We start from the raw sequence: 142,158 nt of genomic DNA on the forward strand, positions 1-142,158 counted from the left end.
GAAATGGACTCTGAGTTCCAGTCATAGGGCCTTTATATTCATTGTTATGCCCCCAGTTTCCCCTCCTATTCCTTTTACTCTCTTTACTGCTTAGTAATTGGCCTAGATTTCCTTCTGTAACTGTTGTTCCCAGTTCATTTGGTATTTGCGGAGTCTCTGATATGTCTACCAGGTACGTATGTGGGGAGAATTCACATGCTACATGAAAAGTTCTGAGCATGTTATAGTATTTATAGTTATATTACAGTATTTTTGACAGATTTGTCACTGGAAGGAAACAGACCCAACAGTGGACTAAAAAGACGTAGTGGACTTGGAATCAGGAAAAATTGGGTTCAAATTCATCCTCAGACATTCACTCATCCCTGAACAAGTCACTGAACCTCTCTAGGCCTCATTTTCCATATCTGTAAAATGGGGATAATAATGACACATATTTCACAAGGTTGTTGTAAGAATTAAAAGAAATAATGAGTGCAAACAGCTTTATATACTGAAAAGTGCTATATAAAAACCAACTATTACTTTTATTATTTGTTTTTTTGGTAACCCTGGACAAGTCACTTAATCTCTCTAGGACCCAATTTCCTTATCTACAAGGTGAGGGAGTTAGACTAGATGGTCCCTAAGCTAGTCCCTAGATGGTTCCAGCTCTAAACCCATGGCTGCCAGCTAACCCATGAAGGGGGATGTAATAGCACAGACACTGATGGGCATCTAGATTCTCATACTCATTGTATAAGGGGGTTCACAGGTCTTCCTATCCCTCTTCCTTAACTCTAAGTGCTTTAGAAATATTAACTCTTATTGACTAGTATGGATGGTAGAACATGATAAAGAAATATTCAGTCTCTACCCTGTTTTGAACCCATACAGGTGAAAAATCTCTTTCAAAAACAACCATGCCATCTTTGAGGGAAATGCTAGTTAGGAATATTGGATCAAATGGCACATTCTCTACAAGAGTTCCATCGCCTCAAAGATGGTATTGTTTCTTGGTGAAAGTAAAAACTCAGTGCCAACAGTTACTGGTAAAATTTCTTGGGGTTAACAGAGTTTTGACAAGGCCTTCTTTGTACATTGGTTCCAGTGAAGTCTTGAATGTAATGATGTTCATAAGTTCAGAGATCTCAAACTAGATGAAACTGCCAGTCAATGAACAACTATTAAGTGCATGCTGTGTGCCAGGCCCTCTGCTAAACGTTGAGGATACAGATACAGAGAAAAACAGCCTCTACCCTCAAGGAGATTACTTTCTAACAGGGATGATAGCCCATAAAAGAGAAATAATAATGGGAGCGGGGGGAGAACAGGGTATGGGAGAGGAAGAAGATACTTTGAGAAGCGGCATGATGGACAAGTCCAGAGAAGTACAGCCTAATGGGAAATGAAGAGATGTTTGATCCATCCACCTTCCTTAAATGAAGGAGGAACCATCCAGTAAGAGGGAGGGGCCCAAAGGCTGGGGTACTTTCAAGGTGAGTTCTAGGGCTGAAGTGATCTTCCAAGATGAAAAGGTTGTTGAAGTATGGTGGAAAAATTCAGAGAAATGCAACCTGGTGACAGAGTGCTTGACCTGAGTTCAAATCTCACTTCAGACATTTACTGATTGTATTACTTCGGCAAGTGACCTAACTTCTTCTCTCATCCTCAGCTTTCTCATCTGTAAAATGCGAGTAATAACAGCACCTGGCTCACAGAATTTTTGTGAGGATCAAATGAGATAGTACATGTAAAATCTATAAGTACTATACAAGTGCTAGCTATTGTTACAGCTGGAAAATTGAAAGTCATCTTTTCCAGTCCCCTGATTTAATAGATGAGCAAACAGAGGCTCAGAAAGTTCAGTGAATTGCCTTCATGGCTACACTGTTGCTTAGATCTTGGAACCCTTTTTAGTCTCTGGGGTGGTTATGGACTCAGCATTCACTCGAAAGCAGCTTGTCTCAGGGAGGATGGATCTTATCTGGATATCACGCCAGACAGTAAGTGCTCGAGGCAGGCTTCAAACCCAGAACCTCCGGCTTCAGAGCCAGTAACACTTCTGCTAGACTACCCAGAGTGGCTTCAGGTAGTGCCAAGAGATTTTATTTTTGGTCTTCACTTATCCAGAATATCCAGCCAACACAACACAATGATAATCATATAGGGCTGTCACTCTCAATGGAACAATGGCATATGACCCTCACCTGAAAAAACTACTAGTGGGAGCTTTCTCTGTTTCCTCAGTATGGATAATAAATAACAATGGGGCAAATGTTGCCTCTGCTCAAATCTCCTCCTCCCCAGGTTTTAAATTTGGACCAACATGTTGGTTAATGTGTTTCTCATTCCAGAAACATTAATCACCCAGAGAAAAGACAGTAAAATAATAAAACTCACCAGGTGTGATATCCAGATAAGATTCCACCTTCCCTGAGATAAGCTGTTTTTGTTATCCAGTAAAACTATAACTAGGTGTTTACTCAAACTGATGCCACCACGTATTCAAGGCTGTCTTAATATGTAGTAGTCCACGGTCCATTTTGACATGATTCTTTTCATCACAGTCAAACTGCAAGAATAATACAAACGTGGCAGCTGCATAGCCTTGGGCTCTGAAACATTTTCTTTCACTGGTGAGTTTTGAGTGAGTGCTGTCACCATAACCACCCCAGAGGCCAAAAGTGTTCCAATATCTAAACAACAGTGCAGCCAGGAAGACTTGTGATATCTTCTGAGCAACACCCTACTCGAACAACATTCCTTTCCTTAATTCTCATGAAAATTAATTTATTAACCCCGACTACCCCAGAACATACTACCCATAAGAACTCATAATTTCTTTGAAACAATGCAGGGTATTAACTCCTGCGAGCAGACATGGTATTCTATGATTTTCATATTTGTTGGGTTCAATTATAAACAAACCTTCTGGACCCAGTCCAAAAGATAACCAAAAGGTTACCTAACTCTGTTAAAATAAGGATTTGTTGAAGTTATAAGATAAACCAGAGGAGCAAAGCAAAGGAGCTGAGTGCGTGATGTGTGCCCATTCATGCTGAAAAAAAAATCAACTTAATGGACCACCATTTGCTGGATGCTGGAAGGTATAAATTAACTTATTCTAATGGCATACCCAGATGCTCATGATGTCCCAGAGTCTGCCTTCCATCCAAATTGAGTACCGATTCTTATAATCTCTAGGCAAGAGTCACTGTCCTTTTTCCTCAAATATTCCAACTACATCTTCTCACACAGACAATACGGACATACATGAAAATCTGGTAAAGGATTATGCCAATAACATATGCCATAACATATGCTAGTAACGGTATGATTGAATCCCTCTGCTGCTAGATCTCTGTTGTGCTGCTAACATTCAGAGTTGGAAGATGGCTTTCAGAGGCCATTCAGTCCAACCACACCTGTACAGGTACTACCCCTATAATATTCCCTCAAAGTGGTTACCTAGTCTCCCCTTCAAACCCTCCAGTAATGAGAAATTTGATGCCTCACCTTATCTTGCAAAACAGCCTATTTCATTTCTGAACTGCTCTAATTGTTAGGAAGTCTTTATGTTGATCCACAATTTGCCTCCCTACATGTAATACCTATCTCTCCCAGTTTTGCCCATTAAGGCCAAGCAGAACAAATTTTACTCCTCCTCTGTTTAAAATGTCTTCAAATTTTTAAAGACAGCTATCAGATATCCCAGCCTACCCCAATCTTTTCTTCCCCAAGCTAAGTATCACTAGTTTCTTTCATTTGTATGCTATGGTCTCTAGTCTCTTCATTGTCCTGGTAACCCATCTTTGGACACAACTCAATTTAACAATAAACAATGAACTATGCAAAACACTCTGTAAAGATACTAGTAGTAAAGAAGATATGGGGACACCTGTAAACCTCATCATATAATGAACCTTCCCCATGAAAAGACAAGTCACCTGTTAGTACCTCTGAGTATACAGAGGGGAGTACACATACATCCCATACCTTCCCTTCCCACTCATCTCTAAAAGATAGAGGCCTCTGAAGACTTTGGTCTATATGGGCTCTCATATTCTCCCTCTCTTCTTCCATGGAGGTACCTTCACCAAACTCCCCAGAAAAAAGGTTTACTCAAACTTCACAGTCTCATTCCCCATTTGGATTAGGGGATATATCTAAGCAGGAGACTCTTATCACAAACTAGAGCCAACTATATAGGAATAGAAAATCTCCTTCCTCACACTCTGTTGGGAGGGATGAAAAAGTGAAACCTGGACAACTCTCATATTTCTATATCTGCCTCTCAATATTCCCAATATGTATCCTTTCCCTGGTTGGGAACAAGTTGGAATGCCAATAGAAATAAGGTGTCCTCCTCTATATTCCCAGAAGATATTCCTACAAAAATAGTGAGTTATTTATAGTTGGTTCCCTATTCTTTTCTCTTTTGCAAGGATGAGATCTAACCTTGAGATGTGGCTCCTCAGAAACATAACTCACTTTCAGGACCCCCACCCATGAACAAATGAATGACTCTCTAATCTTAGACGGAACCATTATGCAACAAGGATGCCATCTCTCAAAAAAATTTATGGGGGGAAATAACACTGGGAACTGAGGAAACAAGCAAATGTAGAAAAAGAGATAGAAATAGAGAGCCAAAACAGAACTATAGAAGAGAGGTTGTCTGCACGAGCAAAAAATAAGAAGAAAGAAAGAAAATCCTTTACATAACCTGCTTATGAACATCACAGGCTCGAGTAGAATTAACCTGGGTGGCTGGGAAGAATAGGTCACCTCTAGATCTCCTTTGTTCTTTCTTCTCCCTTCATCCCCCTCTTTGCTCTTCTCTTAACACCTAGGATTAGATTTACCAAGAAAATGTCCTTTTCTTCTCTACACTCCCTGCATCTGATGTAATGATATCGTTCTTTTCAGCTCAAGTCTCCTGTGTTTCTTAGACCCATCTTTGGCATATCCCCATAGGAAAGATCTCCTCTCTGGATAGATTTTGGATAAAAATCTCTTTTCCTCTTCTGGTGGATCATTATCATCATCAAACATTTATTGAGCAACTCCTTTGTGTGAAATACTTACTATGTGGGGTATTTTGTGGTGTTTATGAGAATAAAGAGAATGTGGGTAGCTCCCCCTCTTCTTGTAATAGAGCCCACACTTAACATGTATCAAGAGCTAGATTCTTCTCGGCAGGGGGCAGAGAGCTGGAAAGCCCTTCCCAGATTTGTTCTATAGCAATCAGCTCCTAGGCTAATTAATCCTGCCGAGACGACAGACTGGCAGCTTGTGAAGCAGCCCCTCAACCCCAGCCCCACCATATGGGACAACAGGGAGCTCATTCAGGGCTCCTGGCACAGCTGCATCACAGAAAGTCAGTCCCAGTAGACTCCCCATCTCTTCATAATATCAGCTCCCATCTTCTCTCCTCTCTCCTCAAGCCACTGCTTTAGATGCTATTGCGTCATCACTCTCAAAAACAACAAAGAGGTGTGAACCACACCCTCTCCTAATATTCAGTCCCTCCCTCTGTACCTGGACAGTCAATGGGTTGACATTGGAAAGGTTCAGCTGTATAAACCTAAATTTGTGAATTATCACATGTAGGAGTGACAGTTCTCATTACTCCCTATCTTCCTTCTATTCCTTTACTCACCAGTCAGTGTGACTCAAAAAACCATTATGGTATCATGGAAAGAATACAGGCTCTTAAGACAGAGGACCTGGGTTCAAATCCTAATTTTCATGATTACTACCAGTGTGACCTCAGACAAGTTACCTAACCTCCTCAGACCTCAGTTTCCTCATTTGTACAATGAGAGGCTTGGACTAGATGACTTCTGGGTCCCTTCAAGCGCTAGATCTATGATCCTAAAAATGAATCAAGCCATTGTTTTTTGCTACTAGCCTGCCAAGCACTTGGCTAGGTCTAAAGATTATCTGTGAGGAGGCATCAAATATAGCCTTCCTAGGAAAAATGTTAAAATGAGAAAAATATTTCTCTTTCTGTATCTTGGGACTGACCTTCTTAAAGATTCTTCTGACTATTACTATGAGAAACTGGATCTCCAGAATCTACTACTACCTCCATGAGGTTGTAATAACCTTGCCATAGCAATTGAACAATTCTAGTCAATTAAACCAACAGTGATTAAGTAGTCCAGCAAAGCATCCTCATGCCAGAGCCCAATAAGGACTTGCAGAACTGAATTCATAAGAAAGATCTCCATAATCTCAACTATAGTTGCTTCTATTTCCCCATCAAAGTACAAAGGATGCAGCCAGGGGCCACTAGGTGTGACTGCCCTCTGTAATCGGTGTTAGTTCCATTGCACCCTGTAGAGTGTTAGCCCTGGTTCCATGTTTCCCTTCCATACAGAATGAAGACCCAAAGACTATTCTCTGCCTTGGTGGGGATGAATATGTCTGTTGTCAATTCTTTCCCCATCTCCAAGTCTCAAACTGACTGTCCCTTTCTCACAGTTGGGATCCTGGCACTGGAAAAGGAGGGAGCAGAAATCTTCAGGTCTAGCCAATTCTATTGATTCCTTTTCCTTTTGTCAGCAATTCTGGGCCCAAAGTCAGGGCTCCTGGTGTTCCAGCTGTCAGTTTTAATCAACAGCAACGGTAAATACAGACAGATGCCGACTGTTCTGGGGATGTGTAGTGGGGAAAGCTTCTCAGCCTCAGACTCACCACCCAGAAGCTGGAAAGGAAACATTTTCTGGTGTTGCTCTGAAGCATGTAGTTCTGGGAACATTGAGCCTACCAGGGTGACCTGGCACTGCACTAAGGGAGAATTAGGATACCCAGGGTCCCAGTGCTGGAGAAAGGTTTCTCTACATCCCACTAAGAGCTCAGTCAAGGATTTGGTTCTCAGTGGCAGTGTCTGGAATCAGATGGAAACTGACTGAGTAACTTTAACCAAATATTGAATAATGATTGAACGTCAGCCTATAAGGAGCTTGCTAGCAATATGCCTTGTGGGAAGGAAGGAAGGAAGGAAGGAAGGAAGGAAGGAAGGAAGGAAGGAAGGAAGGAAGGAAGGAAGGAAGGAAGGAAGGAAGGAAGGAAAGAAGGAAGGAAGGAAGGAAGGAGGAAGGGATGGAGGGAGGGAGAGAGAGGGAGAGAGAGAAAAAGAGAGAGATAGTTATATAGATATCTATATATTGTGTATATACGTTCTATGTATATATACTTAACATATATGTGTTCTATATATATATACAACATATTGTATATGTATGTACAAAAGATACAGACAACAAGTACAATAAATATATAGAAAATAAAGGTAATGGGGAAGGAAGAGACACTAACAGCTAATGGGTAAGGGTCAGGAAAGTCTTCAGGTCAAAGTTGGCACTTGAGCTGAGATTTGAAGGAGATCAGAAATTCTAAGAGGTAGAAGTGAGAAGGGAATGTATTCCAGGAATGAGGGACAGACAGACTTGGCAAAGGCCCAGAGATAGAAAGTGGATTCTAACTCTAAGAGTTTATGATTTTGCGTTCATAATGCCCACAGAAAGACTACAGGAAGTGCAGGGAGTCACAAGATCTTAACAATAGCAATGGAACTATTGTTCCATGGCCCTTTTATCTAGGGAATGAGAGAAAATAATCTTGTCTAATTCCAACCCACTGTTTAGGAGAGTACCACAGGATCATATCCCTGGAGATTAATATTTGTGCTCATTTTCTTAAAGAAAAATTTCAGTGGGAAGAGCAGAACACAAGGAGACTCAACCTCATGTCTTAAGTGTCAAGATCCTTCTCCAAATCCAAGGTGCCATAGCTCTTCCCAAATGCAGACATGCCTTGGAGCAATGACCATAAATTCCCATCTCCGATGCCAAAGCTCTCCTGGTTACAGTCTTGTCCAAGATTATGAGCCCTTTCCCAGACTCACAAGGGAAAAACATAGAAGGAAAAAAAAAGCCCTGGTTTCTGGAACATCAAACTTTCAGTGCAATCACTATTGCTGTCAATATGACAGTTCATCAACTAAACAAAATAAGGCTGAAGATATTTCCAAAGGAGCAAAAAAGTCACTCACTGCACCAGCTGGTGCCGGCAAATCATCAAGTCTTTGGCAGAAAGGGGCTTCAAGAGGTCATTTAGTCCATTCCCCTGTCTATCGGCATAACCATTCCATGTATGAATCCCACACAGCCAGTAATGAATACTTCTCCTTCTGTCATAAAATAATAATTAATAATAATAGCAAAGTGACATCTGTGGGGGCCTTTCCATTTTCTCTAGTGTCTATAACAAAAGTTTCTGTAATGGGATTGAGAGAGGAGATGAAAAAGGGAGATGAAAATGTAAGACCTTCCTCCTTTCCCTACTTGGTTTTCCCAGAAAGAGGAGGGATGGATTTCCATGCATAGAAACAGAAATTGCCCATCATAAAATTCCAAAAGAGAAAAGTTAGATTATGAAGCAGCAAAGAGTAATTCTTCCCCATTTCTGCCTGTTGTGAGGTCATCCTTGAAACCTGTATCAGTGCTAGCCACCGTGCTACAAATATTGATAGTACCAGTCCTGAAAAAGAGTCAGATAGGTCTATGTCCAAACAGGAGTGAAGATTCCTCCAGAACAGGCTTCTTTATTGAAAGAAAGGGCCAGAGTTGGAAGGACCAGGAGCACAATCCAGAGCCTGCTTCTATGTTCCATTCTAGACACAGTTCCCCACTTCCAGAATCAGCCAAACACAGTATTTTGAACATAATAGGCAATCAATAAATATTTTTTCAGTTGGACTGAAATGCCACAGTATCCATCTGCCCACAGGCTATCATGAGCCCTATTAATGATATCAAGCCAGTACTACCCAATTTTTCAGGTTGACTAGCTCTTGGGCCAGAGATCCACCTGAAGTCTCCAGTCCAGGTTTGCTCTGCTAGTGAGAAGGGAGTTGATTTATGTCTCCAGCAGGTACACAAGAGAAAATTCAAATTGATCAAAAATTAAATATTCATAGGACATTATTCATTAAGATTCATCTCACCAAGTGGATGAAATGAGGCAAGGGAAGAAATTAGCTTGCTTGAGAGTGTCAAAGTGATTATGTGATTAAATTGCAATTTATAATTTCTCCTTCAAAAAAAACATTACTTCTTGATTTGTGTTTTCTCCTCCTTGCTGTGCCCCCCTTTATTGTCTGGGCCTAATCCAAGAGCTCTTGGGGTTAATTGGAGGAATGAAGATGGCAGACACTCCAGTGTCTAGTTTCCGCCCCATACCTCACCCCTAACCCAATTTCAGTGGGGAATTTTCTGCTCTTAGGGCTGAGACAGGGACCCAAGACCTCTCCACATCTTCATATAGAACATACAGTACAGTCTTCCCAAAATAGATACTAACAGATCTCAATTATACCAGGCTACTAGGCAGGCTTTCCAGGGACCCAAACCCTTCCTGCCAGGCAAGTGCAAAACACATTAGTCATATCATAGACAATAAGATGCCTTGAAAGACAAAGCCTGGAAGGTTTCTAAATGAGTCCCATAATGTTATCAGTTCTTACTTTCCACCTCCTCTGTCCTGGTAGGGATAGGGGAAAGATGTCCTTCCTCTGTCCCTGATCCATACATCTTTTTTTTTGTTCCTGAAACAAATCTGGAGTCATGCAGAGTCAGGAGTTTTGAGGCAAAGCTCAGTGTTTCTGTGAAATTGGTCCTGATAATCCAAGGACAATGTTCACTGAATTATTCTCCCTCACTTCCTGACAAATAGCTTCCCTGTTACCAGCAAAGTCACCAAAAGCAGCTGAGACAGTGTTGTGAGGTTCAGAGGATGTAGAAAAGGATGGAAGGATAATGGGTTAGGAAGTGACAATAAGGAGAGGAGAAAAAGAAGTCACTTCTTTCAGATCACCTCTCCTAGGTCATGTTACTCATCCTCCCACCACATTCTCCCCACCTGAGTCATACTCTAAAAGATAAGTCAAATTGAATTTTATTAAAGACTGGGGAGAGTCTTGGGTCACTGAGTTTTGCGCGGGAAAAAAAAAACCCAACTAGATGACCTCTTCAAAGCCCTTAACAATTCAGTGTAACATTCTGATTTTAAAGCTGCAGATGCAGAATGTGCTTGAACAAAAAGACCAGTTCTTCATTTTGCCCTTTGCCTCTCACTCTCAGAAAGAAATATTGTCATCTCTATAGATAGATGTAGATGCAGCCATATTTACATTTATGTCTCTCTCTCTCTGTCTCTCTGTCTCTGTAACTGTCTCTTTGCCTGTCTGTCTCTCCCTTGTTCCTGCCTAATAAAGATTTACAGGCTGGCACCAATAACTGAGAAGGGTGGTATTAATTTCAAGCTTGTTTCTAAACACTACGGAGGCCTGCCCAGGTTAATTAGTCGCACAAGCTTTTCTTCAAGTGAATGAGCCAACAGGACTTTTACAGCTCTGTCACTATGTTTATTTGTTGATTTTCTATTTTATTTGGATATACATTTATCTAACAATAAATAACACTGGTCATGACTAGGCTGATGAAAGCAGAAAATATTCTTGCCAACCAGCTTGGAGGTTGGCTCTCAGAAATCTGGTCAAAAGGCCTAGATATTTGTCCCCCTTATTCTCTTCCCAGGCCTTAGAATAGGTGGAGAGATTTGGAAGGAGACTGGTGATTAAGCTATGGAGTTCAAGGGAAGGAGGAAAAAGAGCAAGGTTAGGAAGGAAATGGTGAGGAACAGAGAAGAAGGGAACTGTCCAGGGTCACCTTCCCTGGCAACTGTCCAACAAAGGAATCAGATGCATCTGTTGGAAGAAGAGAGTATTAGAAACATAAATAGGCATGAGGAGAGTGGCTTCCTATATGGATTGTCTAGTTATCTTGTACTATTTATAGATACAAAGAATTGTGCAGGTTGAACACTGAGAAGAATCTAATGATTTGAATTTAATTGAGATAAATGTGAAGTTGCACATAGGTTCAAAAATGAACTTTTTTGCCTAAATGGAATAAGAATTATGATGTCGAGGGTGTTAGTGAGCAATAAACTCAATTTGATTCAATAGAATGATACTGCAGTCTAAAAGTCTGACACAATCTTAGGCTACATTAATAGTAGCATAGAAATGAGAAAGATGATCTCACTTCTGCACTTGACCCTAGAAGGAAGGAAATAAGCATTTATTAAGTTTTTAATATTTGCCAAACACTGTGCTAAGCTCATTGGTTCTTCATAATAACCCTGGGAGGTAGGCGCTTTTATTATTCCCATCATATAGTTGAGGAATCTGAGGCAGATACAAAATGACTTGTTCAGAATCCCACAGCTAGCAAATATTCAAGGTCTGATTTGAATTCAGGTCCTCCTTACTCCAAGTCCTGTACTCGTTCCACTGTTTCTATCCACTCTGCCATAGCTGTATGAAGCTACACAAATAAACTCATATCTAGAGTATTGTGTTCAGTTCTAAGAGTTATGTGTTGGGAAGCACATTGAGAAGCTGAAGAGAGCTGATCACAATCTAGAGAAGAGTGACTCACATTGGGAGGATCCTCAAGACTGTGCCATTCAACAATCAATGGACAGACTGAGATGTGCAGCTGCAAGGAGGGAAGACTGGGGCGGGAGGGAGGGAATGTCATCGCTATCAATTCACTATAAGTCTATCATTCAGAAGAAAAATTTTACTTGTTCTCTTTGGTCCCAAAGGGAAGATGAAGGAGTAGAAGGTTTAAATTGATGAGAAACAAATTTAAGCTTGATGTAAAGAAAAACTTCATATTATTTGTAGCTGTCCCAAGACAGAAATGGGCTGCCGTGAAAGGTAGTAGGTTTCCCATATCTGGAGTTTTCAAATAGAAAGTAGATAATTCCTTGTCAGGAATTTTGTACAATAGATTCTTCTTTAGGAATGTGCCATTTAGCTCTCTCTACTTGTCCAGCACTCTCCTAGACCCCAGATACAGAGGATCAACCAAACTCATGAGTTCCAGAAAATAATTTGTTTGTTTAGTTCCTCATGGCCATTCATCTGTAAACAATCAAAGTGGTGCTTTTACATATTTGAATCACATTTCCAGTAGGGCTTGTGATGACACAGAAACTCCTAACCCAGGAGGGTTACACTACATAAGGGAAAGAGGTAGACAGATGGTCCTAAGGACATTGCTTATCTTGATCTTAGAGGCCTTGTTGCTGGTCAGGACCTTCACCTATTTCTTATCCATGCTAGAGAATTCGCATACAGCAAAGAAAAAAACCTAACAGTCAACCCCAGCAAAGAAGCCCACAATTGTGCTTCTCTAGAATTTTCCTCTGACCTTGTTTTTTGTTGTTCATTTGTTTCAGTTCTATCTGACCCTTTGTGACTCCGTTTGGGGTTTTCTTGGCAAAGATACTGGAGTGATTTGCCATTTCCTTCTCCAGCTCATTTTTACAGATGAGGAAACTGGGGTCAACAGAATTAAGTGATTTAGCAAAGCAAGTATCTGAGGACAGATTTGAACTCAGGAAGATGAGTCTTCCTGACTCTAGGCCTAGTGGTCTATCCTCTGTATCACCTAGCTGTTCTGACCCTCTCTGACCTTGACTTTCTCTCAAAGCTGCATCAGGTTCATTTCTGTCTTGTTCCTTAGCCCAAGTCCCTCTACTCTGATCAACACATGAATTTGGAGGGTGAGTTACAGTGCCATCAGACTTACATGTAAAATTAAAGGGTTAGACTCAATGACCTCTAGAGTCCTATTCACCTCTAAATGTATATCTTTCCAGCTTGAAGATTTTGGAATTCTATTGTTAGTCCTTAAGAATCCATTTCCTATGCCTGGCACATACTAAACACTTAATAGATGTTTATTGACTGTGTGACTGGTTTTTCTGTTTTTATTTGGAATGCTTCATGATTTTGTATATCCTCCTTGTGCAGAGACCATGCTAATCCTCTTTGTATCATTCCATTTTGAGGATATCTGCTGTCAAAGCATTGGCTTCTCTTTTAATTACAGCCTTAGGGACCAGACATTGGGACCCACAAGATACAAACAGGATTCAGGCATTCCTGCATACAGGCAGTCTAGAAAATTTAGAAAAGGTACTTGAAACCAAACTGTAGGCTTATAATCAAAAGGGTTGGTCCTGTTGACTCAGCTGCCGTGACTTACCCATGAAATCATGACTGCTCATTCAAACAACTCCAATGGTTTCCCTCAACTTGCTCTGATCTTGCACAAGCACTTTGCGTATCAAGTTCTGCTGAAATAGTCCAGACAATTTTCTAGCTCCAAAGTGCCCCTACATGTCCACCACCATGGAAGAGTTCCCTTTCTAATGGGAAACACAGGACACATGAGTGAAAATTACTCAGACCACATAACCCAAAAACATACGTGAGTGCAAACTAACAGGAGAGACTGAGTAGGTAAGTGCTCAGGGCACTGGGGAAAGTTATTGTTGGGGTCAGATGGACTTGATCAGGAAAGGCTTTCTGGAGGGGTGTATTTTGAATAGGATTTTCAAAGAGAAGAGAGCCAAATGATCTGGAGTGATAGCATAAGGTTTTTGTGTGGTCCTAACATTTCCACTCATTTTCTTATCAGGCACACAGGAAGAATGTGAACCTTGGAGACATATCCGTGTGTTTGAGAAGCATCAACAAAAGAAGAATAGCAAAGAATTCTTTCTAATTCAGGTTTGCTTTCTTACTATCCAGTCTCAGGATCGACAGTAAGAAGGAAGGAGGGAAATCTGTTTTCAGGCTTTTAAGAAAGCACTGAAAAAACAAAACCACCAAGGAGACAGCTTGCAGGAATCTGGAGCAGAAGGCATTTTTAGGATGGTATATATTCCAAGAAGTCTTTTAGGACCCTACAATCATACATTTAAAGCCAGATAGGACACTACAAGATATCATCTCAAACCCCTTCATTTTGTAGAAAAGGAAATTGAAATCCAAAGAAGGTAAAATGTTTGCCCAAGGTCCCATGGCAGTAACAGTCTCAGTGGGATTTGAACCTTTGACTCCAAGTCCCATGCCTTATCCGCCACACTGAATAGCATCTCAAGTCTATGTAATTACCAGCATCCTTGAGTTGAGGGTGGAAGTTGCTGGAAGAAGAAGAATAAAAGGGAACCCAACATCACTGGAAGTTAGAGCTGGAATTGATAAGTTTAGAGCTGGGCAGAGAAAAGTAGTGAGGAGAAGAGAGGGAGAAGCTGATACAACATTCCCAAATCATCCATCCCCAAGACTGCCACAGCACCAAGCAGGACTTTGAGGAGCTCAGACCATTAAGACTCCTTTGATGAAAGGAGTGTCTTACTGCCAATGTAGACTATATTATTGCTAGGTGTGTGAAATATTGGAGTATTATAGACTGGTAAGATGAGATTCCAATAAGAGTAATAATACTGACATTTACACAGTGCTTTAAGTCTTATTAGGGATTTTACATGCCCCATCTCATTTATGAGATTCTCCCAACCTAGCTCCAATCCACTTTTTCAAGCCTTATTATATATTACTCCCATTCACAAACTAGCAAGTACAGACAAACTAGATCCTTCAAATGTCCTTCAAACATGGCCCTCTATCTCCCTCCTCTATATCTTTGCACTGACTGACCCCCATCCCTGGAGCATCACCCCTGTGTCTTATGACCTCTGATTTCTTTTAAAGCTCAGTTCATGTGTATGTACATGTATACATGAAGATGTATACATATGTGCACACATTGACTCCTCCAGCAAAACTGTTAACTCCTTGAGGGTAGGAAGTATTTCACCCATTGTCTTTGTATCCCCACCCCCTGGCACATAATAGCCACTTAATAAATGCCTGTGGTACAAAATCTATATCAAATTGCTTGTCTTCTAAAGGAGGGGAAAAGGGTAAGAAGGAGGGAGAGAATTTGGCACTCAATTTTTTAAAAAATGAATGTTAAAAAAAAGTTACATGTAATTGGGAAATAATTAACAAAATAAAAATATATTGGGGAAATAATTGTTTGTGGGCTGACTGATTTATTTATTAAACAACTTTGTGAACTAAATTTTATCATCTTAAATAGATGAAAAAAATTAAGGCTTAATTAATTGACAAGGTAAGGGACTTGCCCAGGATCACTCAGTTAATAAACATAAAAGCCTAGATTCCAACACGTTTTCTTACACACCAACTCTTTGCCCCGCCAACTATCCCTGGTGCCATTTCCCTAGATTCTAGAGCCTCATCATGTGTAGGGAAGTTAGAGAAGATACAAGAGTGAATAGCTGAGCCAAAATTGGTAGGAAATGTTCATTAGAACTGCAGTGATAGCCCTGAGGCCTAAAGAGGTTAGGTGACTTGCTCATGGGCAGTGAGAGAGAGATCCTGTCCTACTAGTTGCTTTTCTCTTTGTTATCCACTTTTACTGTTTGTTGATATTTTGCCTTTGAATTACCCTTGATACTTTTGCTCCAAAGACCCCAGTGTGTGAAAGATTAGCTTCTAGGCAAACACTTGTTCCAACTACTGTCTATGTAGGATTGTAGCCCAGTGTTAGCCCACAGCAGAAACAATCCTGTGTCCATTTTTCCTGCTCTTTCAAATGGACAGAAAGCTCAAACCCATGGGAGGTGTCAGAAAGGGGCTACTGAAAAAAAAGACAGTCACTTCTGAGTCTTGCTGAGAAAATGACTCAAGGTTCTAGCTCTGGACTGTACAGAGTGCTGAGCAGTGTGATTTAAAGTCACGTGGACTAGGCCTACATTTGACTGAGACCCAGTTGGAGATGAGGGAGACTTGAACTACATCTAGGCAGTACTATGGATAGAGTATTGGACCTGAAGTCAAAAAGATCTGAGTTCTAATCCTGCCTTAGATCTCACTAGCTATATGACTTTAGGCAAGGCCTTCACTCAGTCTCAGTTTCCTCCAACAGCACCTACTTCACAGGGTTGTTGTGAGGATCAAATAAAATAAGATATGCAAAGCACTTTTGCAAACCCTAGAGCACTATACAAGTGCTGTTCAGTTATTTTTCACTCATGTCCAGCTCTGCATGACCCCATTTGGGGTTTTCTTGCCAAAGATACTGGAGTTGTTTGCCATCTCCTTCTTCAGCTCATGTTATAGATGAGAAACTGAGGCAAACAGGGATAAGTGACTGGTCCAGGGTCACAGAGTTAGTAAATATGTGAGGCCAAATTTGAACTCAGGAAGATAAGTCTTCCTGACTCCAGGTCTTTTGCCACCTAGCTGCATTTATATAAATGCTGGTTATCATTATTATTGCACCCAAGGAAATAGCCAGGAATATACTAGGCTTTTAGCCAAGACTGAGTCCTAGCTAAGGTCAGGTAGAGTTAAACTGAAAAAGATTTCTAAGCCTTCATAGCTGGGCAGTCCTATGCAATACTTTATTTTACCTTTTGCCTTAACTTCTTAGTAAAGCTTTTTTTTTTCTGTCTCCCACAGTATCTCATATGAATGAAGGCTTGCCAATTTCCAGCTCAGCAAGCCAGAGAGTATATCTATTGCCTCTGGACAGCTTGCGCCCATAGGAAAAAGAGAATAGAAACTCCCTTTGGAGAAGGGGCCTTGGCCACTAGGCAAAAGATCCAGAAGTCTCTGGGTTCACTCTGCCCTGCTCCTAAATAAGTGTCCAGTCCATGCAGTGAATATAGATTTGACCACAAAAGCAATAAAGGATCCAGGGCCGCTCGGGGTCATGTCCTTATCCAGGATAATCAATATGGCTCATTAGTTTTATGAGACAATCGTGTCTTCTTTTAGAACTTGTGAATGATGAGCTGCCCAGTACAGAGTGATTATTACAATGTCCTGCGAGTTAAGTAGAAACAGCTGGTAAGTAGCTTTGGCTCCAGGGCAGCCTCCAAGATTTCAGTGCCTTATTTTGGCCACCATGATCTGCTCTGCCCAGAACTAGTAACAAGTTTCTAGGCCCTCTTGGAAGTTCTGCCCAGGGATCTGGAGTCACAGGAAGTCTATGCAGACAGAGAAACTGTCCCTAAAGAAGCCCTAAATTGGATAAAAACAGACACTGGGGAGGGCCCTTATTACTTTGTGCCTTGATTCTTAGTTCTATTTCTTGTCAGAGTCAAAGGGGTCCAAATGTGTCTACATTTCCTCCTCCAAAAACTAGGGGGGGGGATGCCGAACAAATGACACCTACCAGTTACTGCCCCTCACCTCAATCAATCCTTAAGGACATCTGGAGTGGGGGAAGGGGTCCAAGTAAACTTCCTGGTCAGATAAATTTCTCTGTTCTTATGTATGGTGGGAGAAGTAAGGAGAAGAGGAACTCTAGTACCCTGGGTTTTAAATCAGGGGATAGAACTATTTTCTGCCATTTTTTCCACTTCCCTAAACATCTCCAACAAGAAAGCTCAGCCCAAGTCTTCTCAACTCCCCCCACCACAACCCCTATCAATCTACACCCAACAGTTTGATGTGGGGGATTGGGAGGAACGTAGGGGATGTGATACTGAGCCCTATCTATACATCTCTATTTTCATATCCAAAAGCCCTTGTCTCTTTTGGTCTGGATGAATCTAACAGGAACGCTGTGTAAATTAGAAATTATGCAAATCTCTCTCAAACTTATCCCAATAAATTTGTTCTTGTTATATTAGCCAAACTGCAAATTCCAGCAGCATTTGCCTGAGGCCAGAGAGCAAGGGGTGCAGGCTAAAACTGGAAGAGTGGAAAGATTCTTTTTCTTTTCCACAGGCAGGATGCGGAATGGAAGAGAGGGTTTCATCCCTATCATGGCAGAATGGATACCCTACTGCAAAGATCTGACAGCTGATCCCCTAGAAGAGGCCCTACCCAAGTCCCCAGTTCTCTGTGGGAAAAAGCAGATAGAACCACGAGAGATATGTGGGACAAGCAGGAACAGCTGAATGTGTAATGTTCTGTCTGTTTGGGGAGCTCAGGGCCCTCTGGTTTGACAAAACTAATTTGCATTTGCCAGTGTTTTCAGGGAAAGGTGTAATTAAGTGTTCAAGAGATAGAAGGAGTGCTTACTGTGCCCTGGGAAGCAACAGGAAAGAAGAGTGATGGAAGGAGTAAAGGGATGTAGAGGGGAAAGGGAGAAAGTGAATCCTTGAGGAGGATCTGCAGCCAGCATTTCCCTCCATGGAACCCACCCAATCTTTCCAGGCTTATTTCATGTCACTTCTTGCCTAGGGCTCTACACTTTAGCCAAACTGAACTATTCTTTGAGCCTTCAAACCCTCACAGGGTTTCCTCTGTCTAGAATGGCTTCCCTCTTCCTCTTCACCTTTTCCTTCTCTAAAGTCCAGGTCAAATACTGCTTCATCCATAGTGCCCATAATACTCACTGCTCCAATACTCTTTGCTCCCCACTGCCATTTCCAGATATCACTCAGTATCTCCTCCTCTTTTAAGGTTCACTCTACCCCAATTTAGCACCCAATTGCCATCCTAGAGGTTATTTTTCTACCAAAGCCCCAATACATTCTCCTTCCTTCCTCACTAAGTTCAGTGCCTGATTTACAGGGTCACTCTCCATCTCACTCCTGCCTTCATACTAGGAGATAACAACATACATGCTTATGTTCCCTAAAATACCCTCAGTTCCACAAGTTCCTCAGTCTACTCAGTCCCTATCACCTATTCTTCTACCTCACCAAAGCTATCCATAGGTGTGGTCATGCCCTTAATCCTGTCATTACTCATGAGTGTTTTACTTTCGTGTTCAAGAACTACCCAATTCCTTTGTCCAATAATAATCATCTATCACTTTTTCTTTTCCTATGACTTTCTACTTTTAAATCTAGTCTTCATCTTAAAGGTGACCTCCAATCCCCTCACCTCTCAGTACTTTTCCAGGCCATTTCCCCTTCTTGGGCTACACTCTTCTCTCTTCTCAATCTTGACCTCTTAGTGAAACATTTTCAACTGTACACTGTGTTATGCTGTCAGATCTCTTGCTTCATTGATGACATCACCATTTGCCAATTCCCAGCCTTAGATTATTCCCTCCTTCTACCTCCTTCACTCACATACTGATGAATAAAGCTGGAAGAAATCATATAGCTATGATTAGTGGTCCACTACAGATTTGTTATGTAATCTCAGTTGGATCCTCTTAGCAGCAAAACAATCTTTCCACTCCTCCATAATTGATTTTCTATCTCATTCTCTATAATGACTGCTCCATCCTCTTTTCTCCTCAGTCCTCAAAAGCCCCTCTTCTCTCCCTTGGGAACCATTTGCTCTTCTTCATCTTACATAGCTCTTACACCATCTCATGCTACCTCCTCTTTTACTTAGGTCTTTGATCAAGCAGTAGCCAAACCCTCCCATCCCCTCCTCTCTTCTCCATTCGCTTGCACCTACTAACATTCTCTCTCTCTCTCTCTCTAATCTTAAATCTCTCCCTCTCTAGTTGTTTCTTCCTTGCTACCTATAGACACATCCAAGTGTCCTCCATTCTTTAAAAAAAACTGCAAATACTACCATCTCTGCTAATGATTTTTTTTATCTCTCCTACCTTTCTTAAATAATCTCCTCATAAAAGCAGTTAATATTCTCTCTCCTCTCACTTTCTTCTAAATCCTCTGCAATATGACTTCTGAATTCATTGTCCAATGAAAACTGATCTCTTCAAAGTTGCCAAGAAACTTTCCTAAGTTGCCAAATCCAGAGGCCCTCTTTATCCTTCTTGACCTCTCTGCAACATCTGATGCTCTCTCCTCCTGGATATTTTCTCCTCTGGGTGTGTGTGTGTGTGTGTCTGTGTGTCTGTGTGTCTGTGTGTATGTATCTGTGTCTGTATGTATGTCTGTGTCTGTGTGTATTTTATATACACATTCTCTTAATTCTCTTCCTCCCCATCCTGGTATAAGTCCTCATCACCTCATTCTGGTTGGTCTTCATGCTTAAGACTCCCCTCCCCACTCCAGTACATCTTCCTCTTAGTCGCCAAGATAATCTCCCTAACATACAGGACTGACCATGTCATCCCTATTCAATAAACTCCACTGATTCCCTATTATGTTCAGGATCAAATATAAAATCCTCTGTTTGGCTTTTAAAGCCCTTCATCCCCCTCTCTAAGTATCTTCGCACCCTTTATTCCCCTCCAATGACACTGGCCTCTTTGCTGTCCCTTCAACATGCCTCTCCACCTCTCAAGCATTTTCACTGACTGTCCCTCCCTTGTCCCTCCTCATCTCTGCCTCCAGGCTTCAAGCCTCAGCTCAAATCCCTTCTGCAAAGGGCCTTTCTCAGCCCCTCTTCTTGCTAATGCTTTCCCTTTTGTTTTTCTAATTGCTCTGCATGTATCTTGTATGTACATAGTTGTTTCCATGTTGCCTCCTCCATCAGAAGGTGAGTCCCTTGAGGGCAGGGACATGTTTTTACCTTTTCTTATCCCCAGAAATTACCACAGAGCCTGGCACATAGTAAGTGCTTAATAATTGCTTCTTGACTTCCCTATTACTGCCAAGACTATGAAAATCCTTCTAGTAGCCTTCATTTGAAACCTCAGTGTCATCCGCAGTTCCTCCTTCTCACTCACCTCGTATATTAAATCAGCTGCCAAATCTTGCCACTTCTATCTCTACCACATCTCTCACATTTCATCTCCTTCTCTGTACTCACCCCACAATCTCCTTAGCACAGGATCTCATTACTGTCACCATGTTTTTGCTTGTCAGTTCTTGAAGAGGACCATGCCATCATGAAGATGATGCCATGACTTGCAAGTGAATTGGATTTAAGTGAGGGAGCACTGTGCAAGGTCACCAGACTCACTTTCTCCTCCAGAACCATCTGGGTCCAGTGGCAAGATGTAAATCAGGACAACTAGAGGTGGCCCCCACACCTCTCACCTGGACTATTGCAGAAGCCTCCTATTTGGTCTCCCTTCTTCCAGTCTTTCTCTGTTATAATCCATCCTCCATATAACTGTCAAAGTAATTTTCCTAAACTATAATTCTGACTGTGACACCCACACACCCCAGCTCGACCAATTCCAGTTATTCACTGTTACCTCCAGAGCATTACCAGCAGAAACACTCCTGTTTGGAATGCAAAGCTCTTCTCAACCTGGACCTTTCCTACTTTTGCAGGCCTCTTACAGATTACTCTTCTTTCACTCTACAATCTATCCATGCTATACATACTTTCCATTCTATTCACATGGTCCTTCATGCCCCGCCCTCTTCATTGCACTGGCCATCCGCCATGCCTAGAAGGCTTTCCCTCCTCACCTCCACTTTTTCGAATCCTTGGTTCCCTTCAGAACTCAGCTCAAGCACCAGCTTCTTCATAAGGCCTTTGCTGGTCCCCCTGCTAGTGTCTTCTCCTCTCAAGTGACCTCCTACCTATTTTGTATATAATTTGCTAACTTCTCAGTTCTGGAAACAGTCTCACTATTCAGCTCTCTCAGAATGTCTGTATATGAATATAAATCAACAAGCACCTATTAAATATCTATTGATGGCAGGGATGTGAAGATATTGTCTTCTCTGTTAGAATGCAAGTTTCTTAAGCTTTGAAAGTTACATGTTGAATTCATTATATGGAATCAGTTTTTTCATAAGGAAAAGAAAGCTTATATAACAGAGATTCAGAGTTTCCTTGTTCTTCTTTCTCTGTTCCACTTTGTATATGGAAATGCTCATTTTACTTATTGTCAAGTTTAGAATAGTTTTATTTTTTTAAAGGAATGGTTCTTCAATATAAGCCCTTGCTTCAAATGTGTCTCCAGGGCTTAGCTTAGTGACTGGCACCAAGGAGACACTTGTTGATTGCAGGATGTACCATATATTATCGTGTGTTTATTATCTGTATGTGTTATATGCTCCTCCCCCAGGAGGACAAGGGTAAAAGTCTGAGATAAATTATGTTCTACCTCCCCATCAGTTCAATGTAAACATTCATTAAGCACCTCCTATTTGCAGAGCACTGGCAGAGAGACATGATAAGACATGGCCTCTACCCTCAGGGAGTCTCTAGAGTCTAACCTGAGAGATATGATCTCTGCAATTCTCATAAAATTCTCATACACAATGCATACACAATTGCTGCCCCCGCACATCCCCCTCCCCCAAACCCCAGCAACAACTATCTGCTTGCTTTTGGCTGAAATTAAGGCTCCAGGATCCAGGAATCTGGGCCTGAAAGGAGGAATGACCAAAATGGGAATTTCTTCTGCTTGACTATGCATATTCAAACAAAACAAGAGTTTTGTTTTTCTATTTTGAAGGGGAGGGTGAGAGGTGCTGAGAGCGAGGGAAAAAAATGCTTCTTAATTTAAAATTTTTAATTAAGAAGAAAAAGAACTAGAAAATAGCAAGTCTCCTGCTACTTCCTTTCCCCAGGGCCAGGGTGAACCTCTCTCAAAATGTAAGAGGGGCTTTTCGGGTGCCCTATACTTTGTACCTTTCTCCCAAGTAAAGGGGGAGCAACTGACATCTGAGCCCCTGGATACTCTGGCCCATGGCTTAGCTCCATTTGGAGAACTCCGCTTGCATGGCAGAAGACACTCACCCTTCACCTGGAACCTGACCAGATATCCCAGGTGCTGAAGGCAGGAGAAAAAAATTTAGGGACAAAGACTGGTAGTGTTTTATAGCTCCACAGTGCCACCTGCTGGAGGCCACGCTGCAGCTGAGCCTGATCAGTCCTGGGCTGGGCTGTTTGTTCTTAATCCTTCCCTACACAGACAGTCCTAATGATGCTTCTTCTGGATAGAAAACAGCAAGAAAGAGGGTCTTTAGAGTGTTGTCCAAGCATTCACTGTGTAGTCATGGCCTATGGAACCAACCTGTGCCTTTCTGAGCCTCTTGAAACATAAACTCAATCTTGTTATGTTAGACATAGGGAGAACTTTAGGGATCACCTAATCTAACCCCATTTTGCAAATGACAAGAGGGAGTCCAGAGAAGGGAAAAAATTTGTCCAAGGTCACATAGGTAAGATTCAAGTATGGGTCTTCTAACTTTAAACCCAGAGGTCTTTCTATAGAAATGATAGCTATTATTATTTATTATTATTATTTCTGGCATGGCATGCTAAATGTCACTTTCCAGATGAAGACACTGAATTCCCAGAGAAGCAGTGATTTGCTCAAGGTCATTCTTCTGATTCCCTGTTAGTTGCTGTTTCTGTCACACCATGATCAAGAGAATTAACCCCACCTTCCTAGGTAAAGAGTTAAATTAAAAAGACACCAAGTATACTATGTTCCCGGAGACAGGGAGGATTCTTAGAGCAAAAAGAATCATGGCTTTGGTAATAGGTATTTATTGCAGGTCTGGAGAAACAGCAGCAGTAGCATCCCCATTCAACAGAGAATGAACACTGAGACCCTAGAGAAAAGAGGAGGCAGTCAGCACATTTTTGTTTTCTCCCCACCTGTAGCAGGAGCTCTTCTTCTTTGTCTCCCAGGTGTTATCTCCAGGATCTGGATTCAGGTGAGAGGTTTTAGAAGTAGTCCAATGAGATATACAGACTTGCCCCTAGTCAGGGATCAAAGCTATCCTGGTTCACCAACCACTACTGATTATTTTGAATCTGTAGTGTATCAAATGATGGGATCTTTGGCCTCTCTTTTTTCCCACTTGAATAACTGAGAGAAATAAAACATTGCCCCAAAGGGATCCCATGAGGATTGGTAAAGTTTGCAGGTGAGAAGAGGCTGAGGAAAGCAGGAGAGCAGAAAGAATCTTCTGGAAGAGAATAGTGCCTCTCAGGAGAGGACCCCAAAGCTATTTTACCCTTGCCCTGCAGCAGAATCCCTAGACCCTTGCTCCATCCTTTCTCCACCCTTCCATCCCCACTTCAACCCCTCCCCCCATCCCACTTGATACGCTCCAGAGACAGGAAGAGTGGGAGGAAAAGAAAAACTGTTCTTGTTTCCCATCTTGTCCCTACAAGGGATAAGAATCAGTCAGCTAAGTTAGAACTTGTGGGCAAAGGGCCTCTACCAGAAGAATCCTCATACTAATGATTGTAATTGATTGAGAATTTATATATTTCTTTGGGACATTATCACTCAACCTGTGATTCCTATTTGTTTCTCTACTTTGACTATAATCTTTCACAGTAATTTTGTAAAATGCAAGCTTACAAGGGAAAGTCGGTCTCAAATATACTAAGCGTACCATGAAAATCTTCCCCATTTCCTGCATGAACGTTATGATTCAAGAGAGTGAGAACAATCCCCTGAAGTTTTACTTGGGCTTTATGTGTAAGCGAGTCCCTAACCCAAAGGAACATGGTGTAGTGGAAATAAAATTGGCATTGCAATTACAAGACCTGGTTTCGAATCTCAGCTCTACCAGTTATTAGCTGTGTGACCTTAGACAAAGACTTAAGCTTCCTTATCTGGGCCCCTGTTTCTTTCCTTATCTGTTAAATAAAGGGGTTGAACTACATCAGGGATTCTTAACCTGAAAACCATTCATTTGTTCCTTTTTAAAAATATTTTGGTGATTATATTTCAATGTAACTGGTTTCCTTTGTGATCCTATGTATTTTATTTTATGCATTTTAAAACATTATTCTCAGAAGAGGTCAATAGACTGCCAAACGGGCCCATGACACACAAAATGTTAAAAACCTGTGTAGTAGACGGTCCCTGGGATCCCTTTCAGCTCCTAAATTGTATCCTGGGGGGAAAAAGCAGGGGAGAATATCATTTTCTTCTTATTGGATCTGGGTAAGGAGAAAAGTAAGGCATCCCTACATTATTAGGCCAGCTGTCAAAGTAGTTAGTCCGAGAAACCAATCCAACAAAAAATGAAAAACAGGATTAAGAAAAGAGGAGGAAAGCAACAATAAAGGTTGGAATGGAAAAAGCTGGGGGAAGGATGGGAGATGGGCTCTGTTTTTTCTTAGCTGTTTTAATTAAAATGCCACAGGAGGTTCTCAGGCTGTGCAGCCACTCCATTGGGAGGAGGCGAGGGAGAAGGCAGAGAAGATCAAAGGAATCTGGGTAAACCCTACCCTGTATTCCAGACAAAGCATTGCAATCCCAGAGCCCTTCACAAGCTATTGAATGCTCTCCAAATGGGGTCTCAGTTTACAGGGTACCCACTGTTATTTGACTTTGTCATTCTCTTCTGAGTTTTCAACTATCTGGTTTATCTTAGGCTAGCCTTTGGTGGCTGGAACTCATCAGACTCAAAAAGGGTAGCCTCCATGTTCGAAAAGTCAGGGACCCTGATCTACCCAGGCTAGTAACCTGAAGTCAATGGAATCGTAAAAAACTAGAATTCAACTTACCATTCTCATTTTATAGGTGCCCAACATGATTAACTTTCATTTATATTTGCTATTTTGTTTGTAACAAATATATGATTAGCTTTCCAACCCAACCCACCCTCCCAAAAAAAAGTGGTTTTAAGCTGCATTGAGAAGGGTATGGTATCCATGACTAGGAAGTCTACCCTGGTCAGCCAATATCTGGAGAGTTGTGTTTAATTCCAGGCATTACATTTTAGTAAGGATATTGATAAATGGTAAATATCCAGAGGAGAGTGATGTGGAGGGGCCTTAAGTTCTAGACACATGAGGATTGGATCAATTGAAGGAAGGAATATATTTAGCCTCAGGAAGAAAAGGCTTGGGGATAATGGGGAAAGCAAACATGATGATATTCTTTAAGTATTTAAAGGGCTGCTTTGGGGGGAAAGGAGATGGGTAGAACTAAGAGAAATTCATGGAAGCTCTAGAGGGTCAAATTTAGGCTTGATGAAAGGAAATATTTTCTAACATGAACATGCCTCATTTTATCACACTTTATTGCATTTCACAGATAACTTGTTTCTTACAAATTGAAGGTTTGTGGCAACCCAAGGATGAGTCTATTGGCACATGTGCTTACACCATGTCTCTGTGTCACATTTTGGTAATTCTCACAGGATTTCAGACTTTCTTCATTATTATTATATCTGTTATGCTTATCTGTGATCAATGATCTTTGATGTTACTATTGTAATTGTTTTGGGGAGCCTCTTACTCGATAAATGTTATATGTGTTCTGACCGTTCCACCAATCAGCACTTCCCATCTTTGTTGCTCTTCTTGTACTTCCTTATTCCCTGAGACACAACATTATTGAAAATAGATCAATTAATAACCCTACAATGGTCTCTAAGCATTCAAGTGAAGGTTAAAGTCAATCAATGAACTTCATTGTTGTCTTATTTTAAGAAATTGTCACAGCCACCTAGATCTTTGGCAACCACCACCCTGATCAGTTAGCAACATTGAAGCAAGACCCCCCCCACCAGCAAAAAGATTTATGATTCTTGGAAGCTTCAGATGATGGCTAACCCTTCTTAGCAAAGTTTTTAAATTAAGGTATGTACATTGTTGGGAGGGGCAGGATTTAGACATAATACTATAGAACACTTAATAGACTATAGTATAGTGGAAACATAACCTTTATACACACTGGGAAACCAAACACTTCCTGTGACTCATTTTATTGTGATGTCCTGGAGCCCAAACCCACAAGATCTCCAAGGTTTATCTATAGTTAAGAGCTATCCAAAAGTGGACTTGGCTATCGTGGGAGGTTGTTGGTTCTCTCATAGGCAGTTAGGTTGTATAGAGGATAGAGAACTAGAGCTAGAGTCAAGAAGACTTGTCTTCAAATCTGACCTTGGACACTTACTAGCTGTGTGACTGGGGCTATCTTCAGTCACCCTGATCTAGAATTTGCCACTGAACCCAGATGACTTCAGAGAAGAAGGTGAAGCTGGTGACCTTGCACAGCCTTCCCTCACACTTAAATCCAGTTCATTTGTAAGTCATGGCATCATCTTCCTGATGTCATGGTCGTCTTCAAGAAGGAAGGACAAACAATAACCTGTGAGTGGTCTAAGCTGCCCTACTGGCGACTCAACTGGCCAATTTCAGTTGGGCAACACAGCTCCAACATTCCTTCTTTTGTTCCCTCCTTTCCTCTTTTCCTCCTTCCTTCCCTTCTCTACCCTTCCCTTCCCTCCTTCCTCTCCCTCTGCCTACTTGGTATATCCTGCCCTTACCTGTGGATGTTCTGCCCAAAGGAATGTAAATTTTGATAGCTGAAACCTAATAAGATATCTTGGAGTTTACTGACTAGATTTCTTTCTTAAAGACCATGCCTTAAACCCAATCCACTCTGGCTCTCATTGATTGGCCAACAATAGGTCCCAGATCAAGCACAACTTAGTGATCATTATTTGGGCACTGATGGCTCTGAGTTAATATAAATAGTAATTTTTTCTGTTTTGGCCAGAAATCATGAGGGTCTTCCCCTCCCAGATTGATTTTTTTTATTTAAATAAAAGGGAGACCTTAGCTTAAAAAGATCAAGGCCATCTCCAGTTGTCCAGATCTGTATCTCCCCACTGGACCCAGAAGGCTCCAGAGGATAAAGCTTCAGTTGGTGACTTTGCATAGCACTCCCTTACTTAAATCCAATTCACTTGCAAGCCATGGCATCATCTTCCTAATATCATGGTGTTGTGGTTTGAAGTGCTGGGAACCCCAAAATGCAAGGGTAGAGGGGGGTCTGCCTTGAAAGAATTTGACCACTCAAGTCTTCTTTCAGTCAGAGTAGAAGTGAGGAGAGAATAAATTCCAGACAGGGCAGACAATCTCCTTCAAAACAGTCCAAGTGTCACATTCCATATAAATGATTTCTTGCTTCCCCTTCATCTTCTAATGCTTCCCTGTAAAATATAACCAACTTTGGGACAAGAACTGTTTCAATTTTTGCTTTTGTTTCTGGTTCCTAGAATTTAAGGGCTTCATAAACGCTTATTGATTGATTGCTGAATGGTGGGGAGGATTTTCATTCATGTAGCATCTTGAAGCAGGTAAGTAGTATGATGGACATGAGCCTGGAGTCAGGAAGACCTGAATTCAAATCCAACCTCAACCACTTTCTATCTGGGTGACCCTATTCAAGTCATTAAACCCTTTTTGCCTCAATTTCTTTGTCTATAAAATGAGCTGGAGAAGGAAATGGCAAACCACTCTAGTATCTATGCCAAGAAAATCTTAAATGCAGGCATGAACATCAACAACTGGGGCTATGGTTTTCATGCTTATACCCCCTGGGGCAAGGAGTACAGCAGAAAGACCACTGGCCTACACATTCCTCTTCTAGCATTTACTACCCATATGTGACTTTATACAATTTACTTAATCTCCCTTAGTCTCTGTTTCTTCATCTTCATAATGAGGGGATTGGACTAGTTGACCTTTGAGGTCCCTTTCAGCTCTAGCTCTATAATCCTAAAATAATGACTTGCATATAGTAATTAGGCTCTTAGTAAATCTCCATTGACTTGAATTCTAGAGACTAAAGTTTTCAATAAACCAAGAAAATAATTTTAAAGACATTGCAATGCAACAAGACAGTAGGGTATAATGGAATGCACACAGGACTTGGATCCAAAAGCTCCCATTTAAGTTCCAGCTCTAATAGCTGTGTAACCTTGAACAAGTTCCTTAACCTTTGGGAACCACAGTCCTATCTATAAACTAGGCATAATGCTTGCATTACCTAACCTCAGGAGACTATAGTAAGGCTCGAATGAGATAACACATGTAAAGTACATTGCAAACTATGCTCTATAAATGTCAGCTACTATAATTAAAACCAGCCTTCTTCCTCCTCCCCTCCCTCAGGCCCCTGGCCACCACTCTAAACTGCTTGAAATTGGTATTCTGAGCAGATGCAGCCAGCTGTAGAACTGCTGTTATCTGATGGTAGAATCTGGGGAGGGAAGGAGCAAGAGGAAAGCTGTATTTTCTTGAGACTTATTTTTTCCCTCCCCAGGTTAGCAGAAGGAAATAATGGAATTCAAATTGGAATAGCCCTGAGAAAGAGCTCTTGCCCACCAGGTGTTTATCCTAGCTCATGAAAATTCTATTTGAAGTAAAGAAGAAACATTCCCTATTGGGAAAGCAAATGGAAACCACTTGTTTCTGGGTCCATTTGAGAGAAAGTGGCAAAAAACAAAGAGTAGAGTGACCCAAGAAGGGGAGAACATACAAAAATAGAGATATTTGGCCATAGAAAATTAGGATCAGATAGCAAGCATTTATTAAGTGCTTATAAGGGCCAGGTGGGGCAGCTAGGGGGAGCAATGGATACAGAGCACCAGGTCTGAAGTCAAGAAGACTCATCCTCATGAATTCAAATATGGCCTCGGACACTTAGTACCTGTGTGACCCTGGGCAAATCACTTAACCCTATTGACCTTAGTTTTATTGTAAAGTGAGCTAGAAAAGGAAGTGGCAAATGACTCCAGTATCTTTGGCAAGAAAACCCCAAACAGGGGTTTTAGATAGGACTGAAATGACTAAATAAAAATATCCAGGGCACTGTGCTAAGCCACAAGAACACAAAGAAAGACAAAAAAATAGTCTGTGCCCTCAAGGAGGCCTCATTCTAATGGGAAAGAAAACACACGCAACTGTCATTCAATCAACAATCCATAAGCATTTATTAAGCACTTACCTTGTGCCAAACACTTGCTAAGTGTTGGAAATATAAAATAAGCAAAAAAGACAATCCCTAGCTTCAAGAAGAGAGACAGAGACAGAGAGAGACAGAGAGAGGTCATAATGGAGACGTCCAGAGGAATGCAGCCTGGTGGGAAATGAATTATAAGCATAGAAGATATACAAAGTGTAAATGAAATGTTATCTCAGAGCAAGGGAACTAACATATACAGACATAAGTAATACACCAATACATGTAAATATTTATAAAAAGAAAACCTACATATAAGCCCGGGATTTGGAGACAGGAGATAGGTTTAACTCCAAGGTCTGCTGCTTACAACCTTTGTGACCTTAGACAAATCACTTAACCTCTACCTGAAGGGTAATTAGAGGAATTCCTGAACAACCTGTTGATGAATGTGACATTTAAAAAGTTCAAGAGACATAATTTCTGGATAATTAAACATTTTATTAATAATGCTAGCATATTACCAATGGGTAAATGACACTTTCCAAAGCCAAAGACCCCTCATGGTAGTGGGCTCACAGTTTATATGCCCTTAGAAGAGTGGGTGTTCCTGAGGGTGGCAATCAACTCTGATTGGTTAACAATTAATAAGACAATGAATATTATAAAATAGAATAAATATTATAAATAGAGGACCTATTCTAATGAGGTGCTAGAGGATATGGATTTACTTCCAAGTCCTCCCCAGCCTCTGGAAATCTAAACAAAGTATATATATCCCCCATCCAAGCCTAAGTAGAACACAATGGGCTAGGAGTTCCATTTTAGATTAAATTTCTTGTAAAGTTGGGTGGGGTAGCAAATACTTAGAGGAGAACTGTTAATCTGCCATTATTAGTATTATCCCCTAGAGGCTGAACTTTGACATGAGGACTTTAGAAAAAAGGGGAGAATTCTGGATCTCCCCAAATCATGGTTATTAATAATCATTTCTCTTAGAATCTTTGTTTAGGTCTTTGGTTGTATTTTATCATTTACCAATGATTTGGCTAGTTTGGGCTGCTGTAGATCTATTAGAAATTACTTGGCTCAGATCATTGAAGGTGACCTTAATAAAGTTGCATCGAGTCAACCCTTCAATCTGTTCCCCCATTTTCAAGGAGAACCCAAAGAGCAACAGTTAAGAAGCAATCTGTATCCCAAAGGTGCAACTGGAAGCCTATACTGGAGGAGCAGCCCACTCAACAAAGATGTTTATGATGACCTTGGGACAAAGGCACATGGGAATTGCATGTGTCTTCAACCACGTAATCTAAGTGGATAGTCCTTAGATGCCAAATTCTAGAATACAGGTTTCTAGAAAGATAGGGAGGAATTCCTAGGCAATGCCAGCTGAGAGGCTGCCTCTACAGAAACATCTCCCCATCTCTACCCTGTCCACCCCATCCCAGTTCTTGAGTTCTGTACTCCATCCCTCTACAGAGAAAAAAGGAAGGTTTCTTTTGGCAGCATTTATCTCTTGGAGAGAAGTTAATTGAAAAATTGAATTGAGTTGAAAAATCAACCAGAACTAAGACTCAGGATGGGGAAGCCAAAGACCTAGATTTTTCACTTTGCTATCAGGTCCAAAGGGCAAGGGGAAAGGCTTTCTAGAAACACAAAATTAATTTTCTTTCTTCAGAATTCCAAACCCTCAAGGAAGTACCTTAGAAGAAGATATCTTTTCAGTGGGAATCTGAGGCAAAAAACAGGACTCACTGGAATGTTGGGACTTTCCCCTCCAGCAATATGTAATACAAGTTAAAGATCTTTCTCCTCCCACCCCCCATTAATAGGCCTCAGGTAATTCCCATTAAAGAAAGCTTGATTAAAGGACACTAGTTTTGTGGAAGCCCCACAGCTTTTGTTAATTGCTAATAAGGCACTGGGTCTCAAGAGTCATGAAGACAGCCAGCTCTGAAAAGTGCATATATACTCTGAGGTGAGGTTTTGTTTTGGGGGTTTATTCTTCGTAAGAAGGTTGTATGCCAGATGAGATTCTAGGTAGCCATTAAGGAGCACCCCCTCTTTGAAAATCCAGATGTTGGTCCTTCTCTCTCTGGTAACTATATATGTATGTAATGGTCAGACAGTTGGATCTGTCTGTTGATCTGTGATGTATGCGTTGCTTATGGTCAGACAGTTAGAAGCCCTGTCTGTTGGTCTTTATTTCTCTGCTTATATTTTCTCTGTTGGTACATGTGTTTGAAAAAGACTGTTGGCTCCTCAAAAGTTACTTTCCTTTTAGAAAAGCAGATCTAAGAACCTGTGCTAGTAGGCCATCCTAGATGTGTCAGGGTACTTGCTGACGCACAATACCAAGTTCATTTACCTTTCATAGGGAAGCCAAAATCCAGGGTGGTACTATGAGTCTGGAGGACTGTATAGGACTCCAGGGGAAAGTATTATTCACCAGAGAGGAAGAAGAATCATATTAATTGGATAGTCTACTGGAAGATCATCATGCATTTTCCCTGAGACAAATTAAAGGCTTTCCTGTACTCAATATATGTTTTGCACTATGACCTTGTATATTTATGTGGAAGTTTAGTATCCTTTTATATCTGTGGAGAGACAAACATGAGTTTTATTTTTATCATATGTAAGATTCCCCCTAAGGGAACTTGGGGTAGGTACAAAAAAAGCCAGAGTGATGATTTGAAGGGAATGCCCCATGATTAGACATTCTCTATGTTAGTACAGAGTTTGACATCCTAAGCCACAGGTATAAGGAAAATGATAGAGTTGGACTAGATGACCAGATCTAAATCTGGTCCCATGATCCTAGAGACCATCAAGCACTTTTAATTCATGTACCTTGAAGTGACTCTTCAAACCAGACAATATTTTCCAGGTAAAGTCACATGACAAAGGGTAGATTGAAAGGGATTTCTCAGTGGGTCCATGACCCAGATGCTGGGGTCTAGTAAAGAGATTGAGAAGAGTAGCTCATCTTGTACTTCCCTGGGCACTAGGTCACAGCAAAGCACTGTAGAGGATTGTACCTTTCCCACTTCACAATTAGGTAAACTGAGGCATAGACTTCTCCCCACAACAATAAGCAATATTAAATATGACCACTAAGATTTAAGGTAAGAGTCATAAGTTCACCGTTGTAAAGTTGAGCAGTGGTCCCTTACAAGAAGCCCAAAATCTGGGAGCATCAGTACCTTGTTCCTTTGATCATACTAGGTCACTCTAGTCAACTCAGAAAGCTACTGTGTTTTGTATAGAGAGAAGAAAAGCTGCTAATACCATTCTCTTTCAAAGGGCCATTTACAGGGAAACTGCCTAGAAATGACAGTGTAGCTATAATTGGGTCATTATCTTTCCCTACAAATATTTCGCTCCTTTTGTGAGCAACAATGAACCATTCAGCAAACTGTGTGGCTACTTCAGCTGTAATAACAGAGCAGGAGAAACCTAGAATTGGCTTTCATCAACAAGAGACTGTGGGGCAGACTGGCAAAGCAAGAATTCAGTCTCTGGCACCATCACCTGCCCACTGTTTGCTCTGCAGGGTCAGATTGAGGTGGGAGTGGGGGAAGGAAATGGGTCCACCTTCAAGAGCTGCCCTCTTGACAGTAGTAATATTAGTAACACTCACTGATGTTAATATAGTGGTGTAAGATTTGCTGGACCTTTTTCATATATTATCTCACTTGAACTTAACAACAACCCTTCAGGCAGGTATTACGATACTATTATGCCCATTTTAGAGATGAAGAAACAGATTAAGGTTATGTGAGGTTAAGTCACTTGCCCATAATCACTTCACCTGCACAGGGAAGAAGGCCACCTGAGAATAAAGACAACTGAAGGAAAAGAAAGGAATAAATGGAGAAAAGAGGAGCTAGAAGCTGACCTTTGACCCCTTCAAATAAGTACAAAGTCATTAGCTGTTCGTATACACCTCCTAGCCTCTCAACCTCCATGGAGACTGGTTATACTTGAGAGCAACATAGATGATGTCAATAATTTCACTAACTAACTCACCTAGATTTTATAACAGAAGATGTTTACCTTGGTTATTCCCAAGGCTACATTGAAAAGGAAAAATGTATTGATTCTCCCTCACTATGAAGTATTTCTACAAGGTCCCAGGGTATTTTAATGAGTACTTTTCCAATAGTGGGAAGGGAACTATAGTGGCTCAAAAGCTTTGGACTCAATATGAGTGAAGAGTGTGATATGACTGTCAAAATATTCCTTTGGTTTCGGGTCACATTTTTTTAAAAAGTCATAGCTTCCAGGAATAAGTAGATGATGGTCCCAGGGCTTATCCCTGATCAGATGCCAGTTGTATACTGTGTTCAGATCTGTTCATCACACTTAGGAAGGGCTTTGACCAGCTAGAAAATGTCTAATGATGGAGGGTCCTGAGTTCATGCCATATAATGATCAACTGAAGGAACTGGGGTTGTTTAGCTTGGGAAAGAGAACATTTGTGGTGGGGAACCTGATACCTGTCTTCAAGTATTTGAAGGGCTGTCATGTGAAATGAGAGTCAATTTGTTTTTCTTGGCCCCAAAAGGCAGAGCTTGAAATAATGTGCAAATGCTGGGAAGAGACAAATTGAGGTTTTATTTCTGGAAAAAATGTCTAACATATTCAAAAAGTGAGGTGGGATGCATTAAGAAGTAGTAGGTCCATCTAAGACAACTGTAATAGACTCATGATGGAAAATGCTATCCACATCCGTAGAAAGAACTTAGGAGTATGAATGCAGATGGAAACAGACTATTTGCTCTCTTTATTTGTTGTTGTTTTGTTTTGTTTAGTTTCTTCTTTCTTACGGCTCCTCCCATTGGTTCTAATGCTTCTTTACAACATGACTAATGTGAAAGTATGTTTAATATGAATGTATATGTAGAACCTATATCAGATTGCATGTCGTGTTGGGGAGGGAGGGGGAGAAAACTTAAAACTCAAAATCTTATGGAAGAGAATTTTGAAAACTAAAAATAATTTTTTTTTTTAATTTTTAAAAAGAAGTAGTGGGCTCCCTCTGTCCAGAAAGCTTTGAGCAAAAGCTGGGTGGCCATTTGTTGGGTATGTTATAGAGGGAATTTTCTTTCTCCTTCTCCTTCTCCTTCTCCTTTTGTAGTCATTGGACCAGATGACCTGTTTCGTCTAGAAGGCTTTTGCAAACATGAGGTGCTATGATTCAATGGCTTTAGTAACCTGGGAATCTGCTTAACCTTCTTTGGGGGAGTTTTCTACTTCATTCTACTCCAATTAGGTTTCCCTCTCTTCCCATGCCAATAAAATTATACACCTCACTAGATATAGAACAATGACTAGAACAGAATCATTGCCATAACCAAGTTTAGGGGGTTTTTTTTCCCTAAGATAATGCCATGGCACTAGGGGAGAGGGAGGAAGAAGAAGCTTCCTTCTATCAATATGATGATGTGGAAAAGGCTCTTCTTCCCCTCAAATCAAAAAATGTTGGGCACCATATATGAGGAAGGTCCCCCATATCAGCAACCTGAAGGTATAAAATACACTCCACCCCTCTCAGTACCACCTACCAAGGGAAGATGATGAGGATGATGATAAACATTTATTAAGGGTTTACTATGTACCAGGAGGACAGCTAGATGGTGAAGTAGATGCAGTGCCAGGCCTGGAATCAGCAAGATTCACCCCCCTGGGCAAGTCATTTAACCCTGTTTGCCTCTGCTCCTCATCTGGAAAATGAGCTGGAATAGGAAAGGGCAAACCACTCTAGTATCTTTGTCAAGAAAATACCAAGTAAGGAAAAATGATTCAGCATACAACATATGTACCAGGTAGCACACTAAGAGCTAGAGATACAAATATAAGAAAGCAAGACTTTCCCTACCCTCAAGAAATTTACATTTGACTAGAGGAAGACAAAAGGGAGTTGGAAAAGGGTGGGGAGAGGGGGCATTTGGATTTACCTGGAAAGTGACATGGAGACCTAGAGTTGGTGTGAAGACCTGCTTCCAGGCAAGATAAGGTAAAAAAAAGATCAGAACCTAGACCAGAGTGAGGAACCCTCAGCCTCAAGGCCACATATGACCTTCTAGGTCCTTAGGTGAGATCTTTTGACTAAGTCCAAGTTTTACAAAATAAATCCTTTTATTAAGGGAACTTGTTTTATGAAGTTGGGATTCAGTCAAAAGGCCACACTCTCTAGGTCACAAAAGTTCCTAGAGAGCCAAATGTGCTGAAGACTGAAGGTTCCCCAACCCTAGAGGAGTTTACAGGGTCAGAATCTAATGTTTCAGTAGAAGGGCGATGAGGAGCTTGAAACGATAGGTAGAGTGGTGCATCAGAAACATCGATGAGACCCAGCTGTGGAAGGTTTCATCTCCCCATCCAAACTTCTGAATACGCCCCAGGTACTAGAATTCCTGGTAATGATTCTAAAATGGATCTAAAATGTGCCTCCCCCACTCTTAATATTTTGTAAGTTAGGAAATGCAAGTATGTTTATTCACATTTTATAGATGAAAAAAATTAACACCAAGAGAGGCTAAATGGTCACATAGCTAGCTACTAAGTGTCAGTCAGGGCTCTCTGTTGCTCATTTCTGGAACCAAGCTCTGTTTCTTCTCTCCATCTCAAGCCCTCACCTCCTTCCAAAGACATTTCCTTTCTCCTCTTCCCCTCCCCCCTCAAAAAATTTACTAAATCCTATATAAGGCTTAATGAGACAGAAGAAATTGTCCTTTGATTTCACAATCTCTTGGATCAGACAAAAGACATTTTCCTCCCACACAAGAGTTCCCCAGAATATTACCCTCCCTGACCATATGCTTTTTAATTATGTAACAACCATCCCAGACTGGCAGGAAGAGACCAAGGGAGAAGTGTTTGGGGCCAGTTAGGCTGTGAGCATGTGAAAGACGCCGGCAGAATAGACCTACTCCCAGCAGAAACTGCAAACGAGAAATTAAACAAGACAATGGTAGAGAAGGAGCTTAGACTGGAAAGGACTAAGACAGCTCCGGATGCCAGGAAGCTGCAGTGTTCACTATTTAGCACAAGAGGGAGTAGGAGTTACATGCAAACAAACAGAGAAACCACTCTGAGACAGTATCATTCCACGAGAATGTACACAGTTACAGTTACCTTGCTCAGCAACCAAAGATACTCGCTCTGTGCTCTGCGCCCTGAGAGTGACCCTACTGTTCCCAGGACAAGAGGAGCCTGATGTGTTGGCCTCTTAACTCTGTGTTGTTCAGTCATTTCAGTAGTATCCAACTTCTCGTGACCCCATTTGGGGTTTTCTTGGCAAAGATACTAGAGTATTTTGCCATTTCCTTCTTCAGGTCATTTTACAGATGAAATAACTGAGGCAAAGTGGGTTAAGTGACTTGCCTCGGGTCACCCAGTTAGTGTCTGAAACCACATTTGAACTTAGGTCTTGTCCTGCACTGTATCTACTGTGCCACCTAACTCTTTGCAGGGTCTCATTACAGTAAAGTGGCACTTCTGTAGATGAGAGTGACTTAAGAAAAATGTGGGACCAAGTGGGAAAAGCCGTATATAACATTCACTCCAGATTAAGTTACAAGAGTGGGATGTTATTCAACTCTCTCACTCTCTCTCTCTCTCTCTCTCTCTCTTTCCCCCCACCCTCCCCCTCAAAGTTCATGGAGAATATTAGACTGAATTAGCCACCTAATTTCCTTTCCCAGCTTTCAACCTCATAGCGTTTCAGCCAGATTCTCTTAGATTTCTAGACCTTCAATTAGCCTCTTCTCTTTCTTCTAAATCTAGTTCAAATTTCACACCTACTCCAGGAATATGCCTCTCCCCTCTTTAGTTCTCATCACCCAATTAATCAGTGTATAATTATTTATTGAGCACCAATTATATACCTACATATATACCTACATATTATAGGGAAGGGAAGCCAGTTACATACAAAGGATAATGGAAACGACCTTAGAAGTCATATGGTCCAGTTGCTTAAGTGAGATTCCTAATTGATCTCCTGCTTCAAGTATCTCCTGCCTCCAATTCTTCATCCTCCACACAGTTGCCAATGACATTTCAAAAGCAAACGTCTATGTGTGTCAGTTTCCTGCCCAGTAAACTTGAGTGGTTCCCTATTATCTCTGGGCTCCTCTGTCATTTAGCGTCCTTCACATCCTGATTTTAATAAAACTTCCAAGGTTTATCATACATTATTCCCCTTCACCTCTCTATGACAGAGCTAAAGGAGCCTTCTTGTTATTCTTTACACAAATCATTACTTCTCCATTTTGGGGCCTTTATACAGTTTGCTTGCCATGTCCGGAATGTGTGCCTTCCTTACTTCTAGTATCTTTCAAAGCTCAATTCAAAAACTAGCTCCCAGATTAGGAGGACTTTCTTATTCTACTCCGACCATACCCTACCCCCAACACCTAGTGCCCTTCCCCAATACCATGTGTTTATTTCTTGTATATACTTATGTATACATAGAATCTCTTCCTACAAAATGTTAAGTTCCTTCTACGTGGAATTGTTTATTTACTCTATGTTCCTAGCTCCTAACACAGTGCTTGGCCCATAGTAGGCACTTAATAAACCCTTATTGATTGATGGATTGAGACTATAGTGATTCCCTTAGTGCTGTGGTAGAACAGAAAGCCCTCTAGACGTGGAACCAAAAGATCTGAGTTCAGATCCTAATTTCTACTAGCTTTCTGACCTTGGGCAAGTGAATTAACCTCCCTGGCCTGTTGTTCTTTTCTATGAAACAACAACAATAATGCCATCCCAGCCCACCTCTTAGGATTATTCACAAGTCAATCAGTTGATAAGTATTCATTTACTGCCTATTTCATGCCAGGCACTGTGTTAAAAACACTGGGATACAAAGAAAGGTCAACTGAGGAGACAACATGAAAACAGCTATGTAGAAATGTTGCATCTAGGGGTGCTAGCAACCCCAAAATGCAAGGGTACAGGGCAGGGGTCTGTCTTGAAAGAATATGACCACTCAAGCCTTCTTTCAGTCCAAGTATTGGCTTTATTAAGGCACCAGTTGGGTGGAGAGATTGGGAGATTCCTAGTGAGTTGTGGTATTTGTGACACCAATACAGATGGGTCAGATTCTAAGAATTTTCACAATTTAATGGGGGTAAGATTGATATTTTTATACAGGAAGACTGTGAGAAGACCTGGATGGGATCTAGGAGTGGAAAGTAGCCAGGGATGGTCCAAGTGCAGACAAAGAGGGCCACAAAGAGGGCAGTTAAAAGAATTTTACTGGGATGGGCTGGATGCCTCAGGGAAACACCAGGAACTTGATTGCTAAAATTTGTGGGAAAGTTCAAGGGCTTTTCAGGGATACAGGTCCTATCCCCATCATTAACAAGATATATAGAGGATAATTTGGAGATAATCAAAACAAGGAAGGCACCAGTACTGTGTCTGGTATGTAATAAGCACTTAATAAATGTTTGTTGGTTGATAATAGATTTAGAGTTGGAAGGGACCTTAGAGATTCTCCTAAAAAAAAAAAATTACAGATGAAGACACTGGACCCAGAAAAGGCAAATGACTTGTCCAAGGTAAGTAAGTAGAATAGCCAGTACTTAAACCTTCAAAAAGGATATTTTTTCTGCTCTTCCCAGATGAGGATTAAAGGAGCTAATTTATAAGGTGGGCTTTTTTTAAGCTTTGTAATTTGTAAATCTGGAAGAAGTAAGTGATAGGAAAATACTTTGAAAAAGTAAGTATCCCACCTTAAGGTGTTATTAAGATACTATCTGTTTGTAGGGCATGTGCTCATTTGCATTTGTTTCTAAATTTCCTTATAAAGTGCTTTTGTGGGGTCATATTACTCCCATAAGACTGGGTACTCCCTAAGGGCCCAAGTGCTTTCTGCTTCTTTTTTATTCCCCTCTAAAGCATTTAAAGCCTGGGCTCTGCCAACTGTAGACTTTGTTAGAAGATAGGGTGTACTATCCCCACCCACTCACTATCCCCTGGAGTAATAAATTAAAAGTAGGAGTAACCAGAAAACACCAAACAGAGCTGATATCATTCATGTTGGGGTTCTCCCACACAAGTCCAGGAGGAGACAGGAAGGGAACTCATTGGAAGTATGGGAAGACTTTGCTTGTTGTTACAAAGGAAACAAGTCACAGAACAGAACTCCCACTCCCGCTTTCAGTGGAGCAAAGGTTGGGTGGAGAGGTCGATGGCAACGAGTGTGGGGAGGAAAGACTGAATCACCGGGCTGGCTCTCCTGGTGATTCAGGAATAGGCAGAAAATAGCCAGGGCTTCTCCCCATTGTCAAGGAATGTGGTACTTCCTCATTGCATTGCAGAGCAAATGGGAGGAGAAGGAAATGAAACTATTTGTGGACCTATATCTATACCAGCACCTAGCCTATACAAGGTATCCCCAAAGTCTTTTAAGTTTTAAAAACTTAAAACTGCACGAAAACTTTTGGAAAAACCTGCATTTGAACATTTCAATCATTTTCTTCCCCCTCTTTTTCCTACTATAAGAATCCTTAAGTCAGGATCCATAACATTCATTTTTATATTCCTAGCAGCCTCTAGTATAGTAACTGAGGTTCCAGTCCCCTCCCTGGACCCTCGAATCAGAATGCAAATAGCAGACTAAAGGGCAGAGAAGGGTGGTCTCTGATTCTGTCATCCTTCCCTTACCAATTGTGCTATATCCAGAAGCATCCAAGAATTAGATAATCCATGAATGAATTTGCTGTCCTTCATATACAAGGTGACACCATTAGGCCACCACAAACAAGTTGGCTGTCATACTGAATAGTTTTTTTCTGTTTAGTCCTGTTAGGTTTACACTATACTTTCTTACTCTGTCCCTCTTGTGATTATTAATATAGCGGTGAAACAGATTGGATGGTGTAATCTTCCATCATGGAATCCTGAGATTTTGACCTCCATTGTACTCATAAAAGCAATTTCACTCACGACATCTTTACTCTATCACTCAGTGTTGGTCTTCCAAGCACCAGCAGGGATTGTGCTCCAAGCAGTCCATAAAAACGGAGGAAACCCTTGGTAAGGTGTCTTGAATTATTTGAAGGGCTGATACTATAGAACGGGGATTAGATTTTGGAGTATATCTAAGGTCCTTTTGATCTACATATCCCTTATGCTTGGCCTGGGTGTGGGGGGTAGGAGAAAGAGTGATAGAAGTTTGGGAGAGACAGATTTAAAAGTATAAAAATTTATCATAAAAATAGTTGAGAGAGAAGGGATAGTACAGATCATCTTATCCAATTCTCTCATTTTAAAAGTGAAGAAAGTAAGAGTCATCCTGGATCCTCTCTCTCTCTCTTTCACACATACACACACACACACACACACACACACACACACACACACACACACACACCAATCTGTTGCCAAGGCAACATTTTTACCTTTTTTTACCTTTTGGATTTTACCTTTGCAACATCTCTCAAATTCACCCCCTTGTCTCACTGTTATTTAGCTGGGGAGGGTTCAGTCATGTCCAACTCTTTACGACCCCATTTAGGGTTTTCTTGACAAAGATACTGTGACTGATTTGTCATTTCCTTCTCCAGTTTATTTTACAGACGAAGAAACTAAGGCAAACAGGGAAAAGTGACTTGCCCAAGGTTACATAGCTAGTAAGTGTCAGAGGCTGAATTTGAATTCCTTAAAAGGAGTCTTCCTGACTCTAGGTACTCTATCCACTTCATCACCTAACCACACCTAGACTATTGAAGTTGGTTGGTTGTTGTCCTTGGTTCTCCACGAGGACCAAAATGACATTACTATGATAAACTCAAGTTACAGTGTGTCCAACTGTGGCTGATCAGACCCATACGAGCTCAGAATGCTCTACCACAGGTTGGGCACAGATAGTCCATGTGAACATTTGGGGTAGATACTCCAAATTTGCACATTCTACATTTACTTTGTGCTGTCTCAATTCTGCTTTGCTCATAGAGCACATCACCCTTTCTGATGTGGGCATGCCATGCTGAGCAGTCCTGTGCCAGTCCCATAATCAAATCTAAAGTTCTTGAGAGAGACCTTGAGAGCATCCTTGTATCACTTCTTCTGACCACCATGTGATCACCTGCCCCATGTGAGTTCTCCATAAAACAGTCGCAAATGTACATTTTGCATTCAAACAACGTGGCCAGCCCATAGGAGTTACACACTCTGAAGCATAGTTTGAATACTTGGCAGTTCAGCTCAAGCAAGGACTTCAGCATCTGATACCTTATCCTGCCAGGTGATCCTCAGAATCTTCCTAAGACAGTTCAAATGGAAATGATTCCGTTTCCTGGCATGGTACTGGTAGGCTGTCCATTTTTCCCAGGCATACAACAATGAGGTCAGCACAACAGCTCTGTAGACCTTCAGCTTGGAAGTCAGTCCAATACCTCTTCTCTCCCAAACTTTTCTTTGGAGCCTCCCAAACACTGAGTTAGTTTTGGCAATGTGTGCGTCAACCCCATTGTCAATGTGTACATCCCTGGAAAGTACACTACCAAGGTAAGTGAACTTATCCACAGCATTCAAAGCTTCTCCATTTGTATAGATGGTGTGCTGATGGCTGATAGAGCACCTGTGTTTTCTTGGTGTTAATTAGGCCACTATTGAAACAGCCCACTGGTGAATATGTCTGCTTCAAGTCTCTCCCTGCTCCAATTCATCCTCAATTCATCCACTAAAGTGGATTTCCTAAAATGCAACTCCAATCATGCCACATCCCCTACTCAATTAACTCCAATGGCTCCCTATCACCTCCAGGATCTATCTGGCATTCAAAGCCCTTTATAATCTACCCTCCTGCCCTCCCCACCCCACACAGTCTTCTTTGTCTTTCCAGTCTTCTTTGTCTTTCCAGTCTACTTGTATCTTACAATTCCTCATACTTTCCATACTCTACGTGCAGTTCTTCTGAGAGATACTCCATCTCTTATCTCTGAGCATTGTCACTTGCTGTCCCCCATCCCTGATGTGATCTCCCTTTTCACTTCTGCCTCCAGGCTTCCCTGACTTCCTTCAAGTCCTAGCTAAAATCCTACTTTGTACTGGAAGCCTTCCAAATTCCTCTTAAATCTAGTGTTTTCCCTCTATTGGTTAATTCTTGTTTATCATAGGATATGTGTGTATATGTATTACACATACACATGTGAGCATGTATATACATATATGACATGTGCATATATCTTGTTTTTGCATAGTTGTTTGCATTAGATTGAGTTCCATATTGTGGTGATTAAAAAGTTTGAGAAGCATAGTTTCTGGGTAATTTAATCATTTTATTAATAAGGTCAGCAAGTTTTTAATAAAAGGATAGTCCTTTGGCTGTCTCTCTTAGACCAAAGATGTTGTTTGACCTTTGTTCTGAAAGAGAACCAAGACATCAGAAAGATGATGCCATGACTTGCAAGTGAATTGATTTGAGAGGGAAGTCTGTGCAAAGTCACCAGCCTCACTCTCTCCTCCTCAGATATCTGGATCCATTGGCAAGATATAGATCAGGACCAGTGCAGATGGCCCCCTTGGAGCAAAAACAATCATGGCAGTGCGCTCGCAGTTCATATACCCTTCAAAGAAGAGGTGTTCAATGGGGGGCTGAGAGTGACATCATGTTACCCTTGGAGAGAGAAACTATCTCCAAACTCAGTTCACCCGCAGCTTTGGGCTATCTAGACCAAAGGATCTACTTCCACCCAAGTTTGAGTAGAACACAATGGGCTCCCCCACCTTAGATTAAATTCCAAGCAAGTGGGGTAAGATCTGACCAAGATTAATTCAATCTCATCAGTAATGTCCTTCAAGAGACGGAACTTGAAATCAGGACTTTGGAAGATGGAAGGCTCTGAATCTTCCCAAGATATTGGTTATGTCTACTTCCCCACTTACGTACATACGGGCATATGGACATATGTCCACGTTTGCATATCTATATTTGGGTTTCACATAGTTGCTTGCACGTTGTCACCCTCCTGAGCTCCTTGAGGGTAGGATTATTTTTTTGGCCTTTGTATCCCCATAGCACATGGTGGGATCCATGTCTATTGACAGCGCTAAACCTTGGGAGGTACCAAAAAAAAAAAAATCAGTCTTTGCCTTCAAGGCATTTGCATTCTATGGGACCATCCCACTGCACACTCAGTTTCCACCACCCTCCCACTGCCAACACGTGGGGTCTGGCTGCAGGCAAGGCCAAGGTCCAGACCGGAAGGGCGATCTGCTGTCCCCCTTGGCCGTTCCCAAGGCATCTCCGCTAGGGCAGCCAAGGACAAAGAAGAGTCTCGTTCTTAAAGTGAGTACCAGAAGGAGATCACAAATGAGAGTATTAGTGAGCTGGGCGATGGAATCCGAATCCTAAAGCCCAAGCCCCGCGGGGCACAACTGCAAGCCGGGAACATCATCCCGGGAAAGAACGCCAAGTCCTTCCCGCTCCGTCGAGGACCAGGCGAAGGCATGCACGCCCCCTGCCGCGGCCCGGCGAGCGGCGATGGAGCCCAGCAGGATGGGGCGCGAGAGCCGAGCCGCGCGCCAGGCTGGGAGGAGAGCTCTTCCCGCCGGAAGTGACGCGAGCTCAATCCCTGCCCGGCTCTCCCCAAACAAAAGGGATCTTGGGGCCCGGGGAGGAGCCTGAATGACATTGGAGAAGCCCCGCCTCCGCCCGGCGGGCATTGGTCAGCGAGCCGCGAGGCTGAGGTGACAATTGGTCCGGGAGGCTGTCAAGGCACGGACCCGGCGGGGGGAGGGAAGGAGGCGGAGGGGAGGCGAGGGACCGTGGATGGGAGGCGGGAGGCGGAGGTGGCGGGGAGCGGAGCCCGAAGCGCCGGGGAAGAGGTAGGAGCCACTGGGCCGGGCACTTGGGGATTGCGGGGAGACCGGGGTCTCGAGAGAAAGGTGAGGGTGGGACTGCCGGCCTCCCCCCACCCCGGTCCCTAGCACCCCATCCCCTGAGGGGGCGGGGCCCTCCTCCTTCTCTGCCCGCGCCCCCCATTCCTAGAGGAGGCGGCGCCCCAACCTTTGAGGGGATCCCCGGGCCCGCCCCAGCTCCTGTCCAGCCGCAGACCCCTTCCCCCGCTCCCCATCCACCCCCTACGGGGAGCCCTCCCCTCTGCACCCCTCTCTGGAAGAGGGCTTCCCCGCATCCCCGCCCCTCGCCCCTCTCAGCCCCGACAGTCCCCTCCCCCCAGCCCGCCACCTGCCCCAACTCGGTCCCTCCCTCCCTGTCCCCTCCCCATTTCGGTCGGTGCCCTCACACCCACCTGCGTCCGTAAATGAAAAAGACCTCCCCATCCCAATGCCAGCCCGGCAGTCGGCCCCCCGGACCTCGCTTCTCCCTCGAGCCGAAAGCCCTGGTTTTCCTCCCCTTCCAGCCCGGGGAGGAAGCCCATGTAGCTGGCCTGGGCAAAGGGAGTCTCCCGGGCTTTAGAGCTGCCCCTCCCTCCTCCCGTCCCCGCTTTGGGGGAGCCCAGGTCGGTCCTTAGGCTGCGGTCTTGTGGGGTTTGCTGCCTTTGATCTCCACCTCCCTACTCCCTCCACGAATTCCCTGGGGAATTCGAGGTTCCTCCTCCTTGTTGGGGCCTCGCCGCTGCCCAAGTTGGCTAATTGACGGACTTGACCGAGTGTGTAGAATACAAACAGGCAGCGGATAACTTAGGATCCTTCGTGGGGACGCGCTGTAGGAATGTGAATAAGGGACCCAAGGTTGGCCGGTTGCTCTGGGATACTTGGATCCCCTTGAAAGGTGTACATCTTGAAACAAAAGGCAGGAAGTGTTTCAAGAAAATCCTGGTCCAGTGGTGGGAGGGTTTATGATTAATCTGGTTTAATGGCCTTTGGTTCCTTTCTTCTCGATCCACACCCACTATTAGATGCTGCAGATCTTTTCTATAGTTGAAAATATAGTAAGGTAAACGATGTAGTTTGGTTCACCTGCAGAATCGCAGTACGTTGAACAAGGTAAACTGCATATGCCACTAAGGTAAAGGATATTCTGAGTGTACACTCCAGAAAGCATTTATTAAGCGCCTACTCTATGCCGATAACCACTGAGCTAAGCAGTTAACACATATTTCATTTGATCCTCGCAACAATCCGGGAGGGAGGTGCTACATTATTACAGTTGAGGAAAGGGAGGAGGACAGCGATGGAGTGATTTGCTTAGGTTCACTGCTAGTGTCTGCTAGAGGATTTTCTGAATTTTAGGTCTTCCGGATCAAATTCAGCACTGTGCCGCTTGCCCAACCCTTATTTCTTTCCATATTCTTAGAGATCTTGTAGTACAATCTCTTCATTTTACAGAGTGGTGCAGTGACCTCCCGCTAAAGTAAGGTAGTCTGAGAGGCAGAGACAAGACTCAATCTCAGGCCTTCTGACTACTAGTCCAGTGCTTTCCGCTCACTGTAATTTATGGTATGTGGTTAGTATTTTGGAATTTCCATTAGCATGAGTGCCATTGGACTGTCAGTGGACATCCAATAGGGTAACACTTTGCATGTGTAACAATTCATCATACATTTTAACGTTACTTCCTTAATTTTCACTTGTAAGTTACCCTTAATGTTGGTGTAGTGTTATGACAAAGTGATTACTTAGGACCAGTCACAGAGGGTGTACATTTCCCGTAGATATTATTATTGCTTTTACTTCTAAGTCAAATCAATAAGCATCATTAAATACCTATTATTTGCTAATAATAGGGCAGCTACATGGTAGGCTAGGCCTACAGTGATGAAGACTTGAGTTCAAATTTGACCTCAGATACTTACTAGCTGGGTGTTAAGTAACTGGACAAGTCACTTAAGCTTTGTCTGCCTCAGTTTCCTCTTCTGTAAAATGAGCTGAGAAAGAAAATGGCAAGCCATACCACTATCTTTGCCAAGAAAACATTAAATAAAGTCTCGAAGAGCAGGACACTACTGAACAACATGTGCTATAATAATAATAGGTAACAATTCTATGGGACCTTAAGGTTGGCAAAGCACTTTACAGATGTTATCTCATTTGACCCTCACTGCACTCTAGTGAAATAGGTGCTATTATTATCCCCATTTCCAGGTGAGGAAACAGAGGCACTAAGAGCTTAAGTGACTTGCCCCAGGTTATACAGCCAACTGTGCAAAGTGGAGGGGATACTGAGAAAGTCAATTCCAATTACAAAGTACATTTTAAACTTCCCCAGGGTAATGATTTGTGAGTTGTAGATTTGGAGCCTTCAATCCTTCTACAGAGATCTATTTAAAGATTGTTCTCAAAAATCATCAGAAAGAGCAAAAAAGATCTGAGGCTGGTTGGAAGCACTTGGAGAGTTGTTTACTATGTACATAGAGAAGTATATGGAGAGATTAATACATGGGCGCCTCAACTAGAGCTACAGAAACTCAAAGGGAATGATCAGGCTCATCAAGATGCAGAACAAAAAAAGATGACAGACATAAAGCCAAAGAAATGAATTGCCAAGGCCCATCACGCTATTGGATTATTTGGCAGAGTAAATAAAAACTGGCATTTTGTATGTCTTGGTCATCATTACAGCACCTGTTTGGTCTTGTTCATCTCAGAGAAAGACTGAGAACCTGTCACCTTGGTGTAGACCTACCAAGATAACTCTTTGATAAGATGAGGCCTATCATGATACTATAAACAATCCCCTCCTCTTTTTACCCAGCATTTACTTTTACTTTCCTTATCTGGTCTGCCTGAAGGAACTTGTTCAGCCTAATCACCGGTGATTGAAGTATGCAAAAAAACATGTTTTGCTTTTCTCTCTCCTTTTTTAAAAAACTAAATGTAATTACACCTCAGAACCCAGGTCAGAATTTTAAAATGTAATCAGTGCTAGTCTTTTCAGGATTTCCTTTCACTTTTCTATGAATCTGATGTGAATATGACTTTAGAAAAGTATTTCAGACATTGAGTGTCTTTGTTTATTTCATTACTTAAGAATGGTTCCTGGATATTTTACCTTTAACAGGTTTTGTAGTTTCTTTTCTTTCTTTTTTTTAAAGGATCTTCAACTTGGTTCTCAAACTCATAAATGACCCTGGTGCTTGAAGGGTGTTCATAGAATAGTGCTTGGATTTCTGACTAGAAAAGGCTCTAGTTCACATAAGCTGATCACAGAAGTTCTGACATGCTCAGCTTACAATGAGCCTGTGTGTTGGCTGAATCAGGTTTGCAGTTCTGCCAGTTAATTTGCAGACCAAAATTGGAATTCATTCTGTGAAAATCTTGTTTTTTCTGTGTGGAGCAGAAATTGTAGGTATTGCCAGTGGACTGGTTGGTGATCATGTCATGAAACAAGGAACACAGATTTATTTCTTTTTTTTTTTTTTAATTTAACTTTTAACATTTATTTTCACAAAATTTTGGGTAACAAATTTTCTCCCCTTTTATCCCCTCTCCCCCCCCAAACCCAAGCATTCTTATTGCCCCTGTGACCAATCTGCTCTCTCCTCTATCCTCCCTCCCTGTCCTTGTCTCCATCTTCTCTTTTGTCCTGTAGGGCCAGATAGCTTTCTTGACCCCTTAACCTGTATTTCTTATTTCCCAGTGGTAAGAACATTACATTTGATCCAAACACTTTGAGTTCCAACTTCTTTAGCTCCCTCCCTCTCCACCCTTCCCCTTGGAAGACAAGCAATTCAATATAGGCCAAATCTGTGTAGTTTTGCAAATGATTTCCATACTAGTTGTGTTGTATAGGACTAACTATATTTCCCTCCATCCTATCCTGTCCCCCATTACTTCTATTCTCTTATGATCCTTTCCCTCCCCATGAGTGTCGACCTCGGATTGCATTCTTCTCCCCATGCCCTCCCCTCCATCCTCCCCCCCACCCTACTTGTGCCCCTGTCCCCCACTCTCCTGTATTATGAGATAGGTTTTCCTATCAAAATGAGTGTGTATTTTATTCTTTCCTTTAGTGGAATGTGATGAGATAGACCTCATGTTTTTCTCTTGCCTCCCCTCTTTATCTCTCCACTAATAAGTCTTTTGCTTGCCTCTTTTATGAGAGGTAATTTGCCCCATTCAACTTCTCCCTTTCTCCTCCCAATATTTCTCTCTCACTGCTTGATTTCATTTTTTTTTTTAAGATATGATCCCATCCTCTTCAATTCACTCTGTGCACTCTGTCTCTATGTATGTGTGCGTGTGTGCATGTGTGTGTGTGTGTGTACTCCCACCCAGTACCCAGATACTGAAATGTTTCAAGAGTTACAAATATTGTCTTTCCATGTAGGAATGTAAACAGTTCAACTTTAGTAAGTCCCTTATGACTTCTCTTTGCTGTTCACCTTTTCATGGTTCTCTTCATTCTTGTGTTAGAAAGTCAAATTTTCTTTCCAGCTCTGGTCTTTTCATCAAGAAAATTTGAAAATCCTCTATTTCATTGAAAGACCATTTTTTCTCCTGAAGTATTATACTCAGTTTTGCTGGGTAGGTGATTCTTGGTTTTAGTCCTAGTTCCTTTGACTTCTGGAATATCCTATTCCATTCCCTTCGATCCCTTAATGTAGAAGCTGCTAGATCTTGTGTTATCCTGATTGTATTTCCACAATACTTGAATTGTTTCTTTCTAGCTGCTTGCAATATTTTCTCTTTCACCTGGGAATTCTGGAATTTGGCCACAATGCTCCTAGGAGTTTCTCTTTTTGGATCTCTTTCATGCAGTGTTCTGCGGATTCCTTGAATATTTATTTTGCCCTCTGGTTCTAGAATCTCAGGGCAGTTTTCCTTGATAATTTCATGGAAGATGATGTCTAGGCTCTTCTTTTGATCATGGTTTTCAGGTAGTCCCAGAATTTTTACATTGTCTCTCCTGATTCTATTTTCCAGGTCAGTTGTTTTTCCAATAAGATATTTCAAATTATCTTCCATTTTTCGAATCTTCTCGCTATGTTCTGTGATATCTGTCTTTCTCATAAAGTCCTTAGCGTCCATCTGTGCCATTCCAGTTTTGAAAGATCTATTTTCTTCAGTGAGCTTTTGAATCTCCTTTTCCATTTGGCTAATTCTGTTTTTGAAAGCATTCTTCTCCTCATTGGCCTTTTGAACCTCTTTTGCCAGTTGAGTTAGGCTAGTTTTCAAGGTGTTAATTTCTTCAACATTTTTTTGGTTCTCCTTTAGCAGGGAGCTGATCTGCTTTTCATGCTTCTCTTTCATCCCTCTCATTTCTCTTCCCAGTTTTTCCTCCACCTCTCTAACTTGATTTTCAAAATTCTTTTTGAGCTCTTCCATGGCCTGAGCCCATTGGGTGGGCTGGGACACAGAATCCTTGATTTCTGTGTCTTTGCCTGATGGTAAGCATTGTTCTTCCTCGTCAGAAAGGAAGGGAGGAAGTGTCTTTTCTCCGAGAAAGTACCCTTCAATAGTTTTATTTCTTTTCCCTTTTCTGGGCATTCTCCCCAGCTAGCGGCTTGACCTCTGAATATTCTCCTCACACCCACCTCGCCTCCTGGTCCTCCCAGCCAGCGTTTGGGGACTGAGATTCAAATGCTGCTTCCCGCCTTAGGGCTTTTGGCGGGGGCCCACAGATTTATTTCTAAAGGAAAATAGAGCTATCTGTGGAGGTTGACCCCAGAAATGACTTGTCAGCCTGTTTTTAAAGCACATTTGTTCCTGTTTCCTGAAGATTTGATGCTAACTGGATAGGTTCCAGTTCAAAGTATCCCAGTTAAAAAATGGCATATTTGTCAGTTTCCTTATGAATTAAGGTTAGGTAATGGAGGGGTTAACCATAAATACTCCAGCTTTTATCTTTAGACATATAGAAAAGATGAAAGTTAAAAGCTACCAAGAAAATGATTAACTTCCTTTGTTACATATATTGCCAAGATAGCTCAGGAGACAGAGATAAAGTAAAAGCGACATCTTCCCCATGTGTATATTCTTTTACATCATATAAGGACCTGAAAAGGGGATCAACTGTAAGACAGTTGATCCTGAGAAGTTTTAATAGGTTTGTTCTTGTTTTTGTAATTAATTTTGTCTTTGAGGGTTTTTTTTTAAAGTGAATTCTTTTCCATTGTGGGAAGAAGGAATCTCACCCTGCCATTCATATCCTTCTCTCCCACCTGTATCTCCCAAACTCCCACATCTTAGTTTATATCTAGGTCCTAATTATCTAATTCTTTGGTTAGAAACCCAGAGCAGTCAGGCTTGACTCAACCGCACTTGGTAAGCCACTTGTAGCTTCAGTAAATTCAAGTCCTTTCTCAGTCCCCTTTTCTGTTGGATCTAAAGCAAATACAATCTGATTGACAGTGAATTTTTTTGCTTGAGCAAAAGGTTTTCTTCAGGCCAGTTTCTCCAACTCCAAACTTCTCTCCTGAGCCCCAAAGCAGCTTCATTCTGAGCTTTGGACTTGGGAGCTGCCCATACTTACAGGGAAAAATGACATCGTTGGTGGGAGTATATGAGATGAGAGAAACAGTAAGGAACAGATGATAACTGCATGATCTCTGTTTAATGAGTGGCCAGCTTGGGTTTTCATTCAAAAGTACTCTTTACCTTGGGCAGACCTAGGTCAATTGCTGGAGGCACAGAGGCATGCTGCAGTCCTTAGATTCTGCTTGTGGATGTAATAGAGAGAGAGAGAGCTAATGAATGCTGGGAGGGAGGTGAATTAGTCTAGGACCTTATCACATCACTCGGGAACTATTTCAGTGGCCTCTCCTGCTCTATCAAGTCTGCCCACCCCCACCCCCCCACGCATGGGGAAGCTGCCAGACTAATCTGCCTGAAACACTGCTTTCATCATTTCATTTCTTTGTTCAAACACCTTCAGTGGCGTCTCATTGCCCACAGGATAAAGTCGAAACTCTTTACTCTGGCATCCAGAGCCCCCCACAATCTGGCCACAACCTGTTTCCAGCATTCTCTCAACCCCAGCTACTTCTCGTCCTCACTTGTTCCCTGCCTGACACTTAGCATGTATTGGCTCGTAATGTTATCAGTTTTTATAGAGTGATTCAGTCAACCTGAACAATGTGCCCTCCCTCTTTAGTTTACTTTATATTAAATTTTTATCCTAGTTGTATCTTTTCTACGCCTATCTCTCCCCCCGCCCTTTCTTCTATAGAAATAAGTGCCTTTAGGGCAGGGACTGATTTTGTATTTTGTATTTTGTTTCCCTTTGATATTTACTGCTGGAGGCTGTGCCACTCACAGGGTAGATGATTAATATATGTTTATTGAATTTAATTCCTTTATTGCTTCCTTGTCTCTAACAGTGTACTGTTGCCCTGCCTGCCCAACAGATCCTAGAACAGGGATCTTTCCTCCACTTCCACCATGAAGCCTTGCTTAACCAACAACCCCATCTCACCATCCTACTCTTCTTCAATCTTTCATGCCAATCTACCTCAACAATCCCGTGCATGTAATTCGTTTTAAATTTGGATTATAATTGCTTGTGTACATATCTTCCCTTTTACATAGACACACACACACAAGTTTATTACATATCAATGATATGCAAGAAATGTGCTAGGTTCCAGAAATACAAGAATGAAAGTGGCAGTTGGCCCTGCCCTCCAGGAGTTATGGGGGAGGGGTATGATATATGTGCATAAGTCAATGTACTGCAAGACTGAGAGCAAGTACTGAGGCTTTTACATAGTATTGACCTAGTAAATGGTTTCTTAATTGAATTGAGGCAAAGGAGAGAACATGTTCAGCTCGAAGAATGGGGAGCACTACACAGAACCTTGTTGAGGGCAGGGGCTGGGTTGTATGGGTTTTAATTTTTGTATTCCCAACACTTTATCCTAGTGCCTTACATTTGCTAAGCACACAGTAAAATATTTATTGAATTGATATGAATATATCTTGTCTTCTCAACTAGACAGTAATTGTTTTGAGAGGCAAGGAATGCCTTATACTTATTTATACTTCTCAAAGTTCCTAAACAATGTCTTTGATATAGTAGATACTCAAAAAAATTTGTTCATTTTTAATCAAATCAAATCATTTCCCATTTAGAGCATGGAGCATTAGTGAATCTGGCCATCTTTGACTCAGATGCTAAAAAAAAAAAAAAGTCTCATAAAAATCTCACCTTCCACAGGAAACCTTCTCCAACTCCTCTTAATTCCAGGACCATCCTTCTGTTAATTATTTCCCATTTATCTTGATCTATGTATATTTATTTGGATGTTGTCTCCCTCGTTAGATTTTAAGCTCCTTAGGGACAAACTGTCTTTTTCCTGTTTTTGTATCCCCAGCACTTAGCACAGTGTCTAGTACATTATAGATACTTAATAAATATTTATTGAATTGAATTTTATCTACTTGAATTTTGGGGTGTTGACTGTAAATTAAGAAAAGGTAGACATTTAGCATGTAGAACATTTTTCTTTTCACATCCATTATGCATTTGGTATAATGTGAAATAGATTTTCCAAAAATATCACAGTTACTTCTCAGGCATTACAGATTCAGTGTGTGACTTGATTAGAAATGGTAGAAATTCAGCTGAAAGACTTGTCAATGCTGTGTAAAAGAAACAGAAGGCTGAGAGAAAGTAGCCATTTCTCTTCTCTAGTATCATGTAAAGTATTTGAGCCATAGGTGATTTCTGTGTATGCTTGTGCAAACCTACTGCCTGTACTTCCTGAGATAGTGCTAATTTCAAATGTCCCTTAGTGAACTATGGAAATATCCCCCAAAGGATTTTGGCAAATGGTAACTAAATTAATGAAGTCATTACAACGTAAAAATAAACAGGTCACAAAAGATTAAACCAAAATATGGAGAGTGCTACAGGCTGAAGAAACATCATGATTACAACTTCAAAACTATTTGCATAAAAAACCACCATATTGAATGTCTGTAGTTATATGTATACAAAGTCCATTTGTGTGATCATTGATAACATTAAGTTGCCAAGAGCTCAGGAAGACTACACTTCTGCACACTTACATGAGCCTGAACAATTGCCCCATTTTTTTTTTTTTTGGAGGTAGGATGGACATGGTGTTACAAATAAAATCCTTTTGAAACTTGTGTCCAAGATTTGAAAATGCAGTCACTCTATTTGGTGACATCCCTAGTCTTTTTTGGGAATTTACTAGATTTTCTCCCTTTGATCCACATGGGTGGAAGTTATAGGGAGGAAAAGTTCTTCTTACTATAAAGAGGAACTTCCTAACTATTTAATTAGAGTAGGCCAAAAAAGAGAGTGACCTTCAGTTCCTACCACCAGAGTTCTTCAATGAAAAAATAGATCACCATTTTTGCAGATGTTGTCAAGGGAACTTGTGTTTTGGATAGGGTTTGGACTATATAAGTATTCACTAAATGTTAGCTAACACCAGTCCACAGAAAACTGCCATTTGTTAAAGCTTTTATTACCAACCATCTTTCTTAAAACCTATAGACTGATTTCTCCTCCCCATTTTCCCTTCATCCTGTTCTTTCCCCTTCTCTCTTCCAAGCTCTGAAGCTACCCAAAGCAGCTAAGCTAAAACTAAAAGTCAGAAGCAGATTTAGTTATTTCACTAATTTGCAGTATAGTTTGGTTTGGGAAGCACTGGACTTACATGATAGATGAGGTAACATAGAATCTCTGGTTCTCTGGCTAATTTGCCAGTTTAGAAGCAGTCATCTTTAGAACTTTATGCCCTGTTTGGGGGCTCTAAATTAGCCACCATAACAGCAACCCATTGCTAAGAGTAATAATTATTTAAGTTTATTATTATTTCATTGAGGGTGGGGAGACCAAATGCTCTCTTTCCCCCCCCTTCCCACTAAAGTAACTAATTGAACTTAGATTGGTAGTTTTAATGTTGGTGATTTACATAGAGCCAGAGCATGAACTTCGGTGCCCTGTAGCTAGATTACAAGGGGAGTAGTACCCACAGTTTCCTTTTGTTTCAGGTTGCCCCCCCCAAAAAGGGGGATGATCTTACATACTTGACTACCTTTTAAACTTCCTGAATAGTTATGAGATGAGTCTTTTCACTGTTTGGAACATTGATCCTTAAAAGGATCTTGGACCCTATTATGAAAACCTTGGTGGAAGCAGTGACTTCATCGTGTGTTAGGATTGGAAAGTCTTTTGTATTCCAGACTGCCTCTAGCATCATGGACCATGAATCATTTTACTGGAAATGAAAGGCATCTAAAATCAATTTACATGTTCTGTTTAACTCAATGTGCTTACAATGATGTTTCACAAATCATAGCACCCTTATTTCAGGAAATAGAGGTCCAGTTGAAATTGTTATAATAAATTGGTGTAGTTGTGTAAGGCTGATTTTATTTAAACTGGATGAAGACAAATGAAACTTTATAAAAATAATCACAACCAACAATATGTAGTAGTGGAAAGAACATTGACCTTGAAGTCAAGAGGCCTGGGTTTCTTTGTCACTGACGCTATTGTAAGTTTTGTAACCTGAGGAAAATCATCAAACCTTTTTTCTTCATGGGTTATGGTAAGAATCAAAGTGTAATTTCATATACTTATGTATGTATGTATACACACATATAGATAGATTTTATGAGGATTATTGCTCATTATCCTTAATAGAACAACTTCATTAACTCCATTAATTCTGGCAGTTTAACTAGTATTGTTCTTCTAGTCTGACCTCTTTCAAGTAAGAATATTGTAAGGACTATAAACAAATATCTAAGTATATAAACTTGGTTTTGATAGCTTTGCTTATTTCCCTGATTGGGAGGGCAGTGTTTACAGTTCTGTATTTGAAGCCAGTTCTCCTCCTCCTTCAGCATATAAACACTTCCTTCTGGTATCAATATAAGAGAGAGACATGAGTTTTAAAGCACAATGAAGATTCAGTTCACTGGATTAGAAAGAAGAGATCTGATTTGAGTCCTTCCTCCTTCAGGTTAACCTTTCCTCTCATCCATCAAATTAAGGAGCTGAGCAGACTATTTCTGAGCCAGGTCCGTTGCAACTCTAATGTTCTATGACCTCTGGAAGCATTGATGGGAAATTAGTGAGCCTTCTGTGTAGTTTTCCTCCTTGTCATCTTGTTTCATTTAGCATATGAGAATCTAATCCATTTGGTCAAATTGCACAATAAAATGAATTGAATCAAGCTAACTAAGATTACCACCACCACCCCATCCCTTGAACTACTAAAAAAGGAATATGAGAGGGGTGCAAGTAGCATAAGGTTTTCTTGGAAAATATGCTATAAAGAAATTTGATGGATTTATCATTATTTATATTATCTTTGCCTCCTTCCTTGACAGTATATATCTAGAGACTAGGATGCTGCTCATGTTCCATGGGTATTTAATAGAGTAGTACAGCACTAAAATAATGAGCTTTAAGAATATTTACTCGATCACAATGTTTATCTCTTGAAGACTATTTAAAAAATCTATACCGACAGTATTGGGTAAACAGATATCCTTTTCTGTATACTTTGCTTGTAATAGCACTGTTGCAATTAGATCCTATAATCTGCTCAAAGTATCCCCGTAAAGTGTCATGAAATTTATGACTTTCAAAATAATTATTCGAAATTATTCTATTTCATATTATATGCAATAGCCTAGATGTAAACTTAGATTTAATTGAGTATTAAAAAGCAAGGCATTCTGTAAAAGGTTATTACATTACTTTGACAGTAAAATGAAGGATTAGTTTGACGTTTAGTAGGTCTTTAAAATTAGCTATTAATTAGCATATGACAGGAGTATCCCCATTATACCTTTTTATTCCATTTCAGAGAAAGACTGATTTGAAAGTAGTGGTGCTAAGCCGCATTGCTAAGTGTTGTGGGGGAGATTGTAACTACAAGTTAATTTTGTGCCTTGATTTTACTGCTTGGAAAAATAGTATGAGTAGAAATGCCTTTCTTTTAGAAATTATTAAAAGATCTGCTCACTGTCTAGATTGTATCACAAAATAGAACTTTTGTTAACATTTTAAACTATTTCTCTCTTTATCATCTTCAAAGCAAAATATAAGGCCTAACTAGGGTTGAATCTGATAAGGAGATGAAGTTGAGGGCTGCCATTTGAAGAGCAACTTAATGTCTTGCCTATAATGTCCAAATAACCCTTACTAGGATCCAAGAAATGTTACAGGGCAAGACATCTGAGACCTTCTGAGTGTGAAAGAGATGTTTTTGATAATAAATAACTCAGTTCATATGGCATATTATCTAGGTAGTGTCCCCAGCATGAACGAATGAGTGAATGAAAAATTGTTTATTAATCACTTACTATGTGCAAGGAAAGTACTAGGCTATGTTCTGGCAATACAGATAGAATAGAAAAGTAGACAGCCCCTGCTTTGAAAGAGTTCATGTACACAGCTGCTACCCACCAGATGGAAAGATTCAGTATTCCTTGGGGGATGACAGCACAGCAGATTGTAATGCCTCTTCTTTAATGTCATTTCAACTGGTAAAATCATAATAGTTTCTGATAGTGAACCATTTGATGGGGCCAAGGACTTTGGTGGTGAGAACTTTCTTTTCCCAGTCTTCAGTGGGTGTAACTGCATCACCTACATAATCAGATACCACACAACATCTCTACAGGGGTTGCTTCCCAGGATGATGGCTGTAGGACCTGGGTTGTAAATCATGCCACTGCCCAGTGCACCTGCCTTTATGGGCCCAACTATTGCGGTTGGGTCAGCAGTGATTGCTGCACTCAAATGATGGCCTCAGGAATAGGAGGTAGAACCTAGGCCAGTGGTCTTGGGGACATGTCTATTCCAAAGGCTCTTGGGTTCTGGGCTGTCTCTCTGTGGTTCCAAGGAAAGAAAGTGATAGTAGTTTGACTTTATTGTCATATGCTGCCTCTTGTTTTCCACTGCCCTCCGTGCCCAGTGCCTTGCATCTTCAGCTAGCCAGTTTGCCTGCTGCATAGATGGGGAGTGGTCCTTTTACCAACAAGAGTAGCTTCCCCTAAGATTGCTATGGGTATTGGATTGGAGGTCCTGGACTTACCTGCAAGTTGGTGGTAGTTAGTCACCAGTTGGCAAAGGTATTGGGGAGATGGTCGGTCCCTTTTGCACAGAATTTGTTCCCCTCTACTCTGAGGTTGTTCTTCATTCTTAAAACAACCAGTCCTAATGAATTAGTAAACAGAACAATATACTGCTTGAGTGAACATTCATAATGTCTGGTGTTCATACAGTTCATAGTTTAATAAGGTTATCTTTTTTCTTTTCTGTTGTTCTGGTTGTCTAATAGAAACAAGTTATTTAACTCTGCCAAAAATTAAAATTTTATAATATGTAGGCAGATAATGACTGTTTCAGGTTTTCAGAATTAGCTAATATTCAGTGTTAGGATTTTGTTCATTTTAAAGGGACTGTGGCAGTTTTTCCTATGTCCTGGGGAAATGGTTAGTTTTTGAGTGAACTGACTTTTCCTCAATTTTGCAACTCTTTTCAATCACTAGTAATAAATATTGCTATATATTCTTAGTCTCAGCTTAGGCAATTATAACCCAAATGTGACTTTCTCAAGTTTGTCTGAATATGTGCTATGGAGGAAGTTTAACAATTCTGGAAAAAGAGATCTGTTGATTATCTGATTTTGTAATGGGTAAAGGTAATACTGCTTTTGAAAGATCTAAATAAGAGACAAATTTTTTTTCTAGATCTTTGTAGGTTCTCTTGAATTAACTCTTAAGCTTTGCAGGATCAATAATTCTCTCTAGGCTTTTTTCTCCTCACTGTCTACTGGTTAGAGGGGACATGGGGGGCAGGGAAGGCAGGCCATGGGGAGAAGAGGGGAGGGAGGGAAGGCCTTGTTTCTCTAGACATACACACCCAGATACTACTCACACAAACATATAATCTTACCTGTCCTCCACCCTGTCACACCCTCCCGTACCCAGCCATTGGTAGTGTTTGGGGTGTTTCCTTTTTTGCTGCCCAGACTCCATCTGAAATGGAGCAGACCCTAAACCTGTTCAAGGGGAAGTCAACAGCTCACTCAGAGCCAGGTCTCCCTATTGTCCCCTGTGGAACATAAAAGAAACAAACAATAGGCAGAAGAAATGTAGTCAAAGTGCCTGCCCTCCCGGGAGGGAGAAGAACCAAACTGTGACAGCATACCAGAGCAGCATGGAGAGCTTGCTGTCCTCTAAACTTGATTCTCTTCCCTCCCTACATTCTCTGCCTCGGTGATTTCATTATCTCCCATGGAGTCTCCTTGCTCTGTGTCCATGACCCCCAGAGCTATATATCCAGCCCTAAAGTTTTTCTTGAACTTCAGTCTCTTGTTACCAGATTCCTACTGGACATCTCTTCCTGCATATCCCACAGGCATCTCAAGCCAGAATGTTTAAAACAAAATTCATTCTATTTCTTCTCAGCTCCATACCTTTGTAAAGTTTCCCATTTCTTCTGCGGGTATCATCATCATTGGCTCTTACCTTTTCCTATCCCCATATCCAATCTGTTAACATGATTACCAAAGTGATTTCCCTAAAGCTTGGATCTGACCATGTTATTCCTCTACCCAATCAATACCATTGGCCCCCTATTATCCCAGGAGCAAATACACACTCCTCTGTTGAGCATTGCTTTGCATTCTGGCTCCAGCCTATCTCTCCAGGGTTTCTGATTACACATTACTCCCTTTTATACATCTACACAGGGGCAGCTGGGTGGTGCAGTGGATAGAGCACCAATGCAGGAGTCAAGAGGACCTGAGTTCAGATCTCACCTCAGACACTTGACACTCACTAGCTGTGTGACCTTGGGCAAGTCACTTAATCCCAATTGCCTCATCCTGGGTCATCTTCAGGCATCCTGATGTCTGGTCACTGAATTCAGATGGCTCTGGAGAAGTGAGGCTGGTGACCTGCACAGCCCTCTCTCACTCAAAACAAAGTCAAGTGCAAGTCATGTCATTATTTCTCTGATGGCATGGTCTTCTTCAGCAGCAAAGGATGAACACACACACATTCTACACCCCAGTCAAATGGAACTCCTTGCAGTTCCTAATGCATAACATTCAATCTCTCGTTTCTGTGCCTTTGCAGAGACTCTCCACTATGCCTGGAATGTACTCTCACTTCCACCACTTAGAATCCCTGTTTTCTTTCAAGACTAATCTCAGATGCCTTTCTTGACCCATCCCTTTCTTAGCGCCTTTCTCCCTCCCCCTGAAATTCTAAGAGCCTTCCCCACCAAAGTGACCTTGTCTTCATTTTGTATGTACCTACATATGTACATGTTGTATCCCCTCTAGAGTAAAAGTGCCTTGAGGACGGAGATTATTTCATTTTGGTCTTTATATTTTCAACATTTTGCCCAGTGCCTGAGGCACAGGAGGTGCTTAACAAATGCTAGTCAGTCCTGTCTACTACATCTCTCACATCCAACTCTTTCTTTATATTCTTATAGCCTCTAACCTTTTGGGGTCTTCCCCTGCACGATTGAAATATCCTCTGAATTGGTTTCCCTGCATCCTCACCAATCCAACTTGCCCATAGCTGCCAAGTTGATATTCTTGGGACAGATCATAGGATTATAGATTTAGAGCTGAAAGGGATCTCAGAGGTTATCTAATCCAACCCCTTCATTTTATAGATAAGAAAACTATCAAAGAAATCTGATCATCTCTTCCTCTTCCTTCCCCCACCCCACCCCAAATACACACAGGATTTATACAATCTACAATGACTCTCTGTTGCCTCTAGGACAAAATACAAAATACTCTGCCTCCATCCACCTTTCCTGTCTTATCACGTCCCTTCACACACTCTGTTCTGATTAAATGCCCCCATACGTGACATTCCACCTCTGATCTTTGTACGTTTACATAAGTGGTCCATATCTGAAATGCATTCCTTTCCTCCCTCTATCTCATACACACAGCTCAGGTGCCATCTCCTTCTGGAGGCCTTTCCTCACCTGACACTCCACACAACCCCTCCAGATTAGCACTTTGTTCCTTTCCAGATGGCTTTGTATGTGTATTGATTTGGATGCACTTTCTATTTACTTATGTCCATGTACTATCTCCTCCCTTTCCCTATTGAAAGATCTCTGTTTCCCTTTTGTGCTTGTCTTCCTAGGGTCTAACATAGTAACCTGCTTATGCTACCTTGTTGAGTAGCTGCTTGGTAAGTATTTCTTGAATTAAACTTAATCTTTGTTAAAATTTATAGTTTCCCCCTGATTCCTAACACTTGCTTGACATGCTGGAGGTACTTTAATTAATGTTTGTGGAAGGAAGGAAGGAGGGAGGGAAGGAAGGAAGGAAGGAAGGAAAGAGAAAGAAAACAAGACAGAAGAGATAAATGACCACAGAATTGTTCATGACAAAAGCAGCTGTGGTAGTTCAAGGAGTACCATGGTGCTATTCCTCCTGGTATGTAAGACTCACGACTCCCAGCTCAAGACATACTTTAGAAGATGCTTCTGTCTAGCTTTTGGCCCTGGCTTGGTGGGAGATATGCCTGTAAGTAGAAAGAATGGCATGCTATTGCTCATTTTTAGAAACTACTTGTGGAGAACTCAAACTGAGGTTCATACGTAGCCCGTAAATGGATATAATATCCCAAAATATTGAAGTATAGTTTCTTTAAAAAAAAAAAAGTTATGTAGGTAGCTTAATTTTTCAGGGAAATATATGAGGCTGAATATAGCTACAGCTCTGTTACATGCATATCATAGACTAGGGCAGTGCATTCTGGCACCAAGTTCATGAGATGGTTAGAATTATAGACTAGGCTCTTCAACAGCTTTACAGCTTCAAGAGCCTTACAGCTACAAAGGGCATAAATAGACATATAGGGCAAATCATGAGCCCCTTCTGTAGCATCCTTAACAAGTAGTCATCTAGTCTCTACTTAAAGACATTAGTGACGGATAAAATCAACACCCTAGGTTAAATCGCACCATTTTAAAATAGTTTTAATTATTGGTATATATCTCCTTGTACTGAGTCAGTCTGTATTATTTTTTCCTACTCACTGATTTTAATTTTGTTCTTTAAACCCAACCAGAACAAGTTTTAATCTTTCATCCCTGTGATACCCTCCTAGATATTTGAAAAAGAGGTCATGTACCTCCTTCCCCCCAGTCTTCTCTCCTCCATGCTAAACATATCCACCCATTTCTTTCAACCAATGCTCATGCAGTTTTGAGCCCCTTCACCATCCTCTGGACATCTTCCAGTTTTTCAGTGAACTGGCTGGATGTGTTATTTCAGATACTGTATAACTAGAGTAGCGTACAAACTTATTGTTTGTACTTCACTTTGGAGAGTTTGCTACTACTAAATAAGCCTAACATCATTTTAGCTTTTCTTTACATCTCACTGCTAACACTATAGCTAACATTTGTCAATCTTGATCATTCCTTCATAACACCTCTCATATCCATCCCCTTGCCTGCACTTACACGGCCTCTGGCTTCATTCAGATCAGCAGCATCTTTCAGCTAGACTACTATGACAGCCTTGTAATCAGTCTCTCTTTTCTCTGGTCTCTCTTCCACACAAAGGGGAAGGAGGGAGGAGAAGGGAACAAGCGTTTATTAAGTGCTTAATGATGTGCTAGTCACTGTACTAAGTACCCTACAAATGCTATTTCCTTTGAAATTGTTGCTGACCAGTAGCCAGAATCTGAAACAATTGATCTGGAACCAATTTGGAACAATTCTCAAAAAATTATCAAATTGTGTAAACTTGATCCAGCAATACCACTGTTATATCTACACCCCAAAGAGACCAAAGCAAGAGGAAAAAGACATATGTGTGTGTGCGCATGCACACACATGTGTAGCAGCTCTTTTTATGATGGTAAAGAACTAAAAATCAAAGTGGAGACGGTGCACTCAATTGGTAAATGAATGTGATAGAATACTGTTATGCTGTAAGAAAAGATGAAGGATATGATTTCAGAGAAATCTGGGAAAACATATCAACTGATGCAGAATGAAATGAGCAGAAACAGGAGAACAATTTATATAATTGCAGCCATATAATAAAGAAACAATGAATCACTTAGGAACACTCATCAACATAAGGACCAACCATTATTCTAGTGATTCGTGGTGAAATATGGCACGCCTACCTCCTAATAGAGAGTGATGGACTCCATGTCCTGCAGCACAGCCCTGACCATATAGCTGCCCTGCTTAACAACTCTGAGGTACTCCCTATAGCCTAGAGAGAATACAATTTAAACTTCTTAACCTAGAACCTAAGACCCTCCATAATCTGGCTTCCATCTACCTTTCCATCCTTATTTCTTACTCTTCTCCTTCAAAACTATATTACAGCCAAACTAGACCGATAACTGTTCTTGAATTTGATATTCCACCTCCTGCTTTTATATATTCACATAAGATATTCCCCATGCTTAAAGTATATTTTCTCCTTATCTTGCTTGTCAGGATCCTTGGTTTCTTTTTATTATTGTTATTAAATTATATTTATTTGCAAGTGAAAAGCCATGTCTCCTTCCCAAACTCTCTTCTCCCTTGCTGCCCCCCATTGAAAAAACAAGAAAAACAAAAACTCTGTTACAGATATATATATTCAAGCAAAACAAATTCCCACCTTGTCCATGTTCCAAAAAAAATCTTAATCTACATGGAGTCCGTTGTTTGCATAATTTAATAATTTTTTGAGAATTGTTCCAGATTGGTTTCTGGAATGGCTACACAGATTCATTAAAGTACCTATTTTCCTATAGCTCCTCCAGCATTTGTTGATTTCCTTTTTTTAATTTCAGTTTTGTTAAGGTGTAAAACAGAACCTCAGAGTTGTTTTAATTTGAATTTCTCTAATTATTAGTGGTTTAGACCAGTAATAATGTCTTCTTTCAGGGATCAACTTAGATACCACCTCCTCTGTGAAACTTTTCCTGATTTCTTTCTCCTCCTTCAAGTTTCTCCATTTTCCTCACTGTTTTTTACATTTTACCTCTACCCTGCCCTCCCCCCAATAGTATAAAAGTTCCTTACGGGTAAATATTGTTTTCTTTTTGTCTTTTTGTCCCTAGCACCTTACACATAGTAAATAATTAACAAATGTTAGTCAAATGGAATGCACTACTCTGTCTGTGATTTAGCCAGAGAAGAGCACAAGAACACTGTCCTCCCTCATCCTGGATGCTGTTCTGCCATTCAAAAAAATTAAGTCCTGTGACTTTACATGTATTCCCATTAAATTTCATCTTCTTAGGTTCAGCATATTATTTTTTTGGACCACAATTCTGCCATTCAAAATATTAGCTACCACTCTCAGTTCTGTGACATCTGTAAATGTGCTCTGTGCCTCCATCTAAGTCATTGATAAAATGTTGATTAGAGCAGGATCAAGGACAGAGGTCTTTGAAATTGACATCGATTGATTTACCACCATTCTCTAAGGCTAGCTTTTCATCTCTTTCCAAAATTATCTAACTATATATCCTACAAAGAATCCACATTGTGTCAGACTTTGTTATATACTATGCTGAAATCCAGAACTGCTGAGTCTGCATTACTCCCTGAACTAATAGCCTTGCTCCTCCCCTCCAAAAAAAGAAAAGAAAAAAGGAAAGGAAGAAAGAAAACCAAAAACAAAGAAATTGAGAGGCATGACATGTTATTGATGAACCCACACTGACTGAAAGTAATTACCCTCCTCTTTTCTAAGGACTCTAAAGCAATTCCTTTAAATAATTTGATTAGAAAATGAAATCCAGACCACTAGTGTATAGGCTGAAAGTAAAATTTCTTTCCCTTCTTGAAAATCCAGACAAGATTTATCTCTCCCCTGTTGCATTTATATAGTGCTTGGGGCAGCTAGGTGGTGCAATGGATAGAGCACCAGTGCAGGAGTCAGGAAGACCTGAGTTCAAATCTCACCTCAGTCACTTGACACTCACTAGATGTGTGACCTTGGGCAAGTCACTTAACCTCAACTGCCTCATCAGGGATCATCTCCAGTCATCCTGATGAATATCTGGTCACTGGATTCAGATGGCTGTGGAGGAGAAGTGAGGCTGGTGACCTGCACAGCCCTCCCTCACTCAAAACAAAGTCAAGTGCAAGTCTTGTCATCATTTCTCTGATGGCATGGTGTTCCTCAGCAACGAAGGACAAACATACACACACATACTATATAGTGCTTATAAGTTTACAGAGAACTTCATATCTGTTCATTTATTTAATCCTCACAACAACTCTGTAAGGTAAATGTTTCTATCCCTATTATACAGATACAGAAACTGAGACTGAAAGGTCAGATGACTTGTCCAGGGTCTTTCTAAGGTCACTGATTGTGGCTTAGCAACATGTGTCAGTTGAATGAACATCATGTTTCAGTTAGGTACTCTCTACCTTGGGTTTTAAGTCTCTGTTCATTTTTTCTATGCTTCCAAGTTTGAAAATTTTCTCCTTGATGAGAAAAAGAAAATACAATGATGGAAGCACCTTATACTATCTCTTTTTGGTTTTTTAATTTAATTTTTTTCATTATGAACTCCAAAAAAATGAGCATTTCTATATACCAAGTAGAATACAAAAAGAGGAATTGTCTATGAAGCCATAAATCTGTTTTTTCTGAACCTCTTGGATTTTCTTAAAAGTCTATGACAACTTCAGCTTGTTATTTTCAGACTGTCCTTGTTTAGGCTTCTTTCTGAACTGCCTCCTCTTCTCTTCAGTGGATTTGTGAACTTTCAGAGATGTTTACATGGCCTTCCGCTTTTTCTTTTCATCTTTTTCGGGGGAATGGACATTCCTATTACTATCACTCTTCCCCACTCTCCCAACCAAAAAAGAGGGGGGATGCCCCTTGTAACAAATAATCATAGTCCAGCAAAAACAAATTTACACGGTGGCCATATCCAGGAACGTATGTCTCTGCTCTACACTTTGACTCTATCAGTTATTAGTAAATAGATGGCATACTTCATCCTATGTCTTCTGGGGATGTGGTTGATCATTGATTATTTTGATCGTAGATTAGTCTTTCAAAGTTGTTTTTCTTTACAATGTTATTATTATTGGATTAATTGTTCTCCTAGTTTTGCTCATTTCACTTTGCATCAGCTCTGACATAATCTCTTTCATATTCTTAAAGCAGAGTAATATTTTATTCCATGCACATACCACAATTTGTTCGGCCATTACCTGGCAGATGAGAACACTCTAAATTTCCATATCTTTTCTTTTCTCTTTTAAATGTCCTCTTCAGGATCAGGGAGTTTGTTTTACTTATGATTGTTTTCTTCCCAGAATTATACTCTCTCTTAACCAACACTTTCCATGTCTTTTTTCCTATTGAATTTGGTGTGTTTATACACCTCACTCAGTATCCGTGTTCAACCTTCTTTTGTCTGGTTCAGATAAAAGAATGAAATTCACTTGATGCTAACTCTCCCACATTCCTTTTTCCATATGTATACTTTTCTCACACAGGAGAAAAAGTAAGCAAGTTCCAACTCCCTTTTTCTAACATTCTACACAAGTATGTTCCTTTTAAATTCTCTTTTATTTCTCCTCGTTACTTCCTAACAACAGAACTAATCCCCCTCTCTACTTTTATTTATCTCCCTTCATACCTTTTGAAGACATAAAGGTTCTCAAAAGACCCTAGTTTTTACTCCCCCATTAGAGTGTTGGAACTGTGTCATCAGAATGCAAGAGACCTCAGTAACCACATGCTTGAGGTTTCCTGGGATGATCATTGCAAAGAATGCAGGAATTGCTGAAGGTTAAAGAGAAATAATTTCTGGGTAATTAACAATCATTTTTATTAATTATGACTAGCAAGTAATTAATAAAAGGGTCATTTGGCTGTCTCTCCTAAACTAAAGATCCCTTATGGAACCCACTCAGTTCTTACATGCTGTTGTTGGAATACTGTGTGTTCCTGAGGGTGGAAAATCAACTCTTCACTGGTTAACAAGTAATGAGAGAATGAATATTATAATGAGAGGTGGACTTATTCTGAGAAGGGTCTGGGGGAGGTGATCTTAAACACTCAGGACAAAGACACTTATCTATACTTATACCACCCACTCTCTGATAATCTAGACACAACAGGGAATCCATTTCCACTCAGATTTATCTGACTAAAACACAATGGACAGGAATTCACCAATTCACCTAGACTAGAATTTCTTTACCTTTTGATCAGATCTAAAGTTTTCCTGTTGAATAAGTTTCACCCAAGATTTCATCTCATTACCAACTCTGTACTTCAAAGACTGTCTGAATAGCCTACAGGGGTTGATTTCTAAATGAGGAAATAGAAGGAAAAACCTTAGTCCTAATTCAATAATAGGTTATTATTATGAGAAAGAAATAATCCTTTCTCTCTCCTTCTTTCTTCCAGAGTGGAGCCTTCCACTCTTTTTGCCTCTGGATAACAGAGCAGGCTACAGGTCTCCATACTGCAAGGCTTCCAGCATGTTTGCCTGTGCAGAGTCCCTGGCTTTCCTGGAAGATCTTGTTTCCTATTGCTCATAGGCTTCCATTTAACATTTTGTGTAGAGTTCTAGGGTGCAATTAGTCACTTACTTAAATTACTTATTGAATTTCTTCATCATTATGTTTGATGTCTTTTTCAGGTTGCTGGAACAAGGGTATGAGAGCTATTGAGTTAGGCATCTTAGCCACAAGTCTCCTATCTTGTCTCTTTAATCTGTTACTGTCATTTCATCCACCCCACAAAAAGTGCCTCAGTTTTTACCAAATATTCAAAGCAAAGATGTCATGGAAAATACACCTCTCTTAATACCTGATAAACACTAAAAAGGCAGACCATGGCAGCTACCAGGGGAGCTTATCTTTTTGTTCATTTTCATATTCTACTTGTTTCTTTCTTCATCTCTCACTTCCTGCAACATCTTCCTTTATGTGACCTAAAACTTCTAATTCTCAGTCATTCACATATCTGTGACTGAAAAAATGGCAAAATGGCCTTGTAATTTTCTTTCATTACATCACTGCCTTCTCTGAAGCCTTGTACTGTTCACTTATTTCTTGAGGCCAAGTTCAAATCCTATCTTTGAAGCTTACTGGCTTTTTGTCCCTGGGCAAGTCACTTAGATGCTATGTACCTCAGACAACTCCTTAGGACTTACCTACTAAGATGCAGATGGTTTTCATTTTGTCAGTGGAGGCACTTCTCACACCAGGATTTCCTCACACAAAATTTTAGCCTTTCTTATGAGACCTTAGTACTCTTGGTTTCATCTTCAGTTACCTGCCCTCTCATATCTCTTCTTCTAGTCTTTTTAAAATCTGAATTTGTTAATGAGCTACCTATTCTATTTGTTCAAACATTTCATTCTTTTTAGACAACTTGAACTTTTCTCCTTACATTCTAATTTGGAGAGCCTTCCATCCCCCTTGAGTCACCTTCTGTTGGAGCATCTCAGGATGTAGGTTCCTACCAATGTAATTTCTGAACTCTTAAAAACTACTCTATGAATAGCAGACTGGGATATTCACTTCCTTTTCTGTCCCTCACAGTCATAACCACATGCCAGACATTGGGGATACAAAGACTAAGAGTAGCCCCTTCCTGCTAGGAAATTACTTATTCACACATGGAACTGACCAACTAAGAGAAGTGGCTGATTCTTAGCTAAGTCAAACAAATTTTGATGGCAGCTATGTTTTCTTTTCCTTTTGACATTCTTTAGCTTATTAGACGTTTATTCAAATGTATATTATCTTACATTGATTTTTTAAGTTCATACCTGAAATTAAAATTTCAGTTTGTAGGCTATTAGGATTAAAGAATTTTTTTAAAATCTGAGACACAATTTTGGTTTAGAATACTTTGTTATGAAAACAGAAAAGAAAACCAAGTATATAGTTCAACACTTCACATTTATAAATAAATAACTGGGGGATAGTTGGTGACTCATTAGCATCAGTCAAAACTGAGAAGTTGAGAGTGGGTTTTTTTGAGGGGATGTTTTTTTGGTTTGTTTTTTTTAATATAAAAATTTTCCATACACTAATTTGGTAGTCTCAAAGTTCCCTTGTAGCTATGGTATTTTGCTTCCTGAGCACATCACAACAGTCATGGTCATTCAAACAAAAATACGTTTGTCTAATTTGTCTGTCCTGGTTCATTTTTACTTAAATTTTAAAGTATTTTTAATGACAGTAGTTTTTTTAAAATCAGAATGGTTTTAAAAATTATTCCTACCTGACTATACCTATAAAAAGGAAAATGATCTTTCAGGTATTTCACTTATTCATTAAATATTTATTAAGCACCTACTGTGTACTAGCCTCTATGTGCTGGGGATACAAAAAAAAAAGAGAGAGAGACAATCCCTGCCCTCAAGAAGTTTATGCTCTAATGGAGGAGACAGCAAACAAATATACCTACATATATATGTATATGTATACATACATACATATGTACATATACACACACATATATATATGGTGAACAGAAAATGATTAACAGAGAGAAGGCACTGGAATTAAGTAGGAAAACCTAATTTAGATGTCTTTTTCATGAAGTTTAGTCACAAGAGGTAGAAGAGAAATAGGATGATAACTGCCATGAAAGTATCATATTTAACATTATTTCTACTAGAGGTCTGGCTGATTTCTTACTTCTTGTCAGTATCAAAACTATGGTTTTCCAAAAGAATTAGAAAAAATGAAATCTGACATTTATCAGGTTGCCAGATTTTGTTTGGTATAGTTTTGTTGGACAGTAAAATTATTTGAAGTGTTGAACATTCTTATAACCATGCTGGCAGCCTTTTAAAAAAATAACCTATTTTCCCTTGAATTTGAACCAAAACCACATTAGATTACATTTCCCCTTCAGAAGCTTTTGTTTTGCTTTGTTTTAAGCTATAAGGTTTTCCCAGTTGTTGAGTCCAGTACCAAGCCAAGACTATCATTGCTGTCCTAAAAGTTCCATTTTATATCTTTACCATTTTTCATTTACATTTAAGCAGGACATACATTTTAATGTAGAGCTACAGTATGTTCATATTAGAGTCAAAGATACAGTATTCTGTAAGGGCATAAAATCCATACTTTTGAAATGAAATTCTTATAGTTTCATTTTGCATAAAGGGAGACAAACTACAAAAAATGCAATACAAGTCGGATGATTCTTGAGTTTACACCGTGTTCCTTTAAGAAGTCTTTTTCTTAACCAATTTTCTTAACCAGTTAGAACCATTCAGTAGTGTAGAGAAGGCAGAGAGGTACCTCTTCATTGGAGGGATTCCAGGAAAGACTGGCAGCTGTGTTATAGAGGGAATTCTTGTGAAAGTATGCATTGGCCTCTGAGGGTCTTTCCAACACAGAATTTTTGTGATTCCTCTTATGTCATGTTTCTGTTACATTTTTTCACACACATACTAAGACCAAATGAGGTCACGTTAAGTTATAGCAGAGTATTCCAGATGTTGAAACTTGTATGCATAAGAGGTCTCCATAATACATAAATAACAAGCAAGACTATTGCTATCCTTGTCCTTCTACAAAGATTGTTATTCTTTCTGGCTTAAGGCAGCACTGGTTTATGACTAAGTGACTCTGGTGATTGTAAGAAATGTACTTCTTCCTTTCATAAAAGGAAAAATGAAACAGCTTTGATATTTTTATGATCTGAGTTCTTTATAAAATCTGGACTCTAGCAAATTATATTTCATTCATATGTAATTGAATAATAGATTTTAGAACTGGAAAAGATCTTGGAATTTATCACTAATCCCCTAATTTTAAAGATAAGGAAAATGAGGTACTGAGGGGGTTGTGTGACATGTCTAGGTTGGTAACTGAGCCTAGACTAGGACCTAGATTCCCCAGCTCCTAGTCCATTGACTGTCCCCTTCAAGGTAAAGGTACTTATAGAAGATAGAATAGTAACTTATATTATATACTGCTATACATTTTACAATGCACTTTCCTCGCAACAACCTTCAGAATTAAGTACTGTGGTGGATATTATTATCTTCATTTTACAGATTAAGAAATCAAACCCAGAGAGTTTGAGTTTCTTGCCTATAATCACAGGTTCAAACAGATTTTTCTGCTAAGTCCAGTTTCATTTGAAAATGGTTGGTTCATGTAGAAATCCTTGATCACCAGATGTATTCCTGCTGTCTTAATACTTATATAGTCAATTGATGGGTCTGTAGTGATTGTTCCATAAATTCAGTCGCAAGTATAAGACCCGGTCTCTTCCCTCTTAGAGTTTATGATGTTGTTGGTAAAATAAGACATGTCCATATACGTAAAAATTAGATAGTGGTGGCTCCAGGTCTGGTTCAGTGTTTTACTGTGTTCAATGTAGATTGCTTCCAATCCTTACCATATGTGGTATTTACCCATATAAGAATCAATGGAAGCTCATTCCTAGGATCATAGATCTCATCTTCCCTAGTCTTGTTACAATTTCCTTAGGAGTCACTATAATGCCCAGGACCCCACCCCAGCTCTGCCACACACTAGCTGTGTAACTGTGTACTAGTCATTTCACCACACATCTGAATCTGTGTCATCATCTATTAAGTGAAACTATTTTTAAAACCTCCAGTTTAAAAACCTTGGAGAGGTTTTAGTGACTTGTGTAAGAGCACACAGCTAATTGCAGCCAAGCAATTACTTGAGGCAGACCTTTTGATTTTCAGTTCTATTGATCCCAATTTGTTGGATTCTGCACCTACAGCAAAACTTCTCACGATGCACTGTATTGTCTAATATAGTCTCATAGCATAAGGTTCTGCATTTCTTACAAATTCTATATAAAATGGATGATTCATTCATTCATATTCTCCTCAACTTAATGCGAAGAGTCATATTAAGGAGTCCATGAAATCTTTTTGTGAACCCCTTAAAGGCACATTAGAATGCAGCTGTTTGTGAATTACTGAAGGATATGTGAACAAAGTAAGGCTGTGTTGCAGTTTAAAGCAAACTATTATGGGAAAGCCAATTAATAATTGAAAAAGGAGAGTGAAGGAGGAAAAAGACAAAAGTTTACTCTTCCATCTCCTAAAGTAAACTATCTAACCTAAAGAGGGCCCCTCACAAGTGTATTATAGTCTGTGTGTAGTTTGTGGGAAATTAGTCTTGTGGAAAGTATCAAATGTCTGCTGTACAAGATGCCATTCAGCACATTTCAAAAGGTTAAGTCAAATAAGTGGGATTGGTCATAAAGTCCCTTGAAAGCATAAGCATTGTGTATTTATTTATGCCTGTGATTAAGTTTCTGTCACTCTTTGCAATGTTATGTTATAATATTTGGCAGCTGCCCCAAGTAGATAGTTTGAAAAAGTAGTTAAAGAAAGTGGTCCTCCTTGCCAGGGCTACTCCTTCTACATGCATCCTTGACCATTTCCCTCCCATTTTCTCCAGCAGGATGACCCCTTCATCATCCCCACTCTCTAATAACTACTCTCTCCCCATCTCCTGAGTCTTTCCCTGCTGCATACAAATCTGCCTCATTCTTAAAAACCCTCACTTGAACCTACCATCCCTTCTAGCTGTTGTCATCCAAATCTCCTGCACTTCTGAACTAACCTCCCTGAAAAAGCTTTCTATACTCAGTGCCTTCATTTCCTGTTCCAAACCTTGTGTAATCTGAGTTCTGACCAGCACATTCAACTGAAACTGCTCTCCCCCAAGTAACAATCTCTTAATTGCCAAATCTAGAGGCCCTTTCTCAATCCTTGTCCTTCTTGACCTCTCTGAATCCACTGACCTTCTCCTGGATACTCTTTCCTCTGAGTTTCTATTACAATGCCCTCTCTTCATCATCCTCCAACCTGACTGAATGTTCTTTCTTAGTCTCCTTTGCTGGATATTCATCTGTATCATGCCCACTACCTTTGGGTGTCCCTATGGCTGTATCCTGAGTCCTCTTCTCATTTTTCTTTACAGTTTCTCACTTATCAATTTCATCAGTTCCCAATGGCTCAGTTTCTATGTAAGTGATTCCTAGATCTACGTATCCAGTTTTAGTCTCTCCCCTCAGCTCCAGTCCTGAATCACTTATTGTGTGATGTCTTATTGATCACTTACTGGACCTTTCAAAATTGGATGTGTCCTTTGGGCATCTCAAACTCTGAAGAAACGAAACTGAGCTCATTATCTTCCTCCCAAACCAGTCCTCCTAGTCACCCAGCCTCAGAACCTCAGTATCATCTCAACTCCTCACTCATACCATATAGCCAATTATTTACCAAATCTTGTCGTTTCTTCCTTAACATCTTCCTTCCTTTCTGTTTATTCACACAGACACCACCCTAATTTAGGTCCTCATTGCCTCTTATCTGGATTTACTGCAGTAGCCTCATAATTGATCTTCTTTCCTAAGCCTCTTCCAATTCCAAACAATAGTCCACACAGCTATCAAAATGATTTTGCCAAAGTATAGGTCTGACCTATCTACTCAATATACTTCTGTGGCTCCCTTTATTCCCAGCACCAAGTGTAAAGCCCTTTGTTTGGCATTTAAAATTCTTCACAACCTCAATTTTTCCTTCGTTTCCAATCCTCTTATATTCTGCGGCCCTCTAGGCCCTGTGTGTTCTAGCCTTACAGACCCATTTGCTGTTTCTTGCACATAGCACTCCATCTCCCGTCTGTTTTTGTATTTGCTGTACCCAACTTGGAACACTCTTCTTCCTCACCTCTACTTCTTAGCATCTTGGCTTTCTTCAAGATTCTGCTCAAGCAATACCTTTTGGAGGAGGCCTTTCCCTTTGCCTTCCATCTATTATTTATGTATCTTTCATGTACCTATTTATGTACATTTAATCTCCATTACAATGTAGACTTTTTAAGGACAGGGATATTTTTGTTTTGTTTGTTTTTCCTAGCACTTACTACAATGTCTGGCACATAATAAGAGTTTAAAAAATGCTTTTTGATTGATTGATTGGAAAGAAATATTTGTCCTTTTTTTTTATTAGGGTATCTGGCTCCACTTAACATCTACCACCCAGTTTCCATCACTAGATTTTCATCATATCCAGACACTGCTTAAAATGAATAAGCTATTATCTAGAGCTTTAAAAAATCACCTTTAAAAAGAGATTTTAGTGTCTATCCAGATCACTGAAGATGTGTTATCTATATACATTTTAGGGAGGAAAAACTTTTTAAAATTGTCATTGTAAGCAGTTTTGGATTTTGAAGAAAGTACATTTTCTTCTTTGTTACTGTATAGTCTTTGATTAAAACCAGAAGCCATTCATTGCTGTTTCCAAATTAAATGTACTGTTTTCCTCTTAAAGCATTTTATATCATCATTGTTGTTCTTTTAGGGTTTTTTTTTTTAACCATGCTGATTACCCTAATAGTTGTCTTTATTTTAGGCATTCAGGATGAATCTGGAAAAACTCAGCAAACCCGAGCTCTTGACCCTCTTCAGCATTCTAGAAGGCGAGCTAGAAGCAAGGGATCTTGTCATTGAAGCTTTAAAGGTATGATCTGAGCACTGAAGGAAAGGTGTGATTCTTTTTTCTGGCCTGGCCCAGTGATAGTGATCTAGTTAACCCAAATATCTGTGTGTTATAGAGCCCCTAGTGAAGTTGATGATGAGAAAAGTGGGACACATGGCCATCTCTGGGATGTGACTGCAAGAACCCCGACCCATTTCTTAATCTACTCAATGGCTAATTTCTGAAATTCTACCTAGAGTTTCATTCCTTTTTTTAAAGCTTTGATCCCTACTAAAAAACCTCTCCACCTGGGAGGAGACAATACTTCAGTCTGTTATTAGTTTTTTATGTTCTGTCGATGGGTTTTTAGATATTTTCTGAGCTCATGTTTTAATAATAGTAAGTAGAAAGTCTGAGTGAATGGGGTGATTACCCAAGGGCAAGTGGGTAAAGGGAAAAGCAATAAATCAAGGAAAAATTAAAAAGGAAAAGAAGATAGAGATGCCAAACACAAAAACTTTCCACTTTGTGTTATGCCTAGCCCTACCAGTGTCCTTTAAGGGGAAGGGGAGGAGGGAATAAACATTATTTAGTACCTACTACGTGCAGGGCAGCTTGCTAAGCACTTTATAAATGTTTATCTCATTTGACTCTCACAACAACCCTGGGAGGTAGGTGCTGTTTTTTTACCCTTTATACTCATTTTACACTTGAGGAAATTGAGGCAGACAGAAGTTTAATGAATTGCCTAAGGATGCACAATTGGCAAGTGCCAGGTCTTCCTATTTCCAGGCCCAGCACTTTATCTGTTGTGCCACCAGCTGCCTTATTGGGACAATATTTCTTAAGTAACTCAGTTCAGTTCATCACTTAGGGGAAAGAGCTGGATTTATAGTCCAAGGTCCTACAGAGCTTGCATTTCAGATTCCCTTCCCTTGGCTGTCATCTTGAGTACAAAGTGTCACAGACTTAGGCCCGGAATGGATCATCTGGGTTACTGCCCTCATTTGAAAGAAGAGAAAACTAGAGGTAAGGTCACGTGACTTAACCCAGGGTTACAGTTTGTATACTCGGCAGAGAGAGCATTTGAACTCGAGTCCTCTGACTCAAAATCCTAGCAGTGCCTTCCATTTCTAAACTGTGTGAAATTTATAATGACTATAATGACCTGTAAATTATTATTAAAAGCTGTGTGAAAATCAGGTTGTCACAATGCTGCAGTTAATTTTAATGTAGCCAAAATTATTTTCATTAAGTGAAAGGTGCATTTCTCTCAGTCTTTCACATACATTCAATTCTCACTGTCCTTTCAAAGATTCTATATAGCATCATGAATCATTCCCTCTCTCATGGGAGGGAGTGAGACTATTCCCAAAACAGTAGTCTTTATTTTCCTGAACCTTCCTCTTCAGCGTACCCTCCCCCCCCCCCATACCAGATACTTTAGGATTAAGGGTTGAAGTGTAGCCATGGTTGTATAATCCTTTCCTGGATTACTTTAAAATTAGAAGCCTGATAAAAATAAAATCCACTTCTATACTTCTGTATTCTGATATATTTGGAGTGAGTTGTTCATTTATGGCTTTTGAGACTGGTTGGAAATGCCAGGCAGTTATTGTTGCAAGGCTTAAAGCTTAGTAGTGATCTTGTGAGTAATTTCAGTGCAATTATTTGCCTTTCACTGTTGCTAATTATTGCAAAATATTGCTCCCTCTTTATTTTCACTTTTTTGGTTAATTGTGTTTTGATAGAAATTCATCTTAGTCACATTTCTGTACAAGTTCATGCAGCAGGGTCTTAATTGATGGCACTTTTGTTAGAGTAATTCATCAATTTTAGAAAACTGTCCTGTCTCTCTTCTTTCTTTGCCTCTATCTACCTTCAATCATGTTTCCCATGACTTTGAATTATGTTAATGAGTTTTCATTTGATCCATGCCATTATTTTTAATAATATATAATAGCTAACATTTATATAGAGCTTATTGTCTACCATGGAGTACGCTAAATGCCTTACAATTTTTGTCTCATCTGATCTTCACAACAACCCTGGGAAGGAGGTACTATTATTACTTTCATTTTACAAATGAGGATACTGAGGCAAAGAGGTTAAGTGACTCACCCATGGTCATGCTACTAGATAGCAGTCCAAGACCTGATTTGAGCTCAGGTGTTCCTGACTCAGGGCCTGGCGCTCTCTCCACTGCATCACCACTGCATCACCATCATGAACTGATCCTCCTTAGATGCTCATCATCAACTACAGCATGGCCTGTATCTGCTGGGAAGAGCACTGAGTCTGGAAAACTGGTTTTCAATTCTGTGCTCTTCCTACATGTCCCACCAGGTCCCAGACATTCCCAGGCTATTTAACTTGAGGCAAACCCTCCCCCCTCTCTGGGCTGGGTTTCTTCTTCTGTAAAATGAACTTGTTTAGTAGTAGGACCCTTCCAGCCCACATGACCCAAGGGCAAGCATTTGGCCTACTATTCCCTTTCTATCCTTTCCTTCTCCCCTTCCTTCTCATGCCCTCCTTCCACACAAGGTGTCTCACAAAATGCTCCATACCCAGTGGGCACTTAATCAGTGTCTCTGATTCATTGATACCTAGCCAAAACTTTATTTAGAAAGGCAGTTTAGGACACACCCACCGTGCTCTATTTCCCTCTGGGCTCACTCACACAGGATCACTACTGACCTCCAACCCACTGCTACCTGATGCCATTCCACCCCTTTCTCTGCCATCCTCCCCATCCCCCATCCCATTCCCCCCAGCTCCAATTCTCCCCACCCATACTATTTTTCTTCCTTGGGAACATGGTTAATGATGGGATCATCAGTGACTTAGAGGATAAAGGGATGGAGGTGGTTAAGGTTTTATCTCCCAAGTCCCATGTCTCAAATTTGTCCTCTGCTGGAGTTACTGTTCAGTCCCAGGAACCAGTACTTGGAGCTTGGGGAGATTTCTGAACACTGAAGCAGATGTTCCGGCTCCTTCTCTCTCAACCCTCTTCCCTCGGCCCAACTCTCAACTGGAACTTATTTGCCTATTTTTCCATAAAACACATTGTTATAAAAAGTAGGTTAAGTTCAAATACATTACATGTTAAGTAAGTTTATGCAGTCTAGCCTGACAAACTAACCGATATTTATAACATTATTTCTGTTACAAAACTGAAATCTTATTTCAAACAACTAAATTGCAAATGAACTTTTCCATGGCAGTCTCCTTAAGTTGTGGTCTGTCTTCACTTTAGCAGTATATAAAGGATGAGTTTGCTTCTATTAAAACTATCCTCATTCATTTTGTATCACGTAACAAACATGTAACTTAATCTAAAAAGCCATGGCAAATAAGGATTTTTTGGTCCACTTTCGATGGCTGCCATAATACTTCAAGTCTTTACAAAGTGTTAAGTTTTACAGCCTGTTCTTCTAGTTGTGCTATACCTTATCTTCTTGTTTCTGACATTAAATTAATAAGCTCAGTTGCGTATTACAAATGGTTTTCCAAAAGATTTGGGCCAGGGGTGGGGGGTGCAGTACATGAATCCTGTTTTATTTACTGTAAGCAACTTCTGACAAGTTGAAAGAATAACTAAAGAAGCCATAGCAGTAATTAAGGGAGGATTTTGCTCCAAATTCAGCAGCTCACAAGTGGTGTCTTTAGTCTGCGCATGCTGCTTGCAGGTGATAGCTTTATCTTTCCAGGCTTAAACTGCATTCACTAGAGGCGAAGTGAATATCTTTAGCAGAAGGGGCACATCTTGGAACACTATTATTAGAGAAAATAATGAACAGCTGGATTCAGAGTCTCAGTTCCAGCAGACAGACAACTGCCACACCAGACTTTTAGAGTTGAAATGAGATCTGACTTAATTTTTTGCCATATTTATTCCTCAGTTCATTTCAACCAATGTATTTGTTGAACTTCTCAGAATCTTAGCGGTCTTTACTCTTTTTTTCTTGACATTCTATTTAATTCATATATGAAGATTGCTTGCTAAAAATCTTTCTTCGTCCTGCATGTCTATGACGTTTTTCTTTCAGGAGGAGACCTTGAGATTTATTTTTTTCCTCCTTTCAACCTGATTTTTCCAAGTGTGGAATCTATTCCCCAGTTTTTTTTCCAACTCTGAACAAAGCCAGTGTTAGAGACCAGACTGTTCTGTTGATTCTAGATGAATAATGAGCCACATTGGGAAGGCTTGAATTTACCAGAGGCAGTCTACGAAGTTACCGCAGCATGTAAGCAGAACCCTTGCTACAAAGTTCCATTTATAAAGTGGCCTCATTCATTTATTCAGCTTCCTGGGCAGTGCCAGATCTCATCCACCCTCTTTCCCCAACCGCTACAACTATGTTCTTTTTCTCTTCAAAATGTAACAAAAATGTCCTTACTTTTCTGTTGCAGTTATCACTACTTTGGCAGCTTTCTTTGCATGTAACTTGAAAATTCCATAGTACTCAGGTTTTCTCAATATTAAAGTGTTAACTGATCCATTGGCCACGGGTTTTCTATCCATAACTGAATTGTCTGGGATTTTTCTCATAAAGAAGTATTATTCCATTTTGCAAGAGTACTTATTTTTTAGCTCTTCTTCATTTAAGTATAACATGTCCTACTACAGGATCTCCCACCACAAGAAATTGTACTTTTACATAAATAGAGCAGGAGGCAGCTCAAAAAAAAAAGATGCATTAACTTACTGTATTAAATCCTGCTAAATCCAATTTCTCCTGTAGTCTGTGACATGTGCTTCACAGAAAGATGAAAAAAATTTCAGAGAAATCAGCATTATTTTGAAGTCAAGAGAATCAAATGGACTTGACAGTTTACAAAAATAACATCAAGTAGTTTCTTTTTACCTGCCTTAGTTGTGTGTTGTTTTTTGCACTCCTTAATTGTGATGCAGAAACACTTTTGGAGTATGCAAAGTGGCCTCTACACCAGTTACCAATTCATTTAAGAAGAATCCCTTTGAATGGCTTCTCCAACAACACACAGAAAAGTATTACAACCTCTGAAATGGTGTTAATTAGCATAAGCAGTGAATATCTGTACTCTGATGAATGAATAGTGATAGAGGCACTGTTCTTTAAGTCAGAACTTTGTTGCTTTTGATCAATGACTGGTCATTGCAAAGCTTCTAAGAGAGGATAGATACATGATGATGTTAGAAAAAGTTTAGGTTTTAGACAGTGTTCAAATGAGCGAATGTAAATACGTTTAAGAGTTCAAAAAATCAGTATCAAAATAATACACCATTGTGTTTGTGTAATCATAAAGTTTAAAATAACTTTAGTTAAGATTTTTGAGATAGTGTAAAAGAGACCACATAGTCTTCTGTATTTGATAGCCAGAAACTTATCTTTGGAGTACTTGATTCATTCTTCTTCTATACCTTTCTGAAAAATGATGATGGCTGACCTTTCACTCTACAGCTTGCAAAGTACTTTATAGGTAATACAAGTAATATTATCCCCATTTTATAGATGAGGGAACTGAAACACAAAGAAAATAAATGCCTCAACCAAGGTCACACATGAAATAAGTGGCCAGGATGTGAACCTGAGTTTTCTGCCCCAAACCTAGTGTTCTTTCCAGAAATTTTCAAGGATGATTTCAGAAATATTCATTCAAAAACTCAACAAATACAGCCCTTAGAATAGAACAATGTGAGACATATCCCTTTATATTCATGAGCATGGTCCTCAGCATAGATCTAGTGATGTCACTCCTCTACCCAAAATGCCCACACTAGGAAGCAGTAGAGGTCCCTGCTTTGTTATCAAAGAATTTTTGAACAGTTAGACAACTGCTGGTGGGGTCAAAAACATTTCACCGAGATTCTCAGGCTTTTACTGAAGGGGGCATTTGTCATTCCTGCCCTCTCTAAGGAAAGCTGATATATTCACATCTGGATTTATTTTAAAAATAATGAATTTTATGGCAAGAATTTTCCTTTAAGAACCTTTGTGGTACAGCAGATAAAGAACCAGCCTTGGAATCAAGAAACCTGAGTTCTAGTGCTGTCTCTGATACATACTAGCTGTGTGATCTTGGGCAAGTCAACCTCCTGGGTAACTCTGTTAGACTTTAAAGGTACAGATGAGTTGGTGATCTGCAATAGTGGGAGGTGTTTCCATGCCCAGGGGTTCCACTCATGGATGAAATCTTTGGTGCAGACCAAAAAAACCCACAAAACTATACATACACATATCTACATACTTACTGAAGGATTCACTATAGAGTTCCTTCATATATCAAACTTTCAAGTATAGATGTACAGTGATAAAATGTACTCATGCAACTTAAAACCAGAAAGGGGATTTAGAGATGATCCATCATAAGTTTTTGGATCTGTAAAACTTTGATTATAAATACCTTTTTAAAAACACAACAGTTGCAGAAAGCGTCATAATACACTATTGTTCATTAAAAGGACTTGTACTTAGTGTTATCTTACAATAGTAGTGTATTTGAGTTCACCCATCCACACTCTCTTCAGCCTCTTTGTGACCAAAAGCACATAAACATGAATACATACATGTACAGTGTGTGTATGGGACAGCTGGCTTAGGGTTAAAGGTGCAGCATGTGGCCATAAAACAGATGTTACAATAGATTTTTCTTCTTAAAAAACAGGAAGTTCTGAGGACAGTGAGAAAGCTTTTTCAGTAAAAAAATTTTTCCTGGCCTTGTGTTGCCAAGAAGAGAACTTGAACCCCTTTTCTTTCCCAACTGACTTTTCCAAGAGCAGCTGATACAATGCAGTAGGTATTCCAGCTGCAGTTTGCAGCTTATTCCTAGAAGAGTGACTCTCTATGCCACATGGTCGATTTGGCTTTCGTGTTGGCAAGCAAGCAGACCCCTTATGAAGGCTGTTATGTTTGCTTGAAGAAAAAATTCACAAAGTTGCTTAGTTTCAAAGTTGGAAAGTATTTGAGAAGCAGAAAATTTATAACTACAACTGAAGCAGGCATTTGGATCTTAGGCAGAAAGACTTTCAACTAATAATCTGTTTTTTAGATTTCCTTATTATTATTCATTATTTCAGATATTCCTCATATTCCTTAGTTCCAATCATTTGAGTTTACCTTACTGAACAAGTAGATATTTAGTTGTAGTCATTTAAAAGTATTTTTCTGTTAGGTTTGCTAAAATATTTTATTATAAACACGGAAATATAAAAAAAATTATCCAGACCTTGTTTCGCCTTTGAGATGATTTCAGCAGTTTCAATATCCCATTAATGATGTGTGATTTCCATCAGAAAAGAGGTAAGCATCATATGCTTATGTATCTTAAAATACTGTAACATCTCTGAGTAACAGAAGTGATGTATCCGTGATGAATAACGTAAAGGGTCGATTTTTATACTGAAAGAATGAAACTATCTACATTGATTTTTAAAAAATAAATATGCCTGAAATCACAGAATATTAGCAACAAAAGAAATGACCTTGCTGCTCTTCTATTCCAGCCCTCCAGTCTTTCAGATGAGAAACTTGAGTATTACAGACATTAACAGAAAAGGAACTGGGTACAGGAAAAAGAATGCAGAACACTGAGTCAAAGATTTGAGCTCAAGGCCCAACTCCATCACTTATTAATTTACTCAGCAAGCATTTAATAAGTACCTACTATGTGTTGGGTGCTATGCTGAGGCTACAAAGATAACGAGTGCCCTCTTCCCCTGAGGAACCAACATTTTATTGGATACTGCATAGGTTCATCTTGATAAATATATACAAGATAAAAACAAATTATATGTCTGTCGAATGAGACTACATTGCGAAATTGTATGACTGTAGGTAAGTCACCTACCTGAGTCTGTTTCCTTATCTAATAAGTGGAGATAACAGGACTTTATGATCATATCTCACAGATAAACTGTAATGAAAACACTTTGTAAAACTTGAAAGTAGTAGCTTAAAAAGCTGTTATTATCATCATTTCCCAGAGTCTCATAGTGAGCTTATGACAGAATCCTCCCATCAGAGAGATTGTAAGAAGAGAAGAATTTTTACATTGAGTAGAACATGGGCTAAGATGACCTCTAAGATTCCATCCAAGCCAGAACTCTTAATGATGATTTTCTTATGACCCTTAATAATTAGTCAGTATTGATCAAAATATACTGACTTTCCTACTTAGAAAATACCATTTCTCAGCATCTTAGTCTGAGTATCATCAATACAAGAAGGGCATGGAAAGGTTGCATAGTGAAAAGGATGCAGAATTCTTGGCATTCAGGAGACCCTACTGACACTTTAGTGGCCAATAGTCTTCACCTCATTGAAGCTTGCTTTCCTGATTTGTAAAAATTAGGAGGGTCATCTTTGTACTACATTCCTCACAGAGTTGCAAGGAAAATGCTTTCTAAACCTTAAAACATTATTTCAGTGAGTTATATATTTGTAGAAGAAATTTGTCTTATTTCTAACTTTACACCAAAAGTGCTTAGTCAGAACCCCTCTAGACAGAAAGCTGTTAAAGAATCACAAAAACCATGGGAGATGAAACACCTTTTAAAACTGTGTCTCTTGTGCATTTTGCTGCACTTGTTCCCTGTCAAGCACAAGCAATGTTTAGTAGTGTTTATACAATTTAACTAAATTGGATGTTTGGTCTTTATATGTGATACTTTGAAAGATGATTTGACTAAAAGTCTTCAAAATAAACTAAAACTATTTTTACCCTATAGAGGCTGACATGTCACTGTTCTTAAACTATTCACCATTCTCATTTCCAAAAACAAGAATATAGAATCCAAAATGTTAAACCAATATTTTCTCAAAAAATCTAAAACTGAAATTTATTTGCCTCTAAAAACACCAGACAGGAAGCTTAAATTTTTAAGACTGCCTGTACCTAGTATGTTGGTGATGTTAGGGTGATATATGTGCAGGAAGACTAGAAAGGGGTCATATTTAGTACCAAGAAGATTTCTTCCAGAAAATGCTTTATGATATATATGGTATATCATTGAACTTGTTCATAACTCGGTAGCCTTTTATTGAAGAGAAAGTGAGTGACTGTAGTCTGTAATAGTTTGTAGAAGATACTGACAAAATCCCATTATAATAAAGGTTTTCTGTGTAACAGACCTATTTCCATTTTCCAGAGTATGGCCTATAGTAATGGAGTTATATTGAACTCAGTATAGAAAATTCTGTCAAAGAAATAACCCTGTACAGGTCCAGTTGTGTGGTATTTCTGTCATGGATGGAAAAGTAAAGCTAATCTGAGATATAGCTGGCTTCTTCATGGTGTGGTTTGTTCTGCCATCAAGTTGAAAGTATTATTTCCTTCTCAGACAACTAAATTCTGTCCTGGAAATTTTATTCAAATTTACCTGAACTAGCAGACAAAATAACACATCAGAAGATCAAGGGGTTTGAGAGAAAGGAGTGAAGTCATAAGATCTTAAAATTAGAGCTGAAAGGGACCTGAGAGTTCATCTAGTCCAACCCCCTCATTTATAGATGCTCAGGCCCCCCAAGTGGTTGAAGTAACTTGCCCAAGGCCACACAGGTAATAAGTAACAGCTTCAGAATTTGAACCAACATCTTCTAACTCCAAACTCAATACTTCGTTCCAGTTGTAAATGTTACTGTAGACCCAAGATCTCAGCTTGATTTCTTCAGATCATCCTGCAGGCTAGGGATGTAAGTTCCAGCAGGGTAATCATTATAGCCAAATTACATTAAAACAAACAATTTTAATATTAGGTAGAGTTGCAACAAGACCTTACGAGTTCCTTTGTAAGCTGGTTGTTTGAAACTCACATTTTCCCATACAAACAGTTGCATAAAGGTTAAATTCTCAGTGCAAATCAAATGGGGCTATTTAACCAATAACATAGCAGACTATAGAACCTAATCACCATTTATAATATTGTCTATAGGAAAAATGCATTCTGAGTTCCAATTATCAATGGTAAGAACATTTTTTTCTTTCCTTCATTTTTCTCAGACTGGCCTGGCTTTTTAGGGTTAGGATACCCTCGTAAAAAGAACTTCTACTGTGATTAAAGAGAATGAGCTTTTGGGGAGGTCAACTGGCAGCTTCCTAAGGAGTGAAGGCCTTTGAGGTTGGGGGGGAAGTGATAGGGAATGAAGATATTTGCAAGTGCCAAGAAATCAAGTCTGTTGTACCTTCAGGATTCTTTGAAGGCACTAGCAACCCTGGAAAGTAGAAGGACTTACAGGAGGCAAAAGACATCAGAGGAGGAACAACAACTCTTAGATATACAAGTCATTTGTAAATCAAGTGCTTACTAAGTAAGGGACTTCCTAATATGATTTTACTTACATTTAAGTAATTTACTTGTTCCTGGATGAAGACAGGCTGCCAACATGGCCCCAAACAGACCAGGTTTAATACCCATACTTTATAGCAGAAGAATTTTGTCTATGTTCCGTGAGCAACTTGATAACAAAGACTAATTTTTTTCTTTCTTTGTATTCTTAAGAATTTAGCACAGTGCCTGGCACATAGTAAATGCTTAATAAATGCTTGCTGATTTAACTTATTTAGGGATTAAACTTTGTTTTTGAATGCAGAAAAACAGTGGACTCCATGTATGACAGCTATTTCCTAAATATAATCAGTTAGGTGATATATCTGTCAGCTGATTTCCTTCCAATCTTTTGTCACCCTTTCTTTATTCATATCACAAACTGCTGCAGTAAGGAAGGGGGTGGAGAGGGGATACAAGAGTCAAGGTGCCAAGAGAGTAAGCAAATCCTTCATTTAACTGATATCTGCCTGTCAGTTCTGTTTTTCTAATGTCTGTTGGGAAAGAAAAGAGAAGCTTAATTTGTAGAATGAAAGCTAAAGAACATATAGTTCTCCAAAAATTGAAGAGAAACCTTAGTGTGGACCATGCTGGTGGGGAGTTTTGTTTCATTTATTCAGTTGGAAACTAAAATAGTTTAAAAAGGGAAATGGCTTATTCCTCTTCTTTTCATTTCCTCTTGTGACTTGTATCTTCCTGACATGTTTTAGTCTTATGATTTGGGCTTAATCAGAGATTACTTCCAACTCCTTGTCTCCCCCACCCTATAAAGAAAAGAGCCATAAAGTCAGGCTAGAGTTGCTCCTAAAATCCTAGCCAGTAAAACCTTCCAGAGTATTTCAGTAAAGCCAGTTGTTGAGGATGATTTGGAGGACAGGAGGAAATGCCTTATGTTATTGCCTAAACCCTTTAGTGAAAGGGGGCATTTAGAAAGTAAGCCAGAGATTTCATATGTGGGAAATGTTCAGTGTAGAAAAGGCCTTACTTAGCAATCCCAGGGGAAAACATGAGCTTTTCCCCAGCAGAGAGGCACTTTGCTTATCTTTGATTCTTTCCTACCCCAAGAGCTAAATGTCTCACAGCTTCCAAATAGAAATTTCCATACAGAAAAGCTAAATTATTCTCTTGCAAAACAGACTCAGTCATCACTGATGCAGATTGAACAAAGCAGCCCAGTTAGACTATATGCTTGAACAACTGCTAAATAGAAAATAAAGAAGTTTTTATACGACACAAAGGCGGACAGCCCTTCTAAACATTTTTTCCACTGTCAGTTTGGTTTCCCTTGCCATAATTTCCTTCATCTTACTTAAATGTACTTTTCTGCCTCATAAAATCATTTCCTAATAATGAACTTTAAAAACTAGAAATATTAAGGAAGGCCAGCATTTTTGTTTTTTAAAACTCAATTGAGTGTAGAATGGGGAAGATGTGACTAGACAGTATTTCATGTGAATTAAAACTTGAAGAGGGGAGGAGAGTGGGGAGAATAGTTATAGTTGACTGAAAACTCAGTACGAGTCAAGAGTATGCAGTCCCTGCCCAAAAAGTTATTGTGATATTAAACCACATATTAGTTGAAGGATAGGGGACACAGTGGATAGAGTGCCAGGCCTGGAGTCAGGAAGATTCATCAGTCTGAGTTCAGATGTGGCCTCAGACACTTACTAGCTGTGCAATGGTAGGCAAGTCACTTAACTTTGTTTGCCTCAGTTTCCTTATCTGTAAAATGAGCTGGAGAAGGAAGTGGCAAAACATTCCAGTATCTCTGCCAAGAAAACTCCAAATGGAGTCATGAAGAGTCAGACAGGACTGAACAACAACAGCAAAAGTGTTTGAAACAAAGGAGTTGATCATCCCTCACTGTTCTCTTAGTCAGACCATGCTTGGAATTTTGTATTTCGTTCTGAGCACACATTTAAAGAAACTGATGACCAGAGCTATCATTGGAGCAACAGAAAAAGACTCCCAGGATGATGAAGAGACTAGAAACCAAGCTATTATGTAAGTGTTGGTTAAAATAATGGGGGATGGTTAGCCTGTAGAAAAGAAGGGGTGGTTGAAGAGTTATTTTATAGAAGATAAATTTCACGTGTTTTCCATTGTTCCACTGGAGAAAACTAAGACCAGTGTGTAAAAGTTATAGGGAAGCGTATTTTAGAGCATTATAGCAAAGAGTTTCCTAAGAATTAGACTTGTCTAACAATGGATTGTACTGACCCATGAGATAGTTAATGACTATGTCCTGACATAGTGGATGGAAGATGTGGATGACCCTCAATTGGAGATATTGTGATCCAGAAGTTCTTAAACTTTTGGGGGGTCTTGGACCCCTTTGGCAGCCTAGTGAAGTCTCTGTACCTCTTCTTTCAGAAGAATGTTTTTAAATGCAGAAATGAAATACATAGGATTATAATTTATATGCATAGGAATACAATTTACATTGAAATATAGTCATCAAAATATTTTAAAAGAAACAAATTCATGGATGCCAAGTTAGGAGTATATCTTCTAGTCAGGAGTTAAACTAGATGACCTCTGAGGTTTTGGGGTTTTTTTTCTGATTCTAGGATTCAGTGATTCTGATCCTAGCTTTTTCATTACTAAAATGAAACATGTTTTTTTTTCTTTTTCCTTTTTTTTCTTTCTTGCTCTAGACCTGTGATTTCATCAGTCTTAGGAACTCCTCCAGCAATGCAGATCAGCAACTCAATCTGTAACTTAAAGTCTTAGAAAAGTGTCTGGGATACTGAGAAGTTAATTTATTTGCCCATAGTTGCAGAGTCAATATGAGTCAGAAGTAGGAAACTTCTACCTACTACATCGGCCTACCTCTCTTAGACACAGCTTAACGGCAGTTGCTGACTAAAGGGCAAAAGTTATTAGCACAAATTAGTATGTATCTTCAGATTTCCCTCCTGATTTATTTATGCCAGAAGTCTGAATTATTGTGGATAGTAAGTGCAACAGATTTATAGCATTTAAAATAGTGCTTGGTTCCTAGTCCCTTCACCATCCTGGGAGTCCTGTTGCTCCATTGATAACTCTGGCTGTCAACATGTCTTTCCTAGACTGATGATGCTATAACTTGAAAATCTTCATTAAAAAGTTGCAACTCTTCATAAAGATTTACTCCCTCACAGTTTAATTGCTCTTTGTTAGTTTTCTTGGTGTCTAGTAATTGAATATGGCTGAGCTTAATGTCATTGACATATGCAAATAGATGAAGCAGTGGAAAGAATCTTTGAGGTCATCTGGTCCAAGCCCCTCATTTTTATAGATGTGAAATTGAGGCCCATATAGGTTCAGTGACTCGCAGAAAGTCCCACCAATCTTATGGAGGACAGCAGGGATTCCAAACCGCTGAGTCCTCTGCCTCCAAATCCAGCATTGTCTGTACTGATATACTGGATAGCTCTGTTTCTTTTACTGCTGATCATTCAGAATCAGTGATGATACTTTTTACCAGGCTCAAGGAAGAGCAATTTGTTCTTCAGGCAGAAAATGGCTGTTTTGTCTTTGTTTCAACATTGGTAGCGTGGTGATTCCAGAGAACTGGGACGTGTGGCTTTATTCACTCTATGTCTGCATTCATCCCCAGAATCAAAGACCACGTGTGTTTGCCTTGCAGACAGTGCCCATTTACTTCCTTACCTGGGGGTCTCTCTCAATCAGACTGAAAGGTGGTCATCCCCTGATCACCAAATCCCTTGTAAAGATTGCCTTGTGATCTTCAGATGAGAGTGACATACTCTAATTATTACTTTGTTTCTCCTCATCCATCTGGATTTCAAGCCATGCATTTAAATTAAGGTATTGCTTCCAAGACTTTAGCTAAGGGCTTCTTTTGGCCCCTATCTCAGTTTTACATATCCTCTCTCTAATTTTTTTATACTGAAATTTTTTTCCCTTTTGGGTTCTCTATGCGCTGACTTTTGGCTTTCACAGAGTCTTCGATCTCTAAATTTTTCCCCCATGGATGCTTCCCAGAAAGATAACTACTGGCTCTTTTCCTTGCAGAAGTTTCCCTGCCAGTTCCTGATTCCTTTCCCTCTGGCAGCTTCTTTTATTTCTGTTACAAGTAATTTTAACATGCATGAATTATTGAAGATGTCCAATAGGGAGTTATATACCATACCTTCAGACACTAATGCAAATCTTTTGCATAGTGACACAAATGTCTGGACAAGAATCAACTTTTTAGAGATTCTTCATCCTCATGTTCCTATTCTTGTCCCTGCTAAAACTACACTTCCCTACTTGTGTTGGAAATAGGAGAGTACCGGACTTTCCCACTTCCTCTTCTGTTCCACCCCTAACCTTACTTCCTCTTTATCCTCATCTGAAATCCAGCCTATATTCACAAGTAGATTGGTTCTCTTTTTTGCTATAAAGTTGAGGAAAATCTAAGTTAGGGATTATTTAGATCAAAAGTCAACCTAACAGAATGACTAGAGTTGCTGGGCCTAGAATCAGGAGCACTGGTGTTCTTTCCTGCAACGCTTTCCAGCTCTTGAATTATGTCAGCCCTTCATCTGTGAATCTGCTTGCTCATCTAGGAGAGGACAATACCTATGGTAACTACCTCATGGCATCAAAAACCTACGGCTGGAAGGGAATTCAGAGACCATCTGATGCAATCATTGAATTAAATAATGAATGTTAAGTACCTTGTAACCTTTAAATCACTATAGAAATGCCAGTAGTTGGCGTTATTACTGCTAGTATTCTGATTACAGTTAATAGTTACAGTTCAGCTTGACCAAGTTCAGAGTGCTGAGATAGCTGGAATAATATTTGTTTTTTGCTTATTTTTGGGCTGAACCAACATAATAAAAATAATGCTATTATCTAATGGCCAAGATTAGCCCTGAAGAAGAGAAAATGAGCTTACCTCCCTTCACTGGACAGGTGGGGAAATGGGTGTGGAATATTGCATGCTATATCAGTCCCTGCTTTTATTTTCTCTTTCTTTTTTATTTTTTGCTACAAGGGATGGATAGCTCCTTGGATAGGGGAAGTTGGTAGGATATATGTGCAAACGAAAGTTGTGAAAACAAATTATATCAATTAAAAGAGAAAAAAAATTTAATGGGAAAGTAGATCCATGGAACAGACTAGAGAAGCAAGAATAAGAAATAATCCAACCCAATAAACCAGTGCTTGATAAACCCAAGGAATATCTTGGGAAACAACTCCCTATTTTATGAGACCTGCTGGGAAAATGAGAGCAGTTTGGCAGGAATTTGGTTTCCAGCAAGAGCTTCTACCACAATAAGCTCAAAGTAGATATGCAATCTGGAGATAAAAGGCCACATAAAAAATTAGGTTAGGATATCAGGTATCTTTTATAGCTATGGCTAGGGGGATATTTCCAAATGCTATAGACATAACAAAAGACAAAATAAATAGTTTTGATTACATTTAATTGAAACGCTTTTGCATAAACAAAATTGATGCAGCTGAAGTAAGAAGGGAAGTTAGTCACAGGGAATAAAGATTTGTATCATATCACTGATAAGCATCTGATATCCAAGATTTTTAAAGTATTAATAAATATATAAGACCAAGAGCCATTTCCTATGGATAAGCAGCCAGAGGATATGAATAAAAATTTCTCAAGAATTTCAAACCGTTAAAAAAAAAAATTACCAACTATTAACAGCCGGTTCTACAGAGTTAATGAGAAATGCAAATTGAAACAATTGTGATTTACCTCACATCCAGCAAATTCATAATGATGACAAAAGATAGAAATGATTGTTGTTGGAGAGGCTATGATAAACTAGTCAATAGTCAGTCTTTATTAAGTGCCTATTATGTGACTGGCACTGTGCTGTTACAAAGAAAGGCAAAAGACAGTCCCCGTTTTCAAGGAGTTCACAGTCAAATGGGGATGACACCATCCAAGCAACTATGTACAAACAAGATGTATACAGGATAAATTGGAGATAATCAAGAGAAGAAAGGCATTGGTATCAAGGAGGATCAGGAAAGACTTCTTGTAGACGATTAGATTTTAACTGGAAATTAAAGGAAGCCAGGGGGCAGACATGAGGAGGGAGAGAATTCCAGTCATGAGGGACACTAGTATAAATGCTTAGAGATTGAGTGTCTTATGTAAGAAACAGCAAAGAAGCGGGTATCACTGGATCTCAGAGCACATGAGAAGACCTGAAAGAAAGGAGGCATAGCCATGTTGTAAAGGACTTTGGGTGGCAAAGGGTTTTATATTTGTTCCTGAGGATGATTAAAAAGTCACTGGAGTTGGCTGGAGTTGGTTGAATATAGGGATTTAGTCTTTAACCATCCAAAAGTTGAATGGGATGCTTAAGGAATGGGATGGGTCTTACCCTTCTATAGGTTTCCAAGTAAAGTCTACATGACCATTTGTTGGGTACAACATAGAGAAGATTCTTTTTTGGTACAGATTGAACTACCATGATTCTGTGGTACCTCTCAACTCTGAGATCCTGTGATGCCTCTCCAAATAGATTGGCTTCTTAGTATCTCAAATGAAGAGACTTTTCAAAAATTATTCCAAATATTAGACACTGTCCAAATCAGTGGGCTGACACTCATATTGTTTAATACAGAACTTGATTGTTTGAGTTATTTGGTTGTTTTCCCCATCTTGTATCTGTACCTACAATCAACTTGTGGTGCTTCCTGTGATTCATTAAACTGCTGATAATCTTATTTATCCACTTCAACCCACCCACTTCCAGGGTTGGCCTTTTCCTTCCTTTTCCTTATATATGTAAGGAACTCAGCTTTGAAATTTCTGGTCAAGTAAGTTGTGTTTAGTTTTGCCCTAAACTTTGATAGCATGGTGTAAAAAAGGGTTATATAACCCTAGGCTATTTTCTGATTTCTTACTATCAGAATGATATCAAATACTGTGCACCCATAAATCACATGTACCTAAGATACTTTCTTTTCCAGAACTCTACAAAATTTATTTTGCTTGTCAAACATTGTGGGTGATAGTTTCTTGTTTCAGAATATGGGGTATTTGACTTTAGACCAACTCTTTGTCTCTAGAAGACATTAGTCACTTATTTTACTTCTGGGGAAAAATAGTGTTAATGCTGATCATCCCACCTTCTCTCAAAGAGTATGCTTGTATATCAAATTTACTTTGAGTATTTCTAAAAAATTGTATGCTAAGTAAATATTTATTGAATAATAAAATTGTAGTTTGTCACTTACTTCTATTATACTTTCAAGGATATTTTCTGAGAGGACAAAAAAACAAGGGTGTTATTGTGCCAGAAAGAATCATACTTAGGAATCCTAACTTCTCCTTGAAAGGAAGTGAATTCTGCCTTTGGTTATTTACCAGACCTCACTGGAAAGAAGAGTAGAACTCCATGAAACAAGAAGGTTCAACTAAATGACCTTTAAGATGCGTCTTACCTCTGAGTCTTAGGATTCTGACCGATTAAGAGCACACATATGTATATCCAGCTTTTCATTCCATTAGGTGTTCTTCCTGATTCCTTGAATCATAAATGTTTAATAACAACAACAATAATAACTAGTACTTACATAGGTAGAACTTTAAGGTTTATGAAGTATTTTATTATATATGTTATCTCATTCGATCATCACAACCCTGTGAGGGAGGGGCTATTGTTATCCCCATTTTACAAATACATATTGAGAGAAGTTCAATGACTTGTCCAAGATTACAAAGTTATTAATAATATCAGAAATAAGCTTTGAACTCAAGTCTTCCTGATTTCAGATCTAAAGTGCTGCCATCTAGCTACATCTCCAGCAGCTGTACTGATTGTTTCAGGTCTTTAACTAGAGCAGTCCTGAGAAGAAATTTTCATTGAATTTACCAATTCAAAAGTACCATATAGCACTCATTTATCATAAACTCTGTAACCCTATTCAGAAGACTATTATTATTGGGATTTAAATATGTTATTCAAATCTGTTGTACTTTTGTCCTTAATGGACAATGGCGTAGATAACATCTGCTGTTGTAGACTGACCCTAAAGGGTGTCTTTGAAGCATACTTTACTTTTAGTCTCTCTTTAATTAAGGGTAAAGTAAAACTGTCCCAGATGCATTTGCTAAGTGAATAGTAAATTACCAGTATTAAAGTAAATTGTTGTCGATAATTACCACTTCAAATGTGGAGTGTGCTATGTTGGTGTGAGAGCTTGGGACGAGTCTTAGGGAAAAGAGATCAATTAACAGTAATTCAGAAAGAGTTACATATAAGAGATACAATATCCTACTCTACTTATTGGAAAGGATAGATACTTAGACTGAGAGAGAATCCTTCTCAGAAAGTTAAATAATACAAAAAGCAGTAAAAGAAATATCACAAGGCAGTATATTATCAATTACTAAATAAAGGGTACAAACTATATCAACCAACATAAACATTCTTTAAGTTTGTATTTTGTAGGTCATCATCCAAATGCTATTCCATACCCACTGCCTCCTGATTCCTCATTCCTGTCCCCCTCAACCTTCCCACTCAAAAGTTTCAACCTAACTCCACTAGCCCTTTCATTGTGCTCTCTGGAATCTCAGCTCCCTAGGCAACAAATTTTGATTCATCTTAAAATCTTCCTCGTCCATTCCTTCCATGTACTAACTTTTACTGGAAGTTGACTTCCCCCTCATGACACAGCCTCCCTGGCCACCCTTCCTCTATGGTTGTATCTGCACTCATTCTCCTCAGCTCATTTCGTTGAGGTGGGTGAGTTGGAATGCGCCTTGCTCTCCATTGCCACTTCCACGTCCTTCCCCTTCCTCCATCACTCAGAAACCTTTCTTTTGAGTTTCATAGCTACCACCCAGTCAAAATTCTGGTTGCTATTGTCTACAGATCCTCGGATTACACTCCCCTTCTTTCCTCAATACATTTAATACCTGACTTATAATTTTTCTCTCCTTAATTCCTGCCCTCATACTAGGGGCTTTCAACATACATATTGATTCTCTCTCAAATACCCTAACCACTCAGTTTCTCAACTTCCCTCCCATGAGCCACTCCTCTACCCAACCTCAGCCACACACAAAGATACAAACTTTTGATCATGCCATCACCTGAAAATTTGGCACCTCCATGTTCAAGAATTCTGAAATCCCTTTATCCAAGCATAATCTATTGGCTCTTCACCTCTTCCTCTGCCTTCCTTTATATAATCCTGCTCTTCATCTTCACTGTGACCTCCAATCCTTTGATCCCTCAATTCTCTCCCAGACCATCTCCCCTTTATTACCCACTCTCCATCTTGTCTCTTTGATAAACTAATTCAGCTCTACACTGTCTTCTCTGGAATACCTCAGCCTGTTGTCATATTAGTGAATATACCCAGTCAAGCCTCAAGCCTTGGATCACTCCCACCATTCATCACCATCACTCCTATTCACCTGCTGTTGAGCAAAGGTAAAGAAAAATCACCCAACAGTTCTGGGTTCACTACAAATTTGTCTTATATAACCTCAATCGGGCCCTCACTGCTCCTAGACAATTCTAGTGTACCTCTTTTATCAATGTAGTATCCCATTCTCCACAGCAGCTCTTCCCAACCTTTTCATCTCTCCTCAACCCTCCCATGTCTCCCCTTCCTCCCACCTTCTCAGCAGAGAAACCTTGCCTTATATTTAATAGAAAAAAAATATGGCCATTCACCATGAACTCTCTCCTATCCCCACTTCCTCATCTTGTATCTTTCTGATACTATCTCCTTCACCCGTTTCACATGATGAAGTGACTGACCTTTCTCCTTACCAAGGCTAAGTTCAAGTGATCCCATTCTAACCTGCTTCCTCCAACAGATTGCCCCCTCTGTCATCCCCACTTTCTCAGTCTCTCCCTCTCTACAGGCTCACTTCCTACTGCCTACAAATGTACCCAGGTCTCCCCTCCCATTTTTTCCCTTCGCTTTGTACCTAATCTTAAAAGAAAAGCTGTGGACAATAGGTGTCTCTACTTTTTATCCTCTCACTTTTTAAAAACCTCTTACAATCTTACCAGTGATCTCTTAGCTCCCAAATTCAGTGGTATTTTCTCAATCCTCATTCTCCTTGACCTCTCTGTAGCCTTTGAGACTATTGATCACTCTCTCCTCCTTGATACTCTCTTCTCTGTCAGTTTTCAGGATACCACTCTCTCCTGGTTTTCCTCCTACCTGCTACTTCTAAGTCTTCTTTGCTAGATCCTCATCCAGCTCATGCCCTCTAATCATAGATCCTGGGCTCGCTTGCTCTCTCTCTCTCTCTCTCTCTCTCTCTCTCTCTCTCTCTTCCTCTTCTTTCCTACTTCCACTTAGTGAAGGTATTCTGAATTTGATTGTGTAACTTCAAGGTCAAGAAAAGTAGGACTAACAGTAATTATTTCACATAAAGATGAATTTAAGATAAAACATTAAAAGAGATACTAAGTGTTATTCTTGTTATAATAAAAGAAAAAATAAATAACAGATATCTTCATGATTTCAAGAATATGTAATCTTGTTGTTTTGGCCATACCCTCCACTGGTATCCATGATAGCTGTCTGACTTTGTTGATACAATCTTTGTAAGTTTATTATGCATAAAAAATATCATTACCCAGGGTCTAGCCATCTTTGGGTGATGAGGCTTTACAAACTTAACTAGTCTGACCCTTAGATAATCAACATACAGACTGAGCTGTTCTAACTTGGTAGGACCTACTAGCCTTAGCCACCTTTAGGAACCCAGAATCATTTTATGTCACAGTGAGGCATAGAATGAATAGAATATTAGTACATGGGAAATACCTAACAGTTTTACGTGCATATGGACCAAACAGCATAACATTTAAATTTATAAAAATATATAAAAAGAAATTTTAAAAAGAAAAACTAATCACATTACTAGGAGAAGTAAATGCAATAGTAGAAGATCTTAGCACCCTACATTTAGAACACCATATGCATGGACAACAATGTAATACAATTCAAAATAAGCAATAAAATATGAATATATACTTGATAAACTAAGTAAACCATTGAACCCTTCTGGCTTAAGACTGATTATCAATAGTAACTGTTGCTCTTTCCCTCTCAGCTTGATTTACTTATATTCTTTTCTTTCGCTCATTAAAGGAGTCATTCCCTGACTACTTTTTAAAGAGGCCTATTCACTGAATGGGCATTACTTCAGTCTAAGTAAGTACCTGAATAGGCCTTAGTCAAAAAAGGCCAAGGTCTTCCAATGTATCCTAGGCCATCTCCAGTCATCCTAATGAATATCTGGTCACTGGATCCAGATGACTCTGCAGGAGAAGTGAGGCTGGTGACCTGCACAGCCCTCACTCACTCAAAACAAAGTCAAGTGCAAGTCATGTCATCATTTCTCTGATGCCATGGTCTTCTTCGAAAACAAAGGAAGAATACAACAACAATAAGCCATCAAATAAAGAAGAAAAGATAATCAGAATCTATGAAGTGCAGTCAAAACAAGTTCTCAGAAGCAAATTTATGGTGGTGAAGTGCCTATGTAAGAGAACACTAATAATCAAATCTATGGCCAAAGATACAAAAAAAGGAATAAAGTCATAGTCCAAAAGGAAAGTAGAAAAGAGGAAACATCAAAAATAAGTATAATGGAAAATTGGGGGGTAAAAAAACTAGAGTGGACAAACCACTGACGGTCAAAAGAGAAAAAATCCTTATCAAAATCACAAAAGAAATAGATCATGAGATTTCTTAAAATTAAGAAATCATCAGAGTTTACTATAAACAGTTATTTACTAATAAATTAAATAACAAGGAAAATAGTCAGAAAAGTAAAAAATACCAAACCTGACTCAACAGGAAATAAGCTAATTTCAGAGTAGGAAGTAAAGCAAATTATCAATAATCTACCCCACAAAGCAATTCTAGGCTTTGTGACTTCACAAGAGAATTTTTCCAAACAAATAAAAGACTACATCTTAAGTCAGAACGTTGGTTCAAAGTCTAGTTCTGCCACTTCCTGGTTGTGTAACTTTGGACAAGTTGTTCAGCTTCCCTGAGCCCCTAGTTTCCTCTTCTATAAAATTAGAGTTGGACTAGTTGACTTCTAAATTCTTTTCTAGCTCTAAGTCTATAGCCATATGAACAAATGATTCATGTAATTATACAAGTTATTACTAACATTAGAGAAATATGTTTCTCTATGACAAAAGATATCACTTCATAATGAATGTAGAAATAGAAATATTGCACAAAATAAATGTTGCATACATCTACATGCTAAAAAAAAATTATTCATGACCAAGTAGAACTTAAATTTGAGAGCCAAGGATGATTCATTATTAGGAAAATAATTAATATGATATATCATCAATATAAGCATCAAAAACCATCTCATTGTATCCATTAGATTCAGAAGCTATTGATAAGATCCAAATCATTAGGATTTTTTCCTCACCTTGATAAATAGCATCAACCTGGAGCTAAGAGCTAATATTTTGTGGAGTAGAAAATTATTAGAAGCAAGTTCATTAAAAACAGATACACATCCTATGTCTATTTGCCACAGTGTTAGAAATGCTAACAATTGCAATAAGAAAAAACATGAAAAGAATTGACATTGGAAATAAAGAGGTCAAATTACTTACTGTTCTTTGTAGACAGCATGGTTGTTTACATAGAAAATCTAGAAGATTCAACATAAAAAAATTAGAGACTGTAATTACTTCAGCAAAGTGAGTTATAAGAACCACCCATTAAAAATCACTTATGATCTTATACTCAGCTGATAAAGAATAAAAACCACCTACAGTAACAGAACAAACATTAAATATTTGGCAGCCCAACCTACCTAGGCACTCAATTGACCCATAAATATAAGTTTTCATTGAAAGAAATTAAGGAAGATTTGAATAATTGGATGGATAATGATACAGGTAAATTGTATCAACAGTGGAAGTGTAACTCTAAAATTAATTTAAAGATTAAATGTAGTGTCAATCAAAATGCCAATGGTTTTCTTTATAAAACTGAACAAAATCATAATGAAATGTATATGAAAATCTTAAGGACAAGAATATTTAGGAGTAGATTTTTTTTAAATACTGAAAGATTATAAAGGGCAACTTATGTGTATCATTTTAATTTTACATTTAAATATGTGACTTTGGAGAAGAATTTCGACCTGTCTTGGCCCCAGTTTTTTCATCTGTAAAATGATGAAGAGGGGGCGGAGCCAAGATGGCGGAGTAGAAAGACGCACATACACATAGCTCCGAACCCACAACCCATAGAACAACTACAAAGAAGTAACTCACGGCGAATTCTGCATCCAGAGGCCACAGAACATTGGAGCGAGGGAGATTTCTGTTCCGGAGAGACCTGCAAACCTCTCGCAAAAGGTCCTTCGCGCTGCGGACTGGGCGCCGGGACTGGGAGCTGAGTACAGCCCTGCCACGGCCGCGGCACCGAGAGGAACAGATCCGAGCGGGCTTCAGGGACGGGATCTCCAGCGGCCACACAAGTCCCTCCACCCACAGGTGACGGGGGTCGGTGAGAGAGTCTCTTTGGCGGGTCGAGGGGGGAGTGGGGTGCCCCCATGGCTCAGGCCCCCTCGGCAGACAGAAGCTGAGGGGTGGCGGCAGACCAGGGCTCCCCAAGCAGGCAGGAGCCTGGATCCATTGTTGAAGGTCTGTGCATAAACTCCCTGAGGGAACTGAGCCTGAGAGGCGGCCCTGCCCTGACCTGAGCATCGGAACTTAATCTCACACTGAATAGCAGCCCTGCCCCTGCCCAAAGCCCTGAGGCTGGAAGCAGCATTTGAATCTCAGACCCCAAATGCTGGCTGGGAGGATCAGGAGGCGAGGTGGGTGTGAGGAAAATATTCAGAGGTCAAGTCACTGGCTGGGAAAATGCCCAGAAAAGGGAAAAGAAATAAGACTATAGAAGGTTACTTTCTTGGTGAACAGGCATTTCCTCCCTTCCTTTCTGATGAGGAAGAACAATGCTTACCATCAGGCAGAGACACAGAAATCAAGGCTTCTGTGTCCCAGCCCACCCAATGGGCTCAGGCCATGGAAGAGCTCAAAAAGAATTTTGAAAATCAAGTTAGAGAGGTGGAGGAAAAGCTGGGAAGAGAAATGAGAGACATGAAGTCAAAGCATGAACAGCAAATCAGCTCCCTGCTAAAGGAGACCCAAAAAAATGTTGAAGAAAATAACACGTTGAAAACTAGCCTAACTCAATTGGCAAAAGAGGTTCAAAAAGCCAATGAGGAGAAGAATGCTTTCAAAAGCAGAATTAGCCAAATGGAAAAGGAGATTCAAAAGCTCACTGAAGAAAATAGTTCTTTCAAAATTAGAATGGCACAGATGGAGGCTAAGGACTTTATGAGAAAGCAAGAAATCACAGAACAAAGCGAGAAGAATGGAAAAATGGAAGATAATGTGAAATATCTCATTGGAAAAACAACTGACCTGGAAAATAGATCCAGGAGAGACAATTTAAAAATTATGGGACTACCTGAAAGCCATGATCAAAAGAAGAGCCTAGACATCATCTTTCATGAAATTATCAAGGAAAACTGCCCTGAGATTCTAGAACCAGAGGGCAAAATAAGTATTCAAGGAATCCACAGATCACCGCCTGAAAGAGATCCAAAAAGAGAAACTCCTAGGAACATTGTGGCCAAATTCCAGAGTTCCCAGGTCAAGGAGAAAATATTGCAAGCAGCTAGAAAGAAACAATTCAAGTATTGTGGAAATACAATCAGGATAACACAAGATCTAGCAGCTTCTACATTAAGGGATCGAAGGGCATGGAATAGGATATTCCAGAAGTCAAAGGAACTAGGACTAAAACCAAGAATCACCTACCCAGCAAAACTGAGTATAATACTTCAGGGGAAAAATTGGTCTTTCAATGAAATCGAGGATTTTCAAGCATTCTTGATGAAAAGACCAGAGCTGAAAAGAAAATTTGACTTCCAAACACAAGAATGAAGAGAACCATGAAAAGGTGAACAGCAAGAAGAAGTCATAAGGGACTTACTAAAGTTGAACTGTTTACATTCCTACATGGAAAGACAATATTTGTAATTCTTGAAACATTTCAGTATCTGGGTACTGGGTGGGATTACACACACACACATGCACACACGCACACATACATAGAGACAGAGTGCACAGAGTGAATTGAAGAGGATGGGATCATATCTTAAAAAAAAATGAAATCAAGCAGTGAGAGAGAAAGATATTGGGAGGAGAAAGGGAGAAATTGAATGGGGCAAATTATCTCTCATAAAAGAGGCAAGCATAAGACTCATTAGTGGAGGGATTAAGAGGGGAGGTGAGAGAAAAACATGAAGTCTACTCTCATCACATTCCACTAAAGGAAAGAATAAAATGCACACTCATTTTGGTATGAAAACCTATCTTACAATACAGGAAAGTGGGGGATAAGGGGATAAGCAGGGTGGGGGGATGATAGAAGGGAGGGCATGGGGAAGAGAGTACAATTTGAGGTCGACACTCATGGGGAGGGATAAGATCAAAAGAGAATAGAAGTAATGGGGGACAGGATAGGATGGAGGGAAATATAGTTAGTCCTATACAACACAACTATTATGGAAGTCATTTGCAAAACTACACAGATTTGGCCTATATTGAATTGCTTGCCTTCCAAAGGGAAGGGGTGGAGAGGGAGGGAGGTAAAGAAGTTGGAACTCAAAGTGTTAGGATCAACTGTCGAGTAATGTTCTTGCCACTAGGAAATAAGAAATACAGGTAAAGGGGTATAGAAAGCTATTTGGCCCTACAGAACAAAAGAGAAGACGGAGACAAGGGCAGAGAGGGATGATAGAAGAGAGAGCAGATTGGTCACAGGGGCAATTAGAATGCTTGGTGTTTGGGGGGGGAGGGGATAAAAGGGGAGAAAACTTGTAACCCAAAATTTTGTGAAAATGAATGTTAAAAGCTAAATAAAAATAAATAAATAAATAAAAATAAAAAATGATGAAGAAAAAGATGGTCTCTTAAGTCCCCTTCCAGATCTAAATCTGTGATCTTTTGGTACTGTTGCAAAGCTGTTTTCATCAGAACCATAGAATGCTATATAAAAAAAGTTGAGATCCATGTAGAAAACGTAGAGCTATTACATAATGTGCTTTATACATGTATAGTTATTTAAATATTATACTTTGTATATTGCATATTGTATTTCAGATAACTTGTATAGAAATACAATAGAATTGGAACAGAATAAAGAATTCAGGAAAAGATTTAACAGTACATGGATTTTTTTTGGAGAATCTTTTAAATCCAAGAATCTGTAGAAAATAAAAGGAGGAAAAGAATGCAATGTTTAATAAATGTTATTAGAAAACAATATGTTCATATGGTGGATTAACTCACATCTTCTCTATATATTATATATACCAAGTGCACACATATACACAAGGCAAAAAGATCATCTACTATTCATATGATGTTGATTTAGAAAAAGTGGCATACAAGATATCAAGGAGTAGCAAACTGGCCTCAGAGTCAGGAAAAATCAGACTCAAGTCCATCCTCTGAAACTTACTGAGTGACCAGGGAAAACTCATGACCTCTTGATGTCTCCAACCAACTCTCTAAGTTGCACAGCAGTTGTTCATCTCTATTGGTAGGTAGAGTTTTCCAAATGGGATTGTCAAGGACACATCTGGTCAGAAAAGGAGCTGGACCAGTCATGTAGCAATGAAGAGAGAGCAGATAAAGACCCCAAATGCAATATTCATGATCATAAGATATTAAAAAGAATGTAGGAGAGCCTCTATTGTGCTGGCATGGACAAGAATCCCACAAAATGGGTGCAGAGAGATTGTGATGTCCATGGGTAGAAGGAATGCCAACACTAAAAAGGTCACAGGATCACTGAAATACTTAAGATTTCTGTTAAAAATCTTTCTACTTTTCAGCTTCATGCTATCCTTGTACCTTTTCTGAAAGTTCAGTTTCATGGGTTTGAGGTGAAAGTTATCGACTTTCCCAGTTGGCCATGATCATTGTTGAACATGAAAACCTACTCTTTATTTAGAGATAAAAGGCTTTCTAGAATAAATGGTATTTTAATGATATTATTGCTATCTCTATTCAGAGTAATTGTTTTGTTCATTTTTTGAGATAGCTATTTATGGTTTATCGGAGACAGCAGTGAATTACTTAACAACGAATGAATTATCTGTGAATTTAATAGCCTGTGGTAACAAAACAAAAATAATCTTGGGTAATGTACAGTTGTTTTTTGGGCACTAGAATAAAGGCATTCAAGTTTAAAGAGGGCCCATGGTATTTATTTTGTTGGTGTGATATTTTCATTGGTGATTTCATCTTAGAATCATTTCATAAATGGCAAAGCTCCACCCTAAGCACATTTATTGTAGCCTGATTTCCTAAAAATGAAAATTATATGACCTACCATCTTTAATTGAATGTTTCCCCAATAGAATAAGTGTTGGCTGGGCCTCTTTGAATTTGAAATCATAGATAATTTTGCTGTTTACTTAAAAGATAAAGTGGTTGGTTTCTTGCTTTAGGATTGGATTACATGTTCTTTGTATGATAATATATGGAATAACTAGTCTTCAGACTTCCTTCTACAGTTAGTAGTTGCAATCTTGAAACGTAGTGCTAGAAAACTGGCATTCCAGATGCGGAATTTATATAATATTGGGTGGACTGTATAACGACTTTTGCTAAAGCTCTCTTCAGTGGTGTGTTTCATTCAGTTCATAACAGTAACAGAAATGAGTAATAGAAGATTAGTGTGTGTTGTCTGCCATGGTAATACCCGTTCTCATTGAAATTCTCTAACCAGCCACTTATTTTTAAGGGTTACTGTGTTTTTTGACAAGTTATGTATTTCCTGTTCAGCTTTATTTTAAATCAGCATTGAGGTGAAAAGTATATATAATAACACAGCAAGAAATTACCTAGTTTAGCTTCATTACAAAAATAGTGGGAAAAAAATCCGAGGCTATTGAAAATATGTCCTATTGATGAAAAAGCTAAAAATGTCATCAAAATATTAAAACTTAAAGTTTGAAGTCAAGTATAAGTTCTTGTGCTTTCTCTTAAATTGGACCTGAGATGATAGTGGTGATAGTGGGTAGCGTAATCATGAAATAATATTAGCTAACATTTGTAGAAGACGTTTTAGCTTGGCAGTGTACTTTAAATTTATTGTCTCATTTGATCTTCATGGCAACTGTATGAGCTAAGTATTATTATCCCCATTTTACAGAATGTAAGAGCTAGAAAGAAAGGATCCTAGATAATTAAATACTATAATAATTTCTTTTAAACAAATGAGAATATTGAAGGTCAGATCTGTGAAGTCACTTATCCAGAATCAAAAACCAGTAGATGATAGAGGTAGGACTTTATAATACAGTCATAATACAGAGTTCTTCCCACTATATTTATTATACTTCCTTGTCAAGACTATGACCATGTGCTGCTGTTAAACTGATCATTTCCAACTGGCTTAACTTATTTTTGCTCTGTAAATGATCTGTCTGGTTTATAAATTATCCAAAAAAAATCCCAACACTCATATTATTATCTAATCCAGTGTGTTTTGACTTCACCTTTCTTGTCTTGAATGCATTTGAAGGTATACTCAAAATGATTGAGTTCTTTGTGGGATGAAACCCTATGGATAAAAATCCTATACATATTTTTTAGATTCTTTCCATAGGTTTTTTTTTTTTCATTTATATGCAAAGCCACCAATTTCATGTAACTTGTAATTACTGCGTAATGATCTATTTATTACTTGTGCAAGTACTTTAAGAGAAAACAGACAACCTAACAACTGAGATCTTGCCAGAGAAGCTTTTCTTCATATATTACTGGTAACTCTATGATACTTATTAAATTATGCAAAATAATCACAGTGTTAATTTTTAAAGAAGTTACATTATTTAAGATTAGAAATTAGATACACTCATAGCTAAGAGACAGCTTCTCTGTGGATCCAGCATCAGATATCCTGCTCTGAAGAAAACCCAAGATTTCCCAGCAAATTAGCATATCCATGCCTGTTCATCCCAGCGTGGTATCCCAAAAAAGAGACGAGGAATAACTTTTTCTCTGGTTGGGAAAATGAGTTGGTTGATTCTTCTTTTTGTATAATTTCCTTCCTATCTGCAGTACTTCCTCATGGCCATGGAGGGGACCCTTAATTTTTACTAACCCCTCTCTGAGATTTTGAGAGCAAATGATAACCAAGGAACAGCCCTTTGTGCTCTGTAGGAAGACATGGAGAGAAGTTCTGCGAGATGAGGAGACATAAGCAGGAAGTGATCTGCACTTTGGGAAGACATGCTTACAAAGCAAAATGGAAAGAGTGTTGCTTTGCTTTAGAGTCAGGGATTGCATTAAAATCCTTGTCCTACCTACTGTGCACTGGACCTTAGTTTCTTCATCTGTAAAATGAAGCCATTGAACTAGGTCATCATTAACAGCCCTTCAGCCTTAAATCTTTGACTCATCAAAGAATCAAAGTGAATATAATTCTTAGAATTAAGATTGCTTTCAGTACCACTTCTTTCAAGGAAAATTCCCTATGAGTCAGAAAACGTGACACAATTGAAAAGATGGCCTTCCTTCTGCTTCAGAAGACACCTAGTCACCTTGGGCAGTTTATGTGCTTGCAAGCTTACATTTGTCCCTTTATGGGTTACCAATCTAATATTTTTGTACCTCTGTTCAAAAGAGCAGAGATAATGCTGGTGAAAAATAAGAAGCCCGGTGACCAATAAGCAAACTATGGAATAAAAGAGTTAACTCTTCAGATCAAGTTCTTGTGTTGCTTAGAGTCTTGGTAGCTAATTCAGGAGGGTGTGGCTGTGTATATGTATCTGTATGTCTGTCTCTTTTTCTCCCCCATACCATGTATGTGTGTTTGTTTCTTTGTCAACCCTCCCTTTCACCTCTGATTGTAGATTATTGGTGAAGCTTGCTGTGTAATTTAGAGCTAGAAAAGAGGTATCCTATCTTGCACTTTGTAGCACCAGGATCCATTTTCTCTCCCTCTAAAAATATACCTAGTTAAATTAAAATAAAATAGATGATCATTAACATTCCATTCTCCAAATCTCTAGTAGAAGAAAGAGCATGAGTAAGATAATCATATTGTCCAAAGATTTCTAATAACATAGTCAACATGATCATATAAGCACGTAGCAAAGTCAGAGATGGAAGTCAGAATTCCCGAGTTCTATTTAGCTATTCTAAAGATTACATGATTGGCATCATCACAAATTATGGAATGGAATTAAATCATCCCTGAGACCAAGATTTGGTCAGGCCAATTTTTCACTGTGACTCTTAACCTCCTAATTGATTTTTACTGTACTATAGCAAACTAATTACACATGAGCAGCATGTCAGCCAGAAGAGATGATGCTGTCCTAGGCTATATTAAGAGAAACATACTTTACATTATGAGGGAGGTAATAATTCTTCTTTATGCTCAGGTCAAGTCATCCTGGACTACAATGTACAGTTTACAGGCATCCCGTTTGGGGAAATATATAGGCCAGCAGGAGCTTATCTAGAACAGGGTTTCCAAGATGATGGGGAGACTGAAAAACTTGTCATAGCAGGATCAGTTGAAGGAACTGAGCCTGTTTAGCATGGAGAAGACTTAGAGTGGATGTCACTACCTTCAGTAGTCAGAGACCTGTCCTGTGGAAGAAAGGTTAAAAATGTTCAGTTTGCTTCCAGAGGGCAAAACTAGTAGCAGTGGCTCAAGGTTGCAGAGAAATAGATTTAAACTTGATTTTTAAAAAAAGCCTTCCTAAAAATTAGCACCTTCCAAAAGCAGGATAGGATCCCTTAAGAAGAGGTGGGTTCCAGGTCTCCATTTCACTGGAGCGAACCTCTTTGGGAACTTAAAGGTGCTGATTTTGATTAGCTCTTTGGGGAAAGGAAGGCAGGTCCTTGAGTCCAGCATAGTCGGTCGACCTTATAAGTGTCACAAAGTAGATTCATTTAAAGGAGCTGCCTCCCTTTTGATGCAAGGAAAGTTATAGGCAATATTCTGGTAGCGGTCTCTCTGCCATTACCATATAAATGCGCTTGTTCTTCAAGTATATGGGGCTACAAAAGTAATTGTGAATCCATCGAAAGAAATAAATGCCATGTTTGTTTTACTGGTGGGGGCAGGGGGAGCAAGGAAGAAGGGGTTGTTTTTCATTTTTAAAATCTCATCTCCATCGCTATTTAGTTGTGAATTTCCCTTACTTACAAATAGTTTCCTGTTTGTGGGCAACGGTTAAAGATAGGGTAAGTTCTGCTGAAATAATTAAAGAAATGGATAAATGATGAGAATTTTTATAATTCAACATCTCCCTTCTATAGCAAAGCTTACTGTGATTTTTGTGTTTCCATAACTTATATTGTTAACTTTTTCGTGCTTTTTATAAAATACCTTAAGAAATTATTGTTGCTCAACCACAGTGAGCAAGGAATTTTTCTGGTAGATTTAGTCCTTCACAGCAATGCAAGGACCTAAAAAATTCCCAGTGAACTCTTGAGGTAAAACGCCTTCCACATCCAGAGAAAGAACTATGGAATTGGATCACAATATGAAGCAGACCATTTTCTCTTTTGTTATGTTTTGTTTTTTATGGTTTCTCTCATTTATTTTAATTCTTCTATGCAACATGACTAAGGTGAAAAGGTATTTAATAGGAATGTATGTGTAGAACCTATATAAGATTGCACACCATCTTGGAGAGGAAGGGAGAGAGAAGAGGGAGGGAGGGGAAAAAATCTAAGATAAATGGAAGTGATTGTAGAAAACTGAAAATAAATATTTTAAAATTTAAAAAAGATATTGTTGCTTTTTAATCATATGGTGTTATAATTTGAAAATAATTTAGTTTTCTTGGTTCTGTTTAGTTCTTAGTGCATTTCATCCATGTGAATTCAGTTCATTTAAAAATATATAGATATATACATATGTATAAAGAAAAGTGTCTACTCTGAAAGTCATCCTGCTGAGCAGAAAAGAAAATAGAATGATAGGAGTAAAAACCAGTGTCCCTAGTAAAAATGAGAATTCAGTTCACCAAACGCTTATTACATTCCTACTATGTGCCAGTTACTAGGCACAAGTATACAAGTAATTGTAAGGCAGAACAGACCCCAAGTGTCCTAAGAGAGGCCATTGAGAGTAATCTCCCAACATTTTGCAAATGAAGAAATTAAGTCCCAAAGACATCCAATGATTAGCCCAGGTCACAAGCAGGAAACAGAAGAGAGCTGGGATTTGAACCCAGAATTGGCCATTATATTCATGGATAATAGCACCTGTTTTTACAGCTTTCCACAGTTAACAAAGCACTTTCCTCATAGCACCTGTGTAAGATAGGCTACTTGTGTGTTATTTCCATTTTACAGATAAGGAAACTGAGGCTCAGGGAGAAGAGTTGTGCCCAAAGCCATATGGAGAGGAAGGAGCCAAGTCTGTATTCAATCCCAGGTTCAGTCTTGTGTCTATTTAAATAGCCTGATCTGATTCTTAATAAACAGTTCCATAGCATCTACTTTTTTGTATAATTCCAAGCTATCTAACCTCCACCTTAAACTGGATTATTATTGCTTTATGTTATTAAGCAAATATTTGATGATTTTATGTGTACGTGTTTTCTGTTTTTCTCTCAGGCCCAACATAGAGACACTTTCATTGAAGAACGCTATGGAAAATATAACATCAGTGATCCTTTAATGGCTCTACAGAGAGACTTTGAAACACTCAAGGAGGAAAATCATGGAGATAAGCAACCTGTCAGCCCCCACCCCCTGTCTGTTCTTAAGGCAGTGATGAAGCAGTGCAGAAACATGCAAGAGCGGATGCTATCTCAGCTGGCTGCTGCAGAAAGTCGGCACCGAAAGGTAGGTCCCCTCGGTTTAGCTGGTGGTGTCAAAATCCAGGCCAGGACCCATTCTTTTTTTTTTTGCGGCAACTTGATCCTTAGAAGTGACTGGAAGAATTTCAGTTTACCTAGAGCAGGGGTTCATAACCTCCTTTGTGTCATAGACCCTTTGGCAGTTTGGTGAAGACTATAGATCCCTTCTTAGAATAACATTTGTTGTCTTACCTTCATAATTGAAGGAAATCCTAAATTGCAGTTGGAGATTAGTGTAAATAAAGGTGTAATTTTTTTTCTCATCCAAATTTAAGGACTACCTGAAATCTGTTAATGAGCCGTAGTTGGGGGTGCAAGGATTCTTATTCCAAATGTGAAATTCAGGAGTGTGCTGAGTCTGTACATTCTGATATCATTCCTTCTTGTGACACCACTCCAGAATACTGTTTGTTCAGCTCTTGGTGCACTCTGGACTTTGGCAGCACATTGGGACTGAACGGAGTTTGGAAGTGAACGGGGTGTTCTTTGTTTGCTTACTTAAATGATAACTCTGTATGCTTAACAGATATTTGGGGAAAGTTGTGGCCAATAAAGTCCATGTATATAGTCACCTAAATATAAACATATGTGTGCACACACATATTCCTTCATAGATTATTTTCATTTATTCCCTATTTTGAATTTCATTACCTTTTTCTGCTTATAAGACCATAAACAGTACCTATAGTAATGATTACCCTAGGGCAATTCCAGCCTGTTAGAAATGACTTTTTCTCCCAAGTCATATAGACTGCTAGCCATGAAAGCAGACCTGTGCTTTGCCTGACCTCATCCCATTGGAATCTTGGTGCCTGTGGGTTGACTCCCCATCTGTTGTCATTGGCTGCTCAGAGTTGGCCTGTATGAGGCACTGGCAGGAGTCGGCATTTCCTCAGTATCATTCTGGCTTTGGGCCAACACAGAGGAAGGCATCGGGCATTCATTGGGAGCCCATTGGACCTGGAGAAACCACTTTAGTGACTCAAAGCCCAGGAATCCCAAGGTCTCAATGATGGTCTCTGAATTAAACCCCTTAACTGCCACACATCTTCTTACCCAGGCTGGTCTTCATCCTCCTCACTTGAGTCTAGGTGTGAGGTCCAATTAAAAAACACCTGAAAACATGAAGGCTTCATAATGGCTGGTGGTTCTGGGGCTGAATTTGTGTGGTGCTTTATGCTTTTCTGAGTGTTTTTATTTATTTATGTAATAAGACCTTCATCTCACCCTGGGAGGAAGGCACCATAAATGGTATCATCTTCACTTGACAACCAAGGAAAACAAGTAGCTCCAGAGACTGACACATATATTCAAGGAAGTGGCCCCAGAAAGATTTGCTACTGCTGTATGGGTGTGTGTGGGTGTGGGTGTGTGCGTTCAAACATGGGGCAGGAGGGGGAAACAATACCAAATTTCATAATATCGTATTTCATTGTAAGACGTGCAAGTGTGTTAAATCTGGTTTTTAAAGGACACTTGAAATCTCAAGGCATATATTAAGCTCTGTTAAGTGGAAGAACTTAAGCTCTTTCAACTGCCCTTAAGTAATAGTACAGCCTCCTAAGCAGCTGTGTTAATCTTTAAGCTCTCCTTGGAGCCACACTCAAGGAATTTTTATTCCCCACTCAGGAAAACTGTTAGTAAAGAAAAGTGTCAAGAAAACAGGATGGGTGGTACAAAATGTGAAGACAGATGGCATGACAAGACTTAGGCATCAGAAACATTGACTGTGTTCCTGCTGGACACTTCAGGCCATGGAAAGGATCCCTCTCTGTTCAGACCATCATACAGTAAAATCTAGATGTCTCCTTAAACTTTCATTCTCCTTTATAATTTTGTTGGAGCCTGTGACACTGATTTTTAAAACGAAATCCTTATGGACATCTTTTGTTTTTACATCATCTCCATTTCTCACTGTATCCCTCCCCTCCATTCCTTCTCAGAGAAGCCATCCCTTATAATTAAGATTTTTTAAGAAGAAAAAAAAGTTAAGCAAAACTGATATTTAAAAGTCTGACATTCTGTACAATTTTCCAAATCCCACTGTAGTAGGCCCTAGGCCTGACTCAATGCTATTCTTTCATATTTAGGATTAAAATAAAATCAGATACCTGGAGACTTTCTACCCATTAAGAAAAAGAAGTTGGGGACAAAACAAAAATAGTAGAGTGTTGGAAAGCAATGTAGTGAGTTCCCCTCCACAAACTCCTCTGGACATATTGAAAAAATATACCAGATGAAATCCTGATAAGGAAATCCAGAGAAGTCCTTTGTCTAGTCTAGAAGGGAAGTCTGTTGGCACTAAGGATGAGTCAGGGTAGGTGAGTTGTATACTGTGATGCCCGGGAAGGCTGTGCATCAGGGCAACAGGAGGTCCCAGACTTATACTGGGGCACCACAACAGGTTCAGGGACAAACTAGCAGCCTTCTTGCCTACCACTCAGTTCCATATCACAGATCCAGTGAGGAATGAGAAAGGGACCTGTGCAGGAAATGGCATCCCCCAGAGAGGGAGGCCTTGGGCTAAGTACAAGAGAAGGAAGGAAGTTCAGAAGTCAGCAGAAGCAGCAGTGTGGCTCAGATCCCAAGCTCAAGGCAGGGTCTCATTTCCAACATCTAGCCCAGCCTTCACAGGAATAACCAAGGTTTTGAGGTAAGCATTCTTGAAAAGATATAACTGCTGTGTTTCAGAATGTTTTATGGAAAAGAATGGGAAAACTAAGTATGTTGAATTTGACATGCACTGTGAATTTAGGAACATCCAGTGTCAAAGGGTTCAGATGAAAGAAAGTTAGGATTTCTATGGACAGAAATTCTGGGGTGAAAGTCATCAGAGGAAAGACAAACAGCCTTCCAGAATGAAATTCTTATTATGCAAAGGGAAACAATTCATTGAAGAAAAGGAGAAGTTATCTAAGAAGACCAATGTGGATATACAGGGAATTCCTCAGCCAATTTGGATTTTAAAATATATCTACATTGAAGGACTATAAAAAGATTTTATCAAAGTAAAGATAGGGTCACTGGATTAAACAAGGAAAACATGATGGAGAGAAGGCAGAACTACTGAACACATATTTTACTTTTTTTATTTTTAGTCAAGGAGGTTGATCTTTCAACTAGAAAGGATAAAACAATGATAGCCGGTAGGGAGTTGATAATCATGATAAGTAGGAAGATAGTAAGAGATCACCTTAAAGAGTTCAAGTCACAAGCTCAAATTAACTCTCCCTCAAGTGTCTTCAGAACTGCCAGGTGTGATTTTTGAGCCACAATCAATGGTATTTGAAAAATCATGGAACCAAAGAGGTGCACAGGACTGGAGAAGGGCAGATGCCTCCCTTTTCAAAAGAAAGAATGGAATAGAGGCTGCAAACTAAAGAACTGTAGACATAGCTTCATTATCTGGCAAAATTCTAGAAGGTTTTTTTTAAAGGGGTGCTCCAAAAAGGAAGTGATGGCAAAGATCAGCACAGTTTCATCAACTGTAGTTCATACCAGCCAGACTAACATCATTTCCTTTTTTGACAGTGTTCCTACATTCCTAGATCAAAAGAATGCTGTTGATAGAGTTTGCCAGGATTTTAGCAAAGAATTTACAAAGCCAGTCTTCCTGTTCTTGTATGCTTAGATATATTTAGGCTAGACAATGGTAATGGTGAATTGGATTTCAGAACTGGTTGACTGGCTGATGTCTGCACCCATAGAGTAGTCATAACAGTTCAGTGTCACCTTAGAAGGAAATCTGTTGTGAAACTTAAGGTCGTTGAGGGTGAGCCCTGTCATCTTTGTCTTGTATCCCCATGGCATAATACAGTGTCTTGCATAAAGTTGATTCTTAATTAATGTTTGTTGAGCTAGAAAGGGACTTAGGCATGGTCCGGTGCTGTTTAATATTTTTATCTGTGACTTCTATAAAAACAGAGTCAAGTCAACAAGCACTTATTATGTGCCATCAACAATGTTAAGTGCTGGGAATACAAATACAAGCAAAAAGAAAGATGACCCCTGGCCACAAGGAGGTTATATTCTAACAGGTGAAAACGTTACAAAAGAAAGCAGACAAGGCATGGAGGACAAGGTGCTGTGTGAGGTTGTGTTGAAGAAAGAAGCCTAGAGAGCAGGATGAAAGAGTAAACATGCTGGTTCTGGGAAGAACTGACAAATAAGAGAAAGGGGATACCAGGGTGGCGAGATCTTCCATTGTGGGGAGGGATAGAAAAAGAAGTCTGGAGATTCAGGAGAAGAGCCCCAAGGGGAATGAAGGAATATAGATGGCATACTTTCTCATTTTTCAGATGAAACAAAGTTGGCAGGAATTGCTATCCTACTAGATGACAATGCCAAAAAAAATTTTTTTTGATTGGCTAGAAAATTGAACTGAATCTAGTAAGATGAAATTTAGTAGTAATAAATACAAAAAAAAAATTAACTTGACAAATATAAGAAGAGAAAGACATGACTAAACAGCAATTCACCTGAAAAAGATCTGTGGGTTTTAGTGGATTGCAAGCTCAATGTGAGTCAGCAGTCTGATATGGCAGCTATAAATGCTGATATTACATTAAGACTTCATACTCATACCAAGGAAGTGAGAGCTCCACTTAATTCTGCCCTGGTCAGCCCCCATCTGAAGTATTATCTTTTGTCCCAGTCACCACATTTTAAGAAAGTTATGGACAAACTAATGTTTCACTTGAAAAAGAAAAGAATCATGGAGGACATGATAGCTGTCTTCAAATATTTCAGAGGTTATCATGTGAAAAGGGGCCCTTTCTCACTGGAGGTTTTCAAGCAAATGCTGGAAGATCATTTGTTAGCTATGTAGTAAAAAGGGCTTATTGGTCAGATGTGGGTTAAATTGGATGATCTTTGATGATCTTTAACTGATATTTAACTAATATTATGTGACGTATAGCCTTTAATTTTATCTCGTATGACCACTTAATTAAATGATAAGAAATTATGATGCATTTTGATATTTAGAGATGACTTGGTTGTGATTTTTTTGTACTTGGAAGGTGATCCTAGATCTTGAGGAAGAAAGACAGAGACATGCACAAGACACAGCTGAAGGAGATGATGTCACATACATGTTGGAGAAGGAACGAGAACGACTGACTCAGCAGGTATGTCAGAACTATTGGAATGTCAAGTTGGGTGCTTAACAAATTCATCTTCATCCTTTGAGTTCCCCCAACCCCAGCAGCTGCACACAGTTTTTTAGTATACTTTGACTGTTGGGATATAGTAACAATTGTGTTAAAAATAATTTTGTTAATGGTAGATTTGGAAGAAACCTTAAAATCATCTGGTCTAGACTTTTTTTTTTTAATTATTTTTTAATGTTTAACAATCACTGCCATACAATTGAGATTTTATCCCCCCCACACCTACCCTCCACTACCCCCCTCCCTCCCCACGACTACATACAATTCTGTATAGGTTCTACATATACTTTCCTATTGAGTATATTTTCACTATAGTCATGCTATGTAGTCAGACTAAAATAAATGAAAAAAATCATATAACAAATCAAAACATGATACACAAACACATACACATACACAAACATGATCTGCTACATTTTGTGAATGACTTCCATATTTCTTTCTCTGAGCGTGGAAGGCATTTTGCCTTGAGAACCACCTTTGGGATTTTTTTTTTTTATAAGAAGTTTTTGCATTATTACAAAATTCCAAGTCTACCAGAAAAAACTCTCGCACACTTTTTTTTTTTTTTAACTGATGAGGAGATTGAAGTTTAAAGAGGGTAAGGTGACTTCCTTAAGGTCACATAGGTAGCAGGATTAGAATTCATGTCCTCTGAATCCAGAGATCTTTGCACTATATATTGCTACTAATACGCAAAGTCAAGTGCACTTTCTATTTTCTTATTTTTGAGCTGATACATTTATTACTATCTCTTAAATCTTTTGTTCCCCTTTTATAGGTAACTTTGTATAATGACCTGAGTCACAAGAACTGAGTTTGAGTCTTAGCTTCCTCGCTTGCTAACTGCCTGACTTTGAGCAAATTACCTAACCTCTCTGAGCCTCAGTTTCCTCATCTGTAAGGGATAATAATATTTTCACCACATACCTCGTAGGTTGATGTGAAGAACCCAAAGATCTCAGCTTCTGGGCTAAGAACTCATTATTTGACAAAAACTACTGGGAAAACAGGAAAATAGTGTGAAGGAAACTAAGCACAGATCAATATCTCATACCCTATACCAAGATAAGGTCAAAATGAGTACATGATTTAGATGTAAAGGGTGATGCCATAAGCAAATTAGGAGAGCAAGCAATAGTTTGCCTGTCAGATCTATGGAGAAGGGAAGAATTTATGACCAAACAAGAGATAGAGAACAATGTGAAATACAAAATGAGTAATTTTGATTGTATGAAATGAAAATTTTTTTGCACAAACAAAACCAATGCACCAAAATTAGAAGGAAGGCAGAAAGCTGGAAAGTTATTTTTATAGCCAGTGTTTACTAATAAATGCCTCATTTCTAAAATGTAGAGAGAACTAAGTCAAATTTATAAGAATACAAGTCATTCCCCAAATGATAAATGTTCAAAGAATATGATGAGGCAGTTTTCAGATGCAGAAATAAAAGCTATCTATGCTCATATGAAAAAATAGTCTAAATAATTATTGATTAGAGAAACACAAAACAATTCTAAGGTACCATCTCATACCTATCAGATTGGCTAATATGACAAATAAGGAAAATTATAAATGTTGGAGAAGATGTGGGAAAATTGGAACACAAATACATTGTTGGTGGAATTGTGAACTGATCCAACCATTCTGGAGAGCAATTTGGAACTATGCCCAAAGGGCTATAAAACTATGCATATTCTTTGATCCAGTGATACCACTTCTAGACCTATATCCCAAAGCAATCATAAAAAAGGGAAAAGGACCTACATGTACAAAAATATTTATAGTAGTTCTTTTTGTGATAGCAAAGAATTGGAAATTGAGGGGATGCCCATCAGTTCGCGAACAAGTTATGAACAAGTTATGTTATATGAATGTAATGGAATACTGTTGTTCCATAAGAAATAATGAGCAGGCAGATTTCAGAAAAACCTGGAAGGACTTACATGAACTGAAGCTGAGTGAAATGAGCAGAACCAGGAGCACGTTGTACGTAGTAATAGCAATACTGTGTGATGACCAACTATGATAGACTTAGCTCTTCTCAGCATTGCAAGGATCTAAGACAATTCCAAGGGACTTATGATGGGAAATGCTGTCCACATCCAGAGGAAGAACTGTGGAATCTGAATGCAGATCAGAGCAAACTATTTTAACTTTTTTTGTTTTTTCTTTCTTGTGGTTTTTCCTTTGTGTTCTGATTCTTATTTCACAGCATAACTACTGTGAAAATGTTTAATATGATTGTACATGTGTACCCTATATTGGGTTGTTTGCTGTTTTAGGGAGGGAGGAAGGAAAAAAGGGAGGGAAAAAAATTTGGAACTCAAAATCTTATAAAAATGAATGTTGAAAACTATCTTTACATAAAATACTTTTAAGTGGGGGGGGGGCTGGTTTCTAAGCATTGAAGAGCAATGTAAATTGAGTGATTATTATCATATAAACTGATTATCTGGCCTTTGGGGAGGGATTGGAGTCAGAAGACTTAGATCAAATCCACTCTGCAATGGACTGTGACCCATGTGACCTTGGACAATTTAGTCCACCTCCATTTCTTCATCTGTAAAGTGATATGCTTAGGCTAGATGATTGGTCTCTAAGGTCCCATCCAGTTTTAACTTATATGATCTTGTGCCTTTACTATTCTTCAGGATGGCCCTAAAGTCTTAAGAATAGTAAGTCTTAAAATTGCACTAAGATTTTGAGGATACCCTTTATTGATCAAGGTAGCCAGAAATCTTTATTTATTCAATATTTATAGTACAGTGATAATTGATGCTCATAATGTTGACCCTCAGTGCAAGATCTAGAAGTGCCTTCTGAATCATTAGAAGAAAAATTACATTCTATTTCTATTTCCTAGTAAATGTATTTTAATTATTTTGAAAAGTCATACTCTATGGTAACTCTAAATCAGAATATTGAGCTGATCATCTCATTCCCCAATTACAAAGAAAGCTGTCAATTTGCTTTCATTTCCTGTTCTAATTAAGATGTGTGGTGGTATTTTTTCCAGTTGGAATTTGAAAAGTCTCAAGTGAAAAAGTTTGAAAAGGAGCAAAAGAAGCTCTCCAGCCAGTTGGAGGAAGAGAGGTCCCGCCACAAGCAGCTTTCTTCCATGCTGGTGATGGAGTGCAAGAAAGCCACCAGCAAGGCAGCTGAGGAGGGGCAGAAAGCAGGGGAGCTGAGCCTGAGACTGGAGAAAGAGAAGAGCCGGGTGAGCAAGCTGGAGGAAGAGCTGGCCGCAGAGCGGAGGCGGGGCCTGCAGACGGAGGCCCAGGTGGAGAAGCAGCTGTCTGAGTTTGACATTGAGAGGGAGCAGCTGAGGGCTAAGCTGAAGCGTGAGGAGAGCCGCACCAAGACTCTCAAGGAGGAAATGGAGAGTTTGAGGAAGACAGTGAGGGACCTGGAGGCTGCTCAACCAAGCAGCAGTGCTGGTGAGCATCCAAGGACACCTGGGACCGCATCCAGAGGTACCACCACTGACTCCCCTTGGCTTGTGTCTGTGTTTTGCCAAACCGAGAATCTTCAAGCAGAAAGAACCCTTGGGAGTAGCACAAGCAAGGCAACAGCTGTTGGGTCACCTGGCCCTTCCCCATCCACGCAGTCATCATATGCAAAAACCAATGGTCATTGTGACATGGAAATGCAAACCAGCAGGGATTTGTTACCAAGCAGTGGGGCAGAAAGTCTGATGCCACCACGAGAGAAATCTGGGTCTGCCCAAGACAATATAATAGAGAATGGTGGGTCTCCTATAGGGACAGAGCCCCCCACTCCACTAGCCACTTCCCTCCCCTCCACAGGAAGCTCTCTGTCTCCAAACAGCACTGCTGCCTCCTCTTTGACCTCCTCCCCTTGTTCTTCACCAGTCTTAACTAAACGCTTAGCGGGGTCAGCAGCCAACAGCCCCGGCTACCAGTCATCCTACCAAGTGGGTATCAACCAACGGTTCCATGCAGCTCGACACAAATTCCAGGCTCAAGCTGATCAAGACCAACAGACCAGTGGCCTTCAGAGCCCACCCTCCAGAGATCTGTCACCCACCCTTGTGGACAACTCTGCTGCCAAGCAGCTGGCCCGAAACACAGTCACTCAAGTGCTCTCCAGGTTCACCAGCCAAGGACCCATTAAGCCTGTTTCTCCCAACAGCTCTCCCTTTGGCACAGACTATCGCAATCTGGCCAATACCACCAGCCCAAGAGGTGATACCAGTCATTCACCCACTCCAGGGAAAGTCTCCAGCCCTTTGAGCCCCCTGTCTCCTGGGATCAAATCACCTACCATCCCCAGAGCTGAGAGAGGGAACCCTCCACCCATCCCTCCCAAAAAGCCTGGCCTCACCCCAGTGCCATCCCCTACCACTCCTCTAACCAGAACCCCTTCACAGGCTGCCTCTTTAGGCACCACAGATGACCTTTCCAGTAGCTGCTCTGCCAATGCTGTTGTAGCCAATGGCAAAGATATCGAGATACTCTTGCCTACCAGCAGCTAGTCTCTAGGAGACTCTACATTTGACATTCCATTGCATTGCGTCCAAGAGCTTAAAGATAGACCATTGAGTCGGATCATGTTATTTATTTTGATAGTGGTGAAAATTTTATTTGATACATTTTAGTGCATTTTCACCTTTTTTGTATTTTTTTAAAGTAGAAACTGGGTAGTTTGGGTTTTATGTCTCAAATCTTTGTACTGAAGCTGAAAAAGGCACCTCAAAGATGTCTCCAGGCTGAACAATCACCATCATGTCATGATGGAGAACAGCTTTTTACAGACCAGGTGGCATCTTGTTCTCTCTTCTGGCATGGGAAACATTCACTTTCCATTATGCAGAAATGATTCATGCCGATTTTTATTCCAGATGAACATGTATAAAAAGTGCCTGAAATAAGATTGCCTGCCATATGACTGTGGCTCTGTGGCAAAATACATGAAAAGAGGTCATGTCCCAACAGAAAATGAGACCTTCCAGGACTCCAGAATGTTCCAGATTCAACACTGCTTTTAAGCCTTTTAGAGTGTTCTTAATGCAAACAAGGCTGCATTAGTAAAACAGAAACCTTTTCCAGGTAAGGATGAGCATAAGCTGAGACCTTTGGCAAGGCCCTGCCAAGCCCTCCTGAGCAGTAAGTAGTTGAGAAGCTCAGCTTTTGGTGACTTTTAAGTAACTCTCAGCATCAATTCTTGGATGAAATGAAATCGCTAAAAGTCAAATCCCTTCCTTTCTCCATTCCACCCCAAAAAGTTCTTTGAGCATCTACTGTCATGTGTAGAACTGCTGAGTCCAAAATCTTACTATTACTTGAAAAGGAAAATTGTTAAACATTCTGCATAAATGTCTTGTGACAGAATGATGGGATCTTATTTACTATGTAATCAAAAAGCAATAACTTAAAAGTTACTCATTTTGTAATGTTTTAAATCCAAATTACACAGGTTTTAGTTTTACTAAATGGTCACATGTGCTGTCCCAGCCTGCCAATATATGGTGACTGTTACTTGGGAACCAAATTACCATTTGCCTAGATAGATACATATCGTATATCAGCATAGATACACATTCATGTCTATATTAACACACACACACACCTACCACATGCATATAGAATATAAATTTCAGTGTGATTATATTCTTGAAGTTTCCAGTATTGCAGAAAGAAAAAGTAGAAATGCACGTTAAGATTACCTACCAAAGTAGCCAGCTTGCTCTCAATTGTGCTGCTGGGCCCCATTTAGGCACTGGGAGGAATGGTCTCTGCAGAGCAGTGGGTTGAATTGCTCCCTAGCTCTTTGAATTTCAAAGCTGAATCCAAATCCCTTATTATCCTAAGGAATGTTCCTGGAAGAAGGATAAGGTAATCTGGCCTTTTCTCATTTTAGCAACTCATCTCTCAGTAGGATTTCTTTCCCATTTCCCAGATGGCATGTGGGAGATAAAGATATACAGGATAGACATTTCAAGGGAGGGTGAAGGCAGATGATTTCTTAACTTTGCATAAACTTGTCAAGGCAGTCTAATCCTCCACAAAGTGCAGGATCAATCCTCTTATTGCAATCAGGACTGCTCTTAACCCATCCCAGACAGATGAATGTTTTGTCCTTCGTAAATGGGTGCAGAGAATGGGAGCCCCACATGCCTCCCTGGGGACACCATTTTAGTATTTAACACTTGTGAAAATCTTTCAGGTGTGTGACTTTCAGTTCCTCCCAGTGATTTTAAATCTGTTCCCGTTTTATCTAGCATCAGTTCATGGGGAAAGCAAACCACTGAATAGAAATCACTCTGTAAATCAGTTACTTCTTAATTGGTACATAAATTCACAGGGTTCATGTTTTGATCTGGTGGTGGTCCATGTGCCACCACAAGAAAAATAGAAATGCTACTAGTTACTGACCCAAGATAGCTAGTCAGTGATGAATTGGGGGTGGGGGAAGTGTCTTAAATTGTCCAAAGCTACTACTGTGCACTGAATTTCATCCTCATACTTGGCACAAATTAACAATGTCTATGATAAATGGCTAGACTTTCTCAGCTAGAGAGGGGGTCTGCAGCTCTTGTTTATTACCTCTCTTTAAATGGTAATCTTAAAAGTTGCATTGTGCTCTTTCTTTATGGCATAGATATATAGAGAGATATATACTATAATGAAGTTTATTTCTTAGGAAATGCACTGAATAATGTATTTCTTCTACAGTGTAATACGGGGTGGGGAAATGCAAAAGAAAAATGTGTATTTTTGCAAGTAGCCTATCTTCTGAGACAAATAAGCACAAATATTGCAATGGATCCAACTAATCCAGTTAGGTTTTATAGGTCTAGTATTTAAGTTTTGCTGTAGATTGTGTGTTGATAAGTAAAAAAAAAAAAGTATGATTCACATGTTGGTTATTATAATCAAGTTGTTGCAAAGCTTTGTCACTGGTTATAAAGTCCAGATACTTAACAGTAGCATTAATTGTCCATTAACACATGTGAAGCCAAATGTTTCATAGGGGGAATTCTTCATTTTTTTATAGCAGAGACAACATTAAAACATGTTAAATCATATTGCCAAGAAAACTTAGCTTGTACTAAATGAAAATTGTTGTGCAACAAGGTGTATTTTATTTAGGGTAGAGGGTGGGGAGGGAGGGAAAGAGAAGAACTTTAGAGACAGCACTCACTTTTAAAACCTGTAACAGGGGAGTGTGTATGTATGTGCACACTCACTTTATAGGAGAACTACGAAGTACTTTGATACCAGGAAGAGGCGGCATGGCCACCAATCATTTAATCAACAACAAGATGATATCAGAGTTGGAAGAGGCCTTTAAAACTCCTCATTTTGCAGATGAGAAAGCAGCCCCAAAGTCAAGGCCACACCACTGAGTAGTCACAGAACCCAGTCCTCAAAGCCAGGTTCCCTAATCCAAGTCCACTAGCTTTTTAATCCTGCTGCATCTTATGGTCTCTGGCTTCTCAGACATGAGGGGCATGTGTCAGGTGACTTCAAAGGTTCTTTCCAGGTCTAGGATCCTATAAAGAGAGTCTTTGGCCTACAGGAAAGCAGATGTTTATGTCTCCGTACCTTCCAGAGCCTTTGAGCCAGTTCACCCAGAGGATAACTCTATGGAGACAGTTTCATATGGCAGCAGTAGTGGGTTTGCGTTCCTCATGATTCCAGCCTTCCCAGTTCCCATGTCTCTTCCCCCTTTCCCTCCCTCCCCAAATGTACTTTTGTAGAGTGCCTGGAATACTTAATCCTTTCAAATTAAACAGAACTTCAAGTGTCTTTTGAAACCCTGGCTTGTAAACATGATCCTGTTTTCATAAAGATGAGTCAGTGGTGGATAATGAACATTGTTCCATGGGAGCAATTTTTAATTTAATTTCCATAAAACTAACAAGTAGAACTTGTAAGAGTATTATCCACCTGTTCTCATCAGAAATTCATGCATAGAGCTTTTTTGAAAAAAGTGAACATACGTGTAAAAGCAACATGGCATAAGTTGTATTAGAGTATTTGACTTGGAGTCTGGAAGGCCTGGGTTCAAATCCATCCTTTGATACCTGCTTTGTGAACAGGGGCAAATAATCCAACATCTTGGAGTTTCAGGTGAGGAAAAATTGTCTAAGTCATAAACTGGTTACAACCTTCATCAATGCAAGGAATTACCATAAGTCATAGATGCTGGACCATTGACTTCTCCATAAGGTATGGACTTCTGAGTCTCCCACTTGAACCGTCTTTTGCTCAGTAACTTGCTGTCTCTTTCAGACCCAGACAGCTGTTGTTTGAAGTCAAGTGTGCACTAGCACACTTGCTTTTGCAAAGCACTGTTGTGAAAACCAGCTAGTGTGGAAAACCTGTCCTATACTTCTCCAATATTTGAAGGATCCATGATTTGATCAGTGTGGGTGTTTTCACCACCAATGCACATCCCAAGCTTTAGGTTATTTCTTGAATTGCAATAGCCATAAAAAAAAATTATTCCCTAGTGGCCAGCTGTATATATATTGAACAGCCTCTTTGAACTTGGCTAGGCTGGCCCATAGGCATCAGACTCATCTCAAAACCTCTCCAACTCAATGGGATCTGCCTAGACTTAAAGTCAGGAGACATAGGCTTCAGGAACCCAGGATCATCTCCATGCCATAATGCACCAGAGTTTTAATGTAGACCTATTATACTAGATTAAAAAAAAGAAAAATCTCTTGTAGCAATCAAATTAAGCACCTGTTTCCTAGATACTGAGAAATATTAGGAAGAGTAAAAATAATCTCAGGCCTTAATTAGCTAAGGACCAAGTCTAAATGCTCAACACAATATTAAAAATGTCACAAGGTAGTACATGATCAATGACCAATGAGTGGTATAGACAGTACTATAGAGGTTTAGAGGAAGCAGAAAGAGCGGGTAGAGATTTCCCCAAGGACATAGGCTCTGAACTTTCTTTTTAAACCATCCCTCATCCCCAGTCCACTAGGGCATCTACACTATTTCACTGTGCTGGATTTATGGTCCAGAATGCTTTTTTGTGGTCCTATAGAGTTGGGCCAACTGTAACTTAAAAGAGCTGCATCGATGGAACCCTATTTTGAAGTGACCTGGAGCTAAATCACAGAATCCAAAGCTGGAAAGAGTCTCAAACAACTGTTACCCACAGTGGAACCCTACAAAATTCTCAGCAAGTATATATCCCATTTTTTGCCTGATGATCAATGTGTGTTCGTCCTTTGTTACTGAAGAAGACCAAGAGGGAGGGGAAGACATGAGAATGTTTGTAGGCAGTAGGTAATGAGCAAGGAGACAGGGAGAGGTTCAAAATTAAGTGATTGAATGAGGATGATAAAGGAAGCAATGTGTGTCTTCATACTTCATGGCTGAAGAAGACCATGCCATCAGAGAAATAATAACATGATTGCACTTGCCTTTTTTTGAGTGAGGGAGGGCTGTGCAGCCCACCAGCCTCACTTCTTCTCCAGTCACAGTGAACATATACTCATCAGAATGAATGGAGATGACCCAGGATTAGGCAGTTGGGGTTAACTGACTTGCCCAAGGTCACACAGCTAGTGAGTGTCAAGTATCTGAGGTGAGATTTGAACTGAGGTCCTCCTGACTCCTGCACTGGTGCTCTATCCACTGCACCACCTAGCTGCCCCAGTGATCAATGAACCAACCAGTGGAGGACCTTTGAAAATTCTTGGAGCAAGTGGGAGGAGAGCTTACCTTTGTTCTTAATACACTGGAAAATGACCTAGGAACATCTAAGAAGCTCATTCTCAGACCATTGTGTAGAATGTTACCCTTCTCCCCAGAATCCTGTGATCCTATACACCCAACTCCCATTTATCTGTAAGTATCAAGAAAACTTTGGAAATATTAGGACACTCCCCAATGATGCACTCCTGAGGGAAGGTGTTGAAGTCATATTGCACATTCTGCCCAGCCCTTTTCCTTTCCAGTTCTATTGTTTACATTACTATTCAATTTGAGAGGCTAAAAGGAGGCATGTAGTAATGTAGGAAAGACAAAGCCATTGATGCCATGGGCAACAACAAATTGTACCTGGGAGTTCAGTGACAAAAACAGGATCATCTTAGCAGCTTACATTTTACAGGGGTGAGACGTTTGGTAACTTGTGGAAGGAGAAAACACTGACCAACACCTATAAATAATCCACATTTTATGCTAAGTATTAAAGGACCTTTAAAGGTCCTCTAAAATGACCGGGTGGGTCATTTGTGGAACACGGAGGTACTTGCCAAGGAGGGCGTTACTGGGCAGAATGCCACAGTGGGCAGCAAAAGATGATCCTGAGCCAGGAGTGGGAGAAGGGGAACCTCATCTACTTCTCAGCATTACCTGAGACCCAGTCTATTAGACTGATGGCAGCCATTTACACCTCAAAGTGTAAGCCCTGCTAAATGAGAGTTGAGGACACAAACAAGGACAGATTTTGTCTTCATTATTCTGAGAGAAGCAAGGAATGGGATCTTCGATTTGAAAACCATAAGCTCTCACCTGGAGACGTTCCTATGACAGTGAAGCATGATGGGGGAGAGGGGTTCCATGATCGCACAGCTACACTTTGAGGTTATATCACATTAGGCTAACATACTCTTAGTTCCTTCCTGGTCAGAGAGTTGTCCTAAATCTGGCTGATTCTCAGCTTCCCCTGACTGCACCTCCAGCCCCTCCTTCCTCCATTAGCCCACTTCCTTCCCAGGGTTTCTGGGATTTGATCTTACACACCTAGACTGTCTCACATTCCAGCTCTTGGCCCCTGCCTCTACTCCTTTGCCACAGAGATTCTGTCCTCATGCCTTTGGACTGGTTTGACCACTGGGGGGAGGAAGGGGAGGGGAAGGTTAGGAAAGTATTGTCTACCAAGCTCTGGCCCAGTCTTTATGGGCTTTGGAAAACACTGGCTCATAAGGTGTGTTCTGTTCCCTGAGGGTGTGGAATATGAAAGACAATGGAAAAACCAGTCCTCTTCCCTCCTTTCCAGGCATTCCAGAATCCCAGAGCTAGAAAAGACCTCAGAAGAGATGATCTAGACCTACACCTCCTCAGAGTACAGATTCCCTGTATACTATTTTCTGTGGGCATCCCATTCCATTAGGGGTCAGTCATTAAGCTGAAACCTGCCTGTCCACATCTACTCTACTGGTCTCTTCCTGGGCCAAGCAGAAAAAGCCTAAACCCTCTTTCATAGGACAGCCTCTCAGAAATATGGGGGGAAAGTTAATATCCTTCCTCCCTCAATATTCTGAATAAGTCTCTCCACCCTTGAGGCCGTAGAGTCAAGAGGCCTTGAGTTCAAATGTGACCTCAGACAATTACTAGCTGTGTAACCCTGGGCAAGTCACCTAAACCCGTTTGCTTCCCTCCCCCCAGAAAAGAGTTATGAGGGACCTTAGAAGTCATCAAGTCTAATACCTCATTTTACATATGAGAAAACTGAGGTCTAATGAGGGTCAATGATTTACCCAGGGTCACACCATAAGTAGCCAAGCCAAGATTCATACTCAAATCTCCTGACTCCAAATCAAATCCTGAGTTTGGAATGAGAGAACCTGGATTCAGATCCAAATTCTAGCACTAGGTGTGTGACCTCAGGTTACATCACTTCTCTGTGCCTCAGTTTCCTTATCTCAAAAGTGGGGTTAATAATAGCTATAGTACCTGTCTTACAGCGTTATTGCAAAGATTCATTGAGATAATGCATGTAACGCACTTTAAAAGTTATTTCTTTTGGTCAGTGTGGGGAAGTGCTGGTGTGGAAAAGCCCTCCATCAATACAGACAAGTGATTTGTTTGTAAATTGTAGCCTTAGGGACATCTAGAATAAGGAAAAGTTAAAAGATTCCCATGGTCACACAGTCTGTGTCAGGGGCAGGTCTCAAACGCAGGTCTTCCTTTTACGCACTACACTCTTTTTCTGTATCCTGCATGTCATCTGTTAATATTACCCAAAAGCAAAGCCTTCCAGAATTGGTCTTGCCTTGAAATGTGTGCCCTCCCTAAAGCTATTATTCCCACCCTCTCTCTCTTGATCTTCCTCCTGACTCCCCCCCCCCCCCCCCCGTCTTTCCCCCTGCCCCCCACAGCGTTCACTTAGGATGGTGGGAAATCTACCAGCAAACAAACAGGCCTTTTCTTCATCCCTAGAGTGTTTTCTTCCTCAAACACAGAGGCTCAGTGAAACGCCTTGTAGAATCCCACACAAGGTTCCCATTGAGGGGTCATTTTACTTGTAGCCTCCCTCAGATCTTGACCTTCCTTGTCGCTCTCTGTCTATCTCTCTGTCTCTATCTCTGTACATGTGTGTCTTTCTCTGTCTCTGTTTCTGTCTCTCTATCTCTGTCTCTGTCTCTTTCCTCTGTTCCTGGCTCTCTCTGTCTCTCTCCCTCTGTGCTTCTGTGTGTCCCTCTCTGTCTCTGAAAAAAACTGTCTCCCTGTTCTTCCTGCCCCACTACCAAATCCTGCTCTCTATGAGTTTACTATTTTAACATAGATGTTCACATGCAGTTAGAGCATGCAGCAAGTAAAATAAAGAAGCTAAACCATAAATTAACTTTTTCTTTCAGCAGATGCTGAGAATTAGATTTGTACAAAGTAGCCTAAAAGAGTGAAAAGTAAGACGGGTCTGGAGTCAAAGGACCTGGTTCAAATCCCAGTTCTACTGCTTATTGCCCATGAAACCTAAATTATCTGGGCCCAATTTCCTCATCAGTAGATTCACATATCTTTAAAGTTTACACAGCCTTTTTAAACATTTATCTCATTTTTCCTTACAACAACCCCTGGAGACAATACCTTCTCAGGTATTATTGTCATATTACAAGATAAGGAAACCTGAGGCTCAAACAAATCATCCCACAAGGAATTATAAGAGGTAGGATTCGAACCCAAGTCTTCTTGACTGACTCCAAGTCCAGGACACTATCCACTGCCAGAGGATAGAATGAGAAAAAAAATAGCCTAGATGGTTTCTAGATAACTTTCTATCTCTAAATCCAAGATCTTTTGAGAAGGTATGTAGTCTAGGGAAGGTTACAGGGATAAAGCAGCTTATTTGTAAATTACAGAGTGTTCCAGACTTCCCTACAGAAATGGAGGGAGGCATAGTTGGAAAGAAAAGACAGCCACCCATGGAAGAGCTGAGGCACAACATAAGGCAGAATGTGATTAGTCACCAGAATGAGTGGCAGAGGGACCAGAGGGTTGGGGTCAGGGGGACCTGAGAGGAAATGGGGACAAGCTTCTTAACGGCTCTCATCCTTAATTTCCTCATCTGTAAAATAAATAAATAAAAGCTTGTTTTATTTCTTATTTATTTATAACAAAATAAATAAAGCATTTATAATGTTGTTCATTTGGGCTCAACTTGCCATGACCCCATTTGGAATTTTCTTGGCAAAGTTACTGGAGTGGTTTGCCATTTCCTTCTCCAGCTCATTTTTCAGATGAGGAAATTGAGGCAAACAGAGTTAAGTGACTAGTGCCCACCTAACAGGGTTATTTGTGGGGATCCAATGAGATAACAGGTAATGTGTTTCTGCAAATCACAAAGTGTTATGGAAATGCTAGCCATTCTTATGCCTACTTTCTGGGACATCTGTTAAGAAAGTGATTTGGAAACCTGAAATGTGATGAATGAATGAATGTTACCATTGTTTTGTTTTCAGAATTCAGGATAAGAAGCAGTGAGCTGCTTCCAGGAATAGGGAAGTGATTGTCCCATTGCCCTTCACCACCATCAGACTTTATGTGGAAAATTATGGGACTTCTCAGAAGCTTAACAGGGTTAGTCATACCCTGGAGAATAACCACAGGAAGGTGACTGGGGGAGGAGGTTGTCAAAGAAAACTTGGTAGAAGGAGCAAGGGATGTTTCCTCCAGAGAACAGAAGATTGAGGGAGCTGGCATGATCCATGTGTTTGTGCATTTTATTGAAGAGGGCTCAGCTTGCTCTGTTTGGGAAGAACCAGAAGCATCAGGTGGAGACTGCAGAGGTCGGAGGTCAGTGGAGGCTCTATCTGGCAAAGCCTCCTAACTATTGAAGCCAGCCAGACTTGGAATGGGAGTAGAGGCTTCACCTTGGGAGTCTTATAATAGGGATTCCTTTGGTCTGTGGGGGGGACTCGATGGGCACTGACATGCCTCCCCACTCTCAAGTTTGTGATTGGGACTCTGAGATTGATGTGGGTGGGACTGAGGAAGGCTTCCTGGGGATGAGGAGAGGAGGCAGGATGGTGAGAAGGGAAAGGATATTCCCTCACAGTCCCATCTTGCATATCTCTCTCTGCCCTGGCTGTCCCCCATTCCCAGAAAGCCCTCTCTCCTCACCGCCAATTCTCATAATCCCTCTTTTTCTTCAAGACAAACCTAGCACCACCTTCCATATGAAACCTTTACTGATTCCCCCAGCAACTTGTTCCCTTTCGTTGACTTTGCATTCATTCTCTTTATAATTGTTCTGTATGTATATCTATGTGCTTCTTGTCTTTCCTATCAGACTGTGAGCTCCAGAGGAGGTTATTTCATCATGTTGTATCCCTAGCACAGTGTCCAGCACAGAGTGGGCGCAAATAAGGGCGTGTTAATTGATTGATCCATAAAAGGAGAACGCTGGATGAAATAATCATCCACTCTGGCAAATCTGGATTTCAATGAGTGAGTGTCTTGAGAGGTCAGGAGTTTTTTTCCATAGAGTGGGGGTATGTCTGTGGTTTCATTAGTGAGTAGAGAATTCTGGGTGTGGAAAACTCCCTTGGTAGTCTGTAATTTATAAAGTTGCCTGAAGCACTGAGAGATTAAATGACTTGAATAGTATTTGGACTTGTATGGGATTTAAAGAGCCACTTTGAGATTTGCAAAGCACTTTACCTAGGTTCTTGTGAGGATCTCATTTGACCCTCAAAATAACTCTGTGAGGTAGGTACTATCATTATCATCCCCTTTTTATAGATGTGGAAACTGAAACAGACAGAGATTCTAACTTGCCAAGGGTCATACAGCTAGTAAGTATCTGAGGCAACATTTGAATTCAGGTCTTGCTGACTCCCAAGTCCAGGGATCTATGCATTCACTGTGCCACCTGACTCATTCTGACTGTTCTCTCCACTGTACCGCATTGTGTCCCAACACCAGAGTTCTTAATGATTCCTTATGGGAAATATTGTACCAACCAATAAGCATTTATTAAGTTCCTACTATGCTCCAGGCACTGCATTAAATGTTTCAAGATATAAAAACAAAAGTGAAAATGCCCCTCTTCTCCTAGGTATTAATTACATTTTAATGGAGAAGACAACATATACATATATTGGTATACATAGGTCACTTAATTCCAGGCTAGTGAAAACACATGTAGTTTGGGGTTGGGAGATGGAATGTCTTATTAGAGTAATATCAAGGAAGGTAAGAAGAGGGAAAAGGGAAAGGACAGGCAGAAAAAAGTGTTTCACATCATCAGGGTGTATAAAGAGACCTCTAGGCAAATAAGGAGGGGAAGGAGGCCTCAGGGTGTGAAAGGCTGACACATGAACCTCACTCTTTTCTGAACTAGCCAAAAGAAGGAAGAAGATACATATAGACAGTTGGGTATAGAAATACATTTCACTAGATTTCCGGCTACTTGGATGGGTGTAAGGTATAAGGTAGGAGGGTGCCCAGTTATGAAGGGACTTTAAAAACCAAACAGATGATTTTTTATTTGATCCTGGAGCTCATAGGGAGCGGAGTTAGGGTAGGATGACAAGGTCAGACCTGTGCTTTAGAAAAATCAATCTGTCAACTGACACAAGTAAATGACAAAGCTGAGATTTGAACCTGGACTGCCAACACCAAATCTGTCATTTTTTTCATTGTACTACATTACTAATGCGATGATATACTTAAGTAGATTCCCTCCCACCTCTAAAATCTACAAGAAGAATTGGGACCAGGACTGGATCTGGAAGATGGGCGAGATTTGGAAGGAGAAAGGCGTGGGGATGGGAGGAGGCAGGAAGAAACTTAACTGAGGAGCTATGAAATAATGTATACTAATTGAAAAGACCTTGGTAACCTGGGATGTAGGTGCCTGTGCAGGAATGAACTCTCAATAAATTCTGATTGGTTCGTTGTCTAATTGAATTTGGAGTCGGAGGAGGGAAAAGGGGAAGAGAGGCTGAGTCCTCTGTCCACACTGGATGTTCTAGGTGCTATCTACAGTTTTGGTGGGTATAAATATGTCCATGGAAATGGACATCTAGTCCCAGGGAAATCTAAGGAATAAGCGCCCCCTAGTGGTTCGTCCTGGATCAAAGTCCCGACGAGTCAGACTTGTTAGTTTCATTCGTCAGATTCATTCCTCTCCGCGGGCAGTGGAGGTCAGAGATCCTTCAGCCCGACCCCTTCACTCTGCAGAGGGATCGAGCCACCGAGCCGCAGAGAGCCCAAGGCACCTGCACAAAGTCACGGAGCCAGGGGCAGAGCCCAGCCAGCCCTCCCCGCACCCGGCCGCGATGCCGCCCTGCCCCCTGCGCTGCCCTCCCTTTCCTAGGCTCTTATATTCAGGGAGTCCTTTACCAAGTTTCTAAGATTTCATCTCAGATGTCTTCCTTTCTATGATCCTTGCCCTTGTCATCTCAGAAATCCATCACAGGTGGCTTACCTAGCACGCTAAGGCTTCTGTTCTGGTTCTCTTGTTCTTTGTGCCTAGCTTGCTTGTATAGAATTGTTTTCATGTTACCTCCCCCAAGCTCCCCGAGGAAAGAGACTGGTGTGTGCCTCTTTTTGCATCCCCAGCGCTTAGCACAGTACCTGGCACACATCAGGATCTTCATAAATGCTTATGGATTGACTAACATGAGTATCACCGGAACCTAGGGGCTATTCATCAGTAATCCCTCACTTTAGCCAAGTTACTTTTCCAGGCATCTCTAATACTTTCACCTGTGTTACTTCTGTCCTACGAATCTTAGTTGGTAGTTCAGTGCAAACTTTAAAGCACTAATGGAATGTCTAACATTAATTTTTTTTAAGTATGACTGCCCTTTGTATGGTATTTTACAGCTTACAAACTGCCTTTGCATAATTATCTCACTGGATCCTCACCTTACCTCTGTAAGGTAGTGCAAATATTCTTATCTCCAGTTCTGGCTAAGATGATGGAATTATTGGGAGCTCTCACATAACTACTCTAGCAGAAATGAAAAAAAGAACACCAGACTGATCAATAATCAATTAATCCAAGAAAAAGAGGCAGAACTAAGATGGCAGTGATAGCAAGCATTGCAGTAGACTACACTCGGATCTAAAAAAATGCATCAGATCAAATTCTGATGGGGAAATCCAGAAAAAGGCATAATGAATCATTTATCTAGGCCAGTTTGGCATCGAAGCCAGAAAGGGAGGTCTGTGGACACTGAGGTTGGTTGGGCCAAAAGTATGCCACAAGTGAAACATTGCAGCACCCAGGGATGTACCAGCACACAAGGAGATCCCAGATCATATCAGGGTTTCATCAGACAAATAACTAGACATCATAATGGCGACAGGGGCCAACTGGCAGCTTTCTTGCCTACTACTTAGTTCCATGTCACAGATCCAGTGGAATCTGGAATGAGAAAGGGACCTGTGCAGGGGAATGGCATCCCCCAGAGAGGGAGGCCTTGGGTTAAGTATAAGAGAAAGAAGGAAGTTCAGAAGTCAGCAGAAGCAGCAGTGTTGCTCAGATCCCAAGCTCAGGGCAGGGTCTCATTTACAACATCTAGCCCAGCCTTCACAGGAATAACTAAGGCAGGAATCCCAGAGCAAATGGGAGCCTACACTTTTCCGCCTTGGAACCAACAGAGCTTTCCAGGTGGCTGATAGAGACAGGGTCCAGCCTCAATCTGCTCTTGCACAGACTCAAATCCAGATCAGGTCAGGAACTTGCAAAGTTCAGATCAGACTGCTCTTGGGAGCACTGAAAGCTTGCAGATTCTCCACCCTCTCCCTGAGGTCCTGGAATAACACAACACTCACTGCCCCAAAAAAGCAGCAGGGTTAACCCAGACCTTCCCTCTAGAAGTATGGCAGAGCCCAGCCCTAAGATCAAGTCCAGAGTTAGGAAGTAGGCTGGAAGAATGGGCAAACACAAAAAGAACTCACCAGGATGAGCTAGGATGACAGCAGAGCACTGAAAACACAAACACAGAAGAAGAGAATGACTCCAAAACGTTTACAGGCAGTCTCAGAGAAAACACAGCTTGAGCATAAATTAGAATTCCTGGGAGAAATAAGACAAAAGTCTAAAAAAAAAAGAGCCAAAAATATTTTTATAAATGGAATGAGAGCACTTAAGGAATAAAATGAAAAAGAAATGAGAACTATAGAAGAAAGAATTGAAAAGGGAATTACCAGGTTGGCACAAAAGGTATAAAACCTTGCCCAGGAAACAAATTCCCCCCAAATTAGAATGGATCAAATGGAAGTTAATGACTTCAGGAGACAATAGGAAATATTAAAGTTAAAGGGCTGAAAAAAATAGAATAAAATGTCATCTATCTTATAACAAAAAAAAACCCTAAGAAACAGAAAAAGAAAAAATTTAAGAATCAGTTTACTCTCCGAACATGATGACCAAAAGAAGAGTGGAGATCATCACATTTCAAGAAAACTGCCCATATATCTTAGAACCAGAGGGCAAAGTGGAAATAGAAAGAATCTAGCAGTCACCTCCTGAAAGAAACCTTAAAATGAAAAATTCCCAGGAACACCATAGCCAAAACTCAAAACTTCCAGGTCAAAGAAAAAATACAAGTAGCCAAAAAGAAAGAAATCAGACATTGAGAAGCCACAATCAAAATCACACATGATTTAGCAGCTACCACTATAAAGGAGTAGGGACTTTAGAATACAGTATTCCAGAAGGCAAGGGATATTGGCTTACCACCAAGAATGACTTACTCAGTGAAACTGAATATAATACCACAGGGAGGGAAATGAACCTTTGATGAAATAGAGAACTTTCAGTTAGTCCTGATGAAAAAATCAAAGCTGCAGAGAAATGAAGTTCGAACACATACATGAATCAATAATTTATTTATTTATTTAGAAAAAGGACTAAATAAAAATAAGAAGCAGCTAGATGGTTCAGTGGATGGAGCACTGGGCCTGGAGGCAAGAAGATCTAAGTTCAAATCTGACCTCAGACTTTTACTAGCTGTGTGACCTTGGGCAAGTCACTGAGCCTCTGTTTGCCTTAATCCACTAGAGAAGGAAATGGAAAACCACTCCAGTATCTTTTCCAAGAAAACTCTATGGACAGTATTGTCCACAAGATCATGAAGAGTTGGACACAACTAAACAACTGAACAACAACAAAAACAAACATAATCTACTTACATTCAAATATGGGGAGATGATACAGTTCCTTCTGATCCCTATTGTCATCAGGGTTCATAGAAGGAATCCAATTCCAACAAGACTCGGTAGTGGTTCTGTTATCTCTTGATGATCTTAACAAAAGAATGGAAAAAGACTGGACAAGGAATACACTGGAGAGAAGGGAAAGGAAGGTTGTGGGAAATTATCTCACATTATCAGGATGTACAACAGCTTTACAAGGGGGATAGGTGGGAGGATTGGCTGACCATTGAACCCCATCTCATCTGAACTGGTGAAATGAAGGAAGAATATGGACACACACAGTTGGTTACAGAAAATAAAAGGGAAAAGTGAGAAGGAGGGAAGAGGGTTGATTAATTGAGAGATTAGTCCTAAGCAAAACAAATTCTAATTATGAACAAAAATACTTAAAACTTTTTTTGAGGTGGCAAAGAATTGAAATCAAGAAAAACAGAAAGGTAAATACATTTGAGCAACTGGAAGGAATTATATGATGAAGTGTCTATATTCAAGTAGAGGCAGAAAAAACAAGTGTCCCCTCAGAATCCTAACATCTTAAAGGTCATAGAGGGAGTTAAATAAGACAGAGGACTTGAGAGTAGTTTCATTATGTTTTGATGATTTTAAGAGAACAAAAAGGGAGGAAAAATGAATATACTGAAGAAGAGGATAGAACTTATCTCATATAGGGAGCATAAGAAGACTACAGAAGTATTGAGGAAGAAATAGGGGAAACAATCGTTAAACAAACTTCATTTTCATCTAAACCAAAAATGGGTTCACAGCACACACTAAGAATCTGGCATAGAAATGCATTAAATTCTACAGAGAAACATGCAGTAACAGGAAGAGGGGAGGAGAAAGGGAGCTAAGAAGGAGGGTAAATTCAGGGAGGAATTAGTAATAAACAAAACAAATTCCATCTTTGGGGTTGGCTTATGAAAAGGAGATTAAAAGAAAAAAACAAAGATGAAAATTTGAGGCTGTGAATGAGAAAGAATAAGGACGTGTGGAAGCAAATTGCAACAATTATAGATCACTACTGTTGAACATACTCTTTCACCATCCTATACTTCATTGGAAAGGAGACAAAAAGAGGAAAAAGTATTAAGGGGATAGGATGAATGGAAACACAAAATTAACAGTCATTCCTGTAAACATGAATAAAATAAAGTCATCCATAAAATGGAAATAATAATAGAATAGACTGAAAAGCAGAATCCAACAATATATTGCTTATAAGAAACAGACTTGAGACATAAAGATTGACAGTTAAAATATAGAACTTGAGCAAAGTCTATTATGTTTCAGCTGAACTAAAAGAAAAGGGTAGCAATCATAGTTTTAGAAAGTCAATTGTAAAAATAAGCTTGACTAAAAGGAATGAATAGGGAAAGTATATTATGCTTAAAAACACCGTAGTCAATTAATTAATAATATATATATTAAATTAGTAATTTACTTACGTAATTTATATATATATTTATATAATCATACTATATGACAATTATATAATTAATGTGTATTAAATATATATAATCATATAGCCTAGTATCTATTTATAGAAAAAGATCATCAATTTACAGAAGGGAAAATAGTAAAAAAAAAATTATAATAAAATTATAATTATGGGGGACTTCAGTGTACCACTTTTCAGAACTAGATAAATCTAACAAAAAGATAAGCAAAAATGTTAGATATGATAGAATGCGAATAGAAAGGAGTATACACATTTCTCAACTGTATATAGCACTTTTACAAAAATTAACCATGAATTGCAGCATAAAAACCTCACAAACTGCAAAAATAGTTAAATTATTAAATATATTCTTTATTGATCACAATGCAATAAAAATATATTTAGTAAAGAATTGTTGGAGAAAAAAATTAAAAATTAATTGGAAAAATGGAGCTAAGATGGTGAAGTAAAAGGGAGCATTAAAGTCTAGCTTGACCCCACACCTCCTCAAAGAGATCTACAGAATGCACCAGATTGAATTCACATTGGGAAAGCCAAGAAGAAATCACAATAAGTCATTTTTCCAGCCCAAGGTGACTTAGGGAGATATACATACAGGTCTACGGAAACTGGGAAGGAGGACTGGAAAGGAATATGCACAGTGGTGCCAAGCATTCCAGATCCCTGAGACTAAGAGAGGGCTGAGACTGGGCACCAGGGCAGGAAACACTTGGACATAAAGAGAACCCATGGAATCCATGAGTAAGTGGTAGGTATATGAAGAGGTGCTATTAGTCAGCTCTGTCACCCACTACCCAGTTTCAGATCATGGATCCAGGTTGGAGAGAAATCATTGTGAGCATTGGTCCTAGCTGTATACTAAGCATGAAATAATTTCCAGGAAGCAGATTGTAACTGTGTGGATCTGATCCCAGGGTCAGAGTGTAGTATCTCAGACTAAAGTTGAGACCATAATTCAGATTCTTTGAATCTACAGAGCCTCCCAGTGAGTAATACGCAGCAGACTACTGAAACTCCCAGCCAGAAACGATCCAGTAGACCCAAATCTAGGTCAGGAACTTAGAGAACTCAAATCAGAAGGGAAATGACCAAATCTTCCACTTTTGAGGCACCGAAAACTTTCAGGCCCCTAGTCAGAGCTATGAAAGCAGCAGAAGGACATCACAGGATAGAAGCTCTCCACAAAAGTCTGCAGAGCCCAGCACTAACATAAAGTCAAAATTCAAAAAGTAGGCTGGAAGAATGAACGAACAAAAAAAGGAATCTGAACATAAAAAGTCATTATACATACAGAGAAACTCATGCCATAGACACAAAAGAAGAGAATAACTTGGGGGGGAAATCTACAAGCAAAGCCTTAAAGATAAATGCAGCTTGGATGCAAATTCAACAAGAATTCTTAGAGGAGTCAAAGCAAGAGATAAAGAAGAACCTAAAAAAAGATTTTAGAAACCAAATGAGAGTAGTAAAGTATGAGAAAAGAAGAAAGTGCTACAAAAGAAAGATATGAAAAGAAAATTCACAGCTTGAAAAAATCGATACAAAGCCTTATTGAAGAAAATAACTCCTTAAAAACAGAATTGGTCAAATAGAAGATAATGACTCCATTCTGTATTAATAAATAATGAAGTTGAATGATTGAAAAAATAGAAGAAAATTTGAAATATCTCATTAGAAAAACAACTGACTTATAAAACAGATTAAGGTGAAATCATTTAAGAATCATTAAACTACCTGAAAGCAATGAACTGAAAAATAGGCTAGACATCATATTTCAAGAGATCATAAAAGAGAACTCTAGATATCTTAGAACCAGAGGGCAAAGTAGAAATTGAAAGAATCCCTTGATCACTTCTTGAAGGAAATCCAAAATGAAAACTCAGGAATATCCCAGTCAAAATCCAGAGCTCCCAAATTAAGTTCAAAAAACCATAAGAAGCCAGAAGGAATTCAAGTACTGAGGAGCCACAATCTGGATCACATAAGACTTTGCAGCCATATGAATATGATATTCCAGAAGACAAAAGATCTAGGCTTACAACAATAATAATCTACTCAGCAAAACTGAATATAATCCTACAAGGGAGGAAATCGATTTTAATGACATAGAGGACTTCCAAACATTCCTGATGAAAAGACCAGAGGGGACCAGAAAATGTGAAATATAAACATAGGAGTCATGAGAAACATAAAAAGATAAATGAATGAGAAATCATAAATAACTAATCAAAGTTAAAACATTAGAACTTTATATCACTATGGATCTAAGAGGGAATCTAATCAGAGAGAGGGCCTGGGTATGACTCTCTTGTGTTTGGATGATCTCAAAGGAAGAATGGAATGGATGAGGAGAGGCATGCACCAGGAGAATGGTGAAGGGAGAGAAAGAATGAGTGAAAATATTCACATAAATGAGGTATGTGAAGAGTTATATAACAAGGAAGTGATGGGAAAAGAAGCAGATAATATTTGAACCTCACCCTCTTCTGAACTGGTTAAAAAGAGGGAAGAATACACATATGCACAGTTGGGTAAAGAAATACATCTTACCCTACAGGGAAATAAGAAGGAAGAGTTAAGAGAAAGGGGGAGAATAATACACTAGACTAAAGGAGTAGTCAAAAAGCAAAAAGACCTTAAAGATTGTGTAGAGAAAAAAAAAGTATAAGAAAATAGGATGAAGAGAAATATACAAAGAGCAATCATGACTATGAATGTGAATGAAAGGAACAGAACCATAAGAATTATGAGAATAGCCAGAAGGAATCCAACAATATGTTGTTTACAAGAAACACAGCTGAAGTTTTTAAAAAATCAGAGATGGTGATCATGATCTCGGACAAAGCAAAAAGAAATACGTTTTGCAAAAAGCGTATCCTAACCAAAGAATTAACATCAATACTAAACATTTTTGCACCAAGTGGCATAAAATTTAAATTTTTAACAGAAGAGTTTGATGAATTAAAGGAAGAAATGGACAGAAGGACTGTAATAATGGGGAAACTCAATTAGCCCCCTCTCAGACCTAGATAAAGTCAAAAAGAAAGAATTTTTAAAAGCTAAGTGGAGTTCTAGAAAAGCTAGTTATGGTAGATCTCTGAAGAATATTTCATGGGAATAGGAAAGAATATACCGATTTCTCAACTAGTCATTGGCACTGTCACAAAAACTGACCACGTAATAAAGCTCAGAAACCTTACAAACAAATGCAGAAAAGTCCAAATATTAAGTTTATCTTTTACCAACTATAGTGCAATAAAAATTACATTAAAATATCTTTGAAATAAAGGTTAAAAATTAAATAGAAACTAATTTTATCACAAACAAGTAGATCAAAGAATAAATCAAAGAAGTGATCAATAATTTTATTAAAGATAATGACAACAATGAAACAACATGCCAAAATTTGTGAGATACAGCCAAATTAATACTTAGGGGATATTTTATAACTCTACCTGCTCACATCAATAAAAGAAAGAGCAAATCAGCAAATTGAGCACACAACTAAAAAGTTCTAGAAAATCAACAAATTAAGCCCACTCCTCAAAGATAACCAAAACAGAAATCCTGAAAATCAAATAAGAGATTATCAAAATTTAAAGTAAAAAAAATTTTTGAACTAACAAATCTTGGAGTTGCTTTTTTAGGGAAAAAAACAATGAAATAGATAATCCATTAGCTAGTTTGACTTTTTAAAAGAAAGAAAAATCAAGTTACCTGTATCAAAAATAAAATAGATGAATATTTCTAAAAATGTTAATTACTCAGATTAACAGAACTAGAAATAAAATACTTAAATAACCCTATTTGAGAAAAAGAAATTGAACAAGTCATAAATGAACTCCCAAAGGAGAAAATCACAGAATCAAAGAGATTTAAAAGTAAATTCTATCGTACAGTTAAGCAACAATTAATTCCAATATCACATAAAGTATTTGAAAAGGGAGGAGGGGGTAGGGAAGAAGGAGTAATAACAAATTCCTTTTATAACACAAATAGAATCTTGATACCTAAACCAGGGAAACTTCAACCAGAGAAAGAAAACGACAGCCCAATTTCCCTAATGATTACTACAAAAATTTTTCATAAAACACTAGCAAGGAGATTATAGCAATATAGCACAAGGTAATTTACTATGACTAGGCTGGATTTATACCAGAAATGCAGGATTAGCTCAACATTAGGAAAACTAGAAGCATAATTGGCCATATTAATAACAAAAAATAATGAAAATCATATGATTATTTCAGTAGATATAAAAATTTTTTTTGACAAAATACAACACCTATTCCTGTTAAAAGGATTAAAAAGCAGGGGAATTAATGGAGCTTTTCTTAAAACGATAAGTAGTATCTATCTAAAGCTGAGTAAATATTAACTGTAATGGGGATAAACTAGAAACCTTTCAGATAAGATCAGGGATTAACAAAGATGTCCATTATTAACATTACTATTTAACGTTGTACTGGACGCATCAACAGTAAAACAAGAAAAAGAAATCGAAGGAATAGACATAGAAAAAACAAAACTATCATTGTGTGTGTGTGTGTGTGTATATTAAGATAATTTACTCTTGAACCTTAGAGAGTCAACCAAAAAAACTAATCAAAACAATTAGCAATGTTTAGCAAAGTTGCAGGATATAAAAAAAAAAAACCCCATTTCTATAGATTTCCAACAAAACCCAGTAAGAAGAAATAGAGAAATTCTGTTTAAAAGAACTATAGGTAGTATAAAATGCTTGAGATTCTACCTGCCAAGACACACACAGAAACTATATAAACACAATTGCAAAGCACTTCAAAAAATAAAGTCAGATCTAAATAATTAGAAGATTATTAATTGCTTTTGGATAGGCCAATTCAATATAATAAAAATGACAATACTAAAATTTACTTATTCAGTACAGTACCAAAGTACTAAAGAATTACTTTGTAGGGATAGAAAAATAATAACAAAATTCATCTGGAGAGACAAAAAAGTCAGGAATATCAGGGGAATTAAAAGGCAGGGGGGTGAGGAAGAGAGCCTAGGAGTATTAGATCTCAATCTATATTACAAAGCTATTATCATCAAAAACAATTTGGTACTGGGTAAAAAACATAAAAGTTGATCAGTGGAACAGATTAGATATATAATATACAGAAGCAAATAAACTCAGTAACCTAACGTTTGACAAACCCAGACATCTCAACTATGGGAGCAAGGACTCACTATTCAACAAAAATTGTTGGGAAAATTTGAAAGTAGTCTGGCAGAAACTAGGTATGGACCAGCATTCACACCATATCCCAAGATAAAGTGGTTACATGATTTAGACATAAAGGGAAACATCCTAAGCAAATTAGTGCAAGATGGATGAAAGATGGAAAAAATGACCAAATAAGAGATAAAGAGGTTCACAGGAAGTAAAATAGATAATTTTGAGTAACTAAAACTTTAATGTTTTTTTGTACAAACAAAACTGATACAGCTAAAATTAGAAGAAAAAAAGAAGGAAAATGGAAAAAAAATCTTTGCTGTAAGTTTCTCTGATAAAGGTCTCATTTCTAAGATATACAGGGAACTCACTCAAATTTGCAAGAATAAGAATTTATTTCCCAATTGATAAATACTCAAAGGATATGAATTGACAGTTTTCAGAAAAAGAAATCCAAGCTATCAATAGTCATATAAAAACGCTTCAAATCATTAATAAAAAGAAAAATACACATTTAAATAACTCTGAAGTATCACCTCACACCAATCAGATTGGCTTAGATGACAAAAAAGAAAAATGACATGCTACATGGGAATATGGGAAAAACAAGCAGACTGATACATTGTTGATGAAACAATGAACTAATTCAACCTTTCTAGAAAACAATTTGGAACTCTGACCCCAAAACTATTAAATTGTGCACTCTTTGATCCAGTCTATACTGCAAAGACATCAAAGAAAGGAAAAGGACCCAAATGTACAAAAATATTTATGGCAGTTCTTTTATTGGTAGCAAAAAGTTGAAAACTGAGGTTTCTCAATTGGAAAATTGGTAAATAATGTAATTGTGAATGAAAATGCTATTGTGCTGTAAAAAAGGATGAAGAGGATGATTTCAGAAAAACCTGAAATGACTTCTATGAACTGATGCAAAGTGAAGTATGCAGAATCAGGAGAACTATTTATACAATAAGAACAATATCATAAAGATAATTAACTTTGAAAGATTACTAACTGATCAAATACAATGACCAACCGCGGTCCAAAGGACACACGATGAAACATGCTGTCCACCTCTAGATAAAGAACTGATGAACTCAGAGTTCAGTTTGAAGCATATTTTCTTCTCTTTCTTTTTCTTTTTACTTGAACATGGTAATATGGGAATTTTTTTTGCATTGCTATATATGTTTGTAATGGGTTTTGTTTTCCTTGTTTCTTAGTGAATATGGGAAGGAGAAGAGGAAGAGAGAGAATTTGGAACTGAAAGTAAAATAAAACTGAATTCAAAAAGAAAAAGAAAATTAACTGGTCAACAAATAACTTCAACCTAAAGAACTGGTGCATGAAGAAACAAATTGCAGAAATAAAAGATAATTTCATCAAAGAAATTGACAATGAGTCAACACACCAAAACCTTTGGGATTCAGGTAAAGTAGTTCTTAGGGGAAAATGTATATCAGTAAAATTTTTTATAAGCAAAAGAGAGAAGGAAAAGAACAATGAATTGGACATGTACCCCAAAACAAACAAACTAAAAAAGTGACAAATCAAAAACTTTAATTAAATACCAAAATAAAAATTTCAAAACTGAAAAAGATGTTAAGAATTGATGTTTAAAAAATCCCATTCAATAGATCAATAAAACTAGGAATTAGATTTTTTTAAAGGGGAAAAACAATAAACAGGTAACCTATGAGCTAATATGATTTTTAAAAAGAGAAAGGAAAAACAAATTGTTAAGGTCAAAAATTAAAATGAAGTAACAACAAATGAAAAAGAAATAAAGGAATTTAAAATCATCAATTTTGCTCAGTTATATACCAACAAAACTTCAACCTAACTGAATTGGATGGATATCTACAAAAATATAAAATATCCAGATTAATGAAACAGGAAATTGACATTTTAAATGATCCACTCTCATAAAAAAGAAATTGAACAAACCATAAATGAACTCATAAAGTAAAAAGAGACCTCAGGACCAGACAGATTTACAAGTGAATTCTTTTAAATATTTTAAAAAGAATTAATTACAATATTATGTAAACAGTTTGCAAAAATACAAAAAGAAGGAATCCTACCAAATTCTTTTTATAATACAAATGTCTTTGATATCTAAATCAAAGAAAGACAAAGTGGAGAAAGAAAATTGTAAACCCATGTCCCCTAATGAATATTGATGCAAAAAAATTTAAATAAAATATTAACAAGAGGCTGCAGCCACATATCAGAAAGATTACACATTATGAATAAGTTGGATTCATACCAGAAATGCAGAGTTAGTTCAAAATCAGGGAAACTATAAACATAATAGATCATATTGTTAACAAAAACAGTAACAACCACATGAATGTATCAATAAATGCAGAAGAAGCATTTGACAAAATAGAACACCCATTTCTAAAAAAAAAATAAAAATAAAAGTCCAGGAATAAATGGATCATGTCTTAATATGGTAAATAGTAGCTATGTAAAATGAAGAGCCAAGGAGAAGAGTTCATGACCAAACAAGGAATAGAGAGGAACACAGAAAATAAAAGGGACAATTTTGATTACATCAAATTAAAAAAATTTTGCAAAAATAAATCCAATGCAGCTAAGATTAGAAAGGAAACAGTTAACTGTTTCCAACTGCTGCAAAGAAAAAAATCTTTGCAGCGCATTTCTCTAATAAAGGTCTCATTTCTAAGATGTATAAGGAACTAATTCAAATGTATAAGGATAAGACCCATACTCCAACTGATAAATAGTCGGAGAATACGAGCAAGTTAAGTCTCAAAAGAAGAAATCCAGGCTATTTGTAGCCACATTTAAAAATATTCCAAAGCAGTAATTAGAAAAATGCAAATTAAAGTAACTTTAAAGTTCCACCATTCCCTTCTCAGACCTATTTGTGACTCCTTGACTTCCAAGCCATGCCACCTCATCCTAGAACTTCCTTCAGCTCCTGGAGTCACCTCACCCTGATACATCTAATTATCCTGGACCTTCTCAACATGGTATGTGTAAACCTTGCCCCCTCAGCTTTTTTCCCACTGGGTGAGTTTCTCCTGAATCCTCCATTTTATGAAGTGGCCTAGACTAGTCCCCATTCCCTTCCCTACACCTGTTCCTGGCTTCCAGACTTCTAATACATCCCTCCAACCTTCATACCTCCCAACTTTTCAGCTCTATTTTGGGTATTGTCTTCCTTCGTTAGAAAGTCATTTCTTGAAGGCAGGATGGTCTTTTTTGCTTGTATTTGTATATTCAGAGCTTAGTACAGGGCCTGACACATAGTAAACATTCAATAAATGCTTATTTACTTTCTTGCTTTACCACTCACATCCACCAGATAGGCAAAGTTAACAAAAAGGGAAAATGTCAAATGTAAGAGGGACCAGGAGAAAACCGGTACATTGGTATACTGTTGATAAAGCTATAACAGGTATATTTTAGTCATTCTGGAAAGAAATTTGGATCTATACCCAAAAATGTACTAAACTGCATGCCAAATGAATTAGTGTTACCATTACTAGGCCTATACTCCAAAGAGATCAAAAAGAGAGGAAAACATCTTGTAAGTACAAGCATATTCAGAGGAGCTCTTTTTGTGGTGGCAAGGAACCAGAAACAAAAGAGGGTGCCCATCAGTTGGAGAATGGCTGAGCAGATTATGCTATATGAATGGAGTGGAAAACTGCTCTGTAGTGAGAAATGACAAGAGGGAAAATTGCAGAGAAATCTCAGAAGATTTACATGAACTGATGCAAGCTGACTTGCGCTGAACCAAGACAACAATTTATACAATAAAAACGTCACAAGCAAAAACAAATTTGAAAGACTTAAGGACTTTGATTAATGCAATGACTAACTCTAACTCCAGAAAACTGTTGATGAAGCAAGCTACCCACCCCCTGACAGAAGGCTGATGGAAGGAAATTTATATTTTAGGACATGGCAATGTA

At 39.3% G+C, this 142,158-nt stretch overlaps 1 protein-coding gene and 1 non-coding gene across 4 annotated transcripts; one reads left to right on the plus strand and one right to left on the minus strand.

The window, feature by feature from the left end:
* Positions 1-12,835: 12,835 nt before the first annotated feature.
* LOC140530543 (U6 spliceosomal RNA) lies at positions 12,836-12,938 on the minus strand. The gene has a single exon (XR_011975980.1). It is a non-coding gene; the product is annotated as a U6 spliceosomal RNA (small nuclear RNA).
* Positions 12,939-44,039: 31,101 nt separating this feature from the next.
* On the plus strand, positions 44,040-119,240 carry CTTNBP2NL (CTTNBP2 N-terminal like). Of its 3 annotated transcripts, XM_072644353.1 has the most exons (6): positions 44,194-44,261; positions 60,456-60,503; positions 73,698-73,805; positions 106,740-106,970; positions 112,006-112,113; positions 115,175-119,240. In XM_072644353.1, the coding sequence occupies exons 3-6, from the start codon at positions 73,707-73,709 to the stop codon at positions 116,651-116,653; spliced, it is 1,917 nt and encodes a 638-aa protein (XP_072500454.1). In that variant the 5' UTR covers positions 44,194-44,261; positions 60,456-60,503; positions 73,698-73,706; the 3' UTR covers positions 116,654-119,240. The 3 variants fall into 3 exon arrangements, with proteins under 3 accessions (XP_072500455.1, XP_072500453.1, XP_072500454.1); XM_072644354.1 differs by lacking the exons at positions 44,194-44,261; positions 60,456-60,503 and adding an exon at positions 44,040-44,123; XM_072644352.1 differs by lacking the exon at positions 60,456-60,503 and having other exon boundaries at positions 44,132-44,261.
* Positions 119,241-142,158: the final 22,918 nt, after the last annotated feature.

Source organism: Notamacropus eugenii, chromosome 2 (genome assembly GCF_028372415.1).
Source record: "Notamacropus eugenii isolate mMacEug1 chromosome 2, mMacEug1.pri_v2, whole genome shotgun sequence".
NCBI classification, from domain to species: domain Eukaryota; kingdom Metazoa; phylum Chordata; class Mammalia; order Diprotodontia; family Macropodidae; genus Notamacropus; species Notamacropus eugenii.

What these genes read in the sequence shown, in the direction of transcription:
- CTTNBP2NL (XM_072644354.1), top strand. Translation starts at nt 73,707, where the DNA reads ATGAATCTGGAAAAACTCAGCAAACCCGAGCTCTTGACCCTCTTCAGC. An exon ending in CAGAAAGTCGGCACCGAAAG is followed by an intron (nt 106,971 to 112,005) that starts GTAGGTCCCCTC and finishes TGTACTTGGAAG; the next exon opens with GTGATCCTAGATCTTGAGGA. An exon ending in GAGAACGACTGACTCAGCAG is followed by an intron (nt 112,114 to 115,174) that starts GTATGTCAGAAC and finishes TATTTTTTCCAG; the next exon opens with TTGGAATTTGAAAAGTCTCA.